General features: G+C 44.7%; 4 protein-coding genes and 5 non-coding genes across 11 annotated transcripts; 7 read left to right on the top strand and 2 right to left on the bottom strand.

Moving 5' to 3' along the window:
• Positions 1 to 6,654: 6,654 nt before the first annotated feature.
• Snrpb (small nuclear ribonucleoprotein polypeptides B and B1) lies at positions 6,655 to 14,972 on the bottom strand. The gene is made up of 7 exons (XM_006984515.2): positions 14,833 to 14,972; positions 12,502 to 12,653; positions 10,734 to 10,845; positions 8,543 to 8,695; positions 8,010 to 8,148; positions 7,587 to 7,712; positions 6,655 to 6,957 (listed from the first exon to the last, which is right to left on the bottom strand). Exons 1-7 carry the CDS (start codon positions 14,833 to 14,835, stop codon positions 6,947 to 6,949), a joined length of 696 nt encoding a protein of 231 aa, XP_006984577.1. The 5' UTR covers positions 14,836 to 14,972; the 3' UTR covers positions 6,655 to 6,946.
• A 19,871-nt stretch (positions 14,973 to 34,843) lies between these two features.
• On the top strand, positions 34,844 to 110,224 carry Tmc2 (transmembrane channel like 2). The gene is made up of 19 exons (XM_006984559.4): positions 34,844 to 34,877; positions 48,202 to 48,514; positions 54,203 to 54,355; positions 58,221 to 58,311; positions 66,474 to 66,555; positions 66,902 to 67,008; positions 69,244 to 69,342; positions 73,577 to 73,719; positions 76,096 to 76,243; positions 80,493 to 80,681; positions 81,751 to 81,930; positions 83,307 to 83,456; positions 85,168 to 85,296; positions 88,268 to 88,335; positions 89,056 to 89,295; positions 96,646 to 96,771; positions 106,470 to 106,548; positions 107,384 to 107,501; positions 109,902 to 110,224. The coding sequence occupies exons 1-19, from the start codon at positions 34,844 to 34,846 to the stop codon at positions 110,117 to 110,119; spliced, it is 2,667 nt and encodes an 888-aa protein (XP_006984621.1). The 3' UTR covers positions 110,120 to 110,224.
• Positions 110,225 to 127,486: 17,262 nt separating this feature from the next.
• On the top strand, positions 127,487 to 133,415 carry Nop56 (NOP56 ribonucleoprotein). 2 transcript variants are annotated; one of them, XR_013050765.1, is made up of 14 exons: positions 127,487 to 127,542; positions 127,730 to 128,409; positions 128,572 to 128,661; positions 129,185 to 129,299; positions 129,626 to 129,787; positions 129,969 to 130,167; positions 130,488 to 130,675; positions 130,759 to 130,910; positions 131,083 to 131,183; positions 131,530 to 131,678; positions 131,903 to 132,024; positions 132,212 to 132,346; positions 132,463 to 132,583; positions 132,971 to 133,415. XR_013050765.1 is itself a non-coding variant. In XM_076570632.1 (13 exons), the coding sequence occupies exons 2-13, from the start codon at positions 128,407 to 128,409 to the stop codon at positions 133,328 to 133,330; spliced, it is 1,776 nt and encodes a 591-aa protein (XP_076426747.1). In that variant the 5' UTR covers positions 127,487 to 127,542; positions 127,730 to 128,406; the 3' UTR covers positions 133,331 to 133,415. The 2 variants fall into 2 exon arrangements, 1 of the variants encoding a protein (XP_076426747.1); XM_076570632.1 differs by lacking the exon at positions 132,463 to 132,583.
• On the top strand, positions 129,446 to 129,515 carry LOC143273102 (small nucleolar RNA SNORD110). Its single transcript, XR_013051012.1, has one exon. It is a non-coding gene; the product is annotated as a small nucleolar RNA SNORD110 (small nucleolar RNA).
• Positions 130,284 to 130,416, top strand: LOC121823862 (small nucleolar RNA SNORA51). The gene has a single exon (XR_006065499.2). It is a non-coding gene; the product is annotated as a small nucleolar RNA SNORA51 (small nucleolar RNA).
• On the top strand, positions 131,246 to 131,331 carry LOC143273100 (small nucleolar RNA SNORD86). Its single transcript, XR_013051011.1, has one exon. It is a non-coding gene; the product is annotated as a small nucleolar RNA SNORD86 (small nucleolar RNA).
• Positions 131,750 to 131,819, top strand: LOC121829224 (small nucleolar RNA SNORD56). The gene has a single exon (XR_006072007.1). It is a non-coding gene; the product is annotated as a small nucleolar RNA SNORD56 (small nucleolar RNA).
• LOC121829223 (small nucleolar RNA SNORD57) lies at positions 132,071 to 132,142 on the top strand. The gene has a single exon (XR_006072006.1). It is a non-coding gene; the product is annotated as a small nucleolar RNA SNORD57 (small nucleolar RNA).
• A 5-nt stretch (positions 133,416 to 133,420) lies between the features above and the next one.
• Positions 133,421 to 138,206, bottom strand: Idh3b (isocitrate dehydrogenase (NAD(+)) 3 non-catalytic subunit beta). Of its 2 annotated transcripts, none has more exons than XM_006984519.4 (12): positions 138,095 to 138,206; positions 137,881 to 137,961; positions 137,659 to 137,757; positions 137,428 to 137,548; positions 135,920 to 135,980; positions 135,715 to 135,847; positions 135,481 to 135,614; positions 135,287 to 135,389; positions 135,046 to 135,192; positions 134,530 to 134,624; positions 134,349 to 134,409; positions 133,421 to 133,535 (listed from the first exon to the last, which is right to left on the bottom strand). In XM_006984519.4, the coding sequence occupies exons 1-12, from the start codon at positions 138,128 to 138,130 to the stop codon at positions 133,461 to 133,463; spliced, it is 1,146 nt and encodes a 381-aa protein (XP_006984581.1). In that variant the 5' UTR covers positions 138,131 to 138,206; the 3' UTR covers positions 133,421 to 133,460. The 2 variants fall into 2 exon arrangements, with proteins under 2 accessions (XP_006984581.1, XP_006984580.1); XM_006984518.4 differs by having other exon boundaries at positions 133,421 to 133,825.
• Positions 138,207 to 143,062: the final 4,856 nt, after the last annotated feature.

Genomic DNA, 143,062 nt, shown 5'->3' on the forward strand with positions numbered 1-143,062 from the left:
ATGCAAACAAGCATTTCTTTGGCTTTCCTCTTCCAGCTCTTTGAGATCGCTGACTGGTCTCTCTGGTTGTCCCAGCTAGTACAGAAACCTTAGGCTAGCTGGGATGTCGGCTTCTCTAGTTGCATCTTAACAACTCTGAACATGAAGTATACTGTGCCCATGCTCAGTCTGCACAGGCAACTGCAGCTAGCTCCAGCCTAAACTGCCCTCAGTTTTCATTGTCGTTATCAGTCAAGTGGGTTTCCTTAAGTGAATGCTCCCGATCTGGTATGTCGAATGTCAGCCAATGCTCCTCAACCTGCATTGCAGGTACAACCCAAGAAACACACTGCAAAAGTATCAAGAGGTGATGCTCTCGACCCGTGCACACTCATTTTTAAATCTGTTAGAACTAGCCGGGCGGTGGTGGCGCACGCCTTTAATCCCAGCACTTGGGAGGCAGAGCCAGGCGGATCTCTGTGAGTTCGAGGCCAGCCTGGTCTACCAAGTGAGCTCCAGGAAAGGCGCAAAGCTACACAGAGAAACCCTGTCTCGAAAAACCAAAAAAAAAAAAAAAAAAAAAAAAAATCTGTTAGAACTGGTCATTAGTAAACTCCAACATCCTTCAGTTCTTTTCATGAGTTAAAACTATATTTAATAATCTAACCCACAAAGCACAGGCAGGCAGCACAGTACGCCGCCATGTACTGCTATTTGCCCTAGTGCTTCTGCAGCCGATGGAGACTGCAGCACGCGGCTGCTGTCAACACTCCAGACAGGATCACACGGCTTACCACTAGATAGGAACAGGTCAAAATTCCAGGTTTGAAGCATCATTTATAAACAAACACATGACTTTTATACAACAGTAAAAATTCAACACTCCTAGGTCAACCCATTTTAAGTTGTAGACCCATCTGTGTGTGTGTGTGTGTGTGTGTGTGTGTGTATAAAATCAGAAACTTAATCTCCGATTCTTGTCCCTTCTGAATTCAAATGGAAACTCCATTCTTCAGCTGCCCCCATTTTTCTCCTTCACTTCACTAAGCCCAACGGTAAATGCTGTCCATTTTCCCTTCAAAGACACTCAGAATATGCTTCCCATCATCACCAATTCCACCCTGACCCATGCTGTCACCCTGCGGGAATTCTGCAGTGGCCTCCCTAGTCTGTCTAGTTGTGACCCTCCACCTCCCCCATCCCTCCTCCAGGAAACTCTGCCTCTATAGGAATCCCATCCCACTCAGAGTGAAAGCAAGTGTCCTTCAGGTTCCCCGGCTCCTCTGAATTCAGCTTCGACTATCATTTTACCCCAGTGGAACTGGGTGTCTACATCAGTCAGGTCTCCTCTGAAGGCAGGAGCTCTGTGGTGATTTGTTAGTAAGAACCAGGGGGCATCAAAGAGCAGAAGTATAGACTTCTAGAGCAGCTATCACTTCCTATGGCTGAGACAGTGTCCAAGGAAGGGCATATTCCCCCATCCCCTAGCAAGCCTGAGAGCCAGGCCTTGCTGGAGAGAGGCTGTGGCTCAATGGAGAAGCTACTGTGGCATCTTCTTATCAGAACTCTGCCAGGGGAAAGCACTGCTGAGGAACCGCCCACAGGCTCTGTGACACCACCACCCAAGATGCCAGAGGAAGCGGCTAAGTGCCAGTGCCCACCGTGCATTACAAAAGCCATTTTTCCTGCCGAATCTTGGTGCCAGAGAAAACACCCAGGCTGCAAGAGAAAGCCTCGCTTGACAATGTCTCTCCAGCGCCCTCTGCTGACAAAACTGAACATCTGCCCCTGACCACAAACATCACTGAGTGGATCTGGAGCTGACAGGAAACCTTCAGTAGCAAGGCCAGCACTTCTGCACTAACACTACACGGAAGGCTCTCTCAGCTCCCCTCAGACCCGCATGGCCTGTCCCCTTGCTTCCTATGGGCTTCTGTTCAACTTGTTCTTTATGAAGAGGGCCTTTTCCAATCACTAAGGAAGCAGAACCATATTCCAGACAATCCATCTCCTCCACCAGCAACTATCACCACTCAGCATCATTCATTTACATATCCGTTCATTTCCTACCTTCCCCTTCTAAAATTGAAGCTCCTCAGGTACAGGGAATTCTTTTTCATTCACTCTGTATACCCAGCAGAGCCGACTAGAAAAGAATGGTGTCTAGCCCACACAGTAGGTGCCCAATAAATATGGGTGGATAAATGAATTATTTTTTATTAGGAGCATATATCAAGAGAGAACAAATGCCAGCCAGTGTCATCTGGACAGAACCACAGTTCACATGCCTCTTTAGATTGCCCCCAAGAGCTCTTAGCTGTTCTGCTCTTCAATCCTTATGAGGCTTATGTACACACAGAAATTTATTCACGTCAAGAATGTGCAGCCCTCAACAGGCTGAAGCAGGAAGATCATGAGTTTAATAGCAAACCAACCAACCAAAACAGGTACAGCTCACTGAATTCTGTCACAGACTAACACGCCCATATACCACACACCTATCTCTCTCTCTCTCTCTCTCTCTCTCTCTCTCTCTCTCTCTCTCTCTCTCTCTCTCTCTCTCTCTCTCCCTCTCTCTCTCCCTCTCTCTCTCCCCTCTCTCTCTCCCAGGTGAACCAGGTCTTGGATAAAAAATAAAGCACATCCCCAGCACCCTACCTGTGCTGTGTGGCCCACCAGGGTCAAGCCTCCTCAATTATAGAAGTCAGTTCTTTGCGAACGGAATTACACTGTTCGAATGTTTTGAGTTTGGACTTTGACAGGTTACTTACAACTTCTGTAGATGATTCAAACCGCCATGTGTAGCTGCAGACCCACTGTGCATCTCCTTCGGCGTGAGATGCTCTACTGTACAAATACACAAGTTGTCCAATTTAACACTGATGTGTATTTAGGTAGTGTCCAATTTGTGAGTACACTTTGTATATATTCTTATACATGTCTTTTTGTGACTATGGCAGCATTTCTACTGAGTGTATGTTTTAGTACTGAAATACTAAATCATAGGATTTGTGTTGTGTTCAACTTTACTAAAAAAATCCCCACCTAAGACTGACTCTTAGCACTCTGATCAAACTTAAGTGCAGCACACAGCAATGTTCACAAGGAATTGTGGCAATGGGTGTGTTTTTCCTTGACACCCAGCTAAAACACTGGTTTACTAAACAAAAGAGGCAAAGATACAACATGCACAAGAAAACCAAACTCTGTAGCTAAGTCCACAGCTACAGCTCTGATGGGGGTGGGGGGGATGCTGTAAAGGAGGAGAAGGGAGGGAAAAGATGAAAGGAGGAACAGAGAGAGAAGACACAAACCCCGAGTCCTACACCCAGGGACGAGAGCCCACACACGCAGTCCCAGTCCTTCCCGCAGAGCGATGCTGCCTCCTGGTGGATCTGGGCCTGGGCAAGTTCATCATTCTAAACACATCTGATTTTCAACACTAGGAGAGTGTACACATAGGGCTCCACCTGCTACTCAGTGTGGATTTCTCCTTTCACTCTTGTTCCTCTCAAGCAGGTTCTTCCCACAAACAACTCTATTGGCCAGTTTCTTAGACACAGCCATTAGTGATATGTGCACATGGATTCAGTAGATGCCTTCTAACTTCTGCCTTTCAATCATAAATATTGCTCCTAAAAATTTGAAAAATCCAAAGAAAAGAAAAATATTTCCACACAATCTAATTCATTATTGTCTTATTTGTGGTCATTAAAAAATTAGGGCTATGAATTCCCAAAGTGGGAGGAGGGGCAGATGAGTCTACCCATCCGCCATCATTGTGAAGATGACGTCAGCATGGTGATCGTCTCCAGTCCTCTTTCCTCAACACAGTGATAAATGAAGTTAATTTCACACCGTGAAATAACAACTATACATATATAAATGGCCTACCATCTTTCAACTGTCAGAGTAGACCGTTTTCTCTTGATAATCACCAATTCTAAGGGGCACCTAGCAAATTGTCAAGTGTGACTAATTGGTAACAGGGCAAATAGACTCAAATTTTCCAAATAATTAACTTTAATCAGCTTTCTTGAGAATTAAAATGTTTACACCCTTTAACTCAGAAATTTCATTTAATTAGCTAAATATAGAATATTTATGCAAAATACAGCCATCATATTGTTTGTGAAAAAAAGTTAACTGTCCAATCACAGAGAAGGATCACTAGTGATGCATTCACTCACCATGTTTTTCAAGATTTGAGAAGCGGCGGTGGTAGCACACACCTTTAACCCCGGCACTCGGGAGGCAGAGGCAGGTGGATCTCTGTGAGTTCAAGGCCAGCCTGGTCTACAGAGTGAGATCCAGGACAGGCACCAAAACTACACAGAGAAACCCTGTCTCGAAGATTTGAGGGTATTTTTGACAGCACAAGCCTGTAATCCCAGCTACTCAGGAAGTGGCCAGGGGGACTAAATTTAAGGCCTGTCTGGATCTCAGTAAGTTCAAAGCCAAAGTGGGCAACTTACACATTGTCTCAAAATAAAGAAGATACAGCTTCAGCAGTAGAATAATTGCCCAGTATGGCCAAGGTCCTTAGATTCTTACAACGGGATTTGGAGCTGCCTCTGGCCTGAAGATGCCAAGCAGGTAGAGTGTACTTAGGTATAAGTAGCCAAAATACTCATAAAAATATATCTTTAAAACGGGGGAAAATGTGAGATACACTTAGATAAACAAAAGCAAATGACATGTAGACAAAAGTTGAGCATCGAACACTAGGACTCCATTTTCTTTCGTCATCCTACTACCCCTTTAAACGCTTCACATGCTAACATCCTTTGATGCATTAAGCTTCACAATCCTGACGTTCAGTATCAAATCTAAAAACCCACCACCATAAATAATGAGTGATTTGTATTCCCTTCTAATTAGTCTATAGCTCTAACTTTTCTAGATTGCTGAGGAACTTTTAGGAGTGAGGAGTCTGGTTGTTCCTGTCTCAACATTGTTTTATATACTTGAATGACTCAACCTTACTCCCTCATCAAGGGCTTCTCAATTCCATTCTCTACTCACAGGTTTCTGTCTAGATGCCACTTACGAACTCTCATTACAGCTTTGACAGATAACTATAGTGTGAACATCTTACTTTCAAGATTTTGGCTACTCAGGATAGCACACAAAATTAGCATGTTTCTTCTAACCTAAAACACTAGAATTTTTAGAGTACTAAATTCATTTAGGTGGTACAACTAGCTTAATATCATGTTTCAACCCATGAATGCCTTTCCTCATTTCCTTTTACAATATTTCATTTTCAGAGTTGAACCTTAGACCTTTGATTCCTATTCTATTTGCTATCTGTGATGGCTATTGGTTGTCAACCTGACTACATCTGGAATCAACGAAAACCAAAGCAACTGGGCACCTATAAGGGATTTTTTTTTCTTAATTAAATCATTTGAAGTGGGATGACCCAATTTTAATCCGGATCTTTTGAGGCAGAAAGATCCAAACAATCTGGAACACACCTTCTGCTGGCAGTCTATATAAAGGATATGGAAGAAGGAAGTCACTCTTTGCCTGCTTGCTCCTGCTGGCAAGTCCATTCCTTCACTGGCATTACAGCCTACTTCTTCACGTCCCTGGTAAATACTGAAGACCACCTGAGACATCTAGCCTTGTGAACTTTACTTCTGGATTCTTGGACTTTCCAATAGTAGACAGCCATTACTGGACTAGTTGGACCACAATCTGTAAGCCGTTATAATAAATCCATATATATTCTGTTCTAGAGAACTCTAAGACACTATATCCCAAGCAAAATTCTTAATTTCCTTTTCAGACTGACACTGGTATATAGTTGTGTCGACTTCTACGCTACGACTTTACTGAATTCATTCACTACTTTCTGGCCTTGTGAATTATTTGTAACTTCCTGGACACATGTTCTGTCATTGTAGATAATTTACTACAATAACAACATTTTCTTCTCAACTGCCATCGCTTCAGCTTCTAGCACCAAGTGGAAGGAATCAGTAAAGCAGGACCTTGTTACATTGTTGGCTGTACAGGCCCTCCCCTTACCTCTGGCAGTGCTAGAGACCTAATCCAGCTTTGCCAATACCAGGCAAATATTCCATCACTAAGCTACCCTCCCCGGGGCCCTAGCTGAGGGACTTTTATGTTTAGAATCTCCTTCTGTTCCCATTTTGCTCATGAAAGGATAATGAATTTAATCCAATGTCATGTGTTGAGATAACCCTGACTCTTTACCTCTATATGATTTCCAAGAGTTACCACCGCACACCAAGAAAACCAGCACTTCCATTGGTCACTGGTCTTGTTGTGCTACATATATCTCATCATCCAAACAAAGAATTCATGCAATCCCACTTAAAAGTCAGGTTGCAGTATGTACATGTGTGTTGTGTGGCCCTGAGATAAAGTTCTAACAGTACCCCACCCAACAGGGTTCTCACCTTTAGTGTCTGCTTGCTTCATAAAGATCTGCCTAAGGGATATAACACTTAACTGCATATGAATGCTAATTTCCTCAAACTGGTCTTTAAATTTGATGGACAAAAAGCCTCGTTGTAGTTCAGTTTGCAATTTTCATAGCCCAAACAACAGTAAAATATAGGGAAGCAGCTAAGAGTAGGGTTAGTTTTTCCAAGGAAACCCTTTATAAGGCACTCATCAAAGGCTTTTCTGAAGACAAACAAGTGTGTGTATAACAGTCTCTTAAGAGTTTATTATAAACCAGCTTCATAGGCCACAGGAAAAAAAAGAGGACTATGTACAGCCTTCTGGGAAACAGGCAAGGAGCTGAGGAGGACCAAGATGAGTCTAGGGCCTTGGAGGGCACATTCCCCAGGGAGGGGGCCCTGAAAGGGAAACCAGACGATCCAGGGAGACTCCATGAACAGCATAACAAACAAACAGGTCTATGGTAACTCGGCCCTGGGGAACAGGGCCCACACCTCGGTGGAGCTACTGCCACAGCGCTGTGCGAGGATCAAAGCAGACCTAAGGCAAGAGAAAGTTTAGTCAGAACCCGATCTGGAACTCTGCAGGGAGCTAGCTATCAAGTGACTACAGGGGTGGGCTGACTGGCCTATGTCCAAAAAAACCGCAAATGCAAAATCAAAGAGAAATAAAATGGTGATAAAATCTGAGTATTATTTATGTTAAGACCTACTATGACTTCACAGAAAAAACACAGAGCTGGTAGTCAGAATGCTCTCTGGGCTTTCTGGGCTGTTTGTTTTGACAAAGACACTTCACTATGTAGTCCTGCCTGTCCTCAAACTCAGAGATCCACCTGCCTCTGGAATGCTGGGATTAAAGGCATGAACCACCACACCCAGCAAGAGAGGAACTGAACTCTCTTAATTAGTCAAGGACATGGGACAGTCTCCACTGTGATCTCTGGGACTCTCATCTTGCAGCCAGGGCTGCAGGACTAGTCACTGAACACACCTCTGTTCCACTAAGGAGGGGAGACCAACCTGTTAATGTTAACTCCCTCCTTGATACTTTCTGGACACAGCTATCCAAGAGCTCACTTCCCTAAATTGAGGTCTAAAGCCAATCTCCAATTCCCAGCCCAATAAACTCTAGGGAAGGAAGCCAAAGTCACTATTGTAGGCACTTACCTCGCATCCCTGGAGGAGGAGGTCGCATCCCAGGAGGGGGCATGCCCATTGGAGTTCCTCGGCCAGGAGGGATCCCCATTGGGGGTCCCATAGGAGGCCTCATGCCAGGAGGTGGGCCCATCATACCTGAAGGAGAAAAACCCAAGTGACTTCTTAAAAGCTGGAACATACAAAGCTGTGTACCAGTCAGACAGCCCAGTCCATCCTCTCAGCTTCTACAAGCAAAGGGGCCCCTGAGCCAGAGTGGGGCTCCTACGGCTCTTGTCCAGCTAGTTCCCAACTCAGTCAGCCAGGCTGGATCTCAGAGTAATCCTGCTTAATCACACAAACTCATCATCAGTTTCAGTCAAGAGCTACTTCATCATGAATCCAGCTAAGGCATCTGGTGATGAATTAGTACTGGTCTCCTTTGAGGATACTCACCTGGAGGAGGCGCCCCTCGGCCCATGGGTGGAGGAGGACCCCCACGACCAGGTGGGTACTGAGTTGGGGCTCCTGCAATACTGGCTGTGGCTGCGGCTGCAGCAGCTGCAACAGTGCCTCTTCCTTGTGGAGTCATCACCTAAAATAACGAAGAAGAATTAAACAAAACCCTAACTATGCATCTTCCCCCTCAACTGCACCAAGCCTGAAGCCTCCTAAAGCTAACACTCATGCCATCAGACTTCCCCTGAAAAGTCAACCATCAGAAAGCCTGAATGCCCAATTTCCAGCCTCTTGGCCAATCCAACTGGGGAAAAAAAGCACTTGCACTTTCAGTTAAGACTGGTGACATGGAATTCAATGTCACAGGAACATTTTGCTAAGTTCAGTTGGAATACCTTTGTACATCTCTTCACACAAACACTGACAGCCTGACAATCACGACTCATCATTCTGGTCATTCTGGACTCCTGATCAAGCTGTGGATTCTCCCCTAGCTACCAGAAAATGGTAGTACTCCTCCAATGCCTCACCTGCTGTGAGGGGCCTCCAACCCCTCGGACTGGCCCAGCAAGTCCTGCAGGAGCCTGGGGCATGGGGACACCAGCCGGGATTCCTCTGCCAGCAGCCCTGCCAATTCCTGGTCCCCCAGCAGCTCCAGCAAGTGGCACTCGAGCAATACCAGTCTGAAAAGAAGATTGTTGTAGATTATTATTTTAACTAGGCAAAGATGTTACATTTGTTTATGCTGTAGAATATTTAACTGTGTAAAGGTGTGTTACTTTTGTTTATGCTACATTTGTTTAACGATGTAAGGGTGTGTGTTTAATTATGTAAAGAATGCTGCATCTGTTTCACCTTGCCTACCTAAAACACCTGATTGGTCTAATAAAGACCTGAAGAGCCAATAGCTAGGCAGAGAAAGGATAGGCAGAGCTAGCAGGCAGAGAATAAATAGGAGAAATCTAGGCTCAAAAAATTAGAACAAGGAGCAAGAAAAGGAGAAAGGGGGGACATGCCTAGGGCCAGAAGCCAGGCAGCCATCAGCCAGACTTACAGACAGCAAGAAACTAAGAAAAGGTAAAAAGTCCCAAGGCAAAACAAAGAGCCAGGCGGTGGTGGCACACAGCCTTTAATCCCAGCACTAGGAAGGCAGAGCCAGGCGGATCTCTGTGAGTTCAAGGAAAGGCGCAAAGCTACATAGAGAAATCCTGCCTCCAGAGAAAAACAAAAAACAAAACCCATAGATAAAGATAAACAGGTTAGGTTAAAAGAGCTAGCTAGAAATGAGCTAAGATGGAGCATTCAAAACTAATTAAGTCTCCATTATGATTTGGGAGCTGGTTGGTGGCCCAAAAGAAAGGGCCTGGTACAAAACATGCTGAAATGCTCAGTGGGCTAAAGAATTCTAAGTACACCTTGGAATAGCACTGCCTAGGAGCCTCTTGCATTTAAGGCATTGAAACAGTACTAATTATATACACTAACATACATATCAACACCATTCTTCCATGCAAGACCAAGAACCTACCTATCACCCCTTAAAAAGAGACTAGAACTTAAGTCTAGAGAAGCATGTCACTCAATACCTACATTAATGCCTAAGAAAATAAAATAGCACTTGACCTGTCAACAGAGACATGAGATCCACTGGTTCTCTGATTTTCTCTTGTTAAGTGACAGTGGCCAAATAATTCCTCTAATACATATTTACACATGAAGAAGGCTGTAGTGTTCAAAATAAGAAAAGGAATGAGATAAACTACTCTCTACTCACTTGAGAGGCTATTAGCAAGACTTAAGTCAAGAGGGTAACTGAAGGATGTTTACAAATCATGCAGTACAAAGAAGCATGTGTGTGGCTAAAAAAAACGGGGGAGCTGAAGATGCAGCTCAGTGGCAGTGCTTGCCCAACATACAGGACATCCTGGGTCCAAATCAGGCAAAATTAAAACACACATATATACATAAACACAGGCTAAGAATACTCTCCCGATTTACAATGTCTTAAAATAAGGGAGAAGAGAAATTTGCTTAGGTTCTTTTTAGACAGCTCTATTTATAAACACACACTGGTTTGTAGAACCACGATCATCTGGATCACACGTCAGGTCTGCCATTTACTAGCTGTGACATCTTAGACGAACTGCTAAACTTAGTTTATTCCATCAACAAGGTGAGAATAATTTTTCAAAAGCCAACTAAAATCTTCCTACAATGATTAAATGAAACACTGCCGTCCCTGGTGCACAGATGACCAATAAATACTATTATTCTGTAACTACCAAACAAAGCACCCATAATTTTATGATTTGGAGCTGTTTTTGTTTTCAGAGTCTTACCATGTAGCCCTGGCTAATCCTGAACTCATAGATCCACTTGCCTTTGCTGATATTAAAAGTGCGGCACCACCACACCCAGCAGGAACTACTATTTATTCTAAATTACTTCTTTTTGAGATACAATTAAGAGTTTCTCCCTCCCTTTTCCTCCATCTGAACCCTCCCTCTTTGTTCATTCACTGTTGTTACATAATTTATGGAACTGTTAATTTTTAGCAAGTGACGAAAGGCCTCAGGTAGCTCCCCTGCTGATTAGGGTTCAAGTCCCAAATTCTAGCTCTCCATTTATTCACTGTCTGTAAAGGAGTGCACAGCCAGAGCACTTAACAGAGCCTGGCTCCCATGAGGGCCTCCCTTCTACAGGTATTCAGGAGGAACTTACATCTTTGGGAGGAGGTCCTTCTACTGTCATGGAGACCAGGTTCTCTCCTCGAAGCAACACCAGACCGAGAACTCGCTTCTCTTCCCTTTCTGCTTGTTTGGAGTTCTTTGGCCTAAAATTGAATTTTTAGACAAAAAAGTATTAGAAGGTAGAAAACATTTAGGTTTCCCTATCTAAGAATCACAAAGGTTTGCTTTATATTACATCACCTGGCAAAGAGTATATAAACTTTCTAAAACAGGTCCTTTGGACAGCATCTCAGACTAAGTGACCTCATATGAAGAGATGGCTGACTGTTTTCTACCAAGCCAAGAAGATGCACAGACCAGGAAACAGGACAAGCAGCAGAAAAGCCCAGCCCTGATGTAGACACTTCCATAGCCAACTGAAAATGCCTTTCCTGGTTTTCTTTGATACTACGTTGTTCCCTGCCTTCAGCTTAAGTTTTCATAGACAAAAGGTCGGCTAAACAATTCCTAAACAAAAGTGAATACCACCCACTACACATCCATGCAGTGTTATACCAGGAACAATTCAACCTCAAGGCCTACAGTTCCACCCTTCGCCTCGCATGAGAACAGAAGGAATAGAGGACAAGGTAGGAGAGATTTCACATACAAAGAAGTTGAATTTTTACAAGAGTCACATAGAAATTTCACATGCGTGACCTCAAACCAGAACCCACCCCAAACAACTGGAAAAGATGAATGAAATGAAAAATGTAAACTAGGAAAAGTATCTGCAAGATAGGAGCAGGGAGTCAAAGCCAGTTTTTAAAATAAGAAATAATATCCTGATTTTTAAAAAAAACAACTTAGATTTTTCCCCTTTTTAGCTCATACTGTCTTGTTAAATAAGCCTGTATTAGCTTTTCATGATGAAAAAAAGCAGGTATTTAAGTTTTTTCTCATAAATTTTATTTGAAAAAGTATTTCCCATCATTTTTTAAATGAGAAAATCAGCTTCTTTTTAAAATGGAAATTCCACTGATCTGCTGGCCCACTCTAACATGTACCAGGCACCCAGGCATCTCTGCATTTTTATTCTATACTTGACCTTGGGCCACAAAAGAGAACTATCTCAAAAAGAATTTACGGGAATTCAGTCAGTACATAACACGAATGCTGCGTATCAGGAGTGTGCATATGACCACAAAGTTACATCACTTCTTGAGCCTCGTGATGTCCCCAATATATAAAGCAGGACTGGGATAGTTTAATGGTCCTGGAGTTAGCTAATAAACTTACAGAATTGCAGCAAATGAGAAAGCATCTTCAATTTTTTTTAGAAAATGCCAACAAAAATGACTGGCCCCAAACCCACATGGGGAGCAGAGCACTTACCCTGAAGAGGGTCAGAGGCTTCTTAAAGCAGTTTCAGACCAGGCTGCAATACGAGAGCCCTGTAGGCTACAGCTCTACAAATAGGTAATGAGGCCAGAAAATCAAGCTCTCCCCCCTCACACACCTGTGGGGAGAACATGAGAGCCCTTTACCCCGGTACCCAGGGGCATGCAAAATCAGAGAAATTAAAAGCCAAGCAGCCCTCCTCACCAACTTCCACTTTGCTAGAATTAGAGAGCAAGGTTTTCTAGATTAAGGAAGAGATTCCTTAGCAGCCATCAATCCCACCTCAGTTTCTCCCTTCAAAAGGCAGGTGGGCAAACGAGAACACCTAGCTGAATGGCCATCCCACACTTGGTCCACCCATCCCTTCCCCATCGGGTCCATCACTAGTGCCTTTTCCCTCCCCACAGCCCTCTCCTTACTTGATCTTCCTGAATTCATCACAGTCACAGAGGATCAAATTCATATGCTTGTCAAAAGCTTTGAAGGTCCCGATAAAGATCCGGCCATCTTGCAGGATGCATCTCATCCTGTAGTCAATGTGCTGCAGCATCTTGCTGCTCTTACCCACAGTCTGCAAGAAGGGAGCAGGGATCAGTGAGGCTCAGTTCTTTTGGACTCACACACCACCTAATTTTCTATGTCTAAATTTCTCAATTTTCAGGTATCTTCCAAACAAGGCCTTTTTCTAAGAATCTTATCGCCCAGCTTTCAGCATTGACTCCTGCCCATTAATTTGCTATTATTCCTGCCCTTAAAAAAAGGTACTCAGCGGGGCGGTGGTGGTGCACACCTTTAATCCCAGCACTTGGAAGGCAGAGGCAGGCGGATCTCTGTGACTTTGAGTCCAACCTGAGCTACAGAGTTCCAGGAAAGGCACAAAACTACACAGAGAAATCCTGTGGGGGGGGGGGGGGGGGTGCGGGGAAGGCACTCTTCCTCAGATTATGATTGACTTTGTCTATGTTGTATCTGTCTCAGGACTGTGAAGTGCCCACAAATCCATCCACAGTAGGCACACCAGACATTAAGCCATCCACCACTGTGTAGACTCAGTGCTACAAACATCTAAATCCATCTAAACTAAGAACTGGAATTCAACTGGCACTAAAAATCCACTCAAGGAAAAGCTTATTACCAGAAAGTGAATCAGCTCTGAAGCAAGAATGGAGTCCTCAAACCAAGAACTGGAGTAGGGTAACTTGGGAAACTTTTCTGGGCCCGAGTGCTAATTCGTTCGGATACTTAACAGTCTAATATATAACTTGTTAGCCTTAATTTCTAATTAAGGGAAACAATTATCCTGGTTCTATCCTGGTTCCCAATGTAGCTTTGCAAAAACAAAGGAGGAGCCTATACACATCCCTGGGTGAACAGAGGTACCTGTGGCAACCTCTCTCAGAAACCTATCAGTTCCCCACAAGTCTAACTGGTGTTGTGTTACTTCTGACTACCCAAGTGCCTTCTCTGTACCAGGAACTGCAATTGCTGATCACGGGTTAGCATTACCCAGCCCTAACCTGAAACCCCAGATTATGTGTTTTCTGCTTAAACAATCATCTCAAAGAGCTCTGTTGGAGAGGATCAGCATTCGTGGGTCCATCTGCCCAGTAACAGCTAACATTTTTGGGAACTCCCTGTATAGCCAGGCTCCTGAAAGGGATTGTGTATTTCATCTAATCCTCAAAACTGGGCCCACTGTCATCCCTTTTTACTAATAAAATAGATGGCCCACGCTGAAGGTTAACTAAGGACTTGCCTCAGTCAACCCTCAAAAAGATAACCTGTTTTTACTACCTCGGGTTTCTCCAGCTACGCAACTACTGTTTTAGGGAAATCTTCGACATATTTATTACATTTTCTCTGTAGCCAAAACTGGCCTCCAGGGGAGAAAAAAAAAAAATCAAGATCCTCTGCCTGCTTAGCATAGAAATTACAAACTGAGATTTCAAGCACCGGCCACTCTCCCTGGCTGACCTCTCTAAAATCTAAGTAAGTTTATTAAGCCTGTGAAAAAAATCTTTCAGCGATGTCTTACTACAGTTAAGATAAAGCCAAGTGTAAGGACTTCGGCAAGCAGGTTCCTGGCCGTTCCTCGCCTTCTACTTCTTTGCTCGGGCAGCTCTCCAGATTTCCAGCCAGCCCTCCCTCCTACAGGGGGAGCGGGGCGCTGCCAAGCAACCCCTCGGGAGCCTGCGCTGGCCCAGGAGAAAGCCTGCCCGCCCCTCCCCTGCCGTTACTTCTGCCCAAAGCCCAAGGACCGGAGTGAACACCAGCCCGGCGCAGAGAAGACAGAACTTCTTCCAGGGTGCAGTCCCGCGCCTGACAGACCCCCACATATATAAAAAACCACCCGCGTAGCAGGGTCGCGCTCTGCTGGCCAACACTCCCCGCCCTCCCGCTCCCTCCGCCACTCGACTCCGGCTCCCGGCAGCGACCTCCGCGAGCCCGGGCACACATTGTTGACCCCGCACAAGTTCACAGCTACCGCGGCCGCGGAACCCCAACCACCGTGGCGCCGGGAGACCAGGGTGGCCCCGTCGCCGAGCACGCTCGCCGGCCTCCGTTCCCCGGCGCGGCCTCCCCCTCCGCCCGGCCCGGCCGCACCGCCAAGCCCAGGCCTTGGGCGCCCGGATTAAGCGGCTTCGGCCCCGACCTTCTCCGCCACCGGCGGCTCCGACCCACGGCCGCCGTCAGCCACCGGCCCGCTCCGCACCCCCCGAGCGCCCCGCAGCCAGCCCGCGCCTTCTTACCATGGTGGCGGCTCCGATGTCTCAGATCCCCACCGGATTCGCTTCCACAGAGGCCTAGGCGCCAGCCAGCAGCTCGGTTCCCGCCGCGGCTAACGGAAATGCAGCCTGCAAAATGCCTCCGCTGGTGAAGCTACTTCCGGTCCGGACTCAGCCCTCGGAGTTCCGGTCTCTGGAAGCCAATGAGGGCGTGGAGCGGTGGTATCCGCGGACGGTTTGTTTGGGGGTTTGTTTTTGTTTTGATTTTTGGTGTTTGTTGTTTTTTCTTCTTCATTTTGGTTTTATTGGGATCCCCGCCTCGCTTTGATTTATTTTAGACAGTGTCTCACTATGTCGCCCAGCCTATGTCGCCCAGGCTGGTCCGGAGCTTCCAATCCTCCGACTTATGGCGTCCTTAGTGCCGATGCCGGCGTACACCATCGTACTTGCTGGCAAACATAAAACTGAACGCCCTTGAAAGCGTGGATCCTCATTGGACATACACCCTCCCAGCTTAGTCTCCACTGGAGTGGCTTGTTCCACACGCCGCTGCCCCGAACCTCCCTCCTACCCCAGTTCTCAGGGTTTCTCTGTGTAGCTTTGGAGCCTGTCCTGGATCTCACTCTGTAGACCAGGCTGGCCTCGAACTCACAGAGATCCGCCAGCCTCTACCTCCCGAGTGCTGGGATTAAAGGTGTGAGCCACCACCGCCCGGCTCTCTCATTAAGGCTTGGAATGATCTTCATCTGCACCTTTGCGTTTGCTTTCGTCTCAGCAGGAGCGCTACACCCCCAGGAAGATGTACATGCTGACGCCCTTACCTTCATGATTAAGGCTGAAATAACACTGTCCTAGTGAGGACTTCCCTGACCATCCTTCTTATTTAAAAAATAATAAAAAATAAAGCAACCATCCCAGGCACCTCACGTTTACACTTTTGTTTGTTTTGTTTTTTTCTCTTTAATGTTGATTGCTATCTGACATGCTAAACCGTAGTCCCCTCATTACTGGAGAGGTGTACCTTCCAAGACTCCCAGTACCCACCTCCCCAAGTCACAGTACCAAACCTATATATGCTATATTTTTTCTTCATATGCATACTTATGGTAAACTTACCTTTTCGCTTAAAGAAAGCATATTTTGGTACCTTTGAATTGCCAGCATCACAGGTTCAAGTGCTCTAGGAACAAGGACTACCTGAACACAAGCACTACAATGCAGGTCAGCCAATTTGATGATCCCTATGACAGCTGAGTGGGGGTAGTATATACAGTGTGGACACCTACACACAGGGATGATTTGTGGTTAAGGCAAAAACAGTATTTCCTCGTGCTACTCGGAATGGTGCACGACTTAGAACATTAATTGCTTATTTCTAGAGTTTTCCATTTAATACTTTCAGACCGATAGACCAAAGGTAACTGGAACTGGAATAAGAGATGATTACTGTATATATTTTAAGTTATTTAATTATCCTGTTAGAATTAAACTCCAGTATAGTGTTTATTGCTTAGATCGCTGCTTAGCATAAAGGACTCAATAAATGTTTGCTGAATGAATTAATCTCACTCAGCTCCATGACTTTTAATTATTTCCTATATGCCCAGGAGTTTCTAATTTATTCCTCTAATCTTGTTTTGGTTTTTGTTTTTTTTTTTCTAACTTTTGGACTTTTATAAAAAAAAAAAACACTCGATTAATTGCTGTGGAGCAGATACAGTAAATTTAACATGTTGAGAACTGAATTCTTGACCTTATTACTCTTCCACATCTCAGAAGTTTGCTAAGAAAACAAGGAGTGGCGCTAGGAATATGTAGTGTTTGGTAGAGTGCTTGTGAAGCACACCCGAAGCCCAGGTTCCGTCTCCAGCACCATATAAAAGGGCATGGTAACATACGCCTGTAATCCTAGCACGCAGACAGTGAGGTGGGTACTCCAGGAGTTGGGAACCAGTCGGGGCCACCCAGGCACCTAGTTCAAAACAAACAAAGCAAAAAACAAAACAAAACAAACAGAGCAAAAAAACAGAACAAAGTAATGAGAACCTGCAGCATAGTTAATTCCTTTCTTCTGTGTCATAATCTACCGTCAGCAAATGGACCCCACGTTCAAATTACCTTGAATATAACTATTGTTATCTGTTCCACGGCTGCCACCCCTAGTTCCAGCCTCCAGCGCTTGGATTGCTAAATGAGTCCTTAATTGGTCTCTTTGCCTTAATCTTGTTCTCACTGCAGCCAGAGAGGTCTTCCTAAATGTTCAAGGGAATGTTCCCACCTCAGAACTCTGCCGCCTTCACACCATTTCTAAGAGACAGTGCCACTGTCCCATTTCTGTCACCCTACAGATAGAGAGACATGGAGGCCCAGCAAGATGAATTGGCATGTCCAAGGTGTCAGAATCAGAATGAAAATACAGATGGTACCTCTGACTCAGCTGTTTATTTGTCCCCACATTACCCAGTCACCAGAGGCAGAATTCCTTGAAGCATTTTAAAAATATTTATTTGGCGGGGCAGTGGTGGTGCACACCCTTAATCCCAGCACTCAGGAGGCAGAGACAGGCGGATCTCTGAGTTTGAAGCCAGCATGGGCTACAAACAAGTTCCAGGACACCCAGGGAGGTTACACAGAGAAATCCTGCCTCAAACGGAAAAAAAAAAAAAAAATTGGAGCCAGGCATCTGGCACATGCGTACAATCCCAACACTTAAGAGATGGAGACAAAAGGATCAGGAGTTCAAAGCCAGCTTCAATGACGTAGCAAACTCACAGCCAACCTAGGCTCTACAAAACCCTGTCTGAAAAAAAAAAAAAAAAAAAAAAAGGAAACCAAAATTTATTTAGTAGCTACTAATACCATGAATTGTTACTGAGATTGGAAGTTTTTTACCTCAAGAAGCCTGTGTTCTCCTGAGAAAAACAAGAAACCAAAGGAATAAGTATATGATGCAATATTACAGCGATGGGTAACGAAATGAAGCTAACTAGAGATACAAGGAGTGGTGGCAGCCACCACCAGCTTTGGCTAGGGGACCAAGGTGAGGCCCTTAGGCCAGTGACCAGATAAAGCCACAGACACCCTGTAGCTCTGCTACAAAATAGATAACCAGTAGCACTTCTGACCTCCCAAGCTCAGCCTCGTCCACTGCTGTTCATCTCACTCTGTCTATCATTTGCAATGTGCTTCTCCAAGGCTCGGCAGCTTCTCTTCCACATCCTCCACCCTATCTAATTTCTTTACCAGTATATTCAGTGATAAAATCCAATCTCAATGTTTTCATAATTTTACTAGTTTATTCAGGTACATCTCCAATGTTGCAAAATGTATGTATCCTAAGGTTTTTTACAGGTTCCCCACACACACACACTCCTCAAAAATCAAGTAAGTCTCTGCTAGTGGCAGTTTACCAGACTTAAAGTCCAGCCCTCTACTTTACCCTAGGTTATTAAATGACAAAAATCTATCCTTTTTTTTCTTTTTTCTTTTTTTTGTTTGTTTTTTTGAAACAGGGTTTCTCTGTGTAGCTTTGAAGCCTGTCCTGGATCTTGCTCTGTAGTCCAGGCTGGCCTCGAACTCACAGAGATCCACCTGGCTCTGCCTCCCAGTGCTGGGATTAAAGGCGTGTGCCACCACTGCCCAGCCCAAAAATCTCTCCTTTAAGTGGCATTAAAATTCACACAACTAAGCTTTCCTCCTCACAGCCAAAACAACGCTGTCTGGATCCTAAAGAAGTGGAAAGTAGGGAAAGAATAAGAACCATGACTACTAGCCATGAGCCAGCATCCTACTGAGTCTACTTTGTTGTAGCAAGGAAGCAGGGTGACTTGGGAATTGGACTGTGGTCTGCATGAGCAGTGTACCAGAGTATAACCTGTCTGTTAGAACCCAGCTTTGTCGATCTTGCCAGTCCTTGACGTTGCACCCCAACGTCAAAGAAAAGATGCTTCAGCCTTTTAAGAATACTAGGAAATGGCACACTAGAAATTTGGGGGTTCTAGACTCTCATGTTTCAACCTGTCTGAAACTTCTCCTTAATTAAAAAGTAATTCGTATTTCACTGTTCTCTCAATTTCTGTATTAAAATTCACAAGCAAGACACTGTAGGAGGAAGTTTCTGAGTCTGGCCAGCAACACCCAAATACCCAGTAGTAGCTCCCCAAATAATTGACTCAGAGGCTTAATATTACTTATCAATGCTCGGCCAGTAGCTCAGACTTATTACTGACTGGCTCTTAGACTTAAATTAACCCATAATTCTTATCTATTTTTAGCCACCTGGCTTGGTGCCTTTTCTCAATACAACATTCTCATCTGGTTTCCTTTGCATCTAGCTAGCTACTCCTGACTCCACCCTTCCTCTTCTCAGCATTCTTAGTTTGGTCATCCTGCCTACACTTCCTGCCTGGCTACTGACCAATCAGCATTTTATTAAACCAATTGGAGTGACAAATCTTTACAGTGTACAAGAGAATTATTCCACAGCAAGACATAGGTCTATATACAAAATGAGAACATGGAGTTAATTTCTTGTATACTTCATGCATATCTGGAGGATATATAAAAGGATAATAGAGCACTTAGTAATGGATGGTGGTGAATAAGCATTGAGAGGCTCTCAGCTTGCTAAGAGTCATTTACCATCTCTTTTAGAAAGAAACTGATTTTTAAAGACTTACATTGGAAGAGAAGACTGGGGAAGGGTGGGACGGCATACTATTGGATGGAGAGAAGGCTGGAGAGGGGTGGGACAGTGGATACTACTAGATGGAGAGAAGGCTGGGGAGGGGTATGTCAGGGATACTGTCAGATGGGGGCAAGAAGTTCTGGTGGGGGCCAATGAGATGGTTCAGTAGGTAGTCACTTGTGCCAAGCCTGACAACCTAAGTTAAATTCCTATTACCAGTAGAATAGTGGAAGAAGAGAACTCCAGTTCCAAGGGATTAGACACTCTCTCCTAGCCTCTGTGGGCACGTGGTTCATAGACATACATGCAGGCAAAACACCTACACATACAGAATAAACTGAAATTTTCATTCACAGACTCATTCTCTGCTGTAAAGTGCATCATACATGAAATAACAAAATATTATTTTGTCAAGGCAAATTATTTTATATGAATGTATATATTATATGCACACATATATAATATACATATATGTGTAATATATACATATATATATATATATATGCACCAGGATTTTAAAGAAGACTGTCAAAAATGGTAGGGATGATGTTGTGTTTTGTTTTGTTTTGCCTATATAGTACTGATGAAAATTATTAGAAATGTCAAAAGTATTTCAGTTTAAAGAAACTAAGTTAGGGCTGGAGCGATGGCTCAGTGGTTAAGAGTACCGACTACTCTTCCAAAGGTCCTGAATTCCCAGCAACCACATAGTGGCTCACCTGTAATGAGCTCTGGTACAATCTTCTGGCCTGCAGGGACACGTGCAGACAGAACACTTATACTATATATATTATACACACACACACATATATATATATATACATATATACATATATATGTGTGTGTGTATGTGTGTGTATATATATATATATATATATATATAGAGAGAGAGAGAGAGAGAGAGAGATTCTCTGGGAAATGGATTCTTTCCTGCTATCACTGTGGCCTACCAGGACACTGCATCTGGGAGTGCCACAGGGATATAGTCCTCCCCTGGGGTCTTGTCTTAGCTGCAAAGTGGGTGACCACTGGAAGTAGGGTGTCCCTCTCTCCTTTGTGAGGGAAGGCCAACCTCCCTCCCAGGAACCCAGGCTCAGGTCAAGTTTAAAAAAGGACAAATATCATACCTGTTCCTGGACTATGAGAAGTGCAATAAGAAAAGATGCCCCACCTTGAGGACTGCTGAGGCTCTGAGCTTGTACCAGCTCCTGTCTTTTCCATCTCTATGGATGAGTCCCAGGTAACCCTACATGTGACAAGCAGCAAAATTACTTTCCTTTTAGGCTGGTGGTACATCTTCAGCCCTAGCCACCTTCCTGAGTTTGGCCTTCCAATCCCCAATTCTTCTCACTGGTCTTCCCAGCACACCTCAACCAGCTTGGTTCACACCACCTTTAACCTACATGATGGCCAGATGTCGTTTCACTCATCCTTTTCTGGTCCCACCTAATCCCCCTCCTATGGAGAACTGTCATGTCTAAATCTCAGGTCCATTTACGTCTCTGAGATTCCAGAGGCTCATACTGCACTCTTAACCCCAAGTGCCCTGACCCACCACGGTCCGGGGCCATCTGATGCCTCAGAGCCCCAATCCATAGTCTCCACTGCAGACTCCACTGCAGACTCCACAGCACTTGGGAAATGTCACCTGAAAGCGTGGGCTATCTCCATCCCTGGCCAATTGCTCACAGCCACCCTGTCACAATTATTCTTAAGGACCGTATTAGTTACTTTTCTGTCGCTATGAGGAGACAGCAATGGTGATGGTGCTGCCTTCCAGTCTGGCCCAATCAGGTCATGGTGCAAAGGGAAAAGGTGAAGTAGAAAGTCTCAGGCACGCTTAGGGGTTACCAAATGGTTATAAACAAGACCGGGAGGTTACTAGAACAATGGCCCTTGGTGGGCTAGCTGCTTTTGATGGAAACAAACGTTTCTCACACGTCCTCCATCTCTCTAAATGAACTCCTTGACTGCCTGCTCTACTGCTGTGTCCCACCCGACTTCTTCTCTTTCGGGAGCATGGTACCTGACAGCTGCAGAGATCTGAGCAGAGAGGAATGAAAAACATGGCTGTATAAACAGGTAACAACACTGGCAGCTTTATCCAGACTTCAGGGCCAGGTTGCTCATCTCTCCATGGGGCTGCTCCTGCTCCTCACCTCCGTCCACTGGCAGCTGTGCATGTCTTGGCTGGTATGACAGCTTAAATGCTGCACCAGGTTGCTGTGGATATCGCTCTATATAAATAAAACACTGATGGCCAGTGACCAGGCAGGAAGTATAGGCAGGACAAAGAGAGAGGAGAATTGAGGAAACAGGAAGAAGGAGGGGGAGACACTGCAGCCACCGCCAGGACAAGCAGCATGTAAAGACGCCGGTAAGCCACCAGCCACGTGGCAAGGTATAGATTTATAGAAATGGGTTAATTTAAGATATAAGAACAGTTAGCAAGAAGCCTGCCATGGTCATACAGTTTATAAGTGATATAAGCGTCTGAATAATTATTTTATACGTGGACTGTGGGACTGTGGGGCTTGGGGAACCTGGAGAGAAGCCCTCCAGCAACACCAGGTCCTTTAAACTAAAGGGCTTCCTGTTAGAGTCTCAGCTAACAGAATCAGAAAGCACCACCTTTCTCTTAAGAACTCTGACTTTAACCTCTCTAAGCTTGAAGTCCCAACACCTTACTGCAGATCATAGCCCTGGGTCTCCCTGTCACCTTACTGCAGATCATAGCCCTGGGTCTCTCTGTCACCTTACTGCCCTATCATAGCCCTGGGTCTGTCTGTCACCTTACTGCAGATCATAGCCCTGGGTCTCTCTGTCACCTTACTGCAGATCATAGCCCTGGGTCTCCCTGTCACCTTACTGCAGATCATAGCCCTGGGGTCTCTCTGTCACTTTACTGCAGATCATAGCCCTGGGTCTGTCTGTCACCTTACTGCAGATCATAGCCCTGGGTCTGTCTGTCACCTTACTGCAGATCATAGCCCTGGGTCTCCCTGTCACCTTACTGCAGATCATAGCCCTGGGGTCTGTCTGTCACCTTACTGCAGATCATAGCCCTGGGGTCTCACTGTCACCTTACTGCAGATCATAGCCCTGGGTCTCTCTGTCACCTTACTGCAGATCATAGCCCTGGGTCTGTCTGTCACCTTACTGCAGATCATAGCCCTGGGGTCTCTCTGTCACTTTACTGCCCTTCATAGCCCTGGGTCTGTCTGTCACCTTACTGCCCTTCATAGCCCTGGGTCTCTCTGTCACCTTACTGCAGATCATAGCCCTGGGTCTGTCTGTCACCTTACTGCCCTTCATAGCCCTGGGTCTGTCTGTCACCTTACTGCAGATCATAGCCCTGGGGTCTCTCTGTCACCTTACTGCAGATCATAGCCCTGGGTCTCTCCTTCACCTTACTGCAGATCATAGCCCCGGGGTCTGTCACTTTACTGCAGATCATAGCCCTGGGTCTCTCCTTCACCTTACTGCAGATCATAGCCCCGGGGTCTGTCACTTTACTGCAGATCATAGCCCTGGGTCTCTCCTTCACCTTACTGCAGATCATAGCCCTGGGTCTCTCCTTCACCTTACTGCAGATCATAGCCCTGGGTCTCTCTGTCACTTTACTGCAGATCATAGCCCTGGGTCTGTCTGTCACCTTACTGCAGATCATAGCCCTGGGTCTCTCTGTCACTTTACTGCAGATCATAGCCCTGGGTCTCTCCTTCACCTTACTGCAGATCATAGCCCTGGGGTCTCACTGTCACCTTACTGCAGATCATAGCCCTGGGTCTCCCTGTCACCTTACTGCAGATCATAGCCCTGGGGTCTGTCTGTCACCTTACTGCAGATCATAGCCCTGGGGTCTGTCTGTCACTTTACTGCAGATCATAGCCCTGGGTCTCTCTGTCACCTTACTGCCCTATCATAGCCCTGGGTCTCCCTGTCACCTTACTGCAGATCATAGCCCTGGGGTCTCACTGTCACCTTACTGCAGATCATAGCCCTGGGGTCTGTCTGTCACCTTACTGCAGATCATAGCCCTGGAGTCTCTCTGTCACCTTACTGAAGATCATAGCCCTGGGTCTCTCTGTCACCTTACTGCCCTCTCATAGCCCTGGTCTGTCTGTCACCTTACTGCAGATCATAGCCCTGGGTCTGTCTGTCACCTTACTGCAGATCATAGCCCTGGGTCTCTCCTTCACCTTACTGCCCTATCATAGCCCTGGGTCTGTCTGTCACCTTACTGCAGATCATAGACCTGGGTCTCTCCTTCACCTTACTGCCCTATCATAGCCCTGAGGTCTGTCACCTTACAGCAGATCACAGCCCTGAGGTCTCTCTGCAGAATTTTCATGTAGAGACAGTTGGCATTGCCTATGGCACTCCACCATGTTTATAAGACTCTCCATTCTCCAACATGAAGCCACCTGCTTCCCAGATGGGAATAGTTTTATGGTGGCAGGACACAGAGGTCATGGAGCTGCACCACTTGAGGTATTTCCACATCAACCCAAAAATGTGAATTAATTGCCCTCACTGAGGTTTCCCAGCCAGAGGCAAGAACGAGCCTTCCTATGACACAGATTCTGCCTATTCTTCCAGTGTAACCCATACCCAGTCAGCCATCTAGAGAGATGGTTCTCCCGACTACCCATAACACCCTGATTAAGCATGCCCAACAGACAGCTTGGCTTCCTCCCCAAGCTGACATAGTTCTCAGTTTCACCTTCCCTCATCTTCAAAACACCCCTTAGGATACTCAACAAGCTTCACATGAAGGCTTCTCCACCAACCTGGGGGAGTGATTGTGGAGTCCAGAAAAGAAGCTGATGTTCTTTCTATGTGGAAAATCCTTAACAGTTTTTACCAGGCCACCCATTTAGAACTGTTTAGTCCTTGTAATCTGTTTCCAGCTATATAGTCAAGCTACTGATGTAGAAGAAATTCAAACTAATAGAATTAATGTTCAAGAATGGTTTAATAGATTCACTTAGAAGACATTAAGTCACACGTGTTGAATTTAGCTAATGGACCTGCCTCCAAAATACCCCAAAGGTAAGTAGTGTGCTAACCAGACCTGCTAGAGAGAAGTGAAATTTACGATGCTCTGATATAAATGTTTACAATATTCACCAGCCACTAGGTCCATCCCCAAAGAACATGCCTCTAACAGGCAGCTCAAGGAGACAGTGCAGGGTCACCACCAATGTTAAGTCTTGACTGCCATAAAGCTCTCTTGACAAAAGTATAATCCTGTCAAATGGGCAAGATGGCCCCAGGTAACAACTATTTGAAAAGAACACCACTGGCGTACTTAAGAAATAACTCTGGCAGTATCTTTGCTGTGTAAATCTCCCATCTGCCCAAGTGGCCAGACTTGCAGTCTCCTGTCTCTGTTTACATTGTTCGGAGGGTGACGTGGTGACCTGAAAAAGAGATGGGAGGATGACAGTGTATGTGGAATGCACAAGCCTGGGGTTTACATAAGTTAGCAGACCTTCTGTTCAAGGCTGGCTCCTTTTTGAGCACTATAGCCTGAGCAGGACAAACACCATTAAAGAGCTTTTCCTTCATGAGTCTTCTGTGCAGAGTGATTCCCCCTGGAAAGGGACATTCTTTCTGTAACACGACAAGCCTGTCACTGTGCTCCAGGGTTAAGACTCCATAGCCAGAAGCTTAAAGCACCTAGTTCTTTGAGCCTTTTGAAAATCTGTCTCCTCTTGTAAGTAAGACTCTTACTTTTCTGAATTCTATGATATAATTTTTACAAGCTCTCTCCTCTTATTCCCCAGAATTTCGACATGTTCCGGTACAACTTGTTTCTTCAAGGAGACCTCTAAGACTATTCCTAGACAGAGGTCTTCACACACCTCAAGATATAACCCCATTTTATATTTCTGTATAAAATCCAAATGTAATTTACTGGGGCCTGTTTTGTGGCATTTTACTCAGATTCATCTGTCTTTTGAAGCTGACCCAGAAAGGCAACTTCCTTTGCTCACTCCAGCAGCGTCCATGAAAGCCCTGCCATCCCAGCATGCCAAGTGAGCATGTCTCATAAAGAACAGAGAGCTATAGGGACAGAGCATAAGAAGAATTCAGAAGCCAAGACACTTCAGTGGAGGGTCTGTCCTGTGACAGAAGTGACTAAGAATCTTAAAGCTGTTAAACTGTCCCTGCTTGGGACATCTGCCATGGTCTCATCTACAACTACACCAGGCTATCTCCAAACTATTGGTGATCAGTGATAACACACACAGATTGATCTAGTGCTACTCTGTGGGGTGAAATTCTAAAAGCCATCCCTCTCCTAAAGCCAAGTGGACAGAGAGAAAGAAACAGGACAGTCAGCTTGCCTGTGCACTCACAGGACGGACCCAGACACACTGTAGAAACCAGAGCTGCGAGCAAAGTAATAGTAACCAGGAATTCCATAAAGGCGTCTACCTCCTAACTTCAGGTTTGCAATTGTCTTAGCCCATTTTGTGTTGGGTGGGTACTTTATTGTGGTGCATGATAACAAAACACCACATGCAGATGAGCAGCATGTGAAGAAGAGGTCAAACGTGTGGCATGGTCTTACTTTATAATAACCTGCTCCTGTGGCAGCTGATCTAGTCCCTCAGACATAGCCTCCATGACCTTACACTCTCCCATAAAGCTCCACCTCTTAGCCCTTCACCATCTCACAGTACTGTTATATCAGGGATCAAACTTCCAACACATGAATATTTGGGGACAAATAGTTCAAAACCATAATGAGGATAGCACAGTTATGGCCACGGCATCTCATTCTCTGAAGGACTCTGATAGAAGTTATTGTGGTGATATATTGTTTGTAAGCTAAAAAATAAAAACTTGCCTGAAGATCAGAGGACAGAGCCAGGCATAGAGTTAGCCACAGAGGTCAGGCAGTGGTGGCACACTCCTTTAATCCTAGCACTTGGGAGGCAGAGGTAAAGATCCATCTCAATTTCTGTGAGCTCTAGGCCATACTAGGCTACATGAGATTAATCCAATCTAAAAGAGAAACAGAGCCAGGTAGTGGTGGCACACACCCTTAATTCCAGCACTTGGGATCACACACCTTTAATCCCAGCATTTAGGGAGGTTGAAACAGGAAGTGATATGCCTGGGCAGAGAAAGGAATATAAGGCAGGAGGAGACAGGAACTCACTATTTCAGGCTGAGGAGCTAATGAGGTAAGAGGTGGTGGCTGTGGCTTGCTCTGCTTTTCTGACCTTTCAGCTTTCACCCTGATATCTGGCTCCAGGTCTTTATTGTAAGAGCATTTAGGATTCATGCAACAAGTCATAACAGAATGGCTTCCATACACAGCTGACGAGGAAGAGACAGAAAAACCTTCAATATCTTGTTTATGGTCCACACATTGTTGGAGGCTAATAGGAATAAGACCCCTGTCTGATTCAGGTGGCTTCTCTTAAGAGGGTACAATATTCACGCCTTTAATCCCAGCACTCGGGAGGCAGAGCCAGACAGATTTCTGTGAGTTCGAGGCCAGCCTGGTCTACAAAGTGAGTTCCATGACAGGCTCCAAAGCTACAGAGAAACCCTGTCTCGAAACCTCCCCCCCCCAAAAAAAAAAGAGGGTACAATACTACAGAACACATTTGCCTTGAGGAGAATTGCAGTTATGAATTGTCTCTATGCCCTGTGGGCAAAAATAGCATGACCTCTTGGCTCCCTTTCCTCTCCCCATCTCCTAGAATGGTGAGGGAGGGAATGAATAGACAAATGAAACACATGACCTTGGGGCTGGAGAGATGTCCCAGCCATTTGGAGTACTGGCTGCTCTTCCAGAGGACTCAGGTTCAATTCCCAGCACCCACATGGCAGTTAACAACTGTCTGTAACTCTAGTCCGAGGGCAGAGGATACCCTCTTCTGGCATCTAAAGGTGCTGCATGCACATGGTGTACAGCTTTACATGCAGGCAAACACCTATACACAAAAAGTGAAAATAAATAACAAACAAACATGATTCATAGTTGTCACCTGGCCGTGAGTTTCATTGTGAGTTTTGTAAGCTGTGCCTCTTAGTCTGCTTGGCTTTTATCAGGTAACATCTGTCTCCGGTTTGAAAAGTCTGTATTCCTCCCAGGTTCAGATTCTTGGTGTAGATCTAATGTTCTAAGAGCCTGAAATGGCAGCAACCACCCTAGAAGTCTCCACCAGGATCTCGTGCCCCACCTTCAGTGCTAATCAGAGACCAACACTACTCCAACAAGCCTCAGAACCTGCTCATACTCCACACTCCAAAGTATGTGAGAACATGCTGCTTTCATTCAGATCTCCCTGGCCTCTCCCTCTGCCAACCACAAAATACCCAGTAATGAGCTCTAGTGTGGGTTAGCAGATGCAGGGTAACAACCTCATGATAGCACCAGATCATGTTGTCAGTGAAAGTGCTACCCACATGCAACTGGATCCCTCCACTGTGCTGGTTTACAAGGTTCTGTGAGTGGTGCCGGGTGTTTAGTAAGCAGACACCTATGGCTAATTATATATATACTTTTAATTGGAGAGATAAATTAACAAGATAATGCAAGAAGCTTCAGTTGATAAAGGGTTTTTGTGACACCCTGGACCATTCAGATGATGTTGCGCTGTTATATTGGTTGCTCTTCTTGTGCATTTGGCTTCCTCTGCTCACACCATGAGAGATTAGTACAGAACTCAGTGTCCTTAGCTCTTAGCAGTAATGGTGCTCACCGTTCTAATGATACACCATATGGGACACCCCTCCAGTATGATTACTTCCCAAGGCAGTGTTGATTTCTATTAAGTTGGATTTGCAATCAGTGCAGATCAAATATTAATTAGCTAAAGTTTTGTGTTAAGAGAAAAAGACAAAGTTTTCTGAGAGGATGAAAGGTATGTCATTGTGGTAGTTTATTTTGGTTTACTCTTCTCAAATGAGATTATCTTTTCCTTACTTTCAAATGAGTGAACTCAAGAACTTACAATTAATTCATGCTGAAATCACCAAAAGTAAATGGCAAAACTTGATGAGGTATAACTAACTATTCTGACCAGAGAAAGAGAGATTTTAAAGGGAGACACTTGTATTATCAGGCTATTGAAACAATGGACTCCAGAGAATTAATATTTCCCCAGGATTCTCATGCTTGAAGTGGGGGAAAAGCTAAAACTCAGTGCCAGCCAGAGGAGGACCTTGCGTCCTCCACATCAAGAGATTCACACAATTCTGACCACTCCTCAGACCACCATCGGGGACAGAACAAAGTTGAAACAATGAGAGATCAGTGGTGAGCCGGACCACACCTGGACCAGAACTGCTTGCCTCTGGACACCTCTGGCCCTCTATACCTAAACATTACGTTAGTGCCCCAAAGGTAGATTTGGGGATTCACTGGACCCCCCCCCTTTTTTTGTTCCTTTTCCCAACGTGACCACACTGAATAGATAGATGTCTCAGCTTTTCAGTATCACTTACCTCTTTAATTGGTGTATTGGGCCGGAACTGTGTTGAAACTAGTTGTGAGGGGCGCTGAGAAACAGAGCTTAGAGACATCTCTGTTGTGATTGTGTAACCATGAAAAAACGTTACATCTATACTATCTTGGTGCATTTAGGGAGAGCTAACTAAATGCTAGAGCCGATTAGTCTTTTTAACATAGCATTTTCATTTATTATTTGAGAATTTCATATTTGTATGGTGCATTTTGGTTGTATTTATCCTTCACTCTCCCCCACCTTCAACTTCTCCAGGATCAACCCCCTACCACTTTAATCTCCTGCTTTTTTTTCAAGAACACACTGAGTCTAATTTGTGCTACCCGTATGGACTTGGGCACTGGGGTGCTGCCGCCATACTAAGGGCCTTACAGAAAACTGACTGTCCCTCCCATAGTGCCACCAACTGTCAATATCTTCTCAGCTGGGGGAGGGACTAATGAGCCCCTCCCTGGTCCGTGCTGGAATGCTGGCCGGCTTGATCTTGGGCAGATTTGGGGAGGCAACCACAGATGCTGTGAGTTCATGAGTGCAGCGGTCCTGGCATGTCCAGAAGACACTATTTGTCACAGTCTTCCCTGACTTCCGGCTCTTTTTCTTCCTGCCCCCCCCCCCCGCCCTTCAGTATGTTCCACGAGCTTCAGTGTGGAGGGAATGTGATATAGATGTGCTATTTATGGCTAAGCATGCCATAAGCCCTTATTTTCTTCACTTTGACCAGCTTGTACCTCTGTATTAACTGCCATTCACTACACACAGAAGCTTCTCTGACGAGGACTGAGAGCTGCTAACGCATGCAGAACTTCATACTATGTCCATGTAGCAAAACAATAGTGGTAAGTTCACTGCTGGACCTATGAGCTCCCCAGAACCAAACTCTTGGGCAGATTTAGAATATCAGTCATGAGTTTCTTCCTGTGGAGTGAGCCTTATAATCATAAAACAACTGATAACCCCCATAACATTCATGTCACCATTTCACCCATGAGCGTACTTGCCAGGCCAGTCAGTCATTATTGTAGCCCACAGGGTTCATAGCTGGATAAGACTGTCAATGACATTTCTTCCCCAGCAGTTTGGATAGCATCTTCCAGCACTGTGAGGACTGGCCAGCAGGATGGAAGCTTCCAGATCAATACCAGCTTGATTTCTCTATATCCTGTGACCAAAGTGTGTGGTGTCTTCATCTTACCATCAAGTTTTGATGGACAGCAAAGAGCAAAAGACCCCTCTTACCAACATCATGTGCAGAGGTACCCCACAACTGGCCCTGGGCTTTTATTTGGCAACCTATGGCTTCTGGGAGGAACATTATTCCCTTGGACATTTTTATTTCTTCTTTTGGAAGCTCTCTGCAGTCCCATAGCCTATTTTTAATTGGGCTAGGTTTTGTTTGTTCTGGTAATTAATCTTAAGTTCTTGCTATATTCTAGACACCAATAATCCTCTGTCGGATATACGGCTGGCAAAGATTTTTTCCCCATTTTTGCAGGCTGCCTCTTCAGTAGATTAACAGTTTCCTTTGCAGTACAGAAGCTGTCTAACACAGCAAGTCCCAGGTCACCCAGGACTACAAAGCGAGACACTGTCCCAAAGACAAAGGGGGCAAGAACACATGTGAGAAACCTTACCAGAAAAAAACCCTCAAACAACAACAAAAAGAGTTGAAATAATATATGATGTTTGCTTTTCCTGCAAGGGAAAAGGTCTGTAAATGAATTTATTAAGTCAGGTGAGATTTTCACAAGGAAACAGCTTGAAGCCATAAAAATCGATTCCTGGATGAACAAAGCTTTAGTAATGAGTGCTGTTCAAACAGCGGACAGGGCCTCTCCTTACGCACGCAGCAGCCCTGCTGGGACATGGTGAAAACTGCTGAGAAGAGCTTCTCCTTGAATACCAGACCTTCAGGATCAAACTAAACTGAAACAGAATATGGAGACTGAAGGAGGAGCCGCCAGGCAACCCCTTACCACTGTCCCCTCTCCACACGTCAGCGCTGAGAACACGAGAAGGCGGCTCACATTTCACCTCTCGAACACAGCACCCGGCTGAAGCAAAGCCAGCTAAGCTGAAGACCACAAGGCTGACTCCTCTGCTCACTTGCTACCATTTGCCAGAGGCTCACTTTGGAAGCAAAGAAGCCTCTTCCAGAGACACTTCCAGATGTCAAACCAAAGCCAGGTTCAGATTAGGAGCTGGAGCCAGAGCCAGAGTCAGTCAGAGCCAGTCAGAGTCCTCAGAGCCAGAGCCCGATCTAGACTCTGATGGAGAACAGTCCTCAGAAAAGTAATCCAACAGGCGATCAGTGGTTAAGAGTGCATGCTGCTCTTGCAGAGGATCAGAGTTCAGTTCCCAATATCCACGTGCAGTGACTCCCAACCACCTCTCACTAACTGATACCCTCTTCTGGCCTCTGTGAACACTGCACTCTGTACACAAACACACACACACACACACACACACACACACACACACACACACACACACACTTAAAAATAAAGTCTAAAAACAAAATAGAAGACCACAGTTGCCTATTGCCAAACAGATTGCTATACCCATCACCCATCAAAACTGTCATAACTCATGGGGAGAAAAAAAAAAAACATTCCATGAGAAAAGCAGGCTAAAGGCATTTATGACCACTAGGCCAGCTCTATAGAGGATATCATAAGGAATTCTTCAGACTAAAGAGAATAATAAACATATCAAAGAAAGTCCAGGGGGAAAACAAGAAAACTGAACAGTTGTACAAAAAAATGTTTTAAGGTGAGGGGCTGGAGAGATGACTCCATGATTAAGAGCATGTACTGCTCTTGCAGAGGACCTGAGTTTGATTACCAGCACCCATGTTAGGCTGCTCATAGTCAGCTGTAATTCCAACTCCAGGGGGACCTGAAGCCTTTGACCTTCACAGCCACCTGCATGCGCCACACACACACACACACACACACACACACACTTTTTAAAAAACTGAATATGAATGGTCTCAGTTCCCCAATCAAAACACACAGACTAGCAGATTGGCTTAAAATCAGTTATTGGGGCTTCAGAGACAGCTCAACAATGAAGGTGCTGTCCTGGTTGGGTGTTTTGTTTTGTATTTTGACAACTTAACACAAATTAGAATTCTCTGGGAAAAGAAAGCTTAATTGAGAAAATGCCCCCCTCAGATGGCCTTTAGGCAAGTCTGTAGGGCATTTTCTTGATTAAGGATTGATGTGGGTGGGCCCAACCATTGAGGGTGGTGCCACCCCTGAGTAGGTGGTCCTGAGTAGTATAAGAAAACAAGCTGAGCAAGACAGTAAGTAATGGTCTTCCATGGCTTCTGCTTCATTTCCAGCCTCCAGGTTCCTGCTTAGTTTCCCTCAATAGATCTGTGACATGGGATGTGTAAATCAAATAAACCCTTTCCTCCCCAAGTTGCTTTTTGTCATGGTGTTTCATCACAGCAATAGAAACCCCAACTAAGACCGATGCTTACTGTGAAGATTTGTGTTTGATCCTTAGAAACCCACACGGTGGAAGAGACTCCTACAAATTGTCCTTTACCCTCCACATGTGTGCCATGGCTTATACATGTATGCATGTGCCTACATACTCACACACAAAGAGAGACAGAGACTAAATATAAACAAAAAATTTTTAACTTCCAGGACTCATCAATTTTCTGCTCCCAAGAAGCAAATCTTACCAACAAAGAAAGATACTACCTTAGAATGTGTGATGGTTTGAATAGGTGTGGCCCCCATAGACTCGTGTGTTTGAATGCTTGGTCCATAAGAAGTGGTGCTCTTGGGAAGTGTGACTTAGTTGGAGTAGGTATGGCCTTGTTGGAGAAAGTGTGTCACTGTGGGGATGGGCGTGGAGGTCTCCTATGCTCAAGCTGCACCCAGTGTGGTCTGCCTATCCTGTGAGACCTTCCCATGGACAATCACTTCTGTTGCCTGCAGATCCAGATGCAGAACTCTCAGCTCCTTCTCCAGCACCATGTCTGCCTGTGTGCCTCTACGCTTCCTGCCATGATGATAATGGACTAAACATCTGAAACTGTAAGCCAGCCTCAATTAAATGTGTTCCTTTATAAAAGTTGCTGTGGTCATGGTGTCTCTTCACAGCAATAAAACCCTAAGACAGGGTGAAAGAATGGAAAAGGGTATTCAAAGCAATTGGAACCTGGAAATAAGAAGCTGTTGCAATTTTAATATGTGAGAAAATAGATTTCAAAACTAGTCATAAGAGATAAATAAAACTTCTTCATGCTGGTTGTCATAGTTAGGGTTTCTAGTCCTGTGAAGAGACAGCATGGCCACAGCAACTCTTACACAGGAAACTATTTCATTGGGGCTGGCTCACAGTTCAGAGGTTTAGTCCATTATCATCATGGCGGAAAGCATGGCAGCGTGCAGGCGGACATGGTGCTGGAGACACGGCTGAGAGCTCTACATCTGGATCTGCAGGCAACATTTACAGGACACCTGAATTTTCAGCTTCTGTGAAATTCTTGATTATGCCACTAATCCTTTGTGAAAATAAAATGAAAAGGGACCCACAAAGCCTCCTGCACTCTGAGGCCTTGTGAGTCCCTTCCAGGGGCTTCCTCTAAAAGTCTGTTGATGGTGAGGCAGGAGAATTAATAAGGCAGAGGGTAGGGTCCAGAAGGACTCCCACAAAGCCTTGCAAACTTAGCATATGAAAAAAGCAAGTTGGCATAAGTCAAAGATTGGAAACCACCCCTGTGGAGCTGACTGAAACCAGCTCGCACTCTTGGCATGGGCACAGAGGCACTTGAGAGTCTCTATGGGGAGCCCGTGGCCCACTATGACACCACTGGGTGGAGATACACAATGCTGGGGAGACAGGAAGTTGTATACAGAACTACACGTAACAGAGCATGCAGGGGAAAGCTTCCCTATGCAAATGAGCCCAAATGCCCACACTAAGGTAACAGAAAAACCCCAGCTCTGCCAGACTGTCGAGCTGCTGAGCCTCCCTGTCCCGGCCAGATTCCTCCCTTGGAAGTGAGTGTATCTTTTCCTAACATTGTTTCTGCTGCAACTCCATGTCTCTAATTCCTTGCTAAGGGATTAGAAGAACCTGGAATTCCTCTCAGTTATCAGCTGATACCAACAAGAACCTTGGTACCATTCTGGTTCTGCAGCCTTGCTATTCCGTGGTAAGAGTGGTTTTCAAAGCAGCCAAATGAACATTCCCTAAAGGCAGGCAGCACCAGAGAAAGCTGCTGAATGAATAAGCAGGTGACTTCAGGGAGGACAGTCATCGGTGCTGGCTCAGGTCCAAAGTGTAGATTCCAGGACTCAGGAACACTTGCCTAGCATGCACAAGGCCCTTGGCTTAATACTGAGCCCTGGAAGGGGAGGGGGGACAGCAAGGAGATCCCATTCATAATCTGCACTTTAAACAGAAACCCGGAGGATAGCTTACACCTTCGTCCCAATCAGGGACTCAAGACACTGGGAAAGAGCCGTGCAATACAGCTCACACCTTCCCTGGCTGGATGCAAGCAGTATCGTTGTTATGAGGGAGCCTGCAGTTCCTACCCCTCCAGGGCCTCATGTATAAGTGATGCCTGAAACGTGAGGCCGCACTGTCCTTGGCAGAGGAAGCAGAGCAGAGGAGGGTGTGGATGGATTGACGGGCTGAAAACTCGCTGCTTCCTTCCCCATCTTTCTCCCCAACAAAACCTACCTCTACTTTCAATCTCAGAGAAGCTCCAGCTGCTGTCAGGTCCCGGGAAGAGAGGCCAACGACCATGACAGCTTGAGAGCACCCCAGGCTGGAAGTATATGAAGATGTGAGCCAGTGTGAGGACCTTGATATTCTGATGACCATGAGCCGCCAGTTAAAGAGCCTGGAGGAGGAAGGTGAGTCCTCGGCTTGATCCTCAAGGGTCCCACCTACCAGGTCCCTTGGCACAGTGGATATGGGGGAAGCAGTCTCAGGGGCATGGGAAGGCCCTGCATTTGAGTTCAGATCCTACAGATTGAGCTGAGCAACCTCAGGTGGCTACTCAGCCTCCTCCTATTCACCCGTGGGATGAGGGTAATTGTCATTTCCTTGCAGGGCTCATACAGGAACTGAAAATGACCTGTGCAGAGGGTCATGGAGAGCCCACATTAATGAACTTGCTGGGACTGGCCACCCATCTGCATAATCTTAAGAGCTTACTATTTACAGCTGTGTTCCCTTAACAAGTCTCACCCACTGTGTCTGTCTGTCTGTCTGTCTGTCTGTCTGTCTGTCTTTTGTGCAGGGGGAGACGGGAGAGAGTTCTGAACTTAAGACTTTTCCAAGGTATCAGGGAAATGTTGGACTTAGAACTTTTTGAATAAAGTAACTGGAGCCAGGTCCCAGTCTGCAGGCTCCCATGGTGAAATGCGACTGCTGCCAGGAGACTTTCCAGAGGGCAACCACCTGCCTTCTTCCCGGCCTTGGGCGCATGGTGAAGTGAGCAGCTCTCATGAATAGAGGATGGGGATGGAGGGGGTGAGGCAGTGTGGAGGGTGATGGGCTCCTGGGTAGTGTGCCAGGCTCATATTAGCCCTGAACTTCAGCCATCCCACATTTTCCTTCCTCTCACCACCACCCCCTCATTCCTTCTTTCCTTGCTCAATAACAAGCATGATTCTTTTCTGGGTAGTAGTTGGTTTAACTGGGAAGGAGGCATGAGGTCATGTTGTTGGTTGTTTTTATTCTTTTGGGGAGCCTACCACCCAGCTCCCAAATAAATCATATACAGAAGTTTATTTTAATTATAAATGTCCGGCCTTAGCTTAGCTTGTTGCTAGCCAGCTTTTCTTAATGTTAAATTGTCCTGTCTTTTGCCTCTGGGCTTTTCCCCATTCTCTTACTTCTGTAAATCTTACTCTTATTCTGTGGCTTGCTATGTAGCTGGGTGCCTGGCCCCCAGAGCCCTCCTCCTTCTCTGACTACTTCTGCTCCTCCCAGATTTCTCCTCCTATATATTTTCTCTGCCTGCCAACCCCACCTATGTCTCTCTCCTGCCTCGCTATTGGTCATTCAGCTCTTTATTAGGCCAGTCAGGTGTTTTAGACAGGCAAAGTAACACAGCTTCACAGAGCTAAACAAAAGCAACATAAACAAAAGCAACATGCCTTAAAATAATATTCTACAACAAGGTCAAGCAGAGATGGCCTGCTGCTCAGCCTCTGCTTTAACAAGGCTATTCCTAGAATTAGAGACACTTTGAGCTTTGCCTTGGTAAGCTGTGGACATTCATTATCCCAGGGACAAGCAACACCTAGCAGATGGTGCAGCCAGGCCTCCCTCCCACACCCAAAGGCCTCCCTCCCTCCAAAGGGCACCTCTCATCTCCCAACAATCTTTTTGTAGCTGGGGTTTAGGCAGCTCCCCCTGGGAATGTGATTACAGCATTTCTGTGACCTGTGAGGAAGCTAGCCAGCCAGTCCCCAGGGAACAGGAGAAGCTGAAGAGGCCCTAGAAGCTACAAAGAGAGAGAGTCTCCTCCATTGCCACGACTTCAAATTCTCATGTCAATAAACGTGTCTAAACACAGAAGACTGTGCTAATGAATGCTAAAGTCCTGCACGCTATTGCCACTTCCTGTTCTCCTTGTGCTTGCAATTGCTTCCCAAGGGACGGAATTACAGTCATGTGCCACCATGCCCAGCTACTTATGAATATTTTGAAATATTTAATTTGTATAATCACTTATCTGTGTGTTATAAGCCAATCACATAAGCTCCTTTAATCTTTTTTTACTTTGAATTTTCCATGCAATTATTTTTTGATCGTTTTCCCCTTTTCCCAGCTCCTCTCAGATACCCCCCACCTCCCTACCCATCCAACTTGATGTTCTTTCTCTCTTTCTCAACCTCTCTCAAAAATAAAAATAAAAACCCACAAAAATGAAAATCAAAACTAACCAGCAGCCTGGCAGTGGTGATGCACACCTTTAATCCCAGCACTCGGGAGGCAGGCACAGGTGGATCTTTGTGAGTTCGAGGCCAGCCTGGTCTACAGAGTGAGTTCCAGGACTGGCACCAAAGCTACACAGTAAAGCCCTGTCATGAAAAACAAAAACAAAACCCTAACAAAGAAAAGACCAATAAAATAGAAAATGCCAAAACAAAACAAAATTAAATAAGTCCACACACACACAAACAAACAAACAAATAAAACCAACAAAACATGGAGTTCCTTTTGGCCAACTACTGGACACGTGGTCTACCCTGGAGTATGGTTGATACTCAGTGACACTCCATCAGAGAAAACTAATTTCCCCTTTCCCAGCAGATATCAATTGCAAATAGCTTCTTAGTGGGGGGTGAGACCTCATGTCTACTTCCCCTCCCAATGCTGGGACCTTGTCTGGCTTAACCCCTTGGAGGTCATATATGTGCTGCCATAGTCTCCTTGAGTTCAAATGTGTGTCAGTCCTGTTGTGTCTGGAAGACATTGTTTCCTTGGAGTCATCTATCCCCTCTGGCTCTTACAATCTTTCTGCCTCCTCTTCCTCATAGATCCCTGAGCCTTGAGAGGAGGAATTTGATCCTATTTAGGACTGAGCACTCCAAAATCTCTCACTCTCTGCACATTGTCCAGTTGTGGGTCTCTGTGTGGACTCACATCTACTGCAAGAAGAATCTTCTCTGATGTGGGTTAAGTGAGGCACTAATCTATGGATGTAGCAAAGGGTCATTACGAGTCATTTTACTGTTATGTTCTTTTAGCAGAATAATAGCATTTGGTTTTCCCTAAGTCATGACCTATCTAGCCTCAGGTTCTTGGCCACATTAGCAGTGTCAGGTATGTGTTCTACCTCATGGAGTGGGCCTTAAATCCAGTTTTTAAAAGTGGCTCATTGCTTCCCTAAAATTCATGCCACCATTGCACCAATATATCTTGCAGGAAGGTTGCTGTTACAGGTCACAGGATTTGTCTCTGGGAGATATTGATGATAACCTTTCACCTCTGGCAGGTGCAAAGTACCTTACACGACCATGAACTCTATTCAGTCAGGCACCAGTTCCACTTCTCTGTGTTGAATGACATAAGTAAGTGTTGTCTTCAGCAACAGGGCCTTACCATCAGGTTGTGGAGAGCAGCCAATAGCCTGTAATGTTTGGGGGGCTCCATGGTACTCTTTTGGCCAATGACTCAACAAGATGTAGCCCATTCCTGGCACTAAAGGTTTTACTTGGTGACATTAGATGTCTAGTTGTGGCATCATCCCCTCATTATTTGGTGATTCAATTTATCTTTCTTTCATATTGTATATATTTCAGAAAACTACCACAGTAGTAGGTTTCCATATGGCTTTTCAAAGGTCCTTTAGAGTTAGTTGCCCCTCTCCCTATTGCTGTGGGATGTCTTTCTGAATGCTGTGAATATGTGTTGCTTTGGTTGGTTGATAAATAAAGCTATATTGGCCTATGGCAAGGCAGCTTAGAGGCAGGCAGGAAATACAAGCAGATAGACAGGAAGAAGAAGGGCAGAAGGGAGAGACGTGAACCAGCCACCCAAGGAGCAACATGTAATGGGACACAGGTAAAGCCACAGAACACATGGCGATACATAGATTAATAGCTATGGGTTAATTTAAGATATAAGAGCTAGCTAGCAAGAGGCCTGCCATATACTATACAGTTTGTAAATAATATAAGCCTCTATGTGTTTACTTGGGTCTGAGCGACTGCAGGACCGGGTGGGATACAGGAAAACTTCTGACTACACCCTATTTCCTCCTTTACCCTGCCTTTCCATCCCTCTCCCTATTTAATCTTCCTATTCTAGTTTCCGCTCTCTCTCCATAACACTGCACTCCATTTCCCCTTCCTTGAAGGATCCTCTCCTCCCCTCTGGTCCAAATCCCTGTGGTTATTCAAATTGTAGCACATGTATTGAAAGCTTAAATGCTAACATCCACACATAAGAGAAAACATACAGTATTTGTCTTTTGAGGTCTGGGTTACCTCATTCAGGATGATTTTTTTTTCTAGCTCAATCTATTTACCTGTAAGTTTCACAATTTCATTTTTCTTCCTTGATAGTGAGATGTATTACTTGGATACAGCAGAAAGATGAATCCTGTTTTCTAATCCAATCTATTAATCTATGTCTTTTTATTGGAGAATTGAGACCATTAATGTTGAGAGTTTATTTTATTTTTGTTTGTTTTTTGAGACAGGGTTTCCTGTGTAACAGTGTTGGCTGTCCTGGAATTCAATTGTAAACCAGGCAAGTCTTGAACTCACAGAGATCCTCCTGACTCTGCCTCCTGAGTGCCAGGATCAAAGGCATGTGCCACCATACTTGGCTAATGTTGAAAGTTATTAATGAGCCATGTTTATTGATTCCTGTTATTTTGTGGGCATTTCCTCCCTCGTTTTATTTACTATTCTTAGATTAATGATTCCCTGTGTCCTTGGATATAGTTAATCTCTTCCAATTGAAGTTTTCTTCTAGCTTCTTCTGTAGAGCTGGAGTGGTAGAAATTGCTTAAATTTGGTTTTATCTTGGAATGTTTTTCTTTCTCCATCTACTGTGATGGAAAGTTTAGCTAGATATAGAATATGGGCTGGCATCTGTGGTCTTTTAGAGTCTGTAGATCATCTATCCAAGTCCTTCTGGCTTTTAGTGTTTATTGAGAAGCCAGGTGTTATTCTAATTGGGTCTTTCTTTATATATTACTTGGTCTTTTTCCTTTTCAGCTTTTAATATTCTTTGTCCTGTATGTTCAGTGTTTTGATTATTATGTGTTGTGGAAATTTCTTTTCTGGTGCCATCTATTTGGTTTTCTTTATGCTTCTTGTATCTTGATAGGCATATCTTTCTTTAGATTAAGGAATTTTTTCTATTTTTGTTGAAAGATATTTTCTGTGCCTTTAACCTGGGTTTCTTCTTCTTCCTTTATTCCTATTATTCATAGATTTGGTGTTTTCATGGTGTCCCAGATTTCTTGGATGTTTTGTGCCTGGATTTTTTTTTTAGGTTTTACATTTTATTTGCCCAAGATATCAGTTTCTTCTACCTTGTCTTCAGTACCTGAAATTCTCTCTTCCATGTCTTGTAATCTGTTGGTGAGGCTGTCCTCTGAGGGTTTTGCTTAATATTCTAAATTTTTCATTTTCAGTTTTATTTTAGTTTAGGTTTTCTTTAGTGATTGTATTTCTTTGTTAAATTCTAGTTCTATAACTTAAAATGTTTTCTTACTTCATTCAGCTGCATTTTTACAATTTCATAAGGCATTTATTTATTCATATCTTCTTTGAGGTCTTGAAGTTATTCATTGCTGTTTTGAGTCCTTGTCTTGTACTTCAGCTAAATTGCTTTTCTCAGGACCTATTGCAATAGGATCACTGGCTTCCAGAGGAGGCATGTTGTCTTGGTTGCTTGTGTTTGGTTTTGCACTGGGATCTACACATCTGGAGTTTTGATGTTTGAAGTTTTATTGGTATGGATATCTGTTCTCATCTTCGTTGGGTAGGTATTCTGTTCTTGTTTTTTGTTTTGTTTTGTTTTTCAAGACAGGGTTTCTCTGTGTAGCTTTGTGCCTTTCCTGGATCTCACTCTGTAGACCAGGCTGGCCTCGAACTCACAGAGATCTGCCTGCCTCTGCCTCCCTGTATTCTGTCCTTTTACTGCTGTTGCCTATTCTAGATTCTAGCAATGTGGTGGATGTTAGGTCCCTGATAGTTTTCTGAGGGTCTGCAGGTAGCAACAGGAAAGAGCTCTGGGGACACTGGGTTCACACCAAGAGTCGGAGTCCCCAGGGAAAGGGGTACTGTGGGAGTAGGGGCTCCTCCAGGCAGGCTAGACCTCAGAGTAAGCCTGGAGAGATGAGGATGAAAGAGGTAGGGGGACCCTGGGTCTGTACCAAGAGCTCCTTAATCTTTAAAAACACTTTTGGAGTGTTTCCTCAAAGCATCTCATTGATCAATCATTTTAATTTTTAAAATAGACTTCTTTTTTAACCTGTATGGATGATTTGACTGTGTACCCACATGCATGCCTAGTTCTCATGGAGGCCAGAAAAGGGTGTCAGATTCCCTGGAACTGGAGTTACAGATGTTTATGAGCCACCATGTGGGTAAAGAGAATTGAACTCAGTCTTCTGGAAAAGCAGTCAGTGACCATAACCATTGATCCATCTCTCTAGTCCCAATATTATGTATTTTTTTAAAATAGAAATTTTAGGCTTATAGAAAAACTTGGCATAAATTACCTTCCTTTTCCTCTTGCATTAGTTCACTGCATGTTATGACCAATATTGAGGCATTCTTGTCAAAGTCCAGAATGAACACTAGGATTCATTCTTTGTGTTGTATCTTCTAAGGGTTCTGAAAATGCGTAATGTAATAAGTATATTGTCACAACTTTGTTCAGAACAGCATGTTCTCAAAATACCCTGTGGCCCACCTGTTCAATCTTCTCTTTCCACTCAATCCTGGCAGCCACTGATGGTTTTACTGTCTCTGCAGTTTGGACTTCCTAGAGCATTGTGGAGCCATGATATGAAGTCTTCACTGGGCAGGGGGCAACTTTCACTTAGAAATGTGCACTCAAGGTCTCCCACACTATTTTTACATAGCTTGAAAGTTCTTTTTTTTTAATCACTTAGTAGCATCCCATCTTTATGTCTCAATCTTTTAGTGAACTTCTGCCACTAGGCACGTGACCTTCAAATGTACCAAACTTCTTCCACCTAACTTAAAAGAAACAGGAAGGCTTGAAGGGGATGGAGTCAGACATTTCTTTGACCTTGGGTCCATCAGTTTCACTCTCTAACAAATGGCTCCTGTTAAGGTCAGCACGTGATAAGGACAGTGTCTTAGTTCGGGTTACTATTGCTGTGGTAAAACAGCATGATCTAAACCAGCTTGGGAAGGTTTTAGCTTACACTTCCACAATGTAGCCCGTCACTGGGAGAAGTCAGGACAGAAACTCAAGAAGGGCTGAAACATGGAGGCAGGAGCTGATGCAGAAGCCACGGAGGGGTGTTGCTTGCTGGTTTGTTCCTCATGGCTTGCTCAGCCTGTTTCTTATAGAACCCAGGATCACCAGCCCAGGGATGGCAGCATCCACAGTAAGCTGAGTCCACCACCATTCACTAATTTAAAATATTCCCTACAGCTGGATCTCATGGAAGCATTTATTCAATTGAGGTTCCCTCCTTTCAGATGACTCTAGCTTGTGTCAAGTTGACATAAAACTAGCCAGTATATATAGCATAATGTTCTGGGCATACTTCAAAATGTACCTGCTCCTACCTAATGGAAACACCAGTCTTCAGTGTGAACTGCTAGGGTTCTTGGCAGGAAAGCACATGAAAGTGTTGAGGTAAAAGAAAAATGAGGAAAATGGAGAGAACATGGGAAGGGTCAGAGCCTCCTCCTCCTCCTGGGATCAGATTTTCCACTGTGTGCTGATTGAAGTCAAGAAACTACAACATAGCTGGGCGGTGGTGGCGCACACCTTTAATCCTAGCACTCAGGAGGCAGAGGCAGGTGGATCTCTGTGAGTTCAAGGCCAGCCTGGGCTACCAAGTGAGTTCCAGGAAAGGTGCAAAGCTACACAGAGAAACCCTGTCTTGGAAAACCAAAAAAAAAAAAAAAAAAAAAAAAAGAAACTACAACATAACTGATAAAGTCAAAATTATCTACAGAGATAATCATCAGTTTCCAAAAACCTTCTCAAACAAGGATGCTTGAAATACAAAAATAAGTAAAATGTATTATTTAGGGTCAGAATATTTGTAACTTTAAATTTAGACATATTAGCACCTCTCTCATCTTCAAACACAAATAATACACATCATAAGACTACCTTACAATTTCATTACACAAGGAGATTATGCTAAGAAAACCAGTAACCTAGCTTATGTTTTGTCCTTGATGGCTCTCCTGCTGCCTGGTAAACACCATACCATAACCAAAACAACTTGTAGAAGCAAAGATTCTTTGGCTTCCGCTTCCAGGTCACAGTCCATGACTGAGGGAAGTCAGGGGAGAAACTCAAGGCAGGAAATGAAGCAGAAACCATGGAAAAATGCTTACTGGCTTGCTCTCTATCTGGCTCCTAGCTGGCTTCTTTATATAGCCCAGGACCATTTTCCTGAAGAATAGTTCCACAGTGGGCTGGGCCCTCCTGTGTCCATCAATAATCAAGACTGTTCCCACAGATATGGCCAGTTTGATTGGACAAATACCTCAATTTAGGTTCCCACTTTCCAGGCAACTCTAGATTGTTTAGACTCTAGATTGAACTGACAATAAAAACTAAACATATTTTACTTTCATTTCCATATTTTACTTACATTTAAATTTTTTTTAAATTTTATGTGTATGAGTGTTTTGTCTGCACATAAGTCTGTATACCACATGTGTGCAGTACCTGCAGAAGCCAGAAGAGGGCATCCGATCCCCCAGAACTGGAGTTACAGACACTTGTGATCTTCCATGTGGGTAATGGGACTGGACAGGTCCTGTAGAAGAGCAGCCAATGCTCTTCATTGCTAAGCCATCTCTCTAGCCCTAGTTTTCACTTAAATTTTAAACTTTGCTTAATATCGAAATCTTGCTGAAATTATACCCTTTGAAAAAATAACTCAAAAAGCCACAGAACCATAAATACAGACATTGAAAAGACACTTGAATGTAGTTTTTTCTCTCTTAAGAAGTTCATGTCTTGACTATATTCCCAACCTCCTAAAATACAATTTTTCTTTTTGAATAGTCTTGCTATGTAGCTAAGCACTGACTGTCTTCCACTCTTTAAAAAGTTTAAATTTTATTTATTTATTTACTTATTTATTAAGTGTGTGTGTGTGTGTGTGTGTGTGTGTGTGTGTGTGTGTGTGTGTTTGCTTGTGTGTCTGTACATGGAAGCCTGAAGAGGGTGTCTGATCCCTGGAGCTGGAGTTAGAGGCAGTTAGTTGTTAGGCTCTTAACATGGGTACTGGGAGATGAACGTAGGTCCCATACAAGAGCAGCATATGGTCTTAACCACTGAGCTCTCTCTCTGCAGATATGCTCCCACTCTGTTTGTTGAGACAAGATTTTATATATCCCAGGCCAGTCTGGAATTCAGTATGTATCTGAGGTTGGCCTTGAACCTCTCATCCCTCTGCCTCTGCCTCCCAAGTGCTGAGACCACAGATGTGAATGTCCAAGCCCATTTCAATAGGCTGGGGAGGCAGCTCAGAGGTTAAGAGTACTTGCTGTTCTTGCAGAGGACCTGAATTTGGTTCCTGAATTTGATCCACGTTTGAATCACAAAAGCCTGTAACTCCAAACTCCAGGGGAGCTTAATACCCTTTTCTGGCCTCTTGCTGGTACACACACACCCACATGCACACACACACACACACACACACACACACACACACACACACACAAAGATAAAACTATTTTTTTAACGGCAATAGCTTGTATTCTGTCAGAAAAATTGAGGTCAGAGGACAAAGGCTTGCATGGAAAAAGTTCTCCTGTGATCTAAAGAGCATCTGGGACGTCTCTAATCAGTTGTGGCAAGATACACAGAAATGCAAAGTGACCGTCATGAAGGAAAAGTATTGCATTCACAGATCCATAGAAGAGGGATGCTCAGTTAACAGGTAGCCTCCCAGGGAAGCACAGAGGCCAGTCAGGAGAGAGGGAATATGAGAGGGTATGGGTGTCTCAGTCGATGTTCCATTGTCAATAGACACCATGACCATGGCAACTCTTATAAAAGAAAACATTTAATTGGAACTGGCTTATGTTTTCAGAGGTTTAGTCCTTCTTCTTTGTTTTGTTTGGTTTGGTTGGTTTGTTTTTTCGAGACAGGCTTTCTCTGTGTAGCTTTGCGCCTTTCCTGGAACTCACTCTGTAGCCCAGGCGGGCCTCGAACTCACAGAGATCCGCCTGCCTCTGCCTCCCAAGTGCTGGGATTAAAGGCATGTGCCACCACCACCTGGCATGGTTTAGTCCATTATTGTCATGGCAGGAAGCATGGCAGTATGCTGGCAGATGTGCTACTGTGGAGGTAGCTGAGAGTTCTACATCTTGATCCACAGGTGGCAGAAAGAGAGCCACTGACCTGGCTTGAGCTTCTGAAACCTCAAAGCCCACCCTCAGTGACACACTTCCTCCAACAAGGCCACAAGTTATAATCCTTTCAAATAATCCCACTCTCTGTGAGCCTATGGTGGCCATCTTCATTCAGACCATCACGGTGGGTTAAGACTCTTCGTTGTGGTTTATACAAGAGACAAAGGATGAGGCAAGGAAAGGACAATGTGCTGCTCCAAGAGCCACGGACCAGCTGACGCAATCTCAGTGCTGGGCACGAGAAACCTCCTCTCAAGTTGTTGGCCAGGGAAGTCCAAGAGACCCCCAAAACAATAGAGACTGTGGCTGTTGTCTTTGGTTGCTTCTCAGAATTTGAAGGGAAGGCCCTAACTGAAGATATCACATACTTTCGACACAAGACTTGGAGATTTGAGTGAGAACTGACCTGGAAGCCTTCTTCCTGAGGACTGGCCCTCATAGTATCTGAAGGTGGTATGCAAGATGCCAAGGGAGAAAAATCACTCACCAGTCCTACATAGCAATAAAACCTGAGAACCACAACAATGACCAGCATGGCAAGATATTCCTGAGGGTGAAACAGTGGTATATGTTTAACTGCATTCTTATCCTTATATCCACAGATAAATGTATCTCTCACCACTCACCAAAGAAGCTTATTTTTGCATCAGACAGATACCATGACAGAAATTCATGACTCATGACAATGCAAGGAACTGTAGTTGGACTTTTATGTCCTGCCAGCCAGCTCCCAAATAACTGCATGGAGTTTTCTTATTAATTGTGAAAGCTCAGCCAATAGCTTAGTCTTGTTACTAACTAGCTCTTACAAGTTAAACTAACCCCTTTTTTTTTTATTAATCTACATTCTGCCATGCAGCCTTTACCTCTTGTCCCATTTTTGTATGTCTGACTTACTCTGGGTCTGGCTGACTTCTCTGCCCTTCTTCCCAGTATTCTGTCTGCCCCTAAAATCCTGCCTAGCTATTGGCCATTTAGCTTTTTATTAAACCAATGACAGTGATATATCTTCACACAGTGTAAAGGAATATTCTACAACTAGTACAATTGACCATGGGGTGTCCAACATCAATTGATACATCTAGCTGAAAAACTTTATACCTTACATTTTTCCTTTTGCCAACTATAATTTTTGGCTTCTTGAGCTCTTTTTTTTTTAATTATTGCCAAGGAGTTGAAATTGTGGATAGTTAGGGGATTGGATTAGATTGCTTTGTGTCCAGCAAATGGTATACTGTATCACTGTTCACTTTATAGCAACAGATTTGATGAGTCTTAGCTACTTCTTTATTGTCGTGACAAAACACCATGACCAGAGCAACTTATTAAAGAACACACTTAATTGGGGGAATGTGGTGATATTGTGTTCCCCAAAATATTGTGCACTCTGAGGTCAGAGAACAGAACAGCCACTAGGTACAGAGGCCAGAAAATGGTGGCACACACGCCTTTAATCCTAGCATTCCAGAGGCAGAGATCTGCCTGGACCTCTGTGAGTTTAAAGCCACACTGGAAACAGCCAGGCATGGTGACTCATGCCTTTAATCCCAGGAAGTGATGGCAGAAAGCAGAAAGGTATTTAAGGCGTGAGGACCAGGAACTAGAGCCTGGTTAAGCTTTCAGGCTTTCAAGAAGCAGTTCAGCTGAGATCCATTTGGGTATGAGGACACAGAGGCTTCCAGTCTGAGGAAACAGGATCAGCGGAGGAATTGGCAAGGTGAGGTGGCTGTGGCTTGTTCTGTCTCTCTGATCATTCAGCATTCACCCCAATACCTAGCCCCAGGTTTGTTTTTATTAATAAGAACTTTTAAGATTCGTGCTACAGGAGAATTACCATTCCAGAGAGTTAAAGTCCATGACCATTATGGCAGGAAGCATGACAGGCAGGCAGACATGGTGCTGAAGCAGTAGCTGAGAGCTTTTATCTGATCCATAAGCAGGAGACAGAGAGAGCCAGCTGGGAATAGCATGGGCTTTAAAAACCTCAAAGTCCACCCTCAGTGACCTCCTGCAACAAGGCCACACCTCCTAATCCTTCCCAAACAATTCTACCAACTGGGGACCATGCATTCAAATATATGAGTCCGTGGAGGCTGTGGTAGTTCTAATGTAATTGGTCCCATAAGCTCATAGAGAATGGCACTATTAGGAGGTGTGACTTTTTTGGAGGAAGTATGTCCCTGTGGGGGTGGGCTTTGATGTCTTATATATGCCAAGTCATGCCCAGTGCTTCAGTCCACTTCCTGTTGCCTTCTGGTCAAGATTTAGCCTGCACATCACCATGCTCCTTGCCATGATGATAATGGACTGAACCTCTGAAACTGTAAGCAACCCCCCCCCAATTAAATGTTTTTTTATGAGTTGCCATGGTCATGGTGTCTCTTCACAGCAATTATAAACACTAACTAAGACAGAGGCCATTCTCATTCAAACCACCATAGCATTGGAAGTCTACACATGAATCTACTTTGAGGCAAAGAACCACAAATATAGGAGGAAGAAAGGCACCAATATGGATCTATAGCCAAGGTTTAGGTAAGATCAGGGGGAAATCACAAGTTGGATGAGGACAACAACCCTCTCAATCTAGAAGTTTCCCAAATAGGCCTTTGGGGTTGTGGGGTGTACAGGTCTGTGATTGAAATTTCTATATCAAGACAGATTAACAAGAGACAAGTGTACAAATCCATTTAAGTTTTATGAGACACAAGAGCTTCAGAAATGAAGACCTAAAACTCTAGGGAGAATTGCACTTTCATTAACTATGTTCGAGAACACTAGAGCATGAGCTAATGTTGATCAGACATGAGGAAGTCTGTCTGTCCAGCTTCTTGGCTTCTCTTTTCCTAATATGATAGGACTGGACACCTCTCTATCAGAGTGGCTCTCCAGGGATATGAGGGAAGGCCAGAGAGTGACTATCTGTGGTTTCTCGATGTTCTTAGCACAAAGCATACCAAGGTGCTATATTTGGGGGCATCATGTTCTGAGCTCAACAGAGCTAGTAGGCGCTAGGAAGCATGCTGGATATTTGTCACCCAGCCCCTACAAGGGAGTGATGCTTTCTTGGGCTGAGTCCTCTGGAGCCACCACTGTGCATTTTCTGCTTTTACAGGTGACAAGTCAGCAAGGAGACCCTCCAGGAAACAAACTTCCACGGCTGCAGGTCCCCAAGACAGGCACCATGCCCAGTCTAGCCGGAAGGAGCCTGCTAAGGGTAGCCCCAGGTCAGGGTCTTCCCGGAAGAGGCAGATGGAACATGGAAGCTGTCACAAGGGGCTTCGGGGACAAAAACCACGCAAAGTGGAGAGGCCTTCCCAGGGGAGGAAGAAGGACCGGAGGACTTCCCTCAAGAAGCAGAGAACACCTCCAAAGAAGGAAAGGGAGGCTCTGGGGAAGGAGACAGGCAAGCAGCTGAGGAAATCCAGGTGTGTTGTAACTGTGATTGGCTGCCCTCTTCCCAGCCCTGGGATGGGGTGGTTCTCACTTTGGGGAGAAGTAGCTACTGCTCTTGCTCCTACTTTCCCAGACCATCACATGTAGAACAGCCCCAATACACTGTTTGTTATAGCAGCTCATATTGCAAGTGAAGCTCTGGCTGTGGAGCGGTGGCCCAGACACAGAGTAGAGATAAGATCTCAAGGTTCCTGACTTTCAGCTGGTGACTATCACTCCAGCTGAAAATAATGAATGGCATTGGATTTGGAAGTCCTACAGGGATCATGCACACTCCGTCATGCACACATAGGTGTGTAAGTACCCTTCTCTCTTCTAGAAATATGACAGTCTAGAACTTGACGAGTTCTGCCAGCTCTGAGCCTATGGGCATTGGGATGACTGACTTGGAATCCTTTGTTCCACTAGTATATGGGGCAGTCGACAGGCAGCTAATGGAATCTACAGGTCGGGTTTCTACAGGTGGCTTTTGGTGGCTTCTCTTTGGCACTCATTAGAGACAGTCTATGATTTGCTCGCTTCTAGGGATATTTGAAGAATCCCTTATGATGGATGAGGAGGCTTTTGAAGCCAGCGTGAGAATTAGGGTGATGGCAAACACTTGATGTTCCTTCTGGGTTCCAGCATGCTTTCTTTACTCATACTGTTGACAGAGTCAGTTAGGGCCAGAGCCTGGACCCTGACGTACTCAATAAGAGAAAAGAAGAGAAAGGAGGTTTATTAAATGTAACTACTTTGGGAAGAGGAACAAAGAGGTCCAGTAGCTACCACCCCAAGTCTATCTTGAGGCCCTGACAAGAAGTTTAGGTTTAAATAAAGAGCAGGGGTGTGTATAATTAGGCAGTCCTGGTCAAGACATGGTCCAGCCCATCGTCGGTTCATGTCCAATCTCTCCGCAAAGTGGTCTGACACTCTGTGAGAACTGTGTGAAATCTCTTCCTGATCTTCCTCTGACTGGCACCAGGATTCTGTCTTTTGCTTCTCCCAGCATGAGATTCCTTGGAAATTCTAATTCCTGGGTCGACTGTTCCAATAATCTCAGAACCCAAGGGGGAGGCACAGTGTTTCTTTGGAATATTTTCATTCCCGGCTAGAGAGGAGGCTTAGTGGTTAAGAGCACGTACTGCTTGCCCTTCCAGAGGACCCAAGTCCAGTTCCTAGAACCTATGTTGGGCAGTTCACAAATGCCTCTAACTCCAGCTCCAGGGACCCAAGGCTCTCTTCTGGCCTCCTCAGCATTGTGCTCAGATGCACACACCACATACTGACAACATATTTGTTTGTGTTTGGAGATTCTACTCCTGCACAGTATTAACAGTTCTTGGCTCGCAAGTGCTGGGATTATAATCACATGCCACCGTGCCTAGATTTTTCCTTTGGTTATTTATTTGTTGTTGTACCCAGGATTGAACCCAGGTCCTTTTGCATTCAAAGCACATGCCCTACCATTAAGCTACACATCCAGCTAGCTTGAATGCATTGTTGATGATTGCCCTTGGGTATCTTAAATTTTAGAAGGAACACGTACCCTAAATGACATATGCAATATAAGGCATTACAGACAAGAACTCAGCGGTGCTGACTGCCATGACAGGGATGAAAAGACTCAGCCCTGGTTCCCCAGATGCTGATTGTCTAGTAGGAAAGATGAGACTCAATTAAGACAAGGCAGAAAGCAACGTGCGCACAAGACAAGATTTGATAGTGTTGTACTGCTGGGGCCCTGGGGCATCACATTTCCACTACAGAGAAGGTGAGCATTTCAGTAAGTATCTGAAGGACAGATGGAATTTAAACAAACAATGACAACTCCTTCCAATGAGGGATAACATCATACAAAGACTCAAAGACAGCTATCACTGGGAATGTGTAAGGTATGACCAAAAATGCCTATGGCTGGGCTTTCTGCATCCAAGGTTATGCTAGATTTCTCTGTTTCCAAGAGTTAAGAAATTAAAACTCAGAGATTTCTGTAAACTGGTGTCCAAAACCTAAAGGTAGCAGTAATCCCAACTAATCTCTTTATGAGCCTTGTTAAGGTTTTCCAGACATAATGTCTTAGTTTGTATTCTACAGCTGTGAAGAGACACCATGACCAAGGAAACTCTTACAAAAGAAAGCATTTAATTGGGAGCTTGCTTACAGCTTCAGAGGGTCAGTCCGTGATCATTATGGTGGGAAGCAGACAGGCATGACTCCAGGACGGCAGCTGAGAGCTTTACATCCTGATCCAGACAGCAGGAAGAGAGAGAGGCAATGGGCCTGGCTTGAACTTTTGAAACGTCAAAGCCCACCCCCGGTGACATACCTCCTCCAACAAGGCCACGCCTCCTACTCCTTCTCAAATAGTTCTACTAACTGGAGACCAAGAACATATGAGCTTCTAGGGGCTGTTCTCATTCAAACCAGTACACATGACCTTTCTCTAGACTCTCTTTCCCCCTTCCCCATCAGCTACCGCGTCACTCTATCCCTGAGGATGCACAAAGCACACACAGGAATTTGGACCCTGAAGCCGCTGAGCAGGCAGTATTACCAGGGCATAGGGAGGGGCAGAGCATGGGGGGTTCTCAACAGAAGTTCTCTGTAGTTGTGCTAGCCAGAAAATAACCACTAGGCATTGAGCACTTGAAATGTGGCCAGGGAGACCAAAGAAATAAGTTTCCAACTCAATTTAATGTAGCATTATTTAAATTTGACATGAATGCAACTGAGTTAGTGAATTTATTTAACTTGGACAGACAGAGTTTTGAAACTGACCTGAACTGACTTTGGAATCAAAGTATTTTGTTAATGATATAAACATCAAAGAAAAATAACCTTATATCGCTTGTTTTGGAGGAAACATTTTTAAAGCATGTCTAAAACAATTTGTGTATGCATATCGACTTTTTCAACTATAATTTTACAAACTACAAATAGAAAATATTTATGATGGAAATTTGATGTCTGAATTTGCATGCACTGTAAATGAAGAATAGATATCAGGTTGTGAAAACAGTACCAAAAGACTATTAATAGAATATTTTGGCTAAGCAGTGGTCGTGCACACCTTTAATCCCAGCATTTGGGAGACAAAGGTAGATGGACCTCTGTGAGTTCAAGGCCAGTCTGGTCTACAGAGCGAGTTCCAGAACAGCTGAGGCTACATACAGAGAAACCCTGTCTCCAAAAACCAAACAAACAAACAGAAAAACCATAAAGAGTATTTTGATGGTTTTTACATTGATCATGTTAAAACTATAATTTGATTGAATGAATGAAATACATTATTAATTTTATCCATTTTATGTCACCATTTAAATATGTGTCTTAAAAAACTTTAAGTTAAAATTTCCTAATCTTATGAGTATTGAGCTGAGGTTTGCAGCCATAGGAAATCTCTGGTATGTCAGAGGGCTCCTCACACTTTTGTGTTGAGTCATGCTCTTGCTCCCTTATCTATAACCCAAACTACAACCTAGCTCTGAGTTGGAGTGAAGCAGGTGTCCTCAGCCTAGGATACACCTGCTCTGGGCCCATCACTGAACAGGACTTCTTGGTGTTCCTTTGACTTACCCTGCCTGGTGCTGGGGCTCACGAATAGCTGTTCTGACTCAAAGTTCAATCTCATATGACAGGGTGCATTTAGATTTCATTGGTCGTTCTCAGTATTATGTTACGTTAAAAGAAGGTTTCTAACAAACTATTGATACAGGGAAAATCCAGGTTTCCCCATGGGGTTCTTAGTCTCATTCATAAAAGAACTTCAGAGTAGACTCAAACAGAAACTCAAGGACAATTTTGTTAAGGTTTAAAATAACCCCAGAGCAGGCCAGCTGTAAACTGCTGCTGCCCAGAGATTGGAGGAGAGAAAGGAGAAAGCCATGCCATTTAAGATGGTATGGAAGCCAGACACATGGTGGACAAGCAGCCACACCGTGTGGAGGGAGGCTTTAGAGAATGCGTAAGGAAGTCCAAAATGTTGGGTAAGTCCAAAGTGCTAGAGAAAGCATGCTCAGAAGAGAGGAGGAAGAAAAGCTATGCTTTTCTGGATAACTCAAAAAAACAAACAGACTTATGAGCTACATGACTGTAGCCTGGTAAGCTGCTACACTGGGGGCCTGAATTGGGAGAAGAAAGGGGAGAGCTGTGTTATTGAAGGACTAATTATTCCGCCCACCTCTTTAGCATGGCATAAGGTAAACCCACCTTCCTAAGGGTGGTCCCTAGGCCAAGAGAGTGACCCTGCCTAACTGAAATGTTAGGTCTCCACCCAGGTCAGAGATTCTATTCTCTTGACCAGTAAGAGTTATTGTTGTTGTTTAATGGATTTTTATTGTTGTTATAACACTATGGAAAAAATGACAGAGGAAATAGGTGAGTTTAAAAAAATCAGTGAGACAGAAATGCTTATTATGTGCATCTGAATACTTGGGGATCTAGGGAGAGTCATTACATGGGGACAATTGACCCTTGTTAGATCATAAAAGTCTTATTTCTTCCTGTTTAGTATAAGGGATTAAGCTCTAAATTCTGAATGCAATAATCTGGTATTCTCAGCATGCTCACTGCTTGAGGACATCACTGCCCCTTAGAAGTGGGACTAATACCTGTGGTCATATTTTACCATTTCAACAGGAGCTTTTCAAATGAAAAACATGCCATGCTGTTCATGTTTATAAATGATTTGGGGACAATAAAGAGCTTTCTCATTACTCTAAATTTGTAATGAAAGTATTTTAAATAAAGTTTTAAGATAAAAAAAATTACTAGTGTGTGTCTTAGGGTTTCTATTGCTGTGATGAAACACCATGACCAAACAGCAAGCTGGAGAGGAAAGGGTTTATTCTGCTTACACTTCCATATCACTGTTCATCACTGAAGGAAGTCAGGACAGGAACTCAAACAGAGCCGGAACCTGGAGGCAGGAGCTGATACAGAGGCCATGGAGGGGTGCTGCTTACTGGTTTGTTCATCATGGCTTGCTCAGTCTGCTTTCTTATAGAACCCAGGATCACCTGCCCAGGAATAGCACCACCCACAATGGGCTGGGCCCTCTCCCACCAATCACTAATTAAGAAAATGCTTTTCAGGTTTGCCTACAGCCCATTTTTCTGGAGGCATTTTCTTAATTGAGGTTCCCTACTCTCAGACGACACTAGCTTGTGTCAAGTTGACATAAAACTAGCCAGCACAGTGTGTGTGAACGGAGGTAAACGCCCCTGTGCATATTTGAAGGTCACAGGACAACTTTGTGGGGTTGGTTCTGTCCTTGTGACTTTATGTGGGTTCCAGAGATCAAACCCCAGGCACCAGGCTTGCCTGGCAAGTGCTTTGCCATGTAAGCCATCTTGTCATCCCTGAAATCCTTACAAGAAAGGAAGAAGGAACAAATGAATGGAGAAAAGATTAAAATTACAAGTGGCTCACCTTTTATTCCTATTGGCCGCCACTGTGCTACTGTGTGCATAGATGGAGAAGGCAACCTAGTCATACCTGAGGCTACAGAACACAGGTTTGGCCTCCTCTCGCTAGCAGTGGGACTCACTGCCCATCCCTGGTAGAGACAGGCCCCATCATCTCTGTGAGTGTCAAAGATCCTGCCCATCTTTCCTGAGAATTCCTCCCGTCCAGAGCCCTTCTAACTCTCATTGACTCTGTCATGGCTCTGCCCCTAGGTCCACTTCCTTAGCCTCCAGTGTGTCCACTGGAGAGTCCCTGTCTGAGGAGGAGCTGGCTGAGATCCTGGAGCAGGTGGAAGAAAAGAAGAAGCTCATCGCCACCATGCGGAACAAACCCTGGCCCATGGCAAAGAAGCTGAGGCAACTCAGGTGAGCGAGATGCAGGGAGGGGGGACCCGGCCCATGGCAAAGAAGCTGAGGCAGCTCAGGTGACTGGGCTGAGGAACAAAGCCTGGCTATGGTGAAGACACGGATAGAGCTCAGGTAAGTGGCTGTAGGCAATGCTTCCCATGGCACAGGAGGCTTGTCTTCTGTAGAAAAGGGACATGCTCTCCTCTTCTTTGCCCTGGTGGGACTGGACAGGAAAGGAGATCTGCCCCTCCAGCCTCCCCACTGTAAGCATGGCACACATAGATGCATCAGAGTGGGGCAGCCTTTAAGATCTGCAGGCATCGATCTGTGCCCCAGCCTTCCATTGCTTTACAGCCATCTCATCCCCAGATGCAGCTATTTCCATGGCTACCTTTCTTTCCACACTAGAGGAGACTTATTCCCACTTCCTGTCTATCAGTCAGTAGTCTCACCTTCTCCTTCAAACATTTGATTCATCCTCCCACACAGAAGCCCCTCCTTGGCCTTCCTTCAGTGATGCAACTTTCCCCAGGAGCTGGCTTCCGTGGGCAGGATGACCAGGAAGGGACTGCTGTGGCATGACCTTAGCACTCGCTTCTGACCGACTCTGCCCCAGCCGCAAGGTCGAGTTCTGACTGAACTTATCCGGTTCTGATGAGGAACCTTTGCAGAGAGGTGTCACAGCTGCCATGGTCTTCTCTAGTCACCAGCTCCTGCCCCTTGGTGTCTTCCGCCTAAGACACAAGGGAACACAGTACAAGATCTGAAGGGTGGCCTTGTTTCCTGTCAGCAGCGTCAAGGCCCATCCCATACTGGGTCCCAGCTGGCTCTTCAGCTGGCACATGCAGACAGTGAATATGTATTCTGAACATCTGGAGATGCCTCTGGGCTGCACATATGCCGCTGGACCTCTGCTAAGCATGTTGACACTCACGCGAAGCTATCAAGGCTGACAGGCAGGCCCAGCACTCCTACCAAGGCCCTTGGGTGGTTTTCTCGTATCCTCTGTGGGAGCACTGAAGTGATGAATCCCACCTACTTCCCATGCACACACTGAGACTTGGCCTAGGATCCCCTCTGCAGGACATGCCCACTACACCTTTCTGCACTCAGGGCTTTATGCTCTCATTTACAGAGCTGTACCTAGTCACTGTTTACTGAATATTCCTTAGGTGCTGGGCCCAACTCTAAATGCAGTAAGTGTAGCAATCCTATTTCCTCAAAACAGCCCTGTGAAGCAGATACTATTTTATTCCCATGTGTACTGATGAGGAAACTGAGTCACAGAACCACCAAGTAATTTGCCCAGTGTTCCACAGCAAGTTAAGTGATCCAGTCTGGATTTGAACTCAGAAACTCTGGCTCTAGAGCCTATACTGTTAATCACTTCTCCAGAATCACCAGACCTTGTAGAATGCACCCCTTGCCTGCTGTAGACTCTTTAAGCAGTTAAGTCTCTGTCTTAGTCACTTTTCTATTGCAATGATAAGACACCATGCAGGACCAAGGCAACTTACAAGAGAAAGTTTATCTGAGGCTCATGGTTTCAAAGGGTCAGAGTTCATGATAATGAAGCTGAGGTAGCAGGCAGCAGGTGTACAGAGCCTCCACTGAGAGCTCACCTCTTGAAGCACAAGCAAGAGGCAGAGGGCACAGTGAGGACAGGGTGATTCATTTGAAGCCTCAAAGCCTACCCCCACCCCACCCACTGACTCACCACCTCCAGCAAGGCCACACCTCCTGGTCCTTCCAAAATAGTTCCATCAGCTGGGGACCAGGTATCCAAACATATGAGCCTATGAGGACCATTCTCATTCAAACCACCACAGTCTCCAACTGCAGATGGCATTTCCAGAGGCTACATCCTCTTTTTTAGAAGCAATGCTGTGGGCCTCAGCCTCTGACACACTTATGAGGCTAGCTGACCCAAGCATATGGCTCGACATTGCCTAAGAAGGATGGCAAGGTACAAAGAACAATGATGGCAAACAGAACAAACCTGAGTTTATGTCCCATCTCCATCCAAGTGTTTGTTTGTTTGTTTGTTTTACTGGATCCTTAATCACTCAAACTGACTCCCTTCTCCTAGCCTTTCAGCTTCACATTCCTCATTTACCCCACAAATTTTAAATATCAAGTACCCTAGACAGAATTAGTAAACAATAGTTAGTGTTATTATTAAAGTTTGAACATCTCTTGTGCCATATACCATGCTGAGTCCTGAAAGATGCAGTTGGGGAATAAAGATGAATCAGAGAAGCACAGGGGCATCATTGGCAATGGGACAAAGCAGGAGGTGTTATTGGCATAAGAATGTCATGTCCATGAGTTGAGGACATTGCTTTAATCACAGTCACGTGGTTCTTGCTTTGTCAGACCTGAACTGGGTCTGAGAGTGTAGCATGATAGTAGAGGGTTTGCCTACTGTGAAGATCAATTCTAGGCCCTGGGCTTCCAGGATCAATTCTCAGCAGATGGGGGATTAGCTGTAGAAACAATTACTGAAAAGAAGAAAGGTTTATTTTGGCTCACAGAGGCATCAGTATATCATAGCAGAAAAGGCAGAGTTCGTGATGACAGGAGCTGTATGAAATCAAAGCAGGGAGCAGAGAAAGCTGGACCAGGGACTGGCTATAACACTCAAAGCCTGCCCCATAGACCTGCTTCCACCAACAGGCTCCATGTCTCAAAGACTTTACAATTCCCCATAACAGTACCACGAGCTGAGGATCAAGCACTGAAGTTGTGAACTTGTAGGTATAGTACAAATTCTAATTAGTCTTATTAATTAAAAACCTGGAACCAGATATCAGGATGAAAGCTGAAAGATCCGTGAAGCAGAGCAGCAGGCCACCAGTTCTTACCTCTACAAAACCCTCAGCCTAAAAGGACTGAGTTCCTGTCTCCTCCTGCCTTATATTCCTTTTCTCTGCCCAGCCGTATCACTTCCTGTCTCGACCTCCCTAGTGCTGGGATTAAAGGCATGTGTCCCTCCCAAGTACTGGGAACAAGGCATGAGATCCCAAGTGCTGGGATTAAAGGTATGGCCACTACTGCCTGGCCTCTATGGTTGTCTAGTGGCTAGCTCTGCACTCTGATCTCCAGGCAAGCTTTATTTGTGAGAGCACAAACAAAATCTCACCACATGTAGGGGTCATTTCAGATTCAAAGCACAATATTCCCACTATGGTTAGAACTCTATGAGGGGGTAGGATGTCTCAGCTGGTTAAGTGTTTGCCACACAAGTATCCTGACAGGAACTGACTCCCAAAAGTTGTCCTCTGACCTCCACACGTGCCCATGTATACAAACACACAAACCTAAAAAATTAGAAACAAAAAGCTATCCTGCTTTTAGTCTACTTGACTCCTATTCTCTGTTTTGTTTTTCTCGTCTATGGCCCAAGCCAGATGACCAAAATAACCTCCTTTTTTATTTATTTTTGGTTTTGTTGAGGCAGGGTCTCTATGTAGCTCTGACTGTCCTGGAACTCTCTATGTAGACTAGCTGGCCTCGAACTCACAGAGATCTGGCTGCCTCTGTCTCGGGTGCTGGGATTAAAGGTGTGCACCACCACTGCCGTATGAACCTCCCTGTTTTAAAGTTGTTCATCTTCCTTACACCTGTCATGTAACAGTTTATTCGCAAATGTAGCACCAAGGAGCTAAGTCTTAGAGAACAATGACAAAATCGTGCCTATCAGTATCTAACATATGCCTGGCATTAGTCCTGCTTGGGAAGTTCAGTGGATAAAAACGTCCTGTTTCATAAAATTGATATTCTAACTAAGGGTATAAACATGTAAGACTTTCAGCCTCACACTTTAGATTTCTGATTTAATTCCTGTCTCTCCTCATCTCCTGCATTTCTTTCCCCTGGCCAGGGAAGCCCAAGCGTTTGTGGAGAAGTATGAAGGAGCCTTGGGGAAAGGGAAGGGTAAACACCTCTATGCCTACAGGATGCTGCTAGCTAAGGTACGTGTGATCCTCAGACTACCAACTGTGGGAGAGCCTGCTGTGCACGGAGGGGGGTGGGGGAGGCGATGACACCAGCACAAGCACCTGCCAGCTTGACCATTAGTGTCAAGTGCCCCTTCGAACTCCAGATGTGAGGTCTGCTAGACCATTCTGAGTCCTCCAGGGGTGGAAACCAGCTACCCCTTGCCAATTACTCCACACTTATCTTGGTGCTTCAACGTGTATGAGATGTGTTTCCTCTACTGTAAATAAACCCACAGAATAAATGGTATCAAAGCACTGGTATTCGCTTTGTTTTGCAGCACTCATATCAAGGCATCTTGATTTGGTGAAAACACACCAAGCTGTGCGATCTTCAGGGTTATGTGAATGATAAACAGGGATGTCCCCCTGAGGGGTGGGCAGCTCTGCGTTATTGAGCTCTGTCAGAACCTGCTTCAAGTGGCTGGTGTTTTATGTGGGTCTCATTGAAGTATCCTTTCCTCTTTGGAGTTAATTACCTCTGATTTAAAAGCCATGATTTCTCATTCATTTCGTTCCTACTTGAAGTATGTCTTGAGGCTTTTGTTAGGAATAATCATTTAACATCACTATAACTCTAGCTTTCTCCTTTTACCTTTGTTTTTTAAAAAAATCTCTTTCAGTTTGTGAGTGGACTAAGGGCTGGTGGGGATGGGAGCATGAGTGATTGGGTTATCGGGCAGAGAAGGAGAGTACTGAAAGAGACTGCTGGGAAGGGGGGACATTTGGGGGTCAGGTAAAAACCTGGTGCAAGGGGATCTCACAGGAATCTACAAGGATGACCCCAGTGAAGACTCCTAGCAATAGCAGATAAGTAGCCTGAACTGGCCATCTCCTGTGAACAGATTGGTGCCTAGCCCAATTGTCATCAAAGAGGCTTCACCCAATAACTGATGAGAACAGATGCAGACCCACAGACAAACATTAGGTGGAGCTTGGGAATCCTGCAGAACAGAGAGAGGTAGGATTGTAGGAGCCAGAGTGGTTAAAGGACATCATAAGAATTCACAGAATCAACTAACCTGGGCTCATAGGGGCTCACAGAGACTGAACCAACAACCACAGAGCCTGCATGGAACTGACCTAGGCCCTTTGTATATATATTAGAGTTGTGTAGCTTGGTCCTCTTGTGGGACTCCTAACAGTGGGAACAGGGGCTGTCTCCAACTCTTTTACAGGCTTCTGGGACCCTACTCCTCATACTGGGTCACCTTGTCCAGCCTTAATACATGGGAGGCGCTTAGTCTTACTGCAACTTGATATGCCTTGTTTTGTTGATATTTGTGGGAGACCTGCCCTTTCCTGAGCAGAAACAGAGGAGGAGTGGATTGGGGGGGGGAGGGAACTGGAGGGGGATGTAGCATGAATCTTAAAAGTTCTTATTAATAAAATCAAACCTGAGCCAGGTATTGGGGTGAACGCTGAAAGATCAGAGAGACAGAACAGGCCACAGCTACCTCATCTCGCCAGTTCTTCAGCTGATCTCAGCTGAACTACTTCTCAAAAGCTTGAAGCTTAACTAGCCAAAAGCTTCTAGTTTCTGGTCTTCACACCTTATATACCTTTCTGCTATCTGCCATCACTCCCTGGGATTAAAGGCATAGGCACCATGCCTGGCTGTTTCCAATGTGGCCTTGAACTCACAGAGATCCAGAGGGATTTCTACCTCTGGAATGCTAGGATTAAAGGTGTGAGTGCCACCATTTTCTAGCCTTTTTATCTAGTGGCTGTTCTGTCTCTGACCCCAGATAAGTTTATTAGGGTGCACAATATTATGGGAAACACAATACCACCACAGGGGGAGGAGCTGGAAGGAGAGGGGGGAGAAACTGCAGCCAGGATGTGAAAGAAAGAAAGAAAGAAAGAAAGAAAGAAAGAAAGAAAGAAAGAAAGAAAGAAAGAAAGAAAGAAAGAAAGAAAGAAAGAAAGAAAGAAAGAAAGAGAAAATGAAATGAGTTTATACAAGAAAAATCTCTTCCCTTGCTTAGGATTCCACATTCATTCTTAAAATCACTTTGTCAAATTTCAAAATGGGTCATTAAAATTTTGATTGAAACTGTAACTATTTTAACTGATACATAAAAGCACAAAAAGTACTAATGCTTTATGTATCAGTTGAATAATTAAATATTAACACTGTAGTGTAGCTGGAGAGTTTTCTCTCCAGTCCCGCCAAACCCTGGCAGTCCAACAGCCCACTTATAAAATAAACACACAGACACTTATATTATTTAAACTGTTTGGCCTAATGGCTCAGGCTTCTAGCTATCTAGTTCTTACATCTTAAATTAATCCATTTCTACAAATCTATACCTTGCAACATGGCTCGTGGCTTACCAGGGTCTTCAAATGCTGCTTGTCATGGCGGCAGCTGGCAGTGTTTCCCTCTGCCTTCCTGTTCTCTCAATTCTCCTCTCTGTTAGTCCCGCCTATACTTCCTGCCTGACTACTGGCCAATCAGTGCTTTATTTATTGACCAATCAGAGCAACACATTTGACATATAGACCATCCCACAGCACTGTAGCATGAATGGGATAATATTTCTTTTCTTTCTTTTTTTTTTGGTTTTTTGAGACAGGGTTTCTCTGTGTAGCTTTGTGCCTTTCCTGGAACTCACTTGGCAGCTCAGGCTGGCCTCGAACTCAAAGAGATCCGCCTGGCTCTGCCTCCTGAGTGCTGGGATTAAAGGCATGTGCCACCACCGCCCGGCAAATGGGATAATATTTCATGCATGTATACACTGTATGTCATTTAAATTAAATAAATTAATTAACCAAATTAAATAAATCCATCACCTCTAACATTGTCTTTATGATGAAAAGGTTCTAGTCTTTTCTTGTAGTCTTTTATGATAGACAGAATGCTAGTGTCTGTAACCTCTCAGCTGTCAATCAACACTCCAGACATCTTGCTTCTATCTAAGCCAGTACCCACTGACTAACCTTTCAGCATTTCTCTCCTCTTTCCAACCCCTGCCCTCCCCAGCCTCAGGGAACCATCACCCTCAACACTCCTAAGTTCAATTCATCAGGTTACACATGTGAGTGTGAAGTTATTTTAAATCTTTGGTGTGATTTGACATATGTATTCTTTGCATCTAGAATACTACACTTCTCAAGCTTTATTTTGTATCTTTCAGTACAATTTGTCATATAGATTTTTCCATGTTTTAAGTTTATTTCTACATAGCTTATACCCTAGTTGCTTTTGTGAATGGTATAATTTTCCATTCCTATAACAGCTAGTTGAAAAGTGTAGATTTGTGTATCAATTTTATATCTAGTTCTCGAGTGTGTGTGTGTGTGTGTGTGTGTGTGTGTGTGTGTGTGGTTGTGTGTATTTTGCTGGAGATGGAGCCCAGAGCCTCAGACATGACTGGCAAGCAGTCTACCACTAATCTTTGTATTCTCTTGTTGATTCTGTCTTTTTAATCATTTGATTATGTAGGTGTCTTATTTAGGGTTACTATCTTTTCCTTTTTTTTTTCTTTTTTCTTTTTTTGGTTTTTCCGAGACAGAGTTTCTCTCTATAGCTTTGGTGCCTCCCCTGGATCTCGCTCTATAGACCAGGCTGGCCTCAAACACACAGAGACCTGCCTGGCTCTGCCTCCTGAGTTCTGGAGTCAAAGGCGTGTGCCACCCCCGCCCGGCTTAGGGTTACTATCTTATGGAGGCCTTTTCTTGATTGAGGTTCCAAGTTAGGGGTTTGGCGGGACCGGAGAGAAAACTCTCCAGCTACACTACAGTGTTAATATTTAATTATTTAACTGATACATAAAGCATTAGTACTTTTTGTGCTTTTATGTATCAGTTAAAATAGTTACAGTTTCAATCAAAATTTTAATGACCCATTTTGAAATTTGACAAAGTGATTTTAAGAATGAATGTGGAATCCTAAGCAAGGGAAGAGATTTTTCTTATATAAACTCATTTAATTAATTAATTTATTTATTTATTTATTTAACATCCTGGCTGCAGTTTCTCCCCCCTCTCCTTCCAGCTCCTCCCCCTGTGGTGGTATTGTGTTTCCCATAATATTGTGCACCCTAATAAACTTATCTGGGGTCAGAGACAGAACAGCCACTAGATAAAAAGGCTAGAAAATGGTGGCATTCACACCTTTAATCCTAGCATTCCAGAGGTAGAAATCCCTCTGGATCTCTGTGAGTTCAAGGCCACATTGGAAACAGCCAGGCATGGTGCCTATGCCTTTAATCCCAGGGAGTGATGGCAGATAGCAGAAAGGTATATAAGGTGTGAAGACCAGAAACTAGAAGCTTTTGGCTGGTTAAGCTTCAAGCTTTCGAGAACAGTTCAGCTGAGATCAGCTGAAGAACTGGCAAGGTGAGGTAGCTGTGGCCTGTTCTATCTCTCTGATCTTTCAGCGTTCACCCCAATACCTGGCTCAGGTTTGATTTTATTAATAAGAACTTTTAAGATTCATGCTACATCCCCCTCCAGCTCCCTCTGCTTCCCCCCCCCCCAATCCACTCCTCTGTTTCTGCTCAGGAAAGGGCAGGTCTCCCACAAATATCAACAAAACAAGGCATATCAAGTTGCAGTAAGACTAAGCGCCTCCCATGTATTAAGGCTGGACAAGGTGACCCAGTATGAGGAGTAGGGTCCCAGAAGCCTGTAAAAGAGTCAGAGACAGCCCCTGTTCCCACTGTTAAGAGTCCCATAAGAGGACCAAGCTACACAACTCTAATATATATACAAAGGGCCTAGGTCAGTTCCATGCAGGCTCTGTGGTTGTTGGTTCAGTCTCTGTGAGCCCCTATGAGCCCAGGTTAGTTGATTCTGTGAATTCTTATGATGTCCTTGACCATTCTGGCTCCTACAATTCTACCTCTCTCTGTTCTGCAGGATTCCCAAGCTCCACCTAATGTTTGTCTGTGGGTCTGCATCTGTTCTCATCAGTTATTGGGTGAAGCCTCTTTGATGACAATTGGGCTAGGCACCAATCTGTTCACAGGAGATGGCCAGTTCAGGCTACTTATCTGCTATTGCTAGGAGTCTTCACTGGGGTCATCCTTGTAGATTCCTGTGAGATTTCCTTGCACCAGGTTTTTACCTGACCCCCAAATGTCCCCCCTTCCCAGCAGTTCTTTCAGTACTCTCCTTCTCTGCCCGATAACCCAACCACTCATGTTCCCATCCCCACCAGCCCTTAGTCCACTCACAAACTGAAAGAGATTTTTTTTTAAAAAACAAAGGTAAAAGGAGAAAGCTAGAGTTATAGTGATGTTCATGCCTTCAAAACCAATACTACCTGGTGACTCTGACAGTACTGAGTTCAGCGGCCAGCACAGGAACTCAGCTTCTGTGGACTAACTCTGAGGAAACACTTCCCAGATTTCACCTCAGTGATGCTGGTCTCTTCTTAATTACCCCCCATCTCTCAGACACAGCTAACCAAGATCAACTATCTGAGTAAAGCTAAGCTTTCACTTCAGTGGTGCTAGTCTTCTGTTAATCATGGCTATTTCTTCAGTCCCAGCTGACCAGACCCACAAACTCTTAATTCAAAATATGCAATGGCCTCAACAGAGTCTTTAAGTGACTCTCAAACTTGCCCCTGGAACTTCGCAAGGCAGGCCTCTCTCAACACACTTATCTTCCACAGAATAGCTCCCGAAGCTCTGAACACTCAGTGGCTTTTCTAGCACAAAGTTCCAAAGTTCTTCCACAGTCTTCTCCAAAAATGGCATGGCTAGGTCTGTCATAACAACGTTCTGTGATCCTAGTACCAATTTCTGTCCTAGTAAGGGTTACTATTGCTGTAATAACACCCCACCGCCTGGCTCAGATACTTTAACATGGGCACTTACTGCTACAAACTTTCCTCTTAGCACTACCTTGGATATGTCCCAGACGTTCTGATAGGATATGTTTCCATTGTCATTTGTCTCCAGATTTTTTTAAAGTTCCTCTCTGATTTCTTGGATGACCCACTATTCATTCAGAAATATGTCCTTTATTCTCCAAGAAGTCTTTGTCTGGATTTCTAGTTTTATTCCACTGTGGTCTGATGGGACACAAGGAATTATCTCATTCTTTGTATTTGTTTAGATTAGATTTGTATCCTACAATATTATCAGTTTTGAAGGAGGTTCCATCTGCTGCTGAGAAAAAAAAAAAACATGTGTATCCCCTATCCATTAAGTAGAATGTCCTGTATATGTCTGTTAAGTCCAGTTCATTCAAAGTGTATTTAGCTCTGAAGTTTCTTGGTTTTCATTTGAAAGCTCTATCTAAACATCAGAATGGAGTATTTAAGTCCTCCACTATGATTACGTCAGGACCTAGGTGGTCTTTTATGTCTTTTAATGTTTGTTTTATGAAATTCAGGCCTCCAGTATTTGGTACATAAAAGTTTACAACTGTTAGATCTTCTGTAGGAACTGTTCCTTTTATTAATGTGTAGTGTCCTTTTTAATCTCTCCTAATTACTTTTAGTTTTGGTTTGAAGTTTAATTTGTCTGATGTAAGAATGGCTGAGCCTGCGCCTGCTTCTTCTTCTTCTTCTTTTTTTTTTTCTTTCTCTTTTCTTTTTTTTTCTTTTTTGTTTTTGTTTTTGTTTTTCAAGACAGAGTTTCTCTGTGTAGTTCTGGCTGTCCTGGAACTCCCTTTGTAGACCAGGCTTGCCTGGAACTCACAGAGATCCACCTGCCTCTGCCTCCCGAGTGCTGGGATTAAAGGCGTGCACCCCCACCACCCAGGGAGCCTCCTTCTTTATGCTTTCCATTAGCCTGCTAGTTTATGTTGCATCCTTTAGTAGTTTTGATATCTCTGCCAGCTAAGTGTGTTTCTTCGAGACAACATACATTTTAATGACAACATTTTAATCCAGCTATTAGTCTTTATTTTTTTAGTGGTGAGAGGAGGCCATATACATTTAAAGTTATTATAGAAGGGGGTTTGCTATTTCCTATTTTCTATAAATCTGTTAGGTGATGTTCTGGTTCACTGAGTTATCTGTCTACAGACAGAAGTGTGTGTGTCTGCGTGTGTGTGTCTGCGTGTGTGTGTGTGTGTGTATGTGTGTGTGTGTGTGTGTGTAACATATTCCTGAGATAGCTCAAAAAGAGGGAAAGATATTTAGGCTCACACTCAGTTTCCTAACCCATGAGTAACCTTGTTGCTCTGGGCCTATGGATCACATAGCAAAGTGATACTACACACCACATGTCCAGGATACAAAGAGAGAGAGAAAAGGCCAGATTTGGTGATGCTGTCTATAATCCCAGCACACAGGAGATTGAAGCAGGAGGACCTTGAGTTCCAGGCAGCCTGGGATCCATAGCAAGACCCTGTCTCAGAAAGGGGAGTAAGGAAGAGAGAGAAAGTGAAAAAAAAGCTGGAGGCGGAGAAGAGGACTAGGGTCTCTCTGTCCAGTTTGAGCAGACACCCAGTGACCTAGAGACCTCCCATTAGGCTCCATGACCTAAAATTTTTACCATCCCTCTGGAGGGCTCCTCTGGGAACAAACCTTGAGCACATGCGCCTTTGGAGGACACTCTAGCTCCAAACTGTAGCCCTCTAAGGGAAGGAGGAATTCCTGCCTAACTCCTTTCAGCCCAGCAAGGTCAGTGATTCCACCAGGAAAAGGATGGGCAGGCCTGGGATGAGATTTCTCAGTGCAGTTTAGCAACACTCCAAGTGAACTCAGGCTCTTGGCTCCCTGCTGAATGTGAATTGTTTCTTTTTCCTTGGTTTTTGTTTTAACATAACATAAAGAAAGTTGTATCAGAGGACCCAGAAAATGTACGCAGAATTTTAAAACTCGTATCAGAATGTCCAAATTTGAATTGTCTTCCACACTACAGACATGCTCTGTGCTGTGACCCCGGCTTCTGCCAATGTTTCCTGTCCCTGTACACCCCCACTGCCTCTGCCCTGCTTCTTTCAACACCCTCCCCTACTGTTGCCAGGCTTCCTGTCCTCATATCCATGCCCCATTCCCTTCTCTGCCCCTCACCATTTCAACACACACACACACACACACACACACACACACACACACACACACACACACACTGCCCTGCCTCCTTCAGCATCCCCCATGACCCAACTGTGCCCCTTGGTGCTTAAGGTCAACATGCTGGTGACTGAGGGTTTCATCTGTTTCATTTCAGAAATGGATCAAGTTTAAGAGGGACTTTCATAATTTCAAGACTCAATGTATTCCCTGGGAAATGAAGATCAAGGACATTGAAAGTCAGTGTTCTCAATATCATTGGTTTTCATTGGTTTCTTCAAAGAAGTCTCCCAAGGCTTAGATGCTGAGTATACTTGGCCTTCTGGTTAGATTAGTTCATAGTTTCTGTTGCATCAAGGGGAAAGTGGGCGTTGGATGAGTATAGGGACCAGATTCTAATCCAGATTCCTCACTTCCTGATGGGAGAGCTCAGGAGACTCACTTACCCTACAGAGCTTCAGGTTACTTATCTGGAATAAGAAAGGGAGCCCTGGAGGTTTATTTGACAGACTGGTGTGAAAACCACGCTTATGGGCATGCAGTTTCTTCAGTGACACATGTCACTGTGCCATCTCTCTCCCCCAGGTCACTTTGGTTCCTCAGTGGCATCATACTTCATCTTTCTCCGATGGATGTATGGCGTTAACCTCGTCCTTTTTGGCTTAATATTTGGTCTAGTCATCATCCCAGAGGTAAGAACAGAGACTTTCCTATGCCTTCAGATAGTGCTGAGACTTCACTACAGCCGCCATCTTCATTTATACTTTCCAAATACTGTTTTTTACTTTAACTATACTCTGTCATTCTTTAAAAAAAATTTTTTTTCTTTTGAGATAAGGTATCATTATGAAGCCCAGACTGCCCTCAAACTCACAATCCCCCTGCCTCATTCCTCCCAATACCTGAATTATAAGCATGCACCCCAATGCACAGCTCCATTTGAATTCAGTTTTGATGTCAATTGCCCTGGTTGTTCAGTAGAGAGCAGGGAACCAGAATACTTAGGGTTCTGAGTTAAGAAACCGATAATAACACATGTCTGCCTTTGGTCTGTGCTTAAAAGGAGTAAAAAGTTAAGATCTCGGGTTCTTTTCTTCTTTTACCCTGAGGGGAAAGAAAGAGAGAAAGAGGCGAAACTGAACAAAAGGAAGTGAAGTATAAGGAAAAGCGAAGAAGCAGTGGGGAGATGAGCTGTCTGTTGACGTGGGGAACAGGGCATGCGTGTACAAGTGTGTGTGCCCGTGCACATGTACAGGGGTGGAGGAAGATAGAAGATTTCCTGATCTATAACACTTTGCAATGCATTCGCTTAAGACAGCATGTCAGCTGGTCACAGTGACACACACCTTTAATCCCAGTGCTTGGGAAGGCAGAGGCAGGTGGATCTCTACGAGTTCGAAACCAGACTAGTCTACAAAACAAGCTCCAGACCAGTCAGGGCTACATAGTGAGAATGTTACTAACAAGCAAGCAGGCAAACACAGACAGGTTCTCTCGCTGAACCTGGAGTTAGGTTGGTAGCCAGAAAGCCTAGTGATTCTCCTGTCTGCTCCCCACTATTCACACACACATACACACACACATACACACACACACACACACACACACACACACACACACACACACACACAGAGCATTGATGTCATAGCACCTACAACCATACTCAACTTTTCCTGGTCCTGGAGACTCTAACTCCGGTCCCTATTCTTGTTCAGCAAGTGCTCCTACCTACTGAGCCATCTCTCTAGCCCCAGTTGTGTGGAGTTTTTAAAAGCTAGACGATAGTTGGATTAAAAAGTAGTTAAGTTTCATTATTATGACTGACTATACCTATGTATTATGTATGCTACTTTCTGTGTAATGTATTTCCCAATAACAACATACATTAAAACCTAACAAGTAGAAACAGAAGAGCTTGGGTGACACACACCTGTAACACCAGCACTGGGGAGGTAAAGGCAGGAGGATCGTTGCAAGTTCTAGACCAGCCAGGACTACAGATCCAGACCCAGAGAGGGCTGGTGGGGGGTCAGGGGAGAGAGGGAGAGATCTGAAATTGTGAACCTGTAAATTAACAAGCAAAAGTGTGAAATGAAATATCAAAACCGGTGCTACAAAAACTAAGAGCAGCATCGTATGTCTCTATCTTTAGGATCCATCAACACTTTTTTAAATTTTTACTTTAGCCAATAGATCAAAAAAATTGAATAATTTATATATTTTGTACTAGAACTTGTACAACTTGTCTATAAGTAAAATCACTGCAGAAGCCCCCAAATCCATGTATTCGACCAAAAAGTGTTCAACTTTAAGTAAAAGACTCTATGGAGCTAGTTACAGCCATTAATTAGACAAACATTGCCAACAAATCTCTACACTCTAAGTAGCTGATTTATAATGTTGACATAAGAACAATAAATCTATAACATAGCTAATAAAAATTAGCAGACTAGAAGATTTCCAAGAGGGGCCCTGTCAAGTTTCATGAACAAAATAAGATGAGAAATGGAAAGACCGTGTGGAAGGAGAAATTAATCTCACTTTTTCAAAACCCAGCCTGGGGGCTGGAGGGATGGCTGGGCTGTTAAGGGCATCTACTGCTCCTCCAAAGGACTGGAGTTGGGTCACATCAGGTGGCTCCTAACCACCTGTGACTCCAGCTCCAGAGAATCTGACATCCTCTTCTGGCCTCGTAAGGTGCCACACATACTCACACAGATACACACATAAATAAAAATTAAAATCAATATCATGTTGAAAAGCCAATCCATCCTAAAATCAATCAGTAAATTTGAGCCCATTCTTACCTCTTTTCATAAGGGTGTGAGTGAGGATCATCTAATAGAAGGATGCCGGATTTGTCAAACATGTCTATGTTACTCTACGCACTTTCTCGGCTTACTCTCTGTCATCTGTCCCCACGTGAGGTGCTGATGGGCATGCCCTATGGAAGTATTCCCAGAAAGACAGTGCCTCGAGCAGAGGAAGAAAAAGCCATGGACTTCTCCGTCCTTTGGGACTTTGAGGTACAAACCATGCTATCAACGCACTTCCATTTTGTGATTGTAGAGCTGGTGTCCTTCGCTCTCAAAGTCAAATTTCAGTTCCCTCAGAAATGGAGGGATAACGGAGTAATTTCCTGAGGTACCCAGCCACACTGCTCCCATGGCTTTTCTTAGTCCTTCATTTCCTCCAGTGATCCCCAGGGAAGCATCTTATAAGTAAGCAGACAATGTGAATGTTGCATTTAGTTGTTGAAAAGCAATGCTTTCTTCAAATAGGACCCTTGTCTTAAACAGAACGTTTTCCCACCCCTTACATCTGCGCTGTGCTCAGCCGACCATGGCTGCCCTCAGAATGCCCTGTCTTGTCTCTGCCTAGATGATATCATCTCCCATCTCCTCTGCTGCCAGAGTGAACTTCGCAAAATGCAGATTGGAGCATGTCTGTAACATGAATCTTTAAAGGTCATTAATAAAACGCTCCTGGAACCAGGTATTAGGGTGAATGCTGAAAGATCAGAGAAACAGAACAAGCCACAGCTAACCTCACCTCACCAACTTCTCAGCCGATCCTGCTTCCTCAAACTGGATCCTGCTTCCTGCCTCTGTGTCCTCATCCGAATGGATCTCATTGTTGTGCCCAGGTCGCAAGACCTCCAGGCAAGACCACCACAGAGCCAATATCTGATGCAAAACACAAAGGGATTTATTGATAACAAGCAAGCTCGGGCTTGGTCCACATCTAACATCCAACACAGAGGGTGGAGGAGAACAGCCTGAGCACTCACTTTTAAGGGGTTTACATAGGAAAGGTTTACATGCAGCTTGGGAATGGACCAGGGGGCTAGGGGTGAGATAGTTTTTTGAAGTTACTGGCTGAACTACAAGCATGAGGTTACTGATGGCTAACAGGATTCAGGGTATCTACAGAGACATAAAGTTTTACTCCCTATGTCCTGCTTTTGTTGAACCCAGGATAGATACATTCAGATTTATTGTTCCAGTCCTATTCTTCTGTAAGTTCAATATCTGGTCAGTTGAGCCCATTACTTCTCATATCTTGTTTTGCCAAGTCCAGGATACATATATTTATTGTCCCAGCCTTATAAGTTCAACTTCTGGTCACTTCTAAAACTGCTGGCCAGCAAATACCTTTAGAGGAGGCGTTGGGGGGAGGGGGGCATCTCTCAAGATGGCTACAGATTTTTCCTTTTCACTCAGCTGAACTGCTGCTAGAAGCCCAAAAGCTTAACAAAGACTCATGCCTTATATACCTTTCTGCTTCCTGCCATCACTTCCTGGGATTAAAGGCGTGTGTCACCATACCTGGCTGTTTCCATTGTGGCTTTGAATTCACAGAGATCTGGATGGATCTCTGCCTCCAGAATGCTAGGATTAAAGGTGTGTGTGCCACCATTTTCTGACCTCTTTGTCTATCCAGTGGCTGTTCTGTTCTCTGACCTCAGATAAGTTTATTAAGGTGCACAATATATTGGGGGACACAATATATCACCACACATGTCCCTCTCCTACTTCGGCTGTCTCTTGCTTCCCATTCCCAGTGGAATTAAAGCCAGTGTTCTTCACCGAGTTTATAGAAGAACAGTGTGCCGCTGACTGCCCAAGGCCTCCCAAGTGAGCGCCCCATATTCTGAAGCCAGGGACATCCCTGAGCATACACAGCACACTACAGTGCCTCATACCCTGCTGATGGGCCTCTCCTTGGAATCATCCCCCTTTTTCCATCCTCACCCTCCATGCTTCTCATCTGCAGCTTCAAAGGGTCCCGAGGTCACATAGCCTGGCAATGGTGCTGCCTATAACAAGCTGTGGGGCTGGCATCCTCCGTCCTCACAGTCAGACTTGAGTCTCCTCAGAAATGAGGAACCACTGTGGCAAGGTACCCAGCCACGGCGCCACCAGGGCTTTTCTTTACTTTTTTCTTACCCAGAAATCCTTGTTGAAATCTCTTACCTACCAAAAACAGAAGTTATTCAACAACAATCCCTGATGCTGTTTTCAGCAAAGAAATATAAAAAGTACTAAAATCTAAATGAATACTATACCTAACTAATTTGTTTTAAAAGTTTACTCATTACTAAAGCCAAGTACATGTGAGAGTTAAGACTGACCTTTATACATTGTGCCTCTTTTTTTTGCATATGCATAAGTGTATTCCCCAGTCACTCTCCATCCTAATTTTTGAGACAGGAGCTCTCACTGAACCTGAAGTTTACCCGTTCAGCCAGGCTGTCTAGCCAGTGAGCTCTGGGGATCCACCTGTCTCCACCTCCCCAACCCTGGAACTGCAGACACATGCCATACACCTGGTTCTTTACTTGGGTACTAGGGACAGACAGAATGGCTTGATTTGAGAGATTGTGCCCTAATCTTGTTAAATTTGCTCTTTCCTCAAGGGAAACGGAGGAGCAGTGGATCTGGGGGAGAGGGCAGGTGGGGAGGGGCTGGGAGGAGTGGAGGGAGAGGAGGATGCTGGCAGGATGTATTGTATGAGAGAAGAATAGGATGATCTCTGTGAGCTTGAGGCCAGCCTGGTCTACAAAGAGAGTTATAGAGCAGCCAGAACTGTTACCCTGTCTCAAGAAAAACAAAAACAAAACAAACAAGAACCTAGCTATATAACACAATAGCTTGGAGCTATGCATTCTTGAGTGCATGTGCTGGGTACATATGCTCAACACATACACACACTCTGTTCCCTGAGTCTCCATGCACTTTGTTCAGTGGAAGAATAAAGAATAGACAATAATAGGATAAATGGGTAGATGACTGAATCTACACTAAAAAGAAAAAGAGGAAGATGTAAAAATGACAAAAGGTAGATTACTGAATCTATTATGAAAAGAAAAAATACTTTTAAAAAGGAATTACTTGTTTTAAATAAGATAAGTAATGAAAATTTTTTGTCTAAATTTGTCAAATGTTACTGGACTGGACATTGTTATATATTAATGGAGTTTTTTGTCTGAATCTGTCAAATGTTAATGGACTAGACATTGTTATATATTAATGGAGTTTTTTGTCTGAATCTGTCAAATGTTAATGGACTAGACATCGTTAATGTAATCTTGACTGTGTATATTGTATATACTTATGGACATAATTTTTCTTGTATTAGTTATAAGCTTTTTTAAATTTTAGACAAAAAGGGGGAAATGTAGTGGTATTGTGTTCCCCAAAATATTGTGCACCCTAATAAACTTGTAGCTAGAGTTTTCCTGCCTTGCCCACAATCAGGACAAATCTTGTCACCCGCCAGTCCCACAGCCACTCAGACCCAACCAAGTAAACACAGAGACTTATATTGCTTACAAACTGTATGGCCATGGCAGGCTTCTTGCTAACTGTTCTTATAGCTTAAATTAATCCATTTCCGTAAATCTATACCTTGCCACGTGGCTGGTGGCTTACCAGTCTTCACATGCTGCTTGTCCTGGCGGCAGCTGGCAGTGTCTCTCTGCCTCAGCCTTCCGCTTCCCAGAGTTCTCCTCTTTCCTTGTCCCACCTACTTCCTGCCTTGCCACTGGCCAATCAATGTTTTATTTATTGACCAATCAGAGCAATTTGACATATAGACCATCCCACAGCATAAACTTATCTGGGGTCAGAGACAGAACAGCCACTAGATACAAAGGCTAGAAAATGGTGGCACTCACACCTTTAATCCTAGCACTCCAGAGGTAGAAATTCCTCTGGATCTCTGTGAGTTCAAGGCCACATTGGAAACAGCCAGGCATGGTGACTCATACCTTTAATCCCAGAAAGCGAGCCTTTAATTCCAGGGAGTAGTGGTAGAAAGCAGAAAGGTATATAAGGCATGAGGACCAGAAACTAGAAGCATTTGGTTGGTTAAGCTCTCAGGCTTCTAGCAGCACAGTTCAGCTGAGAGCCATTCAGATATGAGGACACAGAGGCTTCCAGTCTGAGGAAACAAGATCACCTGAGAAGTTGGCCAGGTAAGGTTAGCTGTGGCTTGTTCTGTCTCTCTGACCATCCAGCATTTCACCCCAATAACTGCCTTGGGTTTGATTTAATTAATAAGACCATTTAAGATTCATGCTACAATAGACAATACTGTGGATGGCCTCTGGAGACGCTATGAATTGCATACTTAGGACTCTTCCTCTCTGTGGACTTGCTTTAAAACTCTGAGACAGAAATCCCTGACAGAATGGAACTGTACAATTACTTTTTCCTCTGAGATTACAAACTCAGAGACTTTGGCTGTCTTTCCCAGGGCTACATCAAATATTCTGCTCTCTTCTATGGCTACTACAACAACCAGAGGACCATCGGATGGCTGAGGTACAGGCTGCCCATGGCTTACTTTATGGTGGGGGTCAGCGTGTTTGGCTACAGCTTGATGATTGTCATTAGATCGTAAGTATAAGTGTCTCGTTTGTGGGCTTTGGTCTTTCTTCATTCAAACAACTCTCCTCTGATTCTCCTGTGTGTGTTTACTTTCTTGTGGATGAGAGGAAACCAACACCAGCTATTCAAGTCTAGTGGTTCCTTGTGATACTGCGGGACAAAATAACTGACGGAGGTGACTGAAGGGACAGAGGACTTATCTGGGCCCACAGTTCTGGGGTACAGTCCATCATGGCAGGGAGTGCCAGTGGCAGGAGCATGAGGCACCTGGTCACATTGCCTCCACAGTTGGAAGCAGAGTGATGATTGCCAGTCACTTGGGCTGTCACTTGTCCTTTTTACTGTCCAGGAGCCCAGCTTGGGGAAGTGTCACCAGCAGTTGGCTCTTCCCAACTCATTGCCCTAATCCAGATAACCCCTCACCAGCATGTCCACGGGCTCGTCTCCTAGGCGATTCTAGATCTTGTCAACAATCAGTATAAATGACCACACCAAGCAAATGCAGATTATGAAATGAGTGATAGGCCAGGTGATATGTGAAGCTCTGGGAAACGAGCTTTATGAAATGAAACCCCTTTAAACAAGGCAGAGAACAGCTGGTCGTGTCGAAAGTTTGAGATGTAAATGGAAAAGGCGCATATGCAAAGACCCAGAGGCAGCAGACAATTCTAGAATTCCTATCTAGATAGCCCATCCAGTTACCCAAACGAGCAAAAGGCCACTGTGGCTGGAGAGGGAGTGTAGAACCTGATAAGGTGGCTGGAAGTTTGCAGCCTCCTCAGAAGAAAAAAAATAAATAAAAATACCAATCCTGTCATTTATAAAGATTAAAAACAATAGACCTATACTAAAAGAATTTGTGTGACTGTGTTTAGTCATGGCTCCTTTCTGGCCCCATGTCTGCCTACCTCTGTCAAGATTGACCTTTATACATTGTGCCTCTTTTTTTTTTTTTTTTTGCATATACATAAGTGTATTCCCCAGTCACTCTCCATCCTAATTTTTGAGACAGGAGCTCTCACTGAACCTGAAGTTTACCCGTTCAGCCAGGCTGTCTAGCCAGCGAGCTCTGGGGATCCACCTGTCTCCACCTCCCCAACCCTGGAATTGCAGACACATGCCATACACCTGGTTCTTTACTTGGGTTCTAGGGACCCCAAACTTGGGTCCTCTTGCCTGTACCAAGCACTTTAACAATAAATCCAGCTCCCCTAGCTTTGGCTGTTCCTCTTCATTCATAGTCTATGAAGAAAAATCAGTCCAGTCCATGAATGTGGCATGTTTCCGTGATGAACCAAAAATACCTTGGTCCTGTGGAGCAGCAAGTCTAAAACAGTCAACAGGCAACATAGAACCAGGGAGGGGCACAAACACCCCACCCTTCCTGATGGAATCCATGGTTCGAATTCTGTGATTTCCACAAGACTGAGCACCAGGGAGTACAGAGAGGCTGGGTTAGGTGGGATAAACAGGGAGCCAACAAGGAAGGTCTGGATGCTTTCATCCAAGCTTGCTGAAGGGTATATTAGCCAGACCATCCAACCAGCATCCTCAAGAGTTACTGGGCCTTGAGCCGGACGGTGGTGACACACGCCTGTAATCCCAGCACTTGGGAGGCAGAGGCAGGTGGATCTCTGTGAGTTCAAGGCCAGCCTGGTCTACAGAGCTAGTCCAGGACAGGCTCCAAAGCTACAGAGAAACCGTCTTGAAAAACCAAAAAAAAAAAAAAAAAAAGAGTTACTGGGCCTTTAAAAATACTTACTATTTATTTTATGTGTATAAACACTTTTGCCTGCATGTCTGTATGTATACCACATGTGCCTGGTGCCCAGGGAGGTCAGGAGAGGCTATCAAATCCCCTGGACCTATAGTTACAGACAGTTATGAGCTGCCATGTTGGTGCTGGGAATAGAACCTGAGTCCTCTGCAAGAGCAACAAGTGCTTTTTACCAGCTGAGACATCCCAGCCCAAGTTACTGAGTTTTATACCAGAAAAATGCATACCTCTAGCCAAAAAAATTAGATGACTTAGAAAGACACATTTCTGTTTGAGAGCAGAGTACCCAAGTTCTCAGACTGTGCACACAACTGAGTCAAACCTCGAGAAGCCAAATGCAAGGACAGAAAACAGTGAGGTGTCCTATATCTTGCAGACTCATTACCTAACACACACCATGGGTGCTTGCAGGGAACTCTGAATTTGGGGAGAGCAGTTCTCTGGCTAGAATCAAAATCGTCCTAGCTAATGTCCCTCCTGAACTTGTCGCTTCATGGAATGTCATCTCCTCCCTGTGCCAAGACTGACTTGGGCCAAGGGTCCCGGTGGCTGATAGAGCAGAAAAGAGACAGGTGTGACACCAGTGGCGTATGTCATATGTCCTCCAGGATGGCCAGCAATACCCAAGGGAGTACCAGTGAGGGAGAGAGTGACAACTTCACGTTCAGCTTCAAGATGTTCACCAGCTGGGACTACCTCATCGGGAACTCAGAGACAGCCGACAACAAATACGTCTCCATCACCACCAGCTTCAAGGTAGTGACCCTGGGGCTTTTCCTCCTTCCTGAGGAAACTCTGGGTCCCCCTGGCCACTGGGAAGCTTTCCTCAGCTGGGTGAGTGGAAATAGGGTCTCTAAATAATCCATGAGAGGAGTTGTATCAGTACACACACCTTCTAAATTTCCCTTCAGAAAAGGGCAGGCCTCCCAGGGATATCAACCAAGCATGGCATCAAGTCATAGTATAACTAGAACCTTACTTCTGAAGTCTGGTCATGCCTCTTCCCTCATGATACTGCTTACTGGTGGAGTTCATGGAAGGATTCATTTGGGACAACACATGCCAACCTTCTATGCATGCTAGAATTGCCTAAGGAGCCTTAAAACTGTCCTGCCCAGGGCCTTTGGGATTCTGATGTGATTGGCTAACATTGTCATTGCTGTTGTTAAGTTGGTTGTTTTGTTTTTCAAAGCTCCCCCAAGTAATAGAACTCCCATTTAAGGATGTGGAAATCAGATAATTAACCTTGTGCTTCTTACAGTCCAAGTCTCTTACAATCCTCATTATTTTATTCACAAGAAACTTGAAGTGGGCAGATGAAATATAGTTCAACCCCACCAGCATGGTGGTATACACATGAGTTTGAGGCCAGACTGGGCTACATAACAAGGCTGTATCTCAATCAAGCAAACATGAACCACAGAGCAAATACATGAATAGAGGCAGACACTATAGCATGGGAACATTGTGTGTTATTTTGTTCCTCTGTGGCTGTAAAAACAACCACAAGCTTTTGAGACAGGGGTCTCATTACATAGCCCAGGATGGCCTTGAACTTGTGATCCTCCTGCCTCAGCTTCCTGAGTGCTGGGATTGGAGGATTACTCCACTGTACCTGGCTTCCACTCCCAGCTCTGGATAGATCAGTATTTCTCCTGCCTGCTTTGGCAGGCTGTCTTTCCCAGGACTCGGCGCTTGCTTGTACATCAGTTGTACACCCCACCCTTTTTTGTTTTTTTTGGTTTTGGTTTTTTGAGACAGGGTTTCTCTGCGTAGTTTTGGTGCCTGTCCTGAAACTCACTCTGTAGACCAGACTGGCCTCGAACTCACAGAGATCCGCCTGGCTTTGCCTCCTGAGGGCTGGAATTAAAGGCATGCGCCACCACTGCCCGGCATTATCTCCCTTTTCACTTTCCCTCTCAAACCCAGCCCTCCCTGGGAAACGGTCTCCTGCTCACTGCCAGCAAAGGATTTGAGCTAACTACCCACTAAATGGGTTTACTGGGCCTGAGTCCTGTTCACCTGGCAGTGGGTGGATGGGGACTCAGTTCTGTCCTCTCTTCTCAGCAAGTGGAATGTGGCCATCTGCAGCCACAGGCAGGGAAGGCTAGAACAGCTGTGACACTTCCTCTGGACCAGACCAAGGGTCACACCTTGCCTATGAAGACTTAAAACCATCAGGAAGAAGGCAGTGTCTGCTGATAGCAGAGGCAATACACAAACATAACCATGTGGGGCCTCTGCACCACCAGGCTGGCAGAGTAACAATGCACCTGAAGCAAGAAGGATGACTCAGCAGCCAGCGTTGGTTCAGACTTCAAGAGTCTGACCCCAGTAGTTTATTCTAGGTATATTTAAGTGAGAACAATTTGGAAAAATTCTTCCTGGTGATAAATAACTCAATCCCATGTGAAAAATAAAACTTAAAACAAAACTGTATTGAAACTCTTTGTAAAGTACAAGTGACATCTTCTGAGATGGGTTCTATAGATTGATTGCATGTGGCATCTTAAGGGTCTAGGGGAGGATCTGGTGTGGTCTGGGTCATACAGATAACACAAAGGTCACCAAGCTATTAACCACCTCCATTCCCAGCCTTCTGGGCAGAAAACAAGTTATACACATCTCCCCTTGAAGAGACAACCCTGTGTACTTAATAGTCCTGATTCCTTGGTGCTAGTCCTACTATGAGCACAAGGACTTCTTTTTTTTTTTTTTAGACAGGGTTTCTCTGTGTAGCTTTGGAGCCTTTCCTGGAACTCACTCTGTAGCCTCAAACTCACAGAGATCTGCCTGCCTTTGCCTCCCGAGTGCTGAGATTAAAGGGATGCACCACCAACGCCCTGGGCACAAGGACCTCTCTGTACCTCCTACATATAACAGGGTAGATGTGAGGATTCTGTGAGCTAACATAACATAACTGCCTGATGAGTTAGCTAAACCTCAGAGTGAACACAGTAACTGGGGATTGGCAGAGGTCTCTTCCCAAGCCCTCGGTCCAGGAGACCGTGTTTTCTGTCCTAGAATGCCCCTTACTGCACATGTCATCATAGTTACTGATGCAGGACACAAGCATAACACACAAAAATCAATTGTATTTTATACTAACAGAAAACAATTAAACTGATTTTTTTCTTTATTTTATGTGCATTGGTGTTCTGTCTGCATGTATGTCTCTGTGAGGGTGTTACATCACTTGGAGCTGAATTACAAAGCTGCCATGTGGGTGCTGGGAATTGTTTTTGGGGTTTTTGTTCGTTTGTTTTTATATGTATTGGTGTTTTGCTGTGGGTGTCAGGTCCCCTGGAACTGGAGTTACAGACAGTTGTGAGCTGCCATGTGGGTGCTGGGAACTGAACCCTGGTCTTCTGGCAGAGCAGCCAGTGCTCTTAACTGCTGAGCCATCTCTCCAGCCCTAAACTAATTTTTAAAGTCTATTTACACTAATACACAAAACATAAATGTCTATCAATAAATTAAAGTACCTCTACCAAAAACTATATGAGACACCAAATAAACAAACAAACAAAACCAGCACTCAATATTAAACCCTAAGAATAGGAATTGGCAAAAATATAGCTTGGGGATCAAATCTAGACTGCTACATACTTTTATAAATAAACCTTTATTGAAACAAAACCATGCACATTTACTTACACACTGACTGACTATGGTTATTTTCATGCAATATTGGCAGTGATGAGTAGTGAGAGAGACACATGGATTTCAGGCTAACAATATCTACTATGTGAATTTTATAGGATATTTGACAACTCCTGTATTTGAAAGCTCAAGATTAAAATTTTAATCTGAAGGCCTGGAGAGATAGCTCAGTAGATACGAGCAGTGGTTGTTCTTGCAGAGGACCTGGATTTCATTCCCTGAACCCACACAGAGCTCACAACTGTCTATGACTCCATTTCCTAGGGATCTGAACCTTCTTCTGGCCTCCATAGGCACCAGGCACACATGTGGTACACAGACATACATGCAGGCAAAACATCCATACACATAAAAAATAATAAAATAACAAAAAACTTAAATGGATTGATTTTAATTTTAATTTATTTGGTCTATTGATTTAAAACAACCCTACATAGCTCATTGACAACCACTGTGGGCCTTTATACATGCAGCGTGAGCAATAGTATTAACTGTTCTATTGGTTCACTGTTAGATTAAGAAATAACTCATGAGGGCCAAGAGTAGTGGTACATACCTTTAATCCCAGCACTGGAGACAGAGACAAGTGGATCTCTGAGTTTGAGGCCAGCCTGGTCTACAAAGAGAGTTCCAGAACAGGACAGTCAGGGATACACAGAAAAGCTCTGTCTGAAAAAACAAAAAAAGAAAAGGAAAGAAAGAAAGAGAGAGAGAGGGAGGGAGGGAAGGAGGAAGGAAGAAGGGAAGAAAGAAAGGAAGGAAGAAATAGTTCATGGAAAATATTTAGTACTGTGTGCTAATTTCAGCTTTCATTATTACAAAATAACCAAACTCAAGATAACAATAACAGTAAAACATATTTTTATAGAAAATGTAATTCTCTACAAGGTATTACATCACCTCCTATGTATCATATATTGAAATACAGAGGAGTGCTGGGTGGTGGTGGTGGTGGTGGTGGCGGCAGCGGCGGCGGCAGCGGCGGCGGTGGTGGCTCACACCTTTAATCCCAGCACTGAGGAGGCAGAGGCAGGCTGCCTCTGTGAGTTCGAGGCCAGCCTGGTCTACAGAGTGAGTTCCAGGACAGGCTCCAAAGCTACACAGAGAAGCCCTGTCTTGAAAAACAAAAACAATAACAACGAAAGAAAGGAAGGAAGAGAGAGAGAGAGAGAGAGAGAGAGAGAGAGAGAGAGAGAGAGAGAGAGAGAGAAGAAAGGAAGGAAGGAAGGAAGGAAGGAAGGAAGGAAGGAAGGAAGGAAGGAAGGAAGGAAGGAAGGAAGGAAGGAATATAGAGGAGTATTCCTGGCCTGACATTATTTGAATCTCATTTTCCTATGCTAAGGAATCTATTGTGGATGAACAAGAGAGCAACAAAGAGGAAAATATCCACCTGACAAGATTTCTTCGTGTTCTGGCCAACTTTCTCATTCTCTGCTGTCTGTGTGGAAGTGGGTACCTCATTTACTTTGTGGTGAAGCGGTCGCAGGAATTCTCCAAAATGCAGAATGTCAGCTGGTATGAAAGGAATGAGGTAAGACAGGCGTCTCCAAAGTCTCCAACAATGCCAAGATTGGGGGGAAGTATTGAGTCACCCAGCCTAAGTCAACGACTCAGCAGAGTCCCTGAAAGTCTGAACCGCAGGCCTTGCTTTAAAAGACAAGATTAAATCAGGCATGGTGGCACATTGCTTTAATCCCAGCACTCAGGAAGCAGAGACATGGGGATCTCTGAAAGTCTGAGGCCAGCCTAGTCTACCTAGTGAGTTCCAGGACAGCTAGGCTATTTAGTAAGACCCTGTCTCAAAACAAGTAACTATGACAGGGTGGAGAGCTGACTCAGTCATTAACAGTAGTCTTGAAGAAGACCCATGTTTCAGTCCCAGCACCCACAGGGTGGCTCACAACCATCTGTACCTCCAGTTGCATGGACCCGACACCCTCTTCTGGCCTCTGCAGGCACAAGGCATGCATGAATACACATACACACATACATACATACATACATACATACATACATACATACAGGCAAAACACTCAAATTTGTAAAATATTATATTAAGTAATTATTTTTTAAAGGCTGACGGTACTCTAATTTTCTTTTCCTTATAAATCAGTTGTTCCAATTGCTGGAAGAGTTGTTTTGTTTATAGTTCAGTAACTTCACTAGGACATATCATGGTGTTTGTTATTCTGGGTGAAATTCTCAGCCAGATAGTGTATACATTCTGAATTTTTTTTTAAAAAAAGCCATTTAGCTCTTTTTTTTTAAGATTTATTTATTTATTATGTATACAGAAGAGGGTGCCAGATCTCATTACAGATAGTTGTAAGCCACCATGTGGTTGCTGGGAATTGAACTCAGGACCTCTAGAAGAGCAGTTGGTGCTCTTAACCTCTGAGCCATCTCTCCAGCCCCTGAATTTTTTATTTTAGGCAATTATATTTTGTTTTATATTTAAAGAGTGAGTTACTGAATTGTGGTTTTTTAAAAAAATTGTTTTGTAGCCTTGTTTGAGTCTTTGGACATCTAATTTTTTTTCCAAGATTTTTAACTTCTTTATCCATTTATCCTTTAAAACTCCCGCCTTTCCATTTTTCCAGGTGGAGATCGTGATGTCTCTGCTTGGCATGTTTTGTCCCCCTCTCTTTGAAACCATCGCTGCCCTGGAGAACTACCACCCACGCACCGGGCTCAAGTGGCAGCTGGGGCGCATCTTTGCCCTTTTCCTGGGAAACCTCTACACGTTTCTCTTGGCCCTCATGGACGATGTCCACCTTAAGGTAAAGCCCACACACTCCACTGTGCCTGCTGTCCACTGTATCCCTTTTATAATATAGTAACTTTACTGTGCATCATCTCTATTAATTAAATAACTGTTGGAAGTTTAGGAAGGAATATTAAAAAGAGATGTCTCTAGAATCCATCATCCAAACAGTTGCAAACAGCTGCTCTGGTTCTTTCCTGCTTTTTTCTTAGGTTGTCTTTTTCTACATCATGTCTATATCATTTAGTACTCTTAATATTTTATATGCAGGTTTTTCCATGTTGCTTCAGAGCTGTCATAGCTAGTCAATAACACAGTAATTGTCCACTGATGCGATATGTCATGGTTGGTCAAATGGCTCATCAATGCTTGTCAGACACATATGGAATCCTGCATGTTAAGCCCTTGGGTACGGCAGGGAACTAGACACAGTCCTGTTCCAAATGGCTTCATGCTCAGGGTCAGGAGACAGACTCATTCATACAATGTGCTGTGAAATATGTGTCAGTGGGGGCAAGTCCAAGGCAGTGTGTCAGAGCACAGGAGGAGTTCAAATCCTCGGCATGGGGAGTCTCAGCAGATACTGGAAAGAGCAGAGGAAGGAGCTGGTGCCAACAGGAAGCTGCAGGGTGACTAGAGACTGGAGAGAAGGGAAAAGAACGGAGACAGTGGATGGACCAATGAGTCTTCCTCATCCTCTGCCTCATTACTATTCTGCAGGAACCTGTCCCTCAGGCAACAGGAAGTTCCTGGAAGGTTCTAACAGTGCAAGTGACTGGCGCTGGTCCAAAGTCCTTCTACCCTCTCTGGCTTCCCTTCTTCCCCAAGAAACTGCCCCACCCTCCTGAGCCTCAAACTTTACTCTGGGGTATAGTTACCACTTGCCTTTCTCTAAGACTAGCTGACTAGTTCCAGATGCTGCTGCTTTGAAGGAGCCCTCCATGCCCCCCATTATGTGGTGTGGGTGCTCCTCGGTCCCCAGAGAACATTTCCACGGCTCAAACCATGTTGTTTTCTAATTGACCATCTCTACAACTTACTAGACTGTGAACTTCCTGAGAGAAAATTCTTTTGGTCACTCTTGCGTCACCAGTCACTTGTATGTGCAGATGAGACCCTGAATAAACCTTTCTCAAGACAAATGAACGGGTGGATGTGTGGGTGGATTGACGGATGCTAATTTAGGGAGAAGACCTCATGGAAAAGATCCAAGGGCTTCAGCCCATTGCAACCTCTCATACTGAAAGCCTGAGAAGTTCATTTCTGAAAAGACTGTCCAATGATAAGGCAGAAGCCGAACCGCAGGGTTGGAGCTGGTTTTACTTGTTCCCATGGAAACGGCTGAACTATCCACGGCTTTTTTCAACTTCCCATCACCATTTTCTCTTCCAGCTTTCTAATGAGGAGAAAATCAAGAACATCACTCATTGGACCCTGTTTAACTATTACAACTCCTCTGGTGGGAATGAAAGTGTGCCCCGGCCACCACCACACCCTGCAGATGTGCCCAGAGGTTCTTGCTGGGAGACAGCCGTGGGCATTGTGAGTAGTTCTGCTCTCTAAAAAGTTGGTCATTGTTCTGAGTTCTTCGTTGTTCCTTCTTTGATCTTTCCATTTTGAAAATCACCCTGAAAACTCAAATGTCCATCAAGCAGGCCTTGTTTTTAGTGTTAATTTTGTATCTATTTATTTATTTATTTATTTTACATCCCAGCCACAGTTTCCCCTCCCTCCTCCCCTCCCAGTCCCTTCCCTCCCACCTCCCCTCTACTCATAGATTGGTGCCTAGCCCAGTTGTCATCAGAGGGTCTTCATCCAGTGACTGATAGAACAGATACAGTGACCCACAGCCAGGCATTAGGCAGAGCTCGGGGAACCCTGCAGAAGAGAGGGAGGGAGGATTGTAGGAGCCAGAGGGGTCAAACAGGCATTTCTTAATCATCTTGGAAGGTCCAAGATGAAAAGAGCCGACCCTGTACTTCCTGGAACATCACATCTACCTTTAAAGTTGTGATGAAGTTGTTGTGCGACAAGACTTTTCCTGGGGAGATGCAACACACACATCTGTTCACCCCCAGATAGGGAGCTCAGGACAGACCAAAGTACAGACACCACCGAAGTACGACCAATGAGTTTTGTGGGGGTTACCTACAGGAATATGAGTGAGGGTTATTACTTATAGGAACAGAGTGACCCAAATACAACTACATCACCGAAGCTCACCCCAGCATGGGGGACAACAGCTCACAAAAGCTGGGAACCTGGGCACACTGCACAGCCTGCAGGTAGCTCACAAAGCTGGGAACCTGGGCACACTGCACAGCCTGCAGGCAGCTCACAAAGCTGGGAACCTGGGCACACTGCACAGCCTGCAGGCAGCTCACAAAGCTGGGAACCTGGGCACACTGCACAGCCTGGGGAACAGCTCACAAAAGCTGAGAACCTGAGCACACTGCACAGCCTGCAGGTAGCTCAACAAGTTGAAAAGTATCCTCCGGTGCCTCAGTTGCTCTAAGCCTCCTCTGGGCAGTAGCTGGTCTTGGGGTCTCTTTTGCTGCTTAGCTTGTTTGAGTCTTCTTTGTAGCTCAGCTCCTTTGAGAATGACTCTCAGCAGACTTTATTACTTACTCTTGGGAGGGAGGAGCCTAGTGAATCTGGTCAGTTTCAGGGACTTCCTGAAGCCATTTTGAATTGTTTTTCCTTCCTGTTTGAGGAGCTCCTAAGCAGGATGAACATTTCAGTCTCGTAGGAAACTGCTACATAACAGAGGTCTGGCAGATCTTTCCTATTTAAAAAAAAATATATATCAGTTATATATGCCCCATGTAGGTGGAAAAAGTTCTGTTCTTTTGATTCTGCTATGTGATACATTGTTTATCTTCTCCATATACCAAGAAAATATTTAATTAATAGGAAGTAGTCCTGAGTAATTGATGGTCACATTAAGTCCTAGTGAGCCCTCAGATTCTAGCAATGGTATGGAGCACTGGTCATTACTAATAAACGAGGCAATTTGCATACATGACTGATAGGCTTCCCAATAACTCAGGGAGCGTGATATTCCAGACTCCTAGAGGCTCAGATATTATTCTAAGATTATTTAAATAATTAGTGATTTATAGAACTGAGGCTTACATTAAGCTTTCTCCAAAGTCTAGGGTCCTTTCTCCATTTCACCACTCTGCCAGGAAGAATCAGATGTTGACACGTTCACATCTAGCCACTCCTTATTTTCCCCTGGTCCTCCTTGCAGGAGTTTATGAGGCTGACAGTGTCTGACATGCTGGTAACGTACCTCACCATCTTGGTGGGGGATTTCCTCCGTGCTTGTTTCGTCCGGTTCATGAATCACTGCTGGTGCTGGGACCTCGAGGCCGGCTTCGTAAGCTGTTTTTTTCATATATTCTGCAGGAAGCTCTAGTCTGACATTTGTACTCAGGTGTGCTCTTGTACATTCCATGTCCGTGTTCTGTGAATCAGTTCGTTTAGTCATATTTACTACGAGTCCTCTTTGCATTCCCAGAAGCAACTCCACCTTTTCCCAGTGTGTCCTTCATCTGGAAGATGGAGGCATGGGGGGCTGAGGAGATGGCTCGGTGGTTAAGAGCACTGGCTACTCTTCCAGAGGACCTGGGTTCCGTTCATAGCTCCCAATCGGCAGCTCACAACTGTCTGTAACTCCAGTTCCAGGGGATCCAACACCCTCTTCTGGCCTCCGTGGGCATCAGGCACTTGTGTGGTATACATGCAGGAAAAACACAATGCACATAAAATACCAAAATAAAAAGGGTTTTTTTTTTTTTTTTTATTTTTAAGTGGAAGCACTCAGCTTTGGGGAAAGGGGACCACATTCTTCAGTGCCACACAGATGACTGGCGGAGAAGGACTGAGATGGCCTCTCATGAGGAAGGCTGGGATCTTAGGATGGATGAACATTTTAGAAAGCCAAGAACCTGACGCCCCTTTCCCTGTCTTCTGATTATGCTTTGAGAAGCCTCTTTGACTCTTACCGCCACCCTCCAGAGACCCTCTTCCCCACCCACCTGGTTAAATGCCCATCCCAGCGTATGTCATTTCTCACCACATGACTTTCTGTGAATTGCCGGAACCTCAGGGCCACCTGCTGTCCCAGTGCATATCTCTCCCACAACACCTCATTGTTCTCCTCATCAGTTGTGTTGGGCAAGGAAGTCTCCTCGACTGAGCTCCTGCCGAGAGATCCTGTATCTGGGTTACCTGTGTAGCCCTCATCCTGGCCTGTGATGCAGTGCCTGACACTAAGGGCCACGGGTTTCTGGCATACATTTTAAGTAAGCCTATTCCACCCTTCCTCAGAGCCAACAAAACCTATGACTGTGCCTGAGAACAATAATAAATGCTGTGCTCAAAATGATAACGTCTTTGATGGGAAGACGCAATACCACTGTCTTCAAAGTAATTTCTAAATTCCACAAGACGGCAAAGTTATAATAAAATCTGCTCCAAAATAAGCATATGAATCGTATAGGAAAACCCTTTAGAAGGAAAAAAGGACTATACCCACTGCTCTATTGAAGTATGTATATTAAGAAGCCAGGCTTAGCAGTGAGAGATATAGTTCAGTGGATAAGAGCTCTGGTTGTACAAGTATAAAGACCCGAGTTCAGATCCCAGAACCCATGTAGAAAGCCACACAGGGCCATGTGCACACCTGTAATCCCAACACTGTGGATCACTGGGGCTTGCTGGCTGCTGGCCTAGCTTCAGGCTTGGCGAAAGCCATTGTCTCAAAGGAATGAAGCAGAGAGTGATAAATATGTGTGTGTGTGTGTGTGTGTGTGTGTGTGTGTGTGTGTGTGTGTGTGTGCGCGCGCGCGCACACACACACACACACACACACACATGCAAACATCACACTCACATACACACACATACAAAAAAAGCAAGAGAATCAGGAGCCTGGAGCCAGCCTGGATTATATAGTGAGACTCTATTCCAAAAAGGAAAAGTATGATGACACTGTGATAACTAAAATGGGAACTGTAATAAACAGCCTTGCCAACAGAGCAGAATACAAAGCCCAGAACTGATGTAAGCCAGGGGGAAACTGTGTATAATAAAGAAGCTGTTTCAAATCAGTAAGGAAGAGAATCGATATATAAAACTGAGCTGTAGGTGCTGGAGAGATGGCTCACTGGTTAAGAGCACTGGCTGCTATTCCAGAGGACCTGGGTTCAATTCCCAGAACCCACATGGCAGCTCACAACTGTCTGTAAATCCAGTCCCAGGGGATCCAGCATTCACTTCTGGCCTCTGAGGGCACCAGGTACACATGTGGTACACAGACATACATGCAGGCAATATAAATTTAAAAAAGTTTTAGACTTACCTTGTCTACAGAGTAAGTTCCAGGATTCGAGGACTACACAGAGAAACCCTGTCTCAAAAAGCCAAAACAAAACAAAGAAAACAACTGTTTTTAAAACTGAGCTATGGATGGGGAGAGGATCATATCCCTCACTTACTTTATCTACAATTACAATTTGTTCTTGCTGCTGAAAAGCTTCGGTTCTAATAACTTCAAAACTTTGGGGGCTTAGTAGTTAAGAGCTCTGTTGCTCTTGCAGAAGAGCTGGGTTCAGTTTCCAGTACCCACACAGCACACAGCAGCCAAGTGTCTGTAACATTAGTTCCAGAGGCTCTGATGCCCTCTTCTGGCTCCCAGAGGCACTACACATATGTGGTGCACAGACATAAATACAAACAAAATACCCATATACATAAAATAAAAATTAATTAATTAAAAACTTCAAAACGTGTCTTTGAAAGTTGAAAATAAGGATGGGGAGATAGTCTAGTTGGTAGAATACTTGTCTAGCATGCCAGAGGCCCTGGGTTCAATCCCCAGCACCACATAAACCAAGTATGGTAGCTCACATCTATAATCCCAGTACTTGGGAGGTGTAGGCAAGAGAATCAGAAGTTCTAGCTGTGTAACAAGCAAATGCACACCCTGGGCTATGTGAAACCTATCTCAAAATACATACATACATACATACATACATACATACATATGTACATATCAAAAGTCTATTAAAGAAACAATCCTGCTACCAGGTATGATGCTTTAGTCTTGGAGCTCGGGAAGTTAAGGCATAAGGATCATCATAAATCTGAGGCCAGCCTGAGCTATACAGTGAGACTGTCAAAATTTAACAAAACAACAACTGCAACAAAAACAGAATCCTGAACCCCAGACAGGCGTTTTGAGTGAGTTGTCTTGACTGGGATAGGATCTAGCTGGGATCACCTAATGACTGCTTGCTCACTCCCTCTCCCCCTCCTCCCCTTCCTCTCCCTTCTTCCTCCTCCAGCCCTCATATGCCGAGTTTGATATCAGTGGAAACGTGCTGGGCTTGATCTTCAACCAAGGAATGATCTGGTGAGTTGTCTATTTCATCTGAGGAGCATATGATTTGGGGAGTCAAAAACCTCCAACTTTGTCTCTCAAGGAGCTTGGTCGGGGCGGGGCAGGAAATCACCTCAGCTCTCTCAGCTCAGTTTCTGATAAGAGCTAGAGGGAGGACAGGGTGAGACGCAGGACAGTGTCTAGCTAACCAGTGTGCTACAGAGAAAGTAGACATGAGGAGAGAAGAGGAGAGAGAAGGGGAAGAGAGAAGGAAGAAAGAAAAAAACAAAGAGGCAAGGAAGGAGGAGAAGAAAGGGGAAAGAAAGGAGAAATGAGAAGGATGGGGCGGGGAACAGGAGCATGGTGAAGGAAGGAACTTCCTCCTCTGGAGGCTGCATGACGTCAGCCTAAGACTTTGGAGATACAAAGGACTGCCTCCAAGCCTCTGTCTGCCAGTGGGGCTGCTCATGGAGGCCAGAGACTGGGATCCGCTGAAGCCTGCTAGGGAAGCAGTGATAAAATCCCGGCCAGGGTCCCAGCCTGGAGTGCTCCGAGTTCTCTCCCTCTCCAGGCCTGGATGGCTCCAGCCTGATGACAGACATCTTGGTTAAACGGAAGGCCTCTGTTCTTGGACTCTTCAGGAAAATGCCTTGATGGCATGCCCCTAATCCACCCACCACATGACCTTCTATTAGCCTTCCCTCCCCTGTCCGGCCGCCAGGTCACCCAGATATCCTGTTTCTGACCTTTCAGGATGGGTTCCTTCTATGCTCCGGGACTGGTAGGCATCAATGTCCTGCGCCTGTTGACCTCCATGTACTTCCAGTGCTGGGCAGTGATGAGCAGCAACGTGCCCCACGAGCGTGTGTTTAAAGCCTCCCGGTCCAACAACTTCTACATGGGCCTGCTGCTGCTGGTGCTCTTCCTCAGCCTCCTGCCGGTGGCCTACACCGTCATGTCCCTCCCACCCTCGTTCGACTGTGGCCCCTTCAGGTGCACTCTTGGTTGCTGGGGGGGAGTTCTCCTCCTGAGGCAGTCTGCCCACAGCTCCCGGCTCAGAATTCCAGTTCTGGTTTCACGCCAGCCTGGGAGAGGCTGTGGAGCTTTGGGCAGACCATCGGAACTATTCAGCCAGTGTTCTGTAAGGATGGAAACGCTCCATGTGGTAGCAGGCAGCTACTTGTGGCTACTGGGTGCTTGAAATGAAGAACTGAGAAACATAATTTCTGTTTTTTTTTCATTGTAATTAATTTTGATTTTAATAACTACAAAATGGCTGACTACCATATTAGATGGTATAAGTGTAACCTTTTAACAGTAGGTGATCTGCCACCTGTGGTTATCTTAGGTATTCTAACCTTCATCCAGGTGTGAAGCAGGCATAGCTGATCTTGACCGAGACTCTCAAATGGGCCCCCATCCTCTATAGAACTCTGCCAGCACTGCAGGCCGGTTAAAAATAAAAGTTCTTTGGGAGATTGGGTATAGTTACATAAGGAGGTAGATTGAACAATAATGTATATATACCTCCTGTTATCTTTATAAATATGTGATCCCCTGAAAACAAACCCCTCTACTCCCTAAAAAGAAATAGGTCTGGGACTAAAGGTGTTTAGGGCACAGTACCCTTTTAACAAGTGTCTTCTCACTTAGACATTCTCTATGTGGCCTCCTTGAGAATCTTATAATAAGTTAGCATGGATACATTAGTGTACCCATCCTTGCTGAACACCTACTCCAGATAAGAAATGGGTAAGGCAGGTGAGAAGGGCCATGCATGGCCCTTGCATACTCCTGAAAGCAAGTGTCTCATCCAGCTGTGCTCTCAGCCAGCCAGAGGCAGCCCTGAATGCCCGTGTGAAGTGTGCTGTGGGGGAAACTGGTTGTCTCCTCTTCGGTTAAGATGGCCTGAAGATGGCGGAGCCTAGAGGAGGTATTTGATGGAGTGTGCTATCAGAACACGATCTGGTCACACAAGATTCTGCGCAGAAGAGAGAAGGCAGCAGTCAGGGTGGAAGGTTGCAGGACACTAGAGATGCCAGAGTGAGGGAACAGCCTCCTGGAAGAACTCGGTCAGCCTCTCCCTAAGCAAGCCTGGGTGCAGGTGCTGCCGCCACTTCCTTAGACCATCCACCTGTGCCCAGGAAAGATGGCTCCCTGGCCTGCGGCATGTCTGTTCCCTGATATTTGTGTCCCTTTTGCCTCATCTGCTTTCCTGAGTGCCTCTGGCAACCTGGATCAGATCACAGGAAACGAGACCTAACCTGAAACTCAAGGAAGAAGCACGGTTACAGCTTCCACAAAGCTGGGCCGATGAAGGCCAGCTTCTCAGTGGGGCCTTTGCTAGAGTGCCCAACTGAGGTGCGCGGGGGGTGAGTGTGTGCTTGCACACGTGCACACACACATATAACACACACACACACACACACACACACACACACACACACACACACACACACTTGTTTCTGCTTACCTCCTTTTTACCCTTAAACAAATGGTGTGTTCCTTGATGGACATGGTGACCACTGGCTCTAACCAAGCACTCCGAAGGCTAAGGCAGGAGAAGCATGAAACCAGTTTCAAAAAACAAGCAGACAAAACATGCTGTGTCTATCCCTTGTTTATCTTGTTTATTACATTCTCCCATGGGACAGGAGATCCACGAGGAGATGGTGTTTTCTTCCTTTCTCACTGCATTATACTCAGTGTCCGGAAGAAGACAGCTGCCTTATGGTTGATGTTCCAAGTAGACTGCTACCTCACAGAAGTTCAGTTGCACAGGGAAGAAGTTAGGGTTCAGACCACACTCAATAAATGCCTACAGGGACCCAGCAGGCAACATAAATGACTGAGATGATTAGTGTCTTGTAACCTATAATCACAAATGGGAGTTGGTGAGCTGTGCCCTTTGGAACAAATCCAAAACACCATCTGGCTTTGTAAATAAAGTTTTATTGGAACACAGCCATATCAATGTGCTTACCTGTACTCCATGGGCACTTCTTCGTCCCAGCAGTAGGACTGAGTAGTTGAAGCAGAAACCATCCTAGCTGCACAGCTGGTGGAATCATTTAGGTCTGTGCAGAAAATCTCCCTGATTTGGAGAGCAGATCTAAGAGCCAGCTCTCTCATTGACCAGCTGGGCAGTTCTTAGCTCAGCACAGGCTCATCCCCTGAAAAATAGAGATATTGATAAAGTTTAGCTCGTAGAGTTGTTTTGAGAATCCAATGTGTTGTTATTTGTAAAGTACTTAGAGGACCAACCATGTTGGTCTTTAGTACGGATCTCTGTGAACCTGTTGCTCTGCCCAAGCTGAGGATGGTTGGTGCTCACCTCAGCTGCCTGGCACCATGAAGAACATGGGCCCATTATTACAGGCTTTTCATATCCTCATAAAAATCTGAACAGTTATTTGAAAACATCTACCACTTTCACTTAAAAATTCATTCAAATTTTTAAACCAAAAAAAAAAAAATTCTACATCAACCCACAGACTAAGTCTATAGACATGGACTACACCTTGGCCAGCATTTGATCTGCTCCCTCCAGAGCAACCTGGAGCTGTTCAGTGTGCCTATATCTAGTCATGTAAATCGAGGACACAGTCAGGGGGAGGTTAGAGATGTTTGATTATGGGCTCAGGCTTTCCCTGTGGCCAGTGAAGAGACTTTGGACATCGGCTGCAGATTTAGAACAGTGTATGATATTCAGGATTCTGAGGCTTGCTGCTCACTTTTGTGTGAATAACAACACAGTGCATTCATGTCTATTTCAATTTCTTCACTCATAAATTCACTCACCTTTGAGAAAAGAGAGAAGGCAATTCTATAGCACATGGAATCTGAGAAAGGACCGCAGTGTCCATCACGGGAGAGAAGAGCAGCCCACGGATCCCTAAGTCGTTTGTCTGTGTTTGCAGCTCAGGTCTTTTATGTTTTCCTTTCTCTTTTTAACTTGTAAGGGAGACAGATGACTTTGATTTACTCTCCTTTCTCTCTCTGGATTTGTTGAAATTGCACCAGCAGTCTTTGCAGTTGGCTAGAAGGAGGAAGACAGAAAGGAAGAAAGGAAGAGGACCCCGATAGCCCCAAACGACCATGCACTTCCCCGTGAAGACAGGGGAAGTGAGGGGGTAGCCCAAGTATTCTGAAAGCTTAGTCTGTGACAGGCACTGAATGAGGTACTTATTTGTGCTCCTAACACCGCCATCAGGTGGGAGGCACTAGATATACTAAACATCGGGTAACTTTGTCTGCAAGGAACCTGATCATGTATATTTTAAACTTTGCAAGTTACTAAGGTTTGAGTATGATTCGTTGCCTCTGAAAGTAATGTTGAAATCTGGCTGCCATTCTGTCAGTTTGAGGAAGCCTAGCTGCAAGCCTCAGGAAAATGTAATGGAATCCAGCTACTGTGACAGAAGCTACTACTTGGAAAGGTCAAGCCATGGCTTAAGAAGTCTTGGTGATATTTTAGCTTTTGTGTATATATTAGCTGGTTCCTACAATGATTTTCTTGTATGCTGTGTGTGGTTCCAAGAACTCCTAACAGTGTATTTATCTAAAATACCTATTAAGCATCCAAGGCCAACCGATCTCCTGAACTAATGGAAACAACACCTGTGTCCCAGGTCAGGTGGATAGCTTTATGCAATTTATGCAATTTAAGGTGAGACCCTCCTTTCTTATACAGCCTTACTAACATTATACTCCTAACTTCTTACCTAACCACTTCCAGGAATGTAGACTGAGCACATAAATCCCCATCTCGATATACCAACCTATATTAGCCCTCAGTTGACCTCCTCCTTTACCACTCCCTTTCGGGGTTGTAAAAGAAAGCCTGACAGTTACTGCCTGAGGAAAATCCTTACCTGCTTTTATGACCCTGTAGGAATTCGAGCCTGGTGACCTGGCTGGAGGGGGAGGATTGCTATTGCTTGGGTTTATAACTGAATACCCTAGAGAACTTGAGGATGGAGAACTGAGAGGGATACGGAGGATTTTGACTAGAGAACTTGAGGATGAGATGGAAGATGAGGAAGAGCCAGATGGGGAAGTACTAGCTGGGTAAGAATGAGATAAGAAGGACCTAGATGAGGCGGAATTAAGAGGAGAGAATTAAGATAGAACTTAGAGGGGACAGCAGATAACGGTAGAGAGAAATCAGGCAAGAAAGGAGCTAGGCACGAGAACAGAACTGAAGCTGTGTAGACAGGATTTTATCCCAGAGGAATAAAGTAGATGGACTAAGAACTCAGTGTACTTAGATTCTTTTCCCGAAAATAATTCTCAGCGTTTGTAGTTTCTCTTCTGGGTCCCTGGGAAGAAGATTATTAAGGCTGGTCCTTTAATAATATTTGAGAGTGGTTAATTAATTAAATGGTAGTAGTGCCATTCTCTCATGAAATTGGTCTAACAATCATGGTTGTGAGGAGTTCTCACTCTTGGAATTGGGCTAGTTAACGTAAGAGTAATTTGTTCTAAGCAAGCCTGTCCCTGTGTGTGTCTCTTCTCCACGTATCTGCTCTCACCTTAATTTCTACCATGATTGACAGCAGCCAAAGATGTCAGGTCGCAAGTGGGCAACTCCATCAAATAACAACAGAAGGCCAGGTGACTGTGAAACAAGAAAAAGTTTTGAAAATCCACAATGCTGGCTTTACAAATGAAAGAAGGGGACTTAAGCTGAGGGACACAGGGCATGCACTCCTCTGTGGCCTCCTTCGGGGGACTGTGGCCCTGCCAACAGCTCAGGTTAACCCAATGAAACCATTTCAAACTTCTGGCCTCCAGAGCCATAACACAGTGTATTACCCAACAGTGTACTAATTGTCACAGCAGCTACCACACTACCACTTCAAAGACAAAATAATTCACGTTCAAGTTTGGCTTAAAAGCCTAATATTTGAAGTTTTCATTTTTATTATTTTTATATGCGAGGCACGTACTAATAATAAAAAAATAAATCAAATGTCATGACATGGTGATATGCATGGCACCTGAAATGTCATAACTAAAATGTTGCAGGTTGGTTTTTGTTTTGTTTTGTTTTTTGTTTTTTGTTTTTTGAGACAGAGCTCAGGCTAGGTTTGCACAATCCTCCTGCCTCAGCTCCCCAGATGCTGGGACTCCCGGCATGCTCCACAACAGTGCCAAGCAATGAAATAGCCACAGATGGTCTCTGATGCAACTGCTCAGCGCTGCAACTAGAGGATAATGTATGCCAATACATCGTAAGTGTGATAACACCATTAGAGCTTAGCCATATACGCTGCACCAATGAATGAACATGGCTGTGTTCCAGCAAAGTTTATAGTCGTTGAAATGTAAAAAAATCATACTGCAGTTTTTATACATCAAAAGATATTATACTTGATTTTTTTCAACCACTTAAAAAATGTAAAAAGAAAGACATAAAGAAAGGAACCTATTTTTAGCTTGCAGGTGACAGGCTGATTTGTCCCTGAGGCATTGTATATCAATCTGATCTTTGCACAGGGAACACTAAGCTGCTGACTACATCACTGTATGACACAGCTTACCGGTGCTCTCCTCAGCACCTGCTGACTTCACTCGGAACCCTCTGACTGTGTGAGCATTGTGCCTTCTTGCCTGTAGAGGGAAGTGGGAGTTAGAACAGAGAAACTGTAGGTACCTTTTTCAGGATGAAAGCTCCGCCCGTGCAGTAGACAGCCCTGTGGTGATGCGGGCGCCCTGTATCCACTCTTCTAATTCAGTCTTCCTCATCACAAGGCTGTGGACAGACACTTGAAATGTTTGTCTAAAAAACAGAATTTCAAATTGTACTTTAATTTTTATAATTATTTTAATAGTCACATTTGATGGTACAACTCTAGTGGAAAGAACCAGGACATGAATGCAGTCATAAAGAGAATGGGGAGATGCCTCGGCTACAAGCCAGGTTCCCAGAACCCACATAAAGGCTGGGTATGCTGGAATCCCAGCCTCTGAAGGCAGATCCAGAAGACTCCATGAGAAAGCTGGCTAGATAGACTAACCATATTGTCTAGCTCTGGGTTTGAAAACTCCTGTCTCAAATAAGGTAGAAAAACAATTGAGAAAGACTACTGACATCAACTTCAGACCTCCATAAGCATGGGCACACACATGCATATATATATATATATATATATATATATATATATATATATATATACACACACAGGAAAAGAAGATAGATAGATAGATAGATAGATAGATAGATAGATAGATAGATAGATAGATAAATAGATAGATAGATGATGGAAAGATGGATAGATGGATGAATGATGGATGGATGGATGGATGGATGGATGGATGATGGAGACAGACAGATGATAGATAGATAGATAGATAGATAGATAGATAGATAGATAGATAGATAGATAGACAGATAGATAGATGATAGATAATGATGGATGGCTAGATAGATAGATAGATAGATAGATAGATAGATAGATAGATAGATAGATAGATAGATAGATAGATAGATAGATGATGGACGGATAGATAGATAGATAGATAGATAGATAGATAGATAGATAGATAGATAGATAGAGATATAGTTCATGGTGTTCTATAGAATAAAGGATTTGAACTAGAATCTTCAAACTCCTAACTCTACTTCATAGCACCAAAATTACCTTTCAAGAGCCACCAGTATCCAGGTGTCCCTTCACAATAATTCTAAAGAATTAGAAGAAAAATGAACCTACTGTGGTAAATAATGCAGAAGCCCACCTTGGGGCAATCAGTTTCCTGACTGGAAGACTAACTGTAGGTGTGCTTTAGAGGTACTGTGATATTTCCATCACATTAATCTTAGGAGAACTGCTTCCAGGTCAAGAAGCCCAGAAGAGTTCATGTTTGTCTCATAACTAAATCATGGACCATTTTCTCCTGGCACAGAGACTTATGTGTATGGTGCCAGCTACTTGGGACTGAGGTAGAAGCATTACTCCAACCCAGGAGTTCGGGAATAGACTGGGTAACGTAGCAAGAGCCTATCCCCTAAAAGAAAAGAAGAATATGTGAGAAAATCCACTTTTTTTTGCTGAAGGTGTCAAACACAGAAGAGCAGCGTAGTTTGAGAGTTTGGGAGTTACTGAGAGCAGGAAGCTAGTAAGTACTAGGCAGGCAGCCAACCCCAGCTGTCTGTCCTAACCAGAGTAGCAGCTAGCTAGCTCCTCACGGGACCTTCCTAGGCCATTTGGAGCAGAACTCTTGTTCTCTCAGAAAAGCAGTTGTAAGCAGCAGCTTTAGAGCCATGGGGTCATGGGCGTGACTATGTGTGCCACAGAAGCTTTGTGCGTGCTATAACGTGTCCTCTCTTCTTTCTAGTGGGAAGAACAGGATGTATGATGTCCTCCACGAGACCATTGAAAATGACTTCCCTAAGTTCCTGGGCAAGATCTTTGCATTCCTTGCCAATCCAGGCCTGATCATTCCAGCCATTTTACTGATGTTGTAAGTTACCCAGGGGCCCTGACTCTGCCTCGGGGACACTTCTCCTAACAGCTGAGGCTTCCCGCATGCACAAGGTTTTGCATTTCACTCTCTTTCTCTGGATTCCCAGAAGTAGACCCTGAGACAAAGTCAAATGCAAGTAGTTTATCAGGGGTAGGGGGAGTGGAGGACATGCTTACCTCTGTTACAGTGGATGAGTCTACTGTAAATCTTTCTGGGAAACCCAAATGTGCCTCAGAGCTCCTTGTCTAACAGTTAGGAGTCCAGGGGATTTGCAACCAGCCTGGTGGGGTGGAAATACCTAAGAGCTGTGGGGTCAGAACTTCTCAGAAATCCGAGTGTGCATTGTGCTTGGATGTGAGGTGTCTCCTAAGGATCACTGTTGAAGCCTTCACCCCCAGCTGGTGGCACTATCTTTGGGAAGTTCTGGAAACTTTAGTTGGGGGCTAGCTGGAAGAAGTAGGTCATTGCATGTGTTAGTTACTACTGTTGGGTCACTGTGACCAAAATACCGAATGTTCCATGAGGCTATTCCTGGGGAAATAAGAATAGCGCCAAAGTCCAGCTGTGCAAACCAGTGAGTTGATTAGGATTACTTACTGGAGTACTGCTGCGAGGCTACTTCCAGAAGCAGAAGTGGCTCAAAGACAGCTGCTTCACCCAAACCCACCCCGAGTGGAAAGCTGAAGCTCACCGCACAGCCTGTAGGCAGCCAACAAGTCAGAGGGCCTCTTCCAGGCAATGCTCAGCTTGTCTGAGTCTCTCTCAGCAGTTCTTATTGCTTATAAAGTTTGGGAGGGAAGGCCTAGTTATCTGGTCCATTCAAGGACTTTCTAGTTTTTGGTATATGTAGTGTTCACTAGCCTGGAGCTTCCTGTGTAGACTGGATGGTTTTGAACTCATACAGATCCACCTGCCTCTGGCTCCTGAGTGCTGGGACTAAAGACACACACCACTGTCCATCATCCTAAAGCTTTTTTGAGTTGCTTACTTCCTGGGTTTGAGCAGCTTGTCAGCAGGACTGACTGTCTCACCTCCCTTTAGAACACCCTCAGTCTTGCGCTGCTCCCCTAAGGGATGAGCTGTTCTGTCTCAGGAAATTTGATACACAATGCTCATCAGGAACAACCCAAGGGGGATAAGGCTCATTTTGCTCCTCCTTTCAGGGACACAGCAGAACATTCTTGTCACAGCTGACCAGGAAACAGGGAGAGCACAATGTTGGTGCTTGGCTTTCTCCGTTTCCTCCCTACCAAGTCCATGCACCCCAGCTCGTGGGCTGGCACTGCCTACATTCACATGGCTCTCTCATCCTCAGTCGATCCTTTCTGAAACCACCCTTGCTCACACCCAGAGGTGTGCCTTACCATGTCCTAGGTGACTCTACGCCAGGTCAGGCTCGCACTGGGCACATGTCCTTGAGGTCGATATCTTGTCTGTGCCCCTGGCTGTCATTTTCTTTGCTTCCCATCCACCACACTAAAGCCATTTTAAACCCTCCTCGTCAAGGTGGGCTGCTGTCTCTGAAGCGTGAACAACATAATCCTTCCTCCTTTGAGTCATTTCTCTCAGGCACTTCATACGGTAACAACAAAGTGCCTGCCTCAGAGGGCGGTTCAGCCTGACCCTTCTGGGTTGTATTTGTGTGCTTTCTGTTGCTGTTCTGAACACCATGACCAAAACCATCTTACAAAGGAAGGGGTTTGTTTGGCTTAAATGACACTGTGTCCATCACTGAAGGAAGTCAGGGCAGGAACTCAAGCAGCGTACATGGGAACCATAGAGGAATGCTGCTTACTGGCTTGCTTCCCACAGTTTTCTCAGGTCGCTGTCTTTATACGACTTGGGACCACCTGCCCAAGGGTGGCCCCACATCAGTCATTAATCAAGAAAACACCTCACAGACATGCTCACAGGTCACTCTGGCAGAGGTAATTTCTCAGGTGAGGTTTCCTCTTCCCGGTGACACAGTTAGTTAATAAATACTAACCAGCACGTAGATTTTTTTTTAATACAATATATCCTGATGATGGTTTCTCTTCCCCCATCTCCTCCCAGTTCCTCCCCACCTCCCCTCTCATCCGAATCCACACCCTTTCTGACTCTCATTAGAAAACAAACATGGAGCAGTTTTGGGTGCAGTGCTGTGCTGTGCGAGTTGCTGCAGGGAGCTGAGCAGAGAACATGGCCAAGCTGGGAAACCACAACATGCCCCAAAACTTAATGTTCATCAAAGAACACACACTGGAGAAAAACCTTACAAATGTACAGAATGTGGCAAGTCATTTACTATAGCCTCAACACTTAAAGTTCATGAAAGAATACACACTGGAGAAAAACCTTACAAATGTTCAGATTGTGGAAAGTCCTTTACTCAAAGCTCAGCACTTAAAGGTCATAAAAGAATACACACTGGAGATAAACCCTACAATTGTAATATATGTGGAGAGCCCTTTACCAAAGGCTCAATACTTAAAAATCATCAAAGAATGTACACTGGAGAAAAACTTTTCAAGTATTCAGATTGTAGAAAGTCCTTTACTGATGGCTTAACATTTTAAGTTCACAAAAGTATGTATTATACTGGAGAGAAACCTTACAGATGTAAAGAATGATGGCAAATCATTTAACAAGGCCTCGAATTTTCAAGTTCATCAGAGGATCCACACTGGAGAGAAACCTTATAAATGTAAAGAATGTGGAAATTCCTTTAGGCAGAATTCACTTCTACAAAGACATCACAAAGTCCACATAGGAGAGAGACTTTACAGATGAAAAGAATGTGGCAAATCCTTTACCAGGGCCTCAATACTTCAAATTCATCAAAGAATCCATAATGGAGAAGAAAGTTAAAAATGTACAGATGGTGGCTGATCCTGTGCCCATGACTCATGTGTTCAAGGCCAATAAAGTTCCATTGAATGCAGAATCCTTAAAATTGTAATGAATGTATTACGAGTTATGTCCTTTTCTCATGGATCATCTATGCAAAAACTCATTAAAACCATATATATAAGCTTGAAAATACAAAGCATGTGGGAAAATCTTATCTGGGTTCTTAAATCTTGAAGATAATCCATAAAAGAGAGAACCTGTACAATATTAAGAATGTGGAAAGTGTTATGGAGTCCTCAGGTATTCTTGCCTAACAGAGTATAACTATCAGGAAGAAACTTAACAAATGTACAGAATTAAAAAAAACTTTACAGGAAGTTCAAAATTTAGAGCATGTGAGAAAATTCATGAAAGAAACAAACTCAATTGGTAATTAATGCTCCAGTACTCATACAATAAAAGCATTCTTTATAATGTGAGTAGTGGAAGGTAACCTTTAGCAAATGTTCTATCCTTACTCCACGTCAGATGAGTGACATTAGGAAGCCCTATGCTTGGTGTGATTTTATAAACATTTTACCAAGAAATAAAATTATGTTCATAAAAAAGTTTTTCTTGGAAAAACAATCTACATGCATAGCAATGTGTCAAACTGAAATTACACAATAATCATGTTTTAAAATGTTATAGGATTAATTTGACAACAGCCAAAAACATAATAATTAAAAATGTGAAGTCTTATGCCAGGATAATTTTATGAATAACTATATCAAGTCAAAAATCACTGTATAATTTTCTGTATATTTTATGGTTCAGGATATCGATCTGAGACTGCTGTAGCTTTTATATATTTTTGTGTTGCTAATATTTGAGGTTTTATAGAATATAATAAAGATTGTTTTGAACCCCCCCCCCTCGAAAAAAAAAGAAAACAAACATGCAGGGCTGGAGAGATGGCTCAGAGGTTAAGAGTGCTGACTGTTCTTCCAGAGGTCCTGAGTTCAATTCCCAGCAGCCACATGATGGTTTACAACCATCTGTAATGAAATCTGGTGCCCTCTTCTGGCCTGCAGGGATGCAGGCAGAACATTGTATGCATAATAAATAAATAAAATTTAAAAAGAAAAAGAAAACAAATAGGCATATAAGGAATAAGAATAAAATAAATAAAAACAAGAATAAACAAGTAAGAATGGGACTAAACAGAACAAAAAGAGCCAAAGAGAAAGCACAAGAAACACATATAAATGCAGAGACACACATGTTCACACACACAGGAATCAAAAAAAAAAAAACCCACAAAACCAGAAACTGTAATATGTGTACATACACAAAGGACTTGTAAAGGCAATAAATAAATAAATAAATAAATAAATAAATAAATAAATAAATAAATAAATAAATAAGCCCCAACACAACATTATGAAACAAAGAACTCCAAAGATGCTGCTGAGTTTGTTTTGTGTTGGTTGTCTACTGCTGGACATGGGGCCTGCCCTTGAGTGTGTTTAGTTTCTTCAGTGAGACTCCCTTGGAGAGAATTAATTTTTAATTGAAAGTGATTATCAATTGGAGTGAATGTCTGGGTTAGGGATGGGAGCATGTGTCTATGTCTCCTCTCAGCTCTAGGACCCCATCCTGTGCAGATTCTTGCAGATCCTGTGCATGTTCTCACAGTCTCAGTGAGTTCATATGTGTGTTGGTCATGCTGTGTTTAGAAGGCCTCGTTTCCTTGGTGCCCATCCATCCCCTTTGGCTCTTAACACTCTTTCTACCTCCTCTTCCCAGAGTTCCCTGGGCCCTGAAAGCGGGGGTTTTATGGAGACATCCCATTTAGGGCTGAGTGTTCCAAGGTCTCTTGCTCTCTGTAATGTCTGGCTGTGGGTCTCTGTATTTGTTTGCATCTGCTGCAGGAGGAAGCTTCTCTGATGGTGGCTGAGCAGCACTGATCTATGAGGATAGCAGAATGTCATTAGGAGTCACCTTATTGCTACATTCCTTTAGCAGAACAGTAGTATTCCATTTTCCCCTAGGTCCCTAGCCTATCTAGTCTCAGATTCTTGGCCACCCACGCAGTGCCGGCGATGGGTTCCGTCTCATAGAATGGGTCATAAATCCATTCAGATGTTGGCTGGCTACTCACACAAGCTTTGTGCTGCTGTTGCACCAACTTATCTTGCAAGTAGTTCATTTTTGTAAACCCAAGGGTTTGTTTATCTTTCTTCTTTGGTAGTGTGCAGAAAACCCTCCAGTCTCATCAGCACTTGTCCGTGGGGATGAAAGCTCTGTGTAAGCACCGGCTTGACTTTTCCCTGGTCAATAAGTTATGTAGGTGTTGTCTTCAGCAATGGGGCCTTACTGTCAGTTTGTGGAAAGCAACCAACAGCCTTGGAGCCTAGGTTGTCTGGGGAGTCCATTGGGATGCTTCTGGCCAACAACTCAATTAGATGTAACCTATTCCCAGTACTGGAAGCTTCATTTGGTGACTAGAAATATCTAGTTAGGGCTCTGTCACCCTGTTATTTGTGATTTTACTTAGCTCAGCTTCATATATGTATATAATTTAGGAAGCGTCTCCATACTAGGTTTCCATCTGACCACTCAAATGGCCTTTAGTTTTAGATGTCCCTCTTTCCTCCCCCTCCCTGTCTGATCCTCCCATTCCAGTCCCCACCTTGTCCAACTATAACTGTGTATTCTGTTTCCCCTTCCTAGGAAAATCCATCCCTCATCGGCTCAGTGAAGCATTTATCTAAGTTATTCTTTTATCAATAAAAACTCTATTTTGTGGAATAATGTAAAAAGAATTAGGCAATGTTCTTTTCTGTTTCTATTTTGTGGAATAATGTGAAAAGTATTGGCATTTATTCTTCTTTGATAGTCTGATAGAATTCTGTACTAAAAGCACCTGGCCTTGTGATTTTTTTTTTTTTTTTTTTTTTGGTTGGGAAACTTAATTGCTGCTTCTATGTCACTAGGTATTACAGGTCTTTTTTTTTTAATTGCTTATCTGATCTTGATTTAACTTTGGTTGTTGGTGTTCTGTGTTACATGGGTCAGAGGTCACTCCTAAACATAATTCAGGTTTAGCAACAGCTGCAGGGGAGCCAGCTTCTGATGAGCTGACTGACTTGGTGGCTTCACAAAAGCCTGCTATATTATCACACACACACACACACACACACACACACACACACACACACATACACACACACTCACACATACACACACACTCACACATACACACACATACACACACACACACACATACACACACACACATACACACACATACACACACACACACACATACACACACACACACACACACATACACACACACACACACACACACACACACACACACACACACACACACACACCTTTGCAAGTCAAGTCCCGCATACCAAAACCTCTTTTCTGGAGCTGTTTGAAGGAACCATTTGCCTAAGCAGTTCTCAGCCGTGAGACCTCCTGGTTTGCCAGGTCCTCTCAAGACTAAATTATGCAAACGCTCTGGAATTCCTTCAAAAGAGCAACTCAGATAACAATCCCTGACTTGAAACAAAAAATAGTTCAAGGCCTAGGTGCTAGCACTCGGAATTCAAGCAGGATGCAATGGCTCTGTGGAATCTCTCCCTACAGTTGATAGATGATGTATATCAAGAAAATTATCCATTTCTTTTAGAGTTTCCAATTTGGTGGAGTGCTGCTAGTTTTTAAGTGTCCTTAATGAGTCCCTGGACTTCCTCAGCGTCTGTTGTTATACCCCCCCTTTCACCTCTAGTTTTGTTGATTTGGATTTTCTCTCTCCACCTTTTAGTTAATTGGGCTACAAGTTTGTCAATCTTACTGATTTTCTCAAAGAATCAACTATTTGTTTCATTGATTCTTTGTAGTGTTTATTTGTTTCTATTTTATTGGTTTCTCCCCTGAGTTTGATTATTTCTTGCCATTTACTCCTTTTGGGTGTTATGACTTCTTTTTGTTCCAAAGTTTTCAGGTGTGTTGTTAAGTTACTAATAATAAGATCACTCCAATTTTTGATGTAGGCACTTAATGCTATGAACTTGCCTCTTAGAACCATCTTTATTTGTATACCATAAGTTTGAGTATGTTGTGTTTTCATTTTCATTCAATTCTAGAAAGCTTAAAATTTCTTCCATAATTTCTGTCTTGACCCATGTTTCATTCAGTAGTAATTTGTCCATTTTCATGAGTTTATAAGCTTTCTGTTGTTTTGTTGTTGATATCCAGTTTTAATCCATGGTTGTCAGATAGGGTTCAGTGTGTTATTTCAGTTTTCTTGTGTCTGTTGAGACTTGCTTTGTGCCCAAGTATGTGGTCAACTTTGGAGAAAGTTCCATGAGCTGCTTAGTATGTATATTCTTTTGTATTTGGCTGAAATGACCTGTAAATACCTGTTAGATCCATTTGGTTCATAATGTCAGTTAGCTCCAGCATTTCTCTGTTTAGCTTTTGTCTGGATGACCTGTCTGTTGGCAAGAGTGGGGTACTGAAATCTCACACTATCACTATTATAGTGTGAAGGTCAATATATGGTTTAAGGGCTGTAGTCATGTTTCTTTCATGAACTTGTGTGCCCTTGTATTTGGTGCAAAGATGTTAAGAATTGTAATATTGTCTTCATGGAATTTTCCTTTGGTGAGTATGTAGTGTCCTTCCTCATCTCTTCTGATACATTTTGGGTTGAAGTCTATTTTGTCAGATATTAAAATGGCTGCATCAACTTTCTTCTTGGGTCCATTTGCTTGGAACATCTTTTTCCATCCTTTTACCCTGAGTTGACGTCTATTCTTGATGTTAAAGTGTGTTTCTTGGATGCAGCAGAATGAAGGATCCTGTCTTCACATCCATTCTGTTAACCTGTGTCTTTTTATTGGGGAACTAAGACTATTGATATTGAGAGTCATGAGTGAGCAGTGTTTCTTGGTTACCATTATTTTGTTATTGTGGTATGAATTATTTTCCCCCCTTTTGATTTTCAAGTCTGATATTATTTACTCTTTGTGTTTTCTTGGGTGTTGTTAACCTCGTCAGGTTGAAGTTTTCCTTCTTTTGCCTTCTGTAAGGCTGGATTTATAGATTAATACTGCTTAAATTTAGTTTTATCATTGAATTTCTTTTTCTATCTGTTGTGATTGAAAGACATTCCACAATGTCAGAACTTATTGAATAACAATTAATTCATATGATTTAGCTGTTTCATGACAGCAATTTGTCATATAATCCTGCCTACCTTGGCAACATTGCCAAGGCAAATATAGGTTCTTTTATTCTAATCTTAATTATTAATATTAACTCTCATATCACACAGTACACAGTAACATATCTATATATCTATATGCAAATGTATGCTTTATAGAACAAATATAAATTAAAGAGACTACAGCAAAGTTCAAGAGGTTTCAAGAGGACTGAGAAAGGATTTGTACTGATACTGAACCAGACTAGTGCTGTCAGGGAGCTTCCAAAATTGCCTCAGAGCTGGATGTGGTGGTACACACCTTTGATCCCAGCACTGGGGAGGGAAACAGAGCTCTGGGACTTCAAGGGCATCCAGTGCTACAAAGTTAGATCCTGTCTCAAAATAAATAAATAGATCCCACAAAAGGAAAATTTTCAACAATTTTATTAGCATTTGAGAGGAAGAGGAGGGGGAACAGGGAAGGCAGCTACCTGAGGAGGGGGATAGAAAAGAAAAAAACAAAGACATTTTTGATTTGGGTCAGCAATGCAAGTCTACAAGCAGCTGCAGAAAGCAGGGGTGAGGTGGGAGGCTATACTCAGAGAAAACAACTTAAGAAAGCACAGGGTGTCGGGGCAAGCACATTTAGAATTTGACTGGGTATCCAAAGAAGAGAAAGGAAGAAAAGTTATACTTCTGAATTAGATTTTAAAAAGTGCTAAGGTTTAGCAGTTAAGATCTGTAAGCAACTGCATAAGGCAGGGTTGTATAAGTACATTGTCTCATTTCAGGCATAATTATTCCTCCCATCTCCTCAGCATGTCTTTGGATGAGTCAGATTTCCTCATTCTAGGGTGGTCTCCTGGCCAGATGACTGGTAGACCCAGTTAGATTAACTTTCAAGGAAAAGCACAATAAATTGTGGTGCTTTAGGGCTGGAGAAATGGCTTAGAGGTTAAGAGCACTGACTGCTCTTCCAGAGGTCCTGAGTTCAATTCCCAGCAATCACATGGTGGCTCACAAGCATCTGTAATAAGGTCTGGTGCCCTCTTCTGGTCTTACATGGTAAGCAAATAATTTTTTTAAAAAATTGTGATGCTTTAATCTTTGGAGCAGATTAGAACGTCATATCTCTACTTAGGGTTAGAAGCAGAACTCAGATTCCACTCTTTTGACCAGGGGGGATGTAGCTTTCACTTAATGGACCAAAGCTGATCCTGAGGGAGGTGTTCATCCTCCGTGGCCTCCGAGATGTCTAGTGCCTGTCTAGCTGCCCAACACTACTTCATCCAAACCAATGAATGGGGATAACTATACTCGACACAAAGCCCACTGCTGGGCAGCTCCAGGAATCATTCCCAGCTTCCTTTGCAGACAAGAACCCGTGATATGCCCTACCTCTTTGGAGTCAGGGTGATTCCTTCTACAAACCTTTACTGAACACTGAGAGCTAGACATGTGCAAGTCATGCCCACACTCAATAAAATAAAATCCAGACCCCTCTCCATGGTGAGCAGACAACCTAGGATGGTAGGACCAGCTCTGTCCTGCTAGAGAAAAGGCTTTGGTAACCCAGAGTCCCTAGAAAAAACACGGAGCTCTTGTCATTTTTTAACATCCCAGGACAATAGGACATATGCTTTTTCTCTTTCAGTCTGGCCATCTACTACCTGAACTCCGTTTCAAAAAGTCTTTCCAGAGCTAATGCCCAGCTGCGAAAGAAAATCCAAGCGGTGAGTCTCTCAGGAACTACATCCTTAATGGTGTTCTTATTTCTTGCTGATTAACTCTGTGATCTCAGTTGTGTTCTTTCAGTGGTTTTCTGTTATGCCAAATCTAAAATCCTGCACTACAGGGAGCAGCCCTGTAGGGTTCAACAGTGTGCATATACAGCTGAATATCTGAAAGGCCAATGGCGCAGCTTAGTGGCAGAGAAGGTGCTTAGCAGTCACAAGGCTCTGCAGTCAGTCGCTAGCTCTCCCACATTTGCACACAAGCATATGCATGCACACGTGTATACACACACACACACACACACACACACACACACACACACACACACATACAGCCATCTTAATAGTATAAATACTAAAAGAAATGGCCAAACAACACATTGTTGATCCTCAGCCTGAGATGATGTCTCCTTGATACATAGGCAGCTTCTCTCAACATCCCAGCTGACTGTTCTCTCTAGAAAGATCTCTCTCTCTCTCTCTCTCTGACAAACTCGAATCTCTGTGTCTTGTCATCTCACTTCCTGTCATGCCTCTGAAACTAACATGTACCTGGCTGCCAGTTCCCCACCCAGACTTCCTTCTGTTAGCCTCACTGGCTCCTGCCCAGATACAGGAGAACACTGAAATAAAGTTGGATGTTCCTTCAAGTGCTGTGTGAACCCAAGCCACACACTACACTCTCCAGTTAGTTGTGGAGCCAATAACATTCAGTTGAAGGTTGTCAGCAAGAACTACAGACATGGTCCTACCTCACCGTTCATGATCCAGGGCTCTAAGCATCAGACACCCATGCCCCTAGCTTGCATAAATAATTCATTTTTTTTTCCTGCAGCTCCGTGAAATTGAGAAGAACCATAAATCTGTCAAAGGAAGAGCCATAGTCACAAATTCCGAGGACAAACTTCAGAACAGCTCCAAAAATGCCACCCAACTACAACTCACTAAGGAAGGTAAATTTTTTTCCACAATGATAACTTTTTCCAGGTTGACATGAAAGTTGTAAAGAGCATATGATGTGGAATTGGACTAATCTGGGTTTAAAATAAGGACACTGATAATTAATTAACAATATGAAGTGCTTACCTCATGGGATGGCAATGGTGAAAGCAGAGAATGTAAAGTGCTTAATGGAACTCCTGGCATACAGAATAAACTGACAAACCTTGCTAGAGGTAGTGTTTGTAGTTTCTAAAAGAGAGACATGCTGGAGCCAAACAAGTAGCTCAGTGGTTAAGAGCACTGGCTGCTCTTCCATGGGATCAGGTGCTAGTCCCAGCATCCACACGGCAGCTCACAGTCCAGCGCTGTCTTCTGGCGTCCTTGGGCACTGCACACACATGGCACATAGACATACATGTAGGGAAAACACTCATATACATTAATAATAATAATAATAATAATAATAATAATAATTTTAAAAGAGACATACTGGGTAGAATAAGCTGGTAGGGACAGGTAAGAAGTTTCTCTCAGAAGGGTCTCCTGTCTCTAAAGAGGGATCATAGATAGACCAGGCTCCAATGTGGGGGAGAGGAAAGAGCAAGATGAAAAGACCTCGTCTGAGGTTATCTCATTGTCTCAGGAGCAACTGTTTTAAATGGTACCACTGTGCAATGTTGACCTTTGATGAGAGAACTGTACAAAATGCATAATAAATGACTAATAATTTAAGGGTTAGAATTTTTATGTGTTCCAATGTACCAGCAGTTGCATTTCATGTATTCTTCACCATTATTTTTTGAGGATTAACCAGAATAATACTAGCTGCTATAACAAACAGGTCCAAAATATCTTATTACATCTCACTCAATGCAAAAATCCAAATGGGGTGTTTCCCCTTAGTGGCCACAAGTGCAGGAAAGGTTATGAGTGGTCAGGGGCTAAGGCTGGGCATTTGCAGGTACCGGGCCTCTTAGCCAAAGAACTGGAAATAAGGGCTCACACAGATTTACCGAAGTAATCAGAGCTTTACTGGGAACAAAGCAACAATACAGATTAGAAAGGGAAACACTGTAAATAAAGATAGACACAGGGCATGGTGGCACACGCCTTTAATCCCAGTACTCGGGAGGCAGGGACAGGAGGATCGCTGTGAGTTCAAGGCCAGCCTGATCTACAGAGTGAGTTCCAGGACAGCCAGTGTTGTTACACAGAGAAACTCTGTCTCAACCTGGAGTCTGTTTTGTGGGAAAGGAGGGGCTGCTTACTACAAGGCACAGTTTGATGGAGTCTCTATTTTATTTAGAGATTAAGTCACATGTTCATTTTTTCTACTACAAATATTTGCCTTACCTGCATGTGCCCCAAACAAGTTCAGAATGAATCAGTTCCTCTATTCATCATACCCAGATAGACTGGGAATACACTTGAACAGAAACTGTCTAAATGTAATTGTCGTTAGGGCCAGGAAAATGTGTACTGTTGTTCAGAGAGGGGAGCGAGTGTGCAGGTGGGAGTCTTGGGGGTTCTGAGTTTGCTAAGTGCAATGTGCAAAGATGCGGCGCTAACAGAACATGCAGGTGAAGGAGCTAGCCTGACAAATGCATTATTACAGGGGGTGTGGCGTGCATGACTCAAAACTAAATAGGACCCCAGGATACTACACTATTCCCTCTGCTTGTCCGCTTTGAAAGGAAAGCATCACTCCTTCCATCCCAGGCTCTGCCTGTATCAGACTTCTGAAAGAAGAAAAGCCTAGAAGCCATAATTGGTAGTGGTACATGTAAATCCACAAGAGGAACAGTGTCTGTTTCTGTGTTCCACAAGAAGAGGAATTACGGGGAGGGAGAAGTCAAGAACTCGAAAGAGCTGGAAGTGAGGCTGTTGTCTGAGAGTCATCCTCGCCTCCTCCCTGTCATCTTCAGGACTGACCTGGCCGTCACCCTGAGAGGCTGCTGTCACTGGGGCATCAGTTTTTCCTATGAAAGCCTAGGATAAAAGCTCTACCCTGGGGGCTGGAGAGATGGCTCAGCAGTTAAGAGTGCTTACTGCTCTCCAGAGGACACAAGTTCTCGCACACTGGGTGGCTTACAACCCCTGTGACGCCAGCTCCAGGGGATCCAATGACTTCTCCTGGATACATATAAAGACACATAAATATAAGTAAAAAATTTAAACAAATCTAAAAAACAAACCAGCAAGAACCACTAGCCTGAGACCAGAGTTCAAACTCTAGTTCCCCAGGCAGCAGACAAATCCCTTCAAGGACAAATCAGACCCCAGGGCAATGGGACAGTTCTCACAGCACTAAATGGGATTAGAACCTACAAATATAGCAGGGCAGCTCCAGATGGCTCCGATTGAAAATGGACAAAATCTTCTACACCTTCATTCTTGTCTTTGTTTTCCAGAGCCCACATCTGAGTCTCCCAGCCAAATCCAGACCCTGGACAAGAAAGTGCAGGGCCCTGGCAGCTCCGGTACTGACGTCAGGGCCTCACAGCCGACCTCCTGGCACCTTGTTGGATCTCAGCCCCCAAGAGTCAGACCAGAGTCTGGCCAAGCCCAGTTTCAGACTTACACATGCAGGGCAGCTTCTAGAAAGAGTACCCAGAGGCCTCACAAATGATGGCTGGCATTCGTGGGGCTCCGAGTCCTGGGCTTGATCCACAGGCTCTACTGTTGTGTATATTCCTTCCCTTCTCCTCTCACACACATGCATGTTCCCATACCACACATGAACTTCGATCCTTGCTCTGCAGCCCTTGTTTACCACTCAAAGGGAAGGGCAAAGGCTTCCCATGATTTGGGGAGTGGGAGGAGCCCAAATTAACTGGCTTCCCAGTGTCCTGTTCAGGCAACCCTGGACCCCACACACTAGTGGTTTCCCTTGGCTCCAAACTTGGGGAGGCAGGGATGAGGCCATGACTCCCTGTGTGGACTTTTTCCGTGGTGTACACGTTGGGACCCATATTTCTGCACCCCTTCTGGGTAGAACTATGGTGTGGAGGAGCCTACATGTCTAACATCTGCCCCTATCTAAAGGAGGCTAGGCTGTTCAAAAAGCAGGTCTACGCAAAAGAAAACAGAGTTGGATGAGCCAGAGTCGTTTTGACAGGAAAATCAGTGAGACCCAACACTAAGGGAAGCTGATGCCAGTTAAGCACAGAAACTGCACGGGAGCCCCCTAGTGGCAAGACAAAGGAACACGTGGGCAACACAGTTCTGGTCCATGTTGGGGAATATTATTGCAAGATGTGTTAATTTTGTTTAACTCTGTGAAGCTTGTTACTGTGCCTGTCTGAAACACCTGATGGTCTAATAAAGAGCTGAACGGCCAATATCGATGCAGGAAAAAAAGATAGGTGGGGCTGGCAGGCAGAAAGAACTAATAGAAGGAGAAATGTGGGAGAGGAGAGAAGAAAGAGCGAGAGAAAGAGGACGCAAGGGGCCAGCCACCCAGCTACACAGCTAGCCACAGACTAAGAAGTAATGAAAGGTGTACAGAAATAAAAAAAAAAAGGTAAAAGTCCAAAGGCAAAAGGTAGATGGGCTATGTGGTGGTATTGTATTCCCCAAAATATTGTGTACCCTAATAAAATTATCTGGGGTCAGAGGACAGAACAGCCACTAGATGTAGAGGCCAGAAAATGGTGGTGCACATGCCTTTAATCCTATCACTTGGGAGGCAGAAATCCATCCGGATCTCTGTGAGTTCAAAGCCACACTGGAAACAGCCAGGCATGGTGACTCATGCCTTTAATCCCAAGAAAAGATGGCAAAAAGCAGAAAGGTATATAAGGCGTGAGGACCAGGAACTAGAAGCTTTTGGCTGGTTAAGCTTTTAGGTTTTAGAGCAGCAGTTCAGCTGAGATTCATTCTGGATGAGGACTGAGAAGCTTCCAGTCTGAGGAAACAGGATCAGCTGAGGAATTGGCAAAGTGAGGAAGCTGTGGCTTGTTCTGCTTCTCTGGTCTTCCAGCATTTACCCCAATACCTGGCTTCAGGTTTGTTCTTATTAATAAGAACTTTTAAGATTCCTGCTACAGGGCTAATTTAAGAAAAGCTGGCAAGAAACAAGCCAAGCTAAGGCCAGATATTAATAATTAAGAATAAGCCTCTGTGTGTGATTTATTTGGGAACTGGGTGGTAGGCCCCCACAAAAAATCAAAAACAAACAACAACAGATCCAACTGAAGAAAACTTGAGGATTGCTCAGGACGGAAAAGTTTTCTTCATGCACTAAATTCTAAAAGGAATTGGATAACCTGTTTCCTGTATAAGGGCCCTTGAACACGGTGGTTCTTCTGTTTCCTAGTGGGCATAAGTCAGGGAAGCCTGGCCATTAAGAAGGCTTTGCTAGAAGCCAAAGGCTTAGCAAGGTAGAAGTCTTAGTTGAGAGTTCTCTAGAGACCTCAGGTGTTCTACAAACAGTACCTTCCTCTACTCTGTGTCCCCAGACCCAAGAGAATGGTAAAGCTTCAGGACCAAGGGAGCACCTCACCCCAGGTTTCTGAGTATTCGGAAGAGAGCCCCTTCTTTTAACCAGTTTCTTTCATTGTAGCTATCACCCAAGTCCTCAAGGGCCCTCGAGGTACCCCCACATATTGTACATCAGGCAAAGTCCTGGTGGTGAGAAGACTTCACAGCCACTCATGAGATTATACAATGAGAGCAGTGTTCAAACTGAACTTCACTCGTGAGCTGCAGTGGCATGAGAATGCAGACATATGAGCAGGAGAAACAGGGCACTTACTTCACCTCAGTCCGCCCTAACAAGGTGAAGATCTCCATGGAAACTCAGTGAGTTTCTCCAGATCTGACACCGCCTGCAAGTCACACGGTGCTTCCTGGGGACAAACACTCTAGCTGTCTAGATACCAACACGGGAACTCAGGCAGTCTAACCCACGCCAGCCAGCAAAGCCCACAGCAGCATCCATGCCTCCAACATCATCATCTCGCCTGCACAACGTCAACTCAGAAATGAGAACAGGTGGGAGGCACCTCCTGAGCCATCAGCCTGTGTGACTGTTGTGCCTCTGACAGTTAACAATACACATAAACGCCTACTACAAACTAAATAAATCGCCTGTTTTGAGGATGCATAATTCTATATTAGTGAATATATTTGCTGTCTATTGCTATATATCAAATTAGCCCCTAAACTGATGCTTTTAAATGGGCTGGGCATAGTGTCACATGCCTATAATTCTGGGCACTCGAGAGTCAGAGAAGCAAGGGGTTTACATCAAGCTCAAGGCCAATCAAGTTTACATAGTGAATTTCAGGCCAGCCAAGGTTATACAGTGAGACCTTGTCTCAAAAATCCAAAAAGAAAGTAAATAAATAAAGTACATTAAGTATTTATTATGCTTGAATAGTGTCTATGGCCAAGAATCTGGGGGTGGGCTGGGGAAATAGCCTAATCCATAGAGTGCTTACGGTGAAAGTATGAGGACCTGAGTTTGACCCCCAGAACCCATGGAAAAGTCAAGAGCAGCAGCCTGTATCTGTAACCCTGTGCTTCCGGGCAAGGGGACATGGAGACAAACAGATCCTAGGGACTTGCTGACTAGCCAGTCTACCTCAAACAGTGAACTCCTTGTTCAATGGTTGTCTCAAAAAAATAGAAAGTGATAGAGGAAAGCACTGTATGTGGATCTCGAGAGAGAGAGAGAGAGAGAGAGAGAGAGAGAGAGAGAGAGAGAGAGAGAGAGAGAGAGAGATTCCTGAGTTAGGATACCCAGGTTAATGCAGGAACATCCATACACACACACACACACACACACACACACACACACACACACAAAGAATCTGGGAACAGCTTACAAGGCATAATCCCATAATTGCTCACACAGATGGCTATGGGCAGGAGGCTTTAATTCCTCCTGGGTATTGACAGGAGACCATGGTGATTCTCCTTGTGAAGCTCTCTGTAAAGCTGTGTCAAAGTCAAATAAAACTATGGAGGCAAATCTCCATTAAAGGAAATTGTTAGTAAACAAAGGATAGGATTGCAATCTGGAATACAGCATGCACAGGCCAGAGGGGACCGTGTTATGTCTGGAGAAGGAAGAACGATTGTTTATTAGGACAGAGAGATCTACACAGGGTATTTTGAAAGAAAGACCTGTGGCATTGTGGGTATTTTCGGGAGCTGGCAACACTTTCAAATTGGCAACACTTAATGTACAAACCCAGTCTTGTTTTTTTTAAGGTTTGGGTTTTTTTTGTTGTTGTTGTTTTTGTTTTTTAAGACAGGGTCTCTCTGAGTAGCCCTGGCTGTCCTAGAACTCACTTTGTAGACCAGGCTGGCCTCAAACTCAGAGATCTGCCTGCCTCTACCTCCCAAGTGCTAGGATTAAAGGCATGTAACACCACCTGGATTGAAGATTTATTTTTATTTTATCTGTATGAGTTTTTTGCCTGAATGTCTGTCTATGCACCATATGCATGCCTGGTGCCCATGGAGTTCAGAGAAGGGCATCAGATCCCCTGTTACAGACAGTTGGGAGCTGCCACGTGGATGCTGGGATTCAAACCTAGATCCTCTGGAAGAGCAGACAGTGCTCTGTGCACTGAGAAATCTCTCTGTCCTCATCGTTCAATAAATTGTCACAGCTACTTGAGTGAGCTAAGGAATAGGGTGGAGGAAGAACACATTGGTAGGTGAAAAACAGTATTAATGTAATGTGGGCTTTCAGTTAAGGGATATTACTATTCAAAAACAAACTAAGGTTGCTATCTGCTGTTTTCTTAGGTTTGACTTTCCAGCATGTTCCATCTTAACACTCCATATTCCGTGAAGGCATCACAGCCTGTGGAGGCAGGCTCGCAACGGGGCTGTGGGTAGGGCGCACACACCCAGGGTGCTTTATCCACTGCATGGGGCTAAGTGTGCACTCATCCGGCCACGTGCCCAGGGAGGGATCTGACTCTGGGTACCACCTGTGCTAGCTTTGGGATACAGCAAGTTCTAAATTTCCAAGAACAAGGACCACCCCCATTTTTGTCTTTAGAGTACTCTATTACTACACAGACTAGGTACTAAGATGTTCAGGAAAACCCAAGTCACCGTGGCTTAAACAGTGAAGCTTGTTTGCACATAATCCGAATTCCGGAAACAGTTAACATCGTGTTGCTCCAACAGCTCAGCTAAGGAAGGGCTTGCTCTCTGCAGTCGCCTGGCCTTTCCCTTGTTGCTTCTTTACTTCATGGTCACAAGATTGAGAGGACTGAGCAGATGCCATAACAGGCTGCTCAGTCTTCTCTCAGAGATCAGGCCTCAATTTCAGTTTCCTGAGACTGAGCACGCAGTTTCTGGGAAGGCCATGAACAAAAGACAATCACTGATGCCCCTGTTAGCAGGGACAGGGAGATAGGACACACCAAGCCTGGGCCACTGAGTCAGCCCCCACAGTCAGTACAGGCTAGGCCAGCCAGCCTCCACAGCAGTTCAAGGACAAAGCCTGGGACTTGTCCAGGCCTGCCCCCAAATGGATAACTGTAGCCCTGACAAACCCCCAACCAACCCTAGCCAATTAAAAGTCACTAACATGATTGCCATTTGCATAAACCAATCCTGAGTCTGTTCCTATACAGTCTGTAGACCCCACAAAACAATCCTATATAGCCTGTAGACCCCAAAACACCCCCACTCCCCTACCCCCCGCTGCTTGCTTTACCTCCTATAAAAACCCTGCCCCATTGCTACTAGGGTCTCTCCTGTTCTGCTGCTACATCAGACGGATGGAGAGAGAGACCTGAGTTAACTCGCAATAAAAGACTCTGCTTTTGCATTGGATTTGGTCTCTTGATGGTCTTTGGGGGTCCAGACTCTGGGCACAACAAAGACAACGGCTGTATCTCCAGGAATCTATGTTTAAGGAAGAAATGAGGGGGTTGGGGAGAGTCAGAGCCAAACCCGCTGGAACTATCAATTTAAATCAGAAAGGAAACCTCTTTCAGAAACCTGGTCATATCCTCTCACATATTTCTATTTAGGCATCCTAGGCTAACTATAGTGGCCACCCTTAGCTCCAAATAAAGTAAAGATGGTGGGGAATTGGATTGGCCAAGCACACCCGTTATATTCTATCCCCCAGAACAGAACTGTCTTCTGAAATAAAATAGGAATCTGTACTGGTTTGTCAGCCTGACATACCTAGAGTCATCTGGAAAGAGAGAGCCTCAATTGAGGGTTGCCTCCACCAAATGGGCCTGCTGGGCGTTTCATTGATTAAAGGTTAATATGGGAAGGCCCAGGCCTGTGGGCGGTGTCACCCCTGGACAAGTGGTCCTGGGTTGAATAAGAAAGCAGGCTGAGCAAGCCATGGAGATGAAGCCAGTAAGCAGTGTTCCTCCATGACCTCTGCTGCAGTTTCGGCCCTCTTGCCTAAATAACAGATCGGGATGGCAAAATATGACCTGAATAAACTCTTTCCTCCCCCAAGAAGGTGTTTCATGCAACAGGAAGCAAACTACAAGAGGACCCTGCAATCAGGAGCAGGAGAAACTGTGCATCTGTTAGCTTTGTTGAGTAACAAATGAGCCCAGACTGAGCCACTCAGGAGTTAGGGGCTCTCTCATTGACAGTTTGGGCTAGGCTCATCTGAGCTTTCTGCTTGGCTTACCTGGACTCACTTGTGGATGTCAGTCAGCTGTCACCTCAGCTGGGGCTGGTTGGGCTAGGATAGCTTAAGTCATGTGGCAATTGACAAGTGTAGGCTGGAGGGACTTGACAGCCCCTGTGGCCTTTCTAGCCACAGGTTTATTCTTATGAATGGTCTTCAAGTTCCTATAGAGAGTAGAAGTGACCCTGGGACTAGGACAATGTGATTCTGCTGCACTCTTTACCCAGATTCAAGGGGCAGAAACAGACTCCAGCTCCCAGTGACAGGAACCCCAAAGAACTGGGCCATTGTCCATCCATCATAGATGAGTTTGGGGGGCTAATAAAAGTATTTGTCTCTTACACAAATACACACTTACACACAGGTCCTCACCTTGCTCAACCTGAAACCCTAAGACACTGTCCTTGCCCTGAGGGCCTAGGGGAAGAGGTGATAACGTCAGGCCTCAGTATCTCTAAGGGATGTCCCCTCAGCAGAGGCCTCTCTCATTGTCTGCACTGGTGGGTTGGGAGTGAGCAGATGGAACATTCCAGGGGAGGGTTTCTGTAAACCAAGAGTACTAGGGGTCAGGAGAAGGAAAGGTACACCATGAGGCAGACCTTGCTCCCATCACACTCAAGGAGCCCAACCAATCACTTGGCATTTTCATGCCTCAGTTTCCCCAGCTCAATATCGAGGACAACAGTTTTCCCACTATCACCCCTGACTTGTACACTCACAGGTACTAGGCTGAGGTGCCAGCCCATAAGAGAATCTGACCAGGGTACCAAGAGCATTCACTGTGCTGGTGGTCCTCACTCAACTCAGTAAAGTCATTTCAGACATACTCTGATGTGCATATCCAGCCCTGCCCAAGTCCTTTCTCCATATGAGAAATAAGTTTGCCATGCATAAAGAATATTCGTGTCTCTTGACATTGACAGGAAGTGGAAGAGAAATTCATATCTACAAGGCAGCCGCATAACACAAACACTATCATGTTCCAAAAGAACTCAGGTGGAAAGTTTAACTTAGAGAGATCTTAGGTTGGTAGTGTTAGCAGCAGCAGCAGTGAGACACCAGTGTACTAAATTTGATCCCCCCTTAAGGACTCCCCCTGGGATAAAGCCAGGTCCCTAACTACAGTTCAGAAAAGAATTTCAGGACAAGCTAGAATGAAGCAAAGTTAGTATCTTAGTTACTTTTTTATTGCTGTGATAAAATTCCATAAACAAGGCAACCTATAAAAGAAAGTGTTTAATTTGGGGCTTCCGGTTCCAGAGGGTAAGACCATGACCATCATGGCAGGGAGCATGGCAGCAGGCAGGCAGGCATGGCACTGGAGCAGTAGCTGAGAACTTACATCCAGAGACACAACCACAAGACAGAGAAAACTAACTGGGAATGGTGTAGAATTTTAAAACCTCAAAATCCTCCCTGAATCCCTACCACCTACCCCACCCCACCAGCATCCACTAATATACACACCTCCTCTAACAAGGCCACACCTCCTAATCCTTTCTAAAAAGTTCCACCAGCTGGAACCAAGTGTTCAAACATATGAGCCTATGGGGGCCATTCTCATTCAAACCAATACAGTGAGTTTACTAAGTATTTAGACAGAGAGCTATGCAGGAAAAGGACTGTCATGGAGAAGGCTTCTGAAGATAGTCACACTCAAGTGCCTTCACAATGGCAATAATATCCTGTGGCTTTCTCAGTTACCTTTCTCAGTGCAGATGAATTACAAGTTTTAAAGTTTGAGCAAAGCTTAAAATTTAAGTAAGGTTTAAAAGTTATGTAAAAATACATTGTTCTTTTTCAAATTTCTTTTTACTCTCTGAAGTATTCATGGAAGTATACAATGTATCTTAATCATGTCCCCCACCTCCTCCTCCACCGCTGTCTGGCCTCCCCAGTATTTATCTCCCTTTCCCCTTAAGCCCTCTTTTTAAAAATAATCCACTGTATCCAGTTAGTGCTGTGCTCATGTGCATGACTTGGGGGTTAACCATTGGTGTATAAGGGATCTGCCAGTGGTCACCCCTCAAAGAAAAGTGACTTTTCCTCCTGTGTCAGCCATCAACTACCAATAGCTCCTCTGGCAAGGGTGAGGGCCTCAAGAGCCCTTCCCTGCTCCATGCTGAAAATTTTAACTGATCGATCTTGGCGGGTCCTGCGCAGGCTCTGTGACAGCCATGTCCTGTTCAGAGGACAGCATTTCCCAGCACTGCTTCCCACCGCTGGCTTTTACATTCTTTCTTCCCCTCCTCCACGGTTTTCCCTGAGCCTTGGGGGAAGTGACACAGACAGCCCATCTACAGCTGAGCACTCCTAATCACTTACTGTCAGAAGTTGAAAACAACTGCAAGTCTCTGCATTGACTGCCTCTTACAATAAGAGACTTCTCTACCCAAGATTGAGAGTAGTACAATCTGGGTTTAAGGCCATGTGGGGCAACTGGAGGGTCCCTATCAGGGACAGTACTGAAATCTGGTGAGTCATAAAGGTAAAGAACTTATTTTCTTTTAATCTTAAATAATTTCCTTTTTGGACCAGTAAGATTGCTCAGCAGGTAAAGACACCTTTTGCCAAGAGTTAAATCCCCTGAACCCATGCAGTAGGAGAGACCCAACTCCAGATTATACTCTGTCCCCAGGGCACATGCATGTGGGTGCACACACATGAACAATATAGACACAATGTTATTTTTAAAAATTAATTTTAGCCAGGCATAGTGACACACACCTTTGATCCCAGCACCCTAGAAGCAGGCGCAAGTGATCTACACCGTGAATTCCAAGTCAAGGCTACATAGAGGGACCCTGTTTCAAAATAATAACGATGATGATAATGATGGTGATGATAATAATCATAATAATAAGTAATTAAAAAAATTTTCTTTTTATAAATGAAAGCATGGGGTGATAGCGCACACTTTTTTTTTAAAGATTTATTTATTTATTTATTATGTATACAGTATTATGCTAGCATGTATCCCTGCAGGCCAGAAGAGGGCACCAGATCTCATTACAAGTGGTTGTGAGCCACCATGTGGTTGCTGGGAATTGAACTCAGGACCTCTGGAAGAACAGTCGGTGCTCTTAGCCACTGAGCCATCTCTCCAGCCCGATAGCACACACTTTTAGTCCCAGCACTTGGGAGGCAGAGGTAGGCAGATCTCTGCTGAGTTCAAGGTCTACATAGCAAGTTCCAAGCCAGCCAGGCCTACAGTGAGACCCTCTCTCAAAATGAAAGAAGATGCTTTAGTGGGGTGGTGATGGTGCAAGTCTTTAATCCCAGCACTCGGGAGGCAGAGCCAGGAAAAGCTCTGTAAGTTTAAGCCAGCCTGGCCTACAGAGCAGGATTCAGGACAGCCAGGGCTACAGAGAGAAACCCTGTTTCAAAACCACCCTGTCTCAAAACCAAAGAAAAAAGAAAGCCGGCTCAATGGGTAAGGGGACTTGCTCACTTGCTGCCAAGCCTGGTGGCCTGAGCTCCACCCCTGGGGCCCACAGGGTGGAAGAAGAGAACCAAGTCTCACCAGCTGTCCTTTGGCCTCTACAGATGTACCGTAGTATACATACAGAGATACATACATTTAAATTCATTTTTTAAAAGAAAATAAAGGATTGGGCATGGTGGTGCATGCCTTTAATTCCAGTATTTTTCGGGTAGAGGCAGGCAAATATCTGAGTTCCAGATTAGCTTGGTTTACACGGTGAGTTCTAGGCTAGGCAGGGCTACATAGTGAGACCTTGGAAAGAGAGAAACAGACAGAGACAAAGAGTTAGCTTTATGTTTTATGAGGTCCACTGTTCTGGTTTAGGAATGAGAGAGAAGAGCTAATAAAAGAAGGTTAGAAACATCTGGCCCTCAGTAAGCACAGATCATCTGCTGTTTAAAACATCCTTATGTGAGATGTCTTTGGGAAGATATACACTATCTGTAGGCAGCTGCAGCTTTATAAACTGTGCTGAAGTCTCTTCACTCTTAGCAAGCAAGGCAAACTAGACGCCATGATGGGGCTCCTTTCCTTTCTCATGTCCCCTATTGTCCCTGTCCTTCTACCCTTCCTCAACAGTGCCCTCAGAACAGGAAGGGACAGCAGACACCCAATGCCCGACGGGCAAAACTGCTTGCCATCACATCTGATGACCTGAGTTTGGTCCCCAGGGAGCCAAGGATAAAAATAAATACAAAACAGGTTCAGGTCTGTATATAGGTGTGTATATTAGAGTCCTCTAAAGAAACAGAACTGATATAATGAAAAACTGTCCATGGGGATTTACTGGCTTGTCTTACAAGATGCACTCCGTGTAGTCCAGTCTCACACTGGAGAGGCTGGGAATCTGGTAGTTGCTCAGTCTACCCACAAGGACGGATGTCTCAGCAGTCCCAGGCTGGTGCGGCTTGTGCAGCAGGCCATGAGGAATCCTGTTCTTCAGTCTCATTCTAACGGCATCCCCAGAAACAGGACGTGAAGGCAAGGCAGCAAAAAGCAAAGCTTCCTTCTTTCAGGTCCTTTTACCAGGTGGGCCCAGCCTTAGGGTGGGTCTTCCTGCTTCAGGTAATCTCACCAAGAAAGTCTCCCATAGGTGTGCCCAGTGACTTGTTTTACTTGATTCCAGATGCAGTCAAGTCGACAACCAAAACTGGCCATGACAGTGAGATTAACTAAAGGACATCTTCAATTTCACATGTTCCCAAGAAGTACCTTTAAACCGTAAGGATGAGGCACATACTAACTTTCTCTTTCATTTCCTAGGAAATAAAAACTGAAATACAATCTTCAAGGGCAAACTCACCAAGCACGTGAGTGTTTTCTAATGAGGACTGGGTTTTGCTGTTGTTGAGGGCTGAGGATTACTGTTAGAGATAGCCATCTGCACTGTTAGGCCATCCACTGTCTCCTACATTACAACATTCCTTGGAAAATGTAAAGCAAGGTCATAGTTGGGGTAAATGTAGCACACAGGACACTGAAGGGTCTGGAGAGATATCTCAGGAAAGTGCTTACTATATAAGCGTGAGGATCTGAACCCAGATCGCTAGTATCCACATAGAAAGCTGAAAGGGATGGCACATTCTTCACTCTCAGTGCTGGGGAGGTGGGGGTGGGAAGATAGATCCCTGGAGCTTCAAGGCACAGCCAGCCTAGCCAAATCTGTGAGCACCAGCTTTACTGTGTCAAAAATTAAGGTGGGGAGCCAGGCACGATGGCACACACCTTTAATTCCAGAATTCAGGATGCAGAGGTAGGCAGATCTCTAAATTCAAGGCCAGCCTGGTCTACAAAGCAAGTTCCAAGACTGCCAGGCGCGCGCGCACACACGCACACACACATACACACACCCTGTCTCAAAAAAATGTAAGTAAATAAATAGAGACTAGGCACAGTGTGGGACCAGCTTTCAGAAGATAGGCATATTCATCTCTGTAAGTTTGAGGCCAGCTTGGTCAACATATTGAGTTCTAGGCCAGCCAGGGTTACATACTGAGATTCTGTCTCAAATAGATGATAGAAAGACAGACAGACAGATAGATAGGTAAGTAGATAGGTAATAAATCAGATGAAGAGCCATACAAGAAGACATCCAACATCAATGCCTGGCCTTTACATATGTGCATCCTTTCACACATGCACACACATGTGACAACATACATTCATACACACACACAAAATGTAGAATTTTAAAAACTGATGTACTGCCGGGCAGTGGTGGCTCACACCTTTAATCCCAGCACTCAGGAGGCAGAGCCAGGTGGATCTCTGTGAGTTCAAGGCCAATCTGGTCTACAAAGTGAGTTCCAGGACAGGCTCCAAAGCTATACAGAGAAACTGTCTCAAAACATCAACAACAACAACGACAAAAAAAATTGAGATACCTCTATCACTGAGTCATGGCTGGGAAATGGACCATATAAGGCCAACTTTCAAGTTGTGTTGTGAAATTTAACGAATTGATGCATGAAAGACTATAACATGTCAGACATTATACCACTACTCAACAATAACACAGCACCACAGCGTGGATGAGAGCATCCATCCTCTGGCCTAGGTGGTGAACATCACAGCATCCCATGAATGAAATGTTTGTCTCATAATCAACCAAGATTATAAGACCTATACTGAGTGTCACTGATAGAAATGACAAGGACCCCTGAGCTAAATGATCGTCTTAAGGTTGTCCTTATTCCCCGAGTCTATGTGAAGAGCTGCCAAAGAATTTGGGGGTCTTCTTTCCATGTTTGAGAAAAGGGTCCATAATTGCTAGACGCCATTTCAAACGTGATGTGATTTTTCTCACTGACAAGCTGTGAAGTATCGCCACCTTGTGGCACTTGCTTGCAGTTTCAGTTTCTAGAACTCTCAGGGTTGGATTGTTTTGTTTTGTTTTGTTTTTCGAGACAGGGTTTCTCTGTGTAGCTTTGCACCTTTCCTGGATCTCGCTCTGTAGACCAGGCTGGCCTCGAACTCACAAAGATCTGCCTGCCTCTGCCTCTCGAGTGCTGGGATTAAAGGCATGTGCCACCACCGCCTGGCTAGGGTTGGATTTTAAAAAGTTCCTGTCTCCACAGATAGCCACCAGTGTTGACTGACAGTAAAAACTTTGGACTAACACACAAAAGTGACACAGTTCGTGTCTGATCTTTTCCAAAGGACAGACAGTCACGTGACACAGAAAGGGGAAGGAGGGCCTAGGTGCCTATGGCTTAAAGTTCAAAGCCGAAGCATACTTTGAGAACCCAGAGCCCCACTCAGAAATGCTGCTCATCTCGGGCGTATCTCAGCAGAAAACCCTTCAGCAGACTCTTCTCAGAAAAACAACTGCCTGAATAAGAATTTCCTGTTGAATAATAAATTCTTCAGTTAACCCTCTCAAGAGGTGAAGCCTAATTCCCTTCCTTTTGAATGTGAACTGAACCTAATTGTTGTGCCCAGATCTTGACCCCCAGAGAGACCACCAAAGACAAGCATGCCGGAATGCAAAAGCAAAGTTTAATTCTGGATATACAAGCCTAGGCAGGGACTTCGTCCAATACATCCAATGCAGTGGAGGCTGGAGGAAGCGCCCACCTGTCTGCAAGCTCAGTTTTTAAAGGGAAAAATCACAAGGTTATATCATTTAGGGGTGCTAGTACGGGTACAATTCTGATTGGCTCGCTTCTAGGGACTTCTAGAAATTACTTCTAAGGGAGTGGTTGCCCGCCACCATTTCTTATTGGCTGCCCTCAGGTGGGGGCATTTCTGTGGTCAGTTACCCTGGAAAACAGGGAGAGGACACTCCATAGTCTGGCAGGCATTACCTTGTGACTATCTTGTGATTCTGAACTTCTACACTTCCTAGTTTCTGGAATCTGAACTGACTGGTTTCGTAACTAACGGCCTATTCCCAAAAGGAGAAATCTTAGGCCTTAGTTTGGGGGTGAAAGCATTTCTAAGATGGCCCATTTTGGTCTCACACTAATAAATGTAAAACACCTCTGGGCCCCAGCACTCTGAATGGAGCATGCTTAGCCTAAGGCTGCCAAGTGAAGGATGTGCCCTCGGCAATAAGTCCTCTAGGAAGGAGTCTGGTTCTCCAGTGCAGACCTCAAAAGGGAAGAGACACCGAATAGCATGGAACCACAGACACCCGAAGGAGGCCCAGAGCTCAGAGGCATTATGCATCTGGCTGGAGCCAGCACATCTAAGAGGACAGACAGACTGACTGTATAGGCCCAGCCACCAGACCGTTGTAGCCATGTGACAGTAGAACTAACCGCTCAAGATACAACCTTTAGCCGGGCGGTGGTGGCACACGCCTTTAATCCCAGCACTCGGGAGGCAGAGGCAGGCGAATCTCTGTGATTTCGAGGCCAGCCTGGTCTACAGAGTGAGTTCCAGGAAAGGCGCAAAGCTATGAAGAGAAACCCTGTCTCGAAAAACCAAAAAAAAAAAAAAAAAAGAAAAAAAAAGATACAACCTTCAAACCTGACTGAACACAAGAACCTGATAGAGCACTGTCTGTCCCCAGCATTAAGTTGTGAAAAATGCCTTTTAAAAAAAGAGCCAAGTAAGAGAAATTACTTTAAAAAAAAAAAAAAAAAACCACAGGGTTTCTCTGTGTAATATTCCTGGCTGTTCTGGAACTCACTGAGATCCACCAGCCTCTCAAGTTCTGGGATTAAAGGCGTGTGCTACCACCGCCGGGCTGAAATTACTCCTTTTAAAAGAGAACAGACTGTTAACAAGACTGTTTAAAGTAGAAAGGATGAAGATACTAACAATTAGCAAATTTACCATCTGAATAGATTTTCCAATCCCTATCATTTAATTAGTGAAAGTAAATATTCATCTCCTGTCATTGGAAATCGAATGGTAACTGTCTCACCATGTGAAACTTAATTATATTTATTGTTTACACATGTAAATGAATGACTGAAATAACTTTTAAAAATAAGCTTACGAGGGTGTGTAAAAATGGTGTTAGCCTGATCTTTGACAAAGAAGCCAAAACTATACAATGGAAAAAAGAAAGTATCTTCAACAAATGGTGCTGACATAACTGGATGTCAACATGTAAAAGATTACAAATAGATCCATATCTGTCACCATGCACAAAACTCAAGTCCAAGTGGATCAAAGACCTCAACATAAATCCAGTTACTCTGAACCTGACAGAAGAGAAAGTAAGAAGTAGCCTGGAATGCACTGGCACAAGAGACCACTTCCTAAATATAACACCAGTAGCACAAACAATGAACACAACAATTAATAAATGGGACCTCTTGAAACTGAGAAGCTTTTGTAGGGCAAAAGACACAGTCAATAAGACACAAAGACAGCCTACAGAATGGGAAAAGACCTTCACCAACCCCACATCTGACAGAGGACTGATCTCCAAAATATATAAAGAACTCAAGAAACTAGACATCAAAATACTGAACAATCCAATTAAAAAATGGGCTATAGAGCTAAACAGAGAATTCTCAAAAGAAGAATCTCAAATGGCTGAAACACATTTAAGGAAATGCTCAACATCCTTAGTCATCAGAGAAATGCAAATCAAAATGACTCTAAGATACTACCTTACACCTGTCAGAATGGCTATGATCAAAAACACTAATGACAGTCTACGTTGGAGAGGATGTGGAGCAAAGGGAACACTCCTCCACTGTTGGTGGGAGTGCAAACTTGTACAACCACTGTGGAAATCAGTATGGCGGTTTCTCAGAAAATTGGGAATCGATCTACCTCAAGACCCAGCCATACCACTCTTGGGCATATACCCAAGGAATGCTCAATCATACCACAAAGATACATGCTCAACTATGTCCATAGCAACATTATTCTTAATAGCCAGAACCTGGAAACAACCTAGATGCCCTTCAACTGAAGAATGGATTAAGAAAATGTGGTACATATACACAATGAAGTACTACTCAGCAGAGAAAAACAATGACATCATGAAATTTGCAGGAAAATGGATGGAACTAGAAAATATCATCCTGAGTGAGGTAACCCAGACTCAGAAGGACAAACATGGTATGTGCTCACTCATAAGTGGATACTAGATATAAAGCAAAGGACAATCAGACTGCAACCCACAGATCCAGGGAGGCTACCTAGCAGGGGAGACCCTAGGATGACTGTGGCTTATAGTAAGTTTTGGTTTTGCCCAATCAACTTTAGTGAAACATTTCACTATTAGGATAAGAATCTGTACCGTATCAAGCTGATGAAAGGATATATGGCTGTACTTTCAGGAGGGGAGGCTAAAATCTTTCTAGATTATGGATTAGCCTATAGAAAAATGTCTGTGGTAAATCAAACAGTGAAGGGGAAGATGAATAGGAATCTCACTTACACAACTTAATTAAAACATAGTTCTCTGAACACATGAAGATAGGTTTCTTCCGTATCCCAGAATCTAATCAATATTTATATGTATAATTCAGCTATCATTTTGTTTAAAAGGGCTTATTGGGAAATGTTATCATTTTTACTATTCCCTACAGAGAAAATATTTTCCAGTTTCAAATAACCCTGGACTTTTGAATTATAACCTGTTTTTATGTTCAAATAAATAAAAGAGAAAAAGAAAAAAAGCAAATTATCCAGTCAATTAAAAAAATGGTGTTAGGAATTTCTAAACATAAAATGTTGTGTTATCTATTGACAAATGAACAAAAAAGTGAGCTGGACAGACAGCTCAATGAGGGAGCAGGTGCCTAGCATCCTTGAGGTCCTGAGTTCAATCACCAAAAACACAAAGAGAAAAGAAAAAAAAAATATTATGAAGAGCTTGCACATTTTGTTAAAGCACTCAGTAATTTAAAAAGAAGAAACCGGGTGTGGTGGTGCACACCTTTAATTCCAGCATCAGGAGGAAGAGGGAACTGGATCTCTGTGAGTCTAACGCCAGCCTGATCTACACAGCAAGTGCCAGGCCAACCAGAGTTTTAATAGTAAGAACTTGTCTCAAAATAATAATGATGGTGATGATAATAATGCAATAAAAATGACCCAAAAAGCAAGATGAACAACCACTAGGATTTAAGTTCCCACCACATGTCAGGTACCATATCTATTTCATTCTGTTAAAGAGATGAATGAATCTTTAATCTTTATCTGAAGAAACAGAACCTCAAGGTTATGCAATTAATTTCAGGTCACACTGGAAGTTACAAAGCTTCGACTCCCATACAAATTTGCTTACTGTAGCTTAGTAAGTCGCCCATAAATTTAATGGTTTTAAAGCCAAAATAATTTCTCACCATTCTGTATATAGACAGGGTACACCTACAGGGCTCTTCTAATCACTTCTTTGGTCTCATGCAGCTTCAGACAAACAGTGGCAATGGCTAGAACACACGTCTAATATTTTGGCAGGGCTAGTTGGAGGGCTGGGCCTCTGTCATTTCCATGTGGTCTCAGGGCTTCTGCCTCTCCATGGGACTCATCAGCACAACAGCCTCAGTTCTTAGGAGCAGTCAACGAGCATGCAAAAGGCCGAGGACCAGATATGGCAGAGCTAATCCTCCTGTGTCTGTGGGGACACTGACCCTGGTGGAAGAGCAATCAGGGCTCCTAACCAGTAAGCCATCTTTGCAGCCCCTGCGCTTGAATTCTGTGAAGTCACTGAGTTAAGAAAACAAAACAGACCTAACTTATAAATGTGCCTTACGGTTATGAGAATTTTCAAAATCCCCCTAGGGGTTGTAGTAGAGCTCAGCTGGTGCAGTGCCTGCATTGAATTCACTAACAGATGGCCTAAGACTGGGAGACAGACAAGAGGGTCAGACATTCAAAGATCATTCTCCGCTACAGAGCCAACTGAAAGCCAGCCCCGGAAAGAAGAGATAAAGACGGAAGAAGGAAGGGAGAAGAAAGCCAGGGGGAGGGGTGGGGACGGAGAGGAGAGAGAAAGAAAAGGAAAGAGTGATGGGAGGTGAGCAAGGGGAGGGAAGGAGAGGGAGGGGGTCGAGAAAAGAATAAAGAATGAGTGGGAAGGAGAAATCCCCTTAGCATTTTTAGTTTTAATTCATTAAGGCATAAACTATTTAAGAGATAACTACGTTTGGGGCTTATAATTCTAACATTACTTAAAGTTAAGGTTTTTTCTTTTTTCTTTAAAGAAAAAGTGATTTTCAATTAGCCACTTCGGTGTGCCTGAAAGCAGCCGGGGAGAAGAGGGAAGCGGCTTCCTGCAAGGCTGTAGGGCCTACCCGGCAATTACCAACACGTGGCGCCCAGCGGAGCGGGGCGCTAGGAAGCGGGGCGCGGACCAGACCTAGGAGGAGGGACACCGCCCTTCTTATGGACGCGGTTGCCCGCACCATCGCTTTAGAGCGGTACAATTAGAGAGGAGGAGGCAGGCGGCGAGGAGCCGCCATTTCGGCAGCGTCCGTGACCGAGCCCCAGGCGGCAGGCGAGGCCCCGGAGCGTCCGTCACCAGAGGCCGGCAGGAAGCCTGCGACGCTCGTCAGGGAGCCTCGCGTGCCCTCACCGAGTCCTGCCGCTCGGCCCACGGGTGACAAAAGCACGAGAGATGGAGACCAGAGCAGCCCGATGGCTCAGGGTAGGGCTGACGCCATGCGCCCCGGTGCGGCTCGCGCAGCCGCAGAGGCTCGGATGGGCCGGCCCGCTCGCGCCCGCCGCAGGCCCGCGCGCCCGCGAACCCCCGCGGAGGCAGGCGAATGGTTCCGTCCCCAGCCTCTGATTGGCCAGGCGGGAGAAGGCGTGGTCTCCGCAGTCTGGTTCCGCGCGCCAGAGCGCGCTAGCCGCATTGCGAGCTGGGCACGGAGCAGGCGCCATGGTGAGGAGTGGTTGTGGGTTCTTAGCGATGGGAGGAAGGCCTCGGTGCGGGTCTGCGTGGGCTTTCGGGTTCGGGCCCGGAGCATGGGCCAGGACCCGCTCCAGGAGCGGCCCGGCGAACTCGGAAACTTGACTGATGGCCGCGCGCCGTTTCCCGTTTCAGGTTCTGCTGCACGTGCTGTTCGAGCATGCGGTCGGCTACGCGCTCTTGGCGCTGAAGGAAGTGGAGGAAATCAGCCTGCTGCTGCCGCAGGTGGGTGGGATCGATGGGCTCGCGGTGCTGCTGCAATGCAGCCCCTAAGGCCGCAGAACCCCAGCATGCACCGCGTGTTCCCACGTGGCCGACCGCACCGGCGGCGCGGGGGGGGGGCAGCGGTGGAAGCTCTGGAAGGAGATCTTTAATTAATGCGTATCTATATAATCTCCTTAGAGGTTGGAGATAAACGTCTCAAATTCCATTTCTTAAGAATTAAAGTAGAAGCCGGGCGGTGGTGGCGCACGCCTTTAATCCCAGCACTCGGGAGGCAGAGCCAGGCGGATCTCTGTGAGTTCGAGGCCAGCCTGGGCTACCAAGTGAGCTCCAGGAAAGGCGCAAAGCTACGCAGAGAAACCCTGCCTCGAAAAACCAAAAAAAAAAAAAAAAAAAAAGAATTAAAGTAGAAGCGAGATATGGGGCTTAGACACCAATATTCAATAACTATTACAGCTGGTGTTCCTGGTTTACTGCGCTGTAGAGGCCAAATTCAGAGAAAGCCCATTCATCCTTCTCTCCACAGGTGGAGGAGTGTGTCCTTAACCTTGGCAAATTCCACAATGTCGTTCGTCTGGTGGCCTTTTGTCCGTTTTCTTCATCCCAGGTTGCCTTGGAAAATGCCAATGCTGTGTCTGAAGGTGAGTTAGCTCCTCGGCGACATGTGATTCGATGCTTTTGTTCAAAGCGTGATGGCGTGCTAGACGCTAAGACCTACAAGTTAAAGATTTTGACTTCACAGAGCGCAGTGCTTCACAGTTGTGCTACAGTGTGCTAAAGCCAGGTTTTGCAATGATGACTTGAGAATCTGTCAATCCACTGAGTGTGATCGCTGATGTCTCCATGTCTCTGAGCAGTGCCTGGAGGGTTGGGTGTTCCTGCATGATCCAATGTGGAGGTGGAGTCCTCTTTTTGCAGGTAAAGTGTTCCTCAGCGTGTTAGTAGGAGCTGTGTTCTTTGTCCCAAGGTGTTGTTCATGAAGACCTCCGCCTGCTTCTGGAGACATACCTGCCATCTAAAAAGAAGAAAGTACTCCTGGGGGTTGGAGACCCCAAGATTGGTGCTGCAATACAGGAAGAGTTGGGGTACAACTGCCAGACTGGGGGCGTGATAGCTGAGATCCTTCGAGGTAAATAAACTGCTGAGATTTTATTTTTCATGTATGAGTGTTCGCATGTATTAGGTGCACCATGTGGGTGCAGTGCCCGAAGAGGCCAGAAGAGGGGGACAGAGGATAGATGGTTATCAGCTGTAAGTGACCGTGCAGGTTCTAAAAGACCTTTCTTACTCATAGTCCACCTCCCTTTTAGGAGTTCGTCTGCACTTCCATAATCTGGTGAAGGGTCTGACAGACTTGTCTGCTTGCAAAGCCCAGCTAGGGCTGGGCCACAGCTATTCTCGTGCCAAAGTTAAATTTAATGTGAACCGGGTGGACAATATGATCATCCAGTCCATAAGCCTTCTGGACCAACTGGATAAAGACATCAATACCTTCTCAATGCGTGTCAGGTAAGGCGCAGTGCGGAGGCTACCAAACACTGGGCGCTTAGGCCTGCAGTTCAGCTTTACCAACTTTAAAGGGTCGAGCAGGGCTGACAATTCCTGTGGGAACAATCATGAACTGAAGCCTCCTTGTGCTTACCACAGGCAGTGTTCTTACACTGACTGTATAGAAAGAGGAGGCAGAATGAACCTACCCCATGTACACCTCAGCCTAGGCCATTGTGCCTGGTCTGTATTGTGAATGGGGAGACATGGGTATGAGGGAGACTGGGATGATTTATTTGAGGTTTGGCAAACTGGGTCAGGGATTGATTGTTCCTCCACAGGGAGTGGTATGGGTACCATTTTCCAGAGCTGGTGAAGATCGTCAATGACAATGCCACATACTGTCGCCTGGCTCAGTTCATTGGAAACCGCAGGGAGTTGAATGAGGAGAAGCTGGAGAAACTGGAAGAGCTGACAATGGATGGAGCCAAAGCTAAGGCCATCTTGGATGCCTCTCGGTCCTCCATGGGTCAGTGCAGAGCCCAGCAGCCTGCGTAAGGTACGAGACTCATTGAGTATCTGGTCCCCCTGTTCACATTAGGTGTTTCCTAGGCATGGACATATCTGCTATCGACTTGATAAACATCGAGAGCTTCTCCAGTCGTGTGGTGTCTTTGTCAGAGTATCGCCAGAGCCTACACACTTACCTTCGCTCCAAGATGAGCCAAGTAGCCCCCAGCCTGTCAGCCTTAATTGGGGAAGCGGTGCGTCATGGGGAACACAAATGGGGGAGTAAAAACTTTAGCATTCTGTACCGCTATTCTTCTGGCTACCATGTCGTCCCTAGTTGCATGGTGGGGAGGAGACTAGGGATGTGAAACTGGTGGGTCCACTTCCCCCTTACTCACCTGGCTTCTTCCTTGGATCTTTCTCCAGGTAGGTGCACGACTCATTGCTCATGCTGGCAGCCTCACCAACCTGGCCAAGTACCCAGCATCCACAGTACAGATCCTTGGGGCTGAAAAGGCCCTGTTCAGGTACCAGTGAGGGCGCCTGCCCATGTCAGGTGCTGCTTCTGGTGCCCGCTGCTTTGTTTGGGGATTACAATGATGGCTGACCAGGACTCCCTGACCTATACAGGCCTCTGCTATGGGGGTGATGGCCAGTCCTGGTGTCTGAGTGATTCCCAGGGCCCAGCAAAAAGGGACCGAGTTTCCAGGTCAGCGACATTGGATGCCTTCCCTCTGCCTCTGGGAACTGGGTTGGCATGTGTTGAGGTAGAAAGTCCAGCCAAGCCTGGTGTGAAATTGTGGGGAAAGGGGGGGACTTGGACAGATGGGTCAGGTCTTCTGACCCTAAACTGTTGACTGAATGTTCTCACAGAGCACTGAAGACAAGGGGTAATACACCAAAATATGGACTCATTTTCCATTCCACCTTTATTGGTCGAGCAGCTGCAAAGAACAAAGGCCGCATCTCCCGATACCTAGCAAACAAATGCAGCATTGCCTCAAGGATTGATTGCTTCTCTGGTATGGATGGGGAGGTTGGCATTTGAGTGAGGGGGTTGCAAGGGAAGGGAAGTAATCTGCATTGGCAGCTTCTACAATGATGGTACTATTTTTCGTCAACAGAGTTCACCTAGTGAGTGTTGACACTTTGGGTCTGAGTGAAGCTGAGGGTAGAGGGGCTGGGCGTGGTGCTTTGCCATTCAAGAGTTGTAATGGGCTTTGTTTACAAATACACATACATCTAGAGGTGCCCACAAGTGTGTTCGGGGAGAAGCTCCGAGAACAAGTTGAGGAGCGGCTGTCTTTCTATGAGACTGGAGAGATTCCACGGAAGAACCTGGATGTCATGAAGGAAGCTATGGTTCAGGTCAGTGTGTGCTCTACTTGGGTCGGCAAACACCATAACTGGTTGTTGGAGGTGATGAGCTGTCTCAGCCTGACCTTAAGAAATGGAGGCAAGAAAACTGATTTAATGAGCCTGATCCAGCAAAACTAGAAAATACTGTGGGCAAGCCAGGGGTCATCCAGGTTTTCAGCACTTAACTTTTTGCCAGGCAGAGGAAGCGGCTGCTGAAATTACCAGGAAGCTAGAAAAACAGGAGAAGAAACGCTTGAAGAAGGAGAAGAAACGACTGGCTGCACTGGCCCTGGCCTCTTCAGAAAACAGTAGCACTCCAGAAGAATGTGAGGTCAGTCCTCTGCCTGGGTCCTAGCTTGTAGGACTTTCAACAGTAGAACAAAGGACATCAAAACCATGGTCTGGCGCTTGGGCTTTTTGGACTAAAACTACCTCTTGATTCTATAGGGAGGAGATAGGTGCTGAGAGAACTTGACCAAGAGCCCAGAATGCTGGTTGTAGCACATGGCCCATTCCATGGGCAAGTGTGCTCTGTCCTCGGCTGCCTCCCAGGAGTCCTCAACCGGGGGTAGTGTGACTTCCTGCTCTCCCTGTTCTGTGTCTGGAGGTGATAGTGTCTCATGATGGGGGGTGGGGGCAGGGAGACCACCAATTAGGCAGTCTAGAATTGTCACCCATGGTCTTTCATCTTGAGCTACTAGTTTTTCCATCTCAGGGTCCCCTGGGAGCTCTGCATGATGTCTATTGTGACCAGCGTACAGGGGTTTTCTCTAGGGTTTAAGAGGGCCGAGACAATCCTCACTGGGATCTGTAGCTTTGAGACTAGCTTACCAAAGTGCCCATGCAGCTAAGTCATCAGAAGCGCTAGGTTGTTCACTCTTTTGCCTGGATTCTAATGGGAGCTACAGCTTTAACAAGTAGTATGGCAACATGTTTCATGTCTTGTTCCTTTCAGGAAACACATGAAAAACCTAAGAAGAAGAAAAAGCTAAAACCCCAGGAGACTCCACAGGAAAATGGAATGGAAGATCCACCTGTCTCTTTGCCTAAAAGTAAGAAAAAGAAAGCTTTTCCCAAGGAGGAGTTGGTCAGTGATCCTGAAGAGATAGCTACTAGCAGCGTAAGTCCTCCCAAGAGGAAGAAATCCTTGCCTAAGGAGGAAATGGCCAGTGAACCAGAAGAGGCAGCAAGCCCCAGCGTCCCCAAGAAGAAAAGGAAGTTTTCTTTTAAAGAGGAACCTGAAGCTGCTGTCAGCTGCACAAAGAGCAGCACAAAGAAAAAGAAAAAGTCCCAGAAAGCATCCCAGGAGGATTAGAATGGACATGCTTGGGTGGGAGGGAAATGCCTTAAGGTGACCGTTCCTACCCATAATGAACCCCAATAAAGACACAAAAAACACAGCATGTGTACTTGTTTGTTTATTGACTATTTTACATGTGGAGGATTTATGACAGGGCAGCAATGACAGCTTCAGTGAAGTCATGACAAGTGGCATAACCACCCATATCTGAGGTTCGAACCTGTAGGAAAAAGTTGTCATCATCCTGTGGTCTGGACCTAGTCCCAAACACCCACCCTGTCCAAGTACCCCTAATGCCGCCCCCAGGACGACCTAGCCTCTGCCAGAAAAGCAATTATGGTCTACTGTCTGGATGTTTTCTTCCCTGGTCCACTGTAACATGTAGGTAGCATGGTCCTTTTGAAGTTGGAGGGAGTAAGGGCTCTAGCCCCCATGGGGGTGCAGATGGCCGATGACAGATTGGATGAAGTCAGTTGTGGTGCTGTAGCCGCCCATGTCTCGAGTCCGTACCTACAGCCACCACCAGCAATAGCCGTGGGGAAGAAAAAAGAGCCCATGAAGAAGGAGAAAGGGCAATGTGATGAGATGGAGACCAAGAAAAACAAGACAGAATGAAAGGAGGTGAACAGGTGTGGAAGATCAAGGACCTGCTCACCCTTGAGCAGCCAAGGCAGTACAGAAAGATGGACAGGCAGAGGGATGGGAAGATGCAAATCAAAGATGAGGTTACCTTGCAGGAAAAGAGACCAGGTGGGAGGAAAGACAGGCACCTAATCCTGCTTGCTATCTCTACCCCCAGACAAAGTTGCAAAGGTCTGCATTCAGATGGCCCAAGAAAGGCGCAATGGAGGGTGCAGGAAAAGGAACAGCAGATGGAACTAAGGTGAAGAAGACCAAGAGGATGAAACAGCCAAGGGAAAGGAAGTGAATAACAACCCCGAGATCACAGGTATTGTGGAAACCTGGAGGGAAAATGCCCCTCTCAACTTCCACAGCGAATGGTGCTGAGCCCTTGAAACCTTTCTGAACTCACCTTGCCAACTTTGATCACCTTCTTCACTGCATCTGCAATCATGTTGGAGTGATACTCAAGACTGTCAACACAGACGGGAGAAACTGAGAATCCAACCACAACACCACCACCACCCCCATATTTTCCCACTCGGGCTTCCCCTTCCGACACCCACCCTCCACTTGGGCTTCCCGTAACCTACTTGAGATGCCGCAGCATGTTAGAAGCTGACAGCAGCATGGCTGTGGGATTGGCTATATTCCTGCCCACTGCCTGGGCAAATGGGTGCCGAGCGCCCTGTGGAAAAAGGCAAGCCAGAATCACTGGAAGGAGATGGGCACATGCAGAGAGGAAAGTCTGCAAAAAGGCATGGCACAGGAGGAGGGCAGGCCAAGGCAACTGAGAAGAGGTGTAATGTAGGGAGTGAGAGAGGAGGCAGCCATGGTCATTTACAAGTGCACTGGGATAGGAGGAGAATACAGCAGACCTACCTGAGGTTAGAGACAGATGGGTACAGATAACTAAGAGAAAGTAATTTTTTTTTTTCTTTTTTGGTTTGGGTTTTTGAGATGGGGGTCTCACTATGTAGCTCTGGCTATCCTGGAACTAGATAGACCAGGCTGGCCTTGAACTCACAGGGGTCCACCTGCCTCTGCCTCCGAGTACTGGGATTCAAGATATGAACCACCATACCCAAGGGAAAAATAATCTTGCTTACCGTCTCAAAAACTGCATACTCTGCACTGTAGCTCTCACCAGGGACCACACCAGCTCCCCCAACAAGGCCAGCAGCCAGATTGTCAATAATGTTCCCATAAAGATTGGGCATCACAAGCACATCAAACTGGTAAGGATTCTGCACCAGCTGGGGGTGAGATTGTAAGAATGAAGAAAAGAGTTCCAACAAAAAGAGATGTCCACTCCATGCCCTCCCTCTAGGAACTCACAAAGGGCCTCACCTGCATGCAGCAATTGTCTATAATCATTGTCTCAAATTTGATTTTGGGGTACAGTTCAGCAACTTCCCTACAGCACTGCAAGAACAACCCATCCCCAAGTTTCCTGTTCATGGATCAGAGAAACAAAAATCAGTGGAGAGAGTTCAATGGGTACATCTCCAGGAACCCAGCCCATAAAAAATGCCATGTCTCACATGATGTTGGCCTTATGGACAGCTGTGACTTTGTTCCGCCCTTTCTTGGTGGCATAGTCAAAAGCAAACTTTGCAATCCTCTGAGACTTGGTTCGAGTGACAATCTTCAGGCACTCGATGACACCCTTTGCGCTCTAGGTGACAGAGGAGTGACATAACACTTGGAAAGAAGGCAGGGAGGCCTCTACCTCTCGCCTGCCTCTCTCCTTACCCTCCCCAGTTTCTGGACCTTACCTCATGTTCCAGGGAGCTATATTCCCCTTCTGTCTGTTCTCGAATGATTACCAGGTCTAGATTGTTATGCCGAGTCACGTACCCAGGAAGTGACTTCACATGGACTACGTTGGCAAACAAGTCCAACTTACGCCTGAAGACAGACAGCCATCAGCTCTGTGCCAGGTGCCCAGCTCCTTTGACCCGAGCCCACCCATCCACCTACCTCAGCTGCATGTCATAGGAAGCTAATTCGCCCTTATACTCCATGGGGGTATGGATCTTTCCTGTGGAAACAAAGTATGGGAGAAGTAGGGTTAGACAAAGGTCATGTAGAGACCAGGGTCCACTCTCCCACTGACTCCATACAACCCAGTCTCCCATCTCCCACTCCCAAATCCCTCACACCCTTTATTGCCCTAGCAAGAGGCAAAGGAGAATGAATAATGTAGTTAAAATGAGGAAAACTGAGTGTAATACTTTCGTTTTAGTCACTTTATGTTGAAATTTCCAAATGACCTAAGAGCTATTTGTTTTGAATCAAAGAATCTGGGTTTACTAACAACTGAAAAGCAATGCTAGGGGACCAATGGTTTTCCTTATGTTTCCGTGTCTACTGACTTTGTATTCTCTCAGCTACTGCTTCCTGAAATGGACTAAATGTAAGACAATAGGGGTGGCTATCAAAGCCACACAAGTCCTGCCCTCAGAAGCACACAATACACTGGGGAAGACAAATAAGAAGGAATGATCTTAACACTAAGCACAGAGGAGGAACCCTCTGATATAACAGGAATGGTACAGAAAAGCTGGTGCTGCAGTCAGTTCCCTGGTGCACTCAACAGTGACCCCCAAAATGACAGGCCCATGCCCTTATACCAAGAAACCACAAATATGACCTTATTGGGGTAGTGGGGGGCTGTAAATGTGATCTTATTTGGAAAAACACTAAGAGTCTTGAGATAAAATTGTCCTGGATTAGGGTGGCCCCTAAATCCAATGGTAAATCAAAAAGAAGAGATAAAAGGGATCATAAAAATAGAATTGTGTTTATAAACCAAAGACCACCAGGAAAAGGAGTCTCGTTCTAAGCCTGCAGAGGGGCTGTAGCCTCCTGAACTGAGAGAGCACTTACATTATTTTCAGCTACCCACAAACTTGTAGTATCCAATGGCAACCATAGAAAACAAATACCACGAATGAGTGAGGATTCTGATAGGTGACATCAGAGAAGACAACATTTTTGGGTACAGGGAAGAGCATAAGTCAAGGCAGGATGTATACATGACAACTAGCACAGCTGATTGTGAGCAAAACAGAACAGGTTGTGGAAAAGAAAACAGGAAAGCCAGAGGCTGGGTTATAAAGAACCGGCCTTTCCTCTGCAAAAGCTGGCCCTGGTAGTTAGGCTGTCCAAGAAAATAGATTTGAAAAATGGCCTGTAGGGGCAAATCTAGAAGCCAAAAGAATCCAATAAGGGGAACAAACAGCACAGTAGACGGAATAGAACGGTTGGAACGGGAACCGCCAACACAGCTAATAGGGTCTGGCCATGGTGTCAACAGCCTCGGCAGACACCAAAAACCCTTGCACCTTCGCTGACCTCCCTAACTGCTGACCTTCCCACTGCGAAGAAACAAATTCCCAGGTATCAGTTGAGGGCATCTAGGAAGCAGAGAGAAAGACTTAAGAACACTGTTCATTTGACTTTAAATGACAGAGTGGCATACAAACCAATGATGGCAACTTTGTTCTCCTTCATGGAACTCAGCAGCTCCTCCAACTTCTGCTCAGAAGCCATATTCTGCACCTCGCTCAGGCGGTGTTCCTTGAATTCCACGGGGACAGCAGCAGCCTTCAGGGATCAGTCCGAGCACAGGACCGGGTCAGGTCTGACCTTTCCGACTCAACCCATCCATTTCTGCAGGCAGCTCGACCATCCCTCCCCCGCCACAGGCTACTGACCTTGAACACTTCCTTGACCGCATGCATGAGCTCTGGCCCCACGCCGTCTCCCGGCAACATGGTCACAGGAAAGGCACCCTGAACCTTCACATCTTCTGCCTGTGAGTGAGGCCAGCAGAGATGGAGCAAGGGCAGAAGCAGGAGTCAGAAGGAGACAGGGAGGGAGGGGAAACCCAGGGGCGCGACCAGGATGGGCGAGAGCGAAGCCGAACTCGAGCGTACCTGGCTCTGTGAAGCGGCGTGAGCCGGAGCCGAGGTTCCCAGACCTCTCCATGCCCCGGGGGTCCGAGCGGCGACCACCGCCTGCGACAGACACAAGGTCAGATCCGGGACACCCAGACCCCTTACACCGCGCTGACCTTGCCCTCTTTTGGAAACTCCAGGCAAACCCTCTGCTCTCCCGCCCACCCTCAGCCCAACACGTCCCGGGCCTCACTCGGGTCAGCCAGCGGACATTGCTCAGCGCGGCCATCTTCTGCGGAGGGAGTCGCGCGGAAGTGACGCCGGAAGCCAGCGCGACGGCGGGAGCTGGACTTCCTGTCGGTTCCGGCGAGCTTGGTGGTTCTTTCTCTGGTGCCAAACGGCAGGGTCTACCGATTCGTTTACCTTCTGTCCTTCTGTTTAGTAACGTAGGGTCACAGGGCACACAGCCAGTTTGTCTGTTTGCATTGTTTTCAGTCGTCAGATTTAGTTTCTTTTGAAACTTCAAAACAACTTTAAAGAATGTGTGGCTATTTATTCAACGAGGACGTGAGTTTAACAATCCTAGGGAGACTGTGAATGTTTCTTTATGTTGTGGGAGATGTGTTTGTTTTCTCCTTTAATCCAGTTACCGGGTATTTATCAAGTCTCTGCGTTTGGGGTTTTTTGTTTGTTTGTTTTTAACGACAGGATCTTACTCTTTAAACAGTTGTTACAGGCTTGAACTTCGTCACTAATATGAGTATTTGTACGACACATTTCACTTCTGATGTATATCTTAAAATATTATTTATTCTCAGCTGGGCGTGGTAGCGCATGCCTTTTATCTCAGCACTCAGGAGGCAGAGGCAGGCGGATCTCTGTGAGTTCAAGGCCAGCCTTGTCTACAAAGCGAGTTCCAGGACAGCCAGAGAAAACCTGAGAAACCCTGTCTCGAAAAACAGAACTATATATATTTTATTCTCATATCTACTTTGATATTATTGACCCAATGTTAGATCATGTTATTCAATGAATTGAAAAACAATATATATGCAACTATTGCAAATTAGCTTTTTATTTATTTTCTTGGTGGGGGGGAGGCACCACAGGGCACTTGTGGAGGTCAAAGAACAGGCCCACTCAGAAAGTTGGTACTCTCCTGTCACCATGTAGATTTCAAGGGTTGAGCTCAAGTCATAAGGCTTGGCAGCAGGCACCTTTACCCAGTGAACCATCTCATCAACTCCATGTTGGTTTCCTCCCTCTCTCTGTCTCTGTCTCTCTCTCTGTCTCTCTGTCTCTGTCTGTCTGTCTCTCTCTCTCTCTCTCTCTTTGAGACAGAGTTTCTCTGTGTAGTTTTGGTGCCTGTCCTCGATCTCGTTCTTTAGACCAGGCTGGCCCCAAACTCACAGGGGTCTGCCTGGCTCTGCCTCCCGAGTGCTGGGATTAAAGGTGTGCGCCACCACCACCCGGCTAGTTTTCTTATTATCATATACCAACATAATGAGTTTTCTTTTTTATCTGAATTACTTTATCTGTTTAAAAAACCTTCTCTAAGACATGATCCATGAGTTTCAATGTTCTTCCAAAGTCCTGAACACACCAAGGGTTCAAAATTTCTTCTCTATTAAGACTTGTTCGTTCTTTTCCTCCTATAACTATGAGCAATCAAAGGAGTAGTATAATGATGGCAATTCCTTGAAGATGGAGTCTGGGAAGTTTTTGGAAGAAGTAGAACTCCTGTGATTGTAGGATAAACTGGATTTTACAGAAGTGACTATACTCAGTCTATAGTAAAGTGGGTTATAAGCAAAAGTTGTGTCTTTGCTTCCCCAGAATGAAAGGGGGAAGAATGAAGAGGGGTTGTTAAAGTGACTTTCTGGAGGGGTGTTCTCAGGAGAAATGTATCAATAGGAAAAGGGGCAGGAGAAGGAGTTCTGCAAGATGCAGCCTCCGCTGGGCTTTTCCCCAATCTCACTCCCTGGAGAGCTCTGAAATGTGAATAGTGTCTCAAAATTGTTATGATTTGAGGCAAGGCTTTCTAGCCTGCTTTGCCCCCACCATAACATAGGCCAACGACAGCTCTCAGAGAAGGAGGGAGTGGTCATCATTTAATGACCAGCATCTGAAGGAGTTGAGGGACTGAACAGACCCACTGGCCAAAAGGATCTCAGCATGGCAGCTGTGATGCTGTGCAGGTAAGAATGTGCACCATGGCTGAAAATCAAGAGAGTGGACTCATATGAAGAGACAAGACACACATAGTGGGTAATGAGAAGTAGGGTTGGTGCAACTTCTAAACCTGAGAGAAAAGACAGACTTATGAGCAATACTGTTGAGCCTAGTGACCATGGAAATTATTTAGTTGTAGGTGGCTTCATCAAGAAAGCAAACATTTGGGTTCATTTAAAAGTGCCGTCTTCAGGAGGATCTCCTCCTTTTTGTTTGTTTGTTTGTTTGTTTGTTTGTTTGTTTGTTTTGAGACAAGATTTCTCTGTGTAGCCCTGGCTGTCCTGGAACTGACTCTGTAGACCATGCTGGCCTCTAACTCCGAGATCTGCTCGAGATTAAAGGTGTGCACCACCATGCCCTACAAAAAAAACATTCTTTTGCTCAACTGTATAGTATGCTATAATGCAAATTTACTAAATTAATCTTTTCTTAAATAGGAAAATACTTAGTATGAACTCTGATTTGGGCTGTTATCAGCAACATTGCTGTGTATATCCCTGTACATTATCCTTTGTACACATGATGAAGGTTACAGCCATCCCACAAAGCACTTCTAGCCATGTATGTATTTCAGGTGAAATGGTGTATTCATGATAGTTTGGTTGTAGATCCATATGTGTATTTCACTTATGAATGTGTTCTGACGTATTAAACAGAAAACTCCTTAATCATGATGGCTATTAGTTTCTCTCCCATTACTTCTGAAAATAGAATTACTGACACTGATTTAGCTGCTTAGTAATGATCCAGGTGCTCTGTCATCTCCTCTTTGAGCTCCAGTGGGTTGTGTGATGTTTTCATCCTGTTTCATAATCAACGTATTAGCAGCTGATGATCTGGACATCATTTTTGCATTCACAGTTAGAAAATGGATAAAAGACCATCCCAGTCCTTTATATTCTTATCTGAAATGTCAAGGCTTGGGACTATGGTGATGGCTCAATGGGTAAAAATGTTTTCTGTGCAAGCTTAATGACCTGAGTTCAGGTCCTTGGAACCCACATAAGGCATTAGCACACATCTGTAATCCCTGGACTTCTGAGAAAGGACACAGGCAGGAGAATATCTGAAAGCTTGTGGAACACTTAACCTGGAGTATGCAGCAGAAGTCACAAGAGACCCTGCCTCAAAACAAAGCAGAAGGTGAGAACCAACTCTGGGGAATTGTCTACTGACCTTCATACATGCCATAGCATGTGCATACCTACACACACACACACACACACACACACACACACACACCATAAGTAGCACAAAGAAAATACCAAAGTTTTCTCTGAAACATTCTCATCAAATTTCTTGGGTCTTTTAGGCCAGAATCAGACCTATTAATATTCTCCCTTTAAATAAAGCTAATGAGCCGGGTGGTGGTGGCGCATGCCTTTAATCCCAGCACTCGGGAGGCAGAGCCAGTCGGATCTCTGAGAGTTCGAGGCCAGCCTGGGCTACCAAGTGAGTTCCAGGAAAGGCACAAAGCTACACAGAGAAACCCTGTGTCTCAAAAAACCAAAAAAAGAAAAAAGAAAGCTAATGAGGGAAAGATGTTCATCCAGATTAGCTTAAACCAATTCACATTTTGGCTGCACATTAGAAGGCGTTTTAAAATTCTTAACCTAGGCTGTACCTCCAGAGATTTTTATATAGTTGGTTTGTGGTAGAACCAAGCCATTGTAGGCTTTTGTTTTTGTTTTGTTTGTTTGTTTCTTTCTTTTTTGTTTTTGGTTTGGTTTGTTTTTGGTTTTTTTTTTGTTTTTGTTTTTGTTTTTTTTTTTTTTGAGACAAAAAACCCCAAAAACCTGTGTAGTTTTGGTGCCTGTCCTGGATCTTGCTCTGTAGACCAGGCTGGCCTTGAACACACAGAGATCCATCTGGCTCTGCCTCCCAAGTGCTGGGATTAAAGCCGTTCACCACTACCACCTGGCTTGTTTGTTTCTTTAGAGCTCCCTGGATGCCTCTAAAAGTCAGAGTTGAAGCCAGTGGCTTACACCAGTTATCCTTCATGTGAGTCTGGGCTGGTGAATCATGACTAGTGTCAGCTTCAGTGAAACATATACTCATAACCTAAACAAAAGAGAGTTTCAATTCTCACATATAAATTCAGTGATGTGCTAGGGATGTAGCTCAGTGCTAGAATATTTGTTAAGTATGCACAAGGTCCCGGGTCCAATCCCTAGAACTGAAAACAAAAACAAACAAAAAACACAGAGTTCCAGGATAGGTGATCCACAGCTGGAATGGCCCTCTATCCTGTCAAAGACACTATTTCACTGACCCACTTTTTGTGACCTCCATTCCCAAGGTCATTCAGGATCCAAACAGTTATCCCAGCTCCAAAATTACAGCTAGGAGGGAAATGAACTGGGGAAGAAGAGCAGACACCTGCTCGCTCTCTAATAACACTACCTTCCTTGAGCATGGGTGGTCCGTTCCCGTATCATACATACCCAGAAAGCCTTTGTTTCAAAATATCTTTTCTACCCTATGATGACAAACATGTGCTCAACATCTTTTCTCATGCTGTTATCGTTTTTGTGTTTATTGCAATTTATTTGAAATTTAGTTTTATAAAATACAGAGCATAATGATAACTTTTTAAAATTACTTTTTAATTTTATATACATTGGTATTTTGCCTGAATGTATGTCTGTGTGAGGGAATCACAATGAGCAGCCATGTGGGCACTGAGAATTGAACCCAGGTCCTCTGAAAGAGCAGCCATCTCTCTATCTCCCAGTGATAACTTTCTTTTCCCCCTCAAAAGTTCAGCTAATTCCCTCAGCATCACGTATGTGCCTTTTTCTCCAAACAGGAAATTCTACCTTAGTCAAATATAGATGTCCCTTGAATTATGACAGGATTGCATTACAATGGACTGATTGTAAATTGAAAATACTGTCAAGTGTTTTTTAAATAACTCATTCACCAAATAACATAAGCTAGCCTAATCTACCTTAATTCATTCAGAACATACTAATTAACTTACAGTTGA

This window comes from Peromyscus maniculatus, chromosome 4 (assembly GCF_049852395.1).
Source record: "Peromyscus maniculatus bairdii isolate BWxNUB_F1_BW_parent chromosome 4, HU_Pman_BW_mat_3.1, whole genome shotgun sequence".
NCBI lineage: Eukaryota > Metazoa > Chordata > Mammalia > Rodentia > Cricetidae > Peromyscus > Peromyscus maniculatus.

What these genes read in the sequence shown, in the direction of transcription:
- Nop56 (XM_076570632.1), top strand. An exon ending in GCTGAAAAGGCCCTGTTCAG is followed by an intron (nt 131,184 to 131,529) that starts GTACCAGTGAGG and finishes ATGTTCTCACAG; the next exon opens with AGCACTGAAGACAAGGGGTA. An exon ending in TGAAGGAAGCTATGGTTCAG is followed by an intron (nt 132,025 to 132,211) that starts GTCAGTGTGTGC and finishes ACTTTTTGCCAG; the next exon opens with GCAGAGGAAGCGGCTGCTGA.
- Idh3b (XM_006984518.4), bottom strand. Translation starts at nt 138,130, where the DNA reads ATGGCCGCGCTGAGCAATGTCCGCTGGCTGACCCGA. An exon ending in ACGCCGCTTCACAGAGCCAG is followed by an intron (nt 137,758 to 137,880) that starts GTACGCTCGAGT and finishes CCTCACTCACAG; the next exon opens with GCAGAAGATGTGAAGGTTCA. An exon ending in TAGACAATTGCTGCATGCAG is followed by an intron (nt 135,193 to 135,286) that starts GTGAGGCCCTTT and finishes TCTCACCCCCAG; the next exon opens with CTGGTGCAGAATCCTTACCA.
- Snrpb (XM_006984515.2), bottom strand. An exon ending in GATGAATTCAGGAAGATCAA is followed by an intron (nt 10,846 to 12,501) that starts GTAAGGAGAGGG and finishes ATTCAATTTTAG; the next exon opens with GCCAAAGAACTCCAAACAAG. An exon ending in AAGGACCTCCTCCCAAAGAT is followed by an intron (nt 8,696 to 10,733) that starts GTAAGTTCCTCC and finishes TCTTCTTTTCAG; the next exon opens with ACTGGTATTGCTCGAGTGCC.
- Tmc2 (XM_006984559.4), top strand. Translation starts at nt 34,844, where the DNA reads ATGAGCCGCCAGTTAAAGAGCCTGGAGGAGGAAG. An exon ending in CCGTCCTTTGGGACTTTGAG is followed by an intron (nt 69,343 to 73,576) that starts GTACAAACCATG and finishes TGTCTTTCCCAG; the next exon opens with GGCTACATCAAATATTCTGC. An exon ending in TGGACGATGTCCACCTTAAG is followed by an intron (nt 81,931 to 83,306) that starts GTAAAGCCCACA and finishes TTTCTCTTCCAG; the next exon opens with CTTTCTAATGAGGAGAAAAT.